Below are 144,179 nucleotides of genomic sequence, written 5' to 3'. Positions count from 1 at the left end.
ACATTTGTTCCCTCTATTGTCATGTCTTTCGAAACACCAGATGTAGTTAAGTCATTTTATTGGCAATATGCCACAAAAAAAGGGTTCAGCATAAAGACATGACACTTCAAGAAAGGTTGTGATCAATAATTACAGTACTTCATTTTGTCTTGTTCACGGGAGGGTAATTATGTTTCATCAAATACCCGTTGAGATGAAGACACTTCCTACAAAAACTAATGAATGTCCAACAAAGATCATAGTGAGACTGAAGGAACAAGTATGGTACATCATATCAGTTACTGAGGAGCATTCCCATATGCTTAGCCCAACAAAATCTCATATGTTTTGTCGTAATAGAAAGATTAATATCCATGTTCAGAAAAGTCTTCAGATCAATGACGAAGTAGGTGTAAAGTTGAATAAGAGTTATTGGACATTTGTGTGGGAAGTGAGAGGTTATGAAAATCTTTTGTTTATGGAGAGAGATGTAGGAAACTTTGTGGGTCAACAAAGATGTGCACTAGGAAAGAACGGTGATGGAAAAACTCTGTTATCATACTTTGCACGCATGAGGGAATGAAATAAGGACTTCTATTATGATATTGACTTGGACAATGACTTTTATGTGAAGAATGTTTTCTAGGAGGATGCAAGAAGCAGGGCTGCTTGTGAGTACTTTGGTGACTTTGTTTCATTCAACATTATGTATTTGACAAATAAATATGACATGTTGTTCGCCTCATTTGTTGGAGTAAATCACCATGGCCAATCTGTGTTATTGGGATGTGGTTTGTTATCTACTGAAAACACTGATTCATTTATTTGGTTATTTGAATCCTGGTTGTGTTGCATGTCATCAAGGCCTTTGGTAGATATTGTCACAGATCAATGCAAGGCCATGCAAAATGCCATTCAGATTGTGTTTCCTCAACTTCGTCATAGGTGGTGCCTATGGCATATCATAAAAAAAATCTTGAAAAGTTGAAATTATATTCTAAATATAGAAATATTAAACATGCAATGAAACAAGTTATTTATGAGTTATCATCAGGGGTTGAGTGGCCTTTTTAAAGAGCGCCAAAGATGGGTTCCTTGTTTTTTAAAGACTCATTTTTGGGCTAGAATGCTGGCCACACAACAGAGTGAAAGTATAAATGCATTCTTTGATGAATATATAAATTCAATGATCACTCTACAACAATTTTTGAAGCAATATGACAATGCTTTGCAGGACAAGGTTAAAAAAGGAATATGAAACTGATTTTGCATCACTAAACACCATTACTCCTTGTAGCTCACAGTCGATGATTGAAAGGCAATTTCAAGTTGAATAAAGCAAGTTGGCGAAAAGCCTTTTTAGAGCCATCTTCATGACCTATCATGAAGGCTTTTTGCAGTTGCAACACATGCTCAACACTAGTCTTTTCTATTTCTTTCTTTTGATAAATGAGTTGTGTTTGCAGTTTGGAAGTCTATTGATCAATCAAATCTCTCTCTTTAAGTAGATTATCTCTCTTTAACTATAAATCTTTCTTCTCTTCCTCCTCTGTAGTTAGTTAATCATTTAAGGCCTTGACAGTATTCTTGGTTTCTTCTAAATCCTTAACTGTGGCATTGAAATTCTTGTTAAGACTTTCAATGGCCTTAACAAGCTTTTGATTTTCTACAGCCTTCATGGAAACCATCTTCTCATGGTTAGCAATTTTCTTTTGAATACCCTTAATGATCTCAATTTTTCCGATCATTAATGAGTTCTTCTCATTAAGGGCTTTGACAATTTTCCTCCTATCCTTCAAACTGGCCTTGAATTTTATTTCCATGTTGGCATATCTGCCTTTTCAATGACAAATGGTGGCAACAAACTTGTAAAGAAAGACTTTGGTATAATCTAAGCTATTGTCAGCTCTGACGAAGTCCATCATCTCCGAGTCAACCTTTGTAAGCAATCTATCAGTAGTAATGAACTCAAATCCCAATGTCAACATTCCATAACGAAGGAAGATCGTGAGTTATAATCACATGATCAACCCTACGTGGAGGACCTTGATGATGTCGGATCACCATACCCCCACTTTGCTTTTCAAACGAAGTATTATGAGGAACATCTTTCTCACCTAAAAACATAATTCTATGTTCAAAAACAAATATACAAGGCATAAAAGTACATGTATCCAAAAGTAGCATGAATAAAAACTCGATACCTTGGGGTTGATTAGAAGGAATCAAAGTAGTCGACTTCTCCACGTGCTTGTCATTAACATCAACATTAGTGATCGACTTCTCATCATTATGTGGTTGGATCACATCAACATTCCTACCCTTAGTAGCAGGCTCGTAGTAGTTTTGGACTAGGCTTGTTTAGTTTTGTCACTTTGTTGGCCAACCTCTATAGCAACTCTTTTCCTTTTCTTTGGCTTCACTAGGTCGGCAAGTGTTGGTGGTATGCTAGGATTATGAGATTTCGACATGGAAGCCCAAACCTTCCTGAAATTGAAACCTTTCATGATTCCTACGCATCGCAAAAAGAAGAAAAAATACAGGTCAATAACAATACCAATCTACATCAATATTCAGAACTTAATTTAAGCTCTCTCTCTAAAGCTTTTTCAACATCGCCACTATAAGGCAAATTAAGGAGTACCTTAATATTCATTCCCCTTAGAAACTCCATAATTATGTTAATATCTCACCTATCCTCAGGAGATAGTAATGGGCTTGTCCGAGATTTGAACCTTTGTGAGAATTCTTGCCAATAAAAGGGAAATCTCATAGTTTCTCCATAATATTTATAGAAAAGATTAATGTGGTCGGGATAAACTGGGTTCAGTGTAATCTTAAGAAAATGAGTCTTGAATTTCTTCCAAGACGAATTGAACAGGGTGAACAAAGACCCTCGTGCACCCATCATGGAAACCCATCCAACCTTCCCATCTTCACTCACCTTAACCTAGTAAAAGTACAAAAACTTGTTGACAATTGAGAGTGATATTTAGATAATAGCAAAGAATTAAGAATGCCTTCATAAAGGTCCAATTATTTGGATGAAGTTGAGTAAGAGCCACATTCATCTCAATTAAAACTTCACACTCGAAATCAGAAAAATGTAAAGATATGTCCAAATACTTGAACATATATTCACACACATAAGTGAAGTCAGACTGACCTTTATCAACACTGAGGAAAACCCGTTCATTAGGAAGACAATGATCGACAATAACCCAATCAGGATTATTGTGGTAAGTCAGGTTTATTATAAAGGCAAATATCACAAGAGGGGGTTGAATTGTGATTTTAGCTTAATTTTTAAACCTTTTCTTAAACCAACAAAGTTTTTTGTCTAAGAAGAAAACTTTGTAAGAACATATAAAAATTTTTGTAAAAAGAAGACTTAGACAATGAGAAAACAAGTTTGTAAAACGCAAGATGTTTTCAAACCACTAAAAACCAATTCAGGCTCAGGGTCCGTTAAAAGCAGAGAGAAAACAAAGAATTATCAGACACGATAGTTATGTTGGTTTGTCTCTACCACTGAGACTATGTCCAGTTCTTGGTAAATGATCAAGTTTCACTAACTTTTCACAAGTTACAAGTATTGTGTCATGGTCACTTTTGGCCCTTACAAATCAAGCTCTACCCCCAAGCTTGATCAACACCCAGTATTCTTTGTCCTACCAAGCCAATGTTGACTCTAAACAAACCAGAAAAAGATTTGTGGTTGAAGTTTGCTTGAGACTAAATCTAGAATCGTCTTACAAACAAATATACAAATAAGTGCTTAGTTTTTTTCTCTCAAAGTGTTCAAGGTGTTTTGAGAGCTTTTTCTAACTTTTCAAGAGCAAACAAAAAGCTTGTTGAAGAAAGAGATATGAAATTTTTTGTGCAAGATCTACTATTTCAGTCTTCAAAGCTTCTTGTTTATATAGGCCTTATATTCAATTATTCATTGTCTCACAACTAGTAAATCTTCACTTGATCTTTGTCTGATGAATGAGGGTCGTTAGGTGCATTTAATGCACGTCCTTCCCTCATGCAGAGAGTCATCTCTTCAATGCTTGCATGTGAGAGAACTACAACAGGTAGCCACAACTTTGTGCTAAAGTAGGTCTTGTATAGCAGAGCTCTTCTTTTGATGGCGAATGTGGCATACCAAATCTCAACTTCATTTATTCTTCATAGGTTTCGATATATCGTAGAAAAATGTTTCTACAAAAAGAATCTCAGACATAGAGTATTAAATGAAGTTTTAAATGTCGTCAGACATGTTGTACCAAATCATGACTCTATCTGCCCTGCCTATCTTTTGAAACATCAGACGCAGATGTTATAAGGCACATTCTGATAAAACACGCATATACGAAATATCAGACGCATAACACATAACTTTTAACATTTGTATTTGTTACATCTAATCAAAATAATTAAGGGTCATAATTCGTCTTTAAGATGTAAATGTCCTTTTGACTCAACATTTACCATATTTTTTAGGTCAGTAATGGATTTGGTATTTTGAAAGATAGAAGAATAAATCCCAACCTCTCCAATGACCTAAGTGTACCTAGGAAGAGTGATAGAGAGGTATTATTTTTTCTTTTTTGTCCTCTAAGGCTTAGAATAATTTTTTTTTTGTTCCTTTTGGTTTTCTTAGTCTTCTATTTTATAAGGGAAGACCCCATAATATCACCCCTCCATCACCACCTCCGATAGCCTCATCCATTAATGGCTCAAAGACATCAACTGAAGAATCCCCCATGTTATGGTCAACCAGAGCGGTGTTGTTGTTGATGTCGACGACGTCGTCAACAACAACATCAACACCAAAAGAAGTTTTTGGACCTTTCATCAAGTTTTAAAACTCTTCCTCGTCAGAAAGGAGAAGGGAGGCGGTTGAGTTAGAAAACAATTATGACTCTTCCCCTGTCTCTAAGATTTCCCTCTCTAGCATAGATTTCCGACGGACTACCAGAGATCCATCCTTATCAGAACTGGAAAAAGACATTTTTGGGAGTATAAAAGAATGAATGACAAAATTCTCAAAACAGAGGACGATAACTCTAGGGTGTACCTAGTGGAAGTAGTGATTGAAAACATAGGAAGATGAAGAAGACAATGTAGAGAGGCCAAAAAACACAACATGACAAGCTTTAACAGTGCACCCTCAACCCTTCATTGGAAGTTCTCAACCTCATAAATCTCCAAAGAAACTTGGGAGAGATTAAGTGACGATGAAATGAGTAGGAGGAAAGATAAATTTTTATAAGGCCTGAAAACTCAACTGAAACCTTTTGACTTCTCACCATCAATGACAACCTCAAGAGTTACAAACTCATGATGAAGGTGCAAAAACCGAAACACCACCTCCATCAAGGGTTTTAACTCTCCAACACTGTTGTTTGGGATTTCTGTCCAATCGAAACGACATGTTTTATTAAAGACCACAATCATAACAATGTATGGTGTAATCAAGAAATGTCTATAGTGTCATGTCTTAAATCGAAAGGTCATGATTCTCTTTGTCTGAAACTTGTTGTTGCCACTAAACACATACATCATAACATTTGACTAAGATAAAGGCAAGCACCCATATCACTCTTACTTAATTGCAATAAATAGAGCTCATACTTTTAAATAGATCAACTTCATTTTTCTCATTTGTCACACCAAGTGGATCTTAACTCATTTTTTCGGCTAATCGATCATATATTAATCTCCTACTCAAAGTCATAACATCAAACAGCACCCGGCTAGTGACTTCATGTTATCTCACCGGTATAACTTATGTCGTCACATTGACTATTTAATGGCTAAATTTATAATGGATCAAAATAAAAGCCTAATTAAAAAAGAAAGCAAAACATGTTTCTTTCTGGGTGGTGACATTACCAACTCCACCCTCCTGCCATGTGTCCCATGCAGCTTAATCTTGTAAACATACAAGTGGTAGAAAACTAGAAATCTGTTGGCCACTTTTTTAGTATAATTTATAGATTATAGATTTATAGATTCATAGACTAAATATGAATCGAGTGATTGTAAGTTTGTCATTTTTTTTTAATTTCAGTTCCCGCAAATTTTCTTTTTTAGTCTTAGGTTTATCTATTTTTTTAATTTTAATTCCTTAAGATTTTACTTTTTCTTCTTGTTAGTCTTCATAACTTTCCGTCTTAACAATCAAAATTAGAAAACTATTTTTTTTAAAAAAATAACTTATAGAAACAAAAAATCCAAAATTGAAAAAATATAAATTTACCAGACTAAAAATCCATATTTGACCCTAATTTATAATCTCCTTTTTAACTATGAAATAAAAACAAAGAAAAAGGAAAAGCACGCATGAGACCAGATTCACACAACACAGGCAAAGAACAATGTCTCCTCAACCTCTCCAAAGTCCATTACACTTCTACCACTACCACTCTCCAATTCAAACACAAACACTGCCAGATTCTGTTTATATAATACTTGAAGTTGAAGCCTTTAACGCCACTCTTTCTTTTTGCACACCCCACATGGCTCTTCTCCACAAGCTCGCACCTTTCACCTCTCTCCACACACCCTCCACCAAAACCTCCCATTCCCCACCACCCCGCCGCCGCGTCATCTCCTTCTCCGCCTCCCCCTTCACCGAGAAGCACTCCCTAGAGCGCTACCAGAGGGACCAATGGGTCTACGAGAGCACCATCCAAGAGGGTCAATCTCAAACGACGCCGTTTCCTCTCCCGTGCGATTCGGCGTCCTTAAGGGAGCACGACATAGCGTTGCAGCTACCAGAGCTGAAGAAGCTGCTTCAGGTTCTGAGGGAGAAGAGAGAGTGCGGTGAAGAAGGTTGTGTCCCCGGGAACGTGTTCTTGGTGGGAACTGGACCCGGGGACCCTGAGCTTCTTACTCTCAAGGCTATGAGAGTCATCAAGAGTGCTGATTTGTTGCTCTATGACAGGTTTCTTTCTTTTCTTTATTTTTGGTTTTTTAACCGTCAAATGTTAGTAATTAGGATGTTTTGTTAGTGGACCAAGTGGCTTTGGGTTCGGCAATGTGGTGAACAAGGTTCGAATTCCTACTGGGAGAGGGTCCTACATTTAGTGTCTAACCGTATCTCGATAAGGATTGGTTCCGAAGGAGGAGACCTTTGGGAAACCAAAAATGTATGTTATGATATTATGTTAGTGGGGAGATTCAAACGCATGAGCTCTTTATGACTGAAATCCTTGTACCCCTTCCACCCAATCGCCAAACCACCTTATGACTCTCTCTGTCTCTGATAGGTTGGTGTCCAATGATGTGCTGGATTTGGTTGGCCCTGATGCTAGGCTTCTCTATGTGGGCAAGACTGCTGGCTATCATAGCAGAACACAGGTAAAAATTATGTCTTTTTTTTGGGAGGGGGGGGGGGGGGGGGGTTTGTGGCAAGGTTTTAAATTGCTGTACTGGTTGTGGTTTTATTTTTGATGTTGTGGAAAATTGTGGATAAATGTGGTTGCTTGTTCCAGCTGCAATTGTGGTCATGATGCTGTCATAGTTTTGTTGCAATTCTTGATATTGTGGGAAATTAAGGTTAAATATGGTTGTTGTGATACAGTCGCAAATACTTCAAAACCTTGACATTGTGGCTGTGATCACCGATAAATGTTGTTGTTGTGGCCGCAATTTCCATTACGATTTAGTCAAAGTTTTGTCAAAATCCTTAATATTGCGGAAAATATGGATAATTGTGGTTGTTGTTGCTGCTGCAATTGTGGCCATAATGTAGCCACAAATGCTCTAAGAACCTTGATGTTGTGGCTACAATTGTGGTGAATGACTTTTTTTTTTTAACCTTGGAATTTTCACGGAATTTCTAACTGGTTGTTGCTGAAATAAATATTTTTATGTTTATGTGTCAACTTCTGAGCCTCCTTTGGAGGTGTGATCTTTGTTTTGAAGGTGTAGAGTTGTTTTGAGAAATAGATGTTGATAAAATGGATTTTTTTATGGTTGACTTGTGGCAGGAGGAGATACATGAGCTTCTTTTGAGTTTTGCAGAAGCTGGGGCAACTGTTGTGAGACTTAAAGGGGGTGATCCATTGGTGAGTTTTTGTTTGGGATTGGTATAGTGTGATTGTATTGGTTAACCAATTTAGTATGTTAGTTTGTCCTGGCTTGTGTGATGAACGGATGTAGATATCTTATGGTGCTTCTTGTTTGGTATTTGTAGGTGTTTGGGAGGGGTGGGGAAGAAATGGATTTTTTGCAACAGCAAGGTATCCAAGTGAAAGTTATTCCAGGTATGACTCATGAATGTAATGATTCAATTGGAACCAATGCTCCATTGTTGTGTGTGTGTATAAAGGTTTTTCACAGATAGAGTCATTGAGAACTTGAAACAAATATCTCTCGATCAATCAATCAATTAACCACAAGCATATCTTACACTTTATATAACAGTCTTCCTACACTATTTTCAGTCTGTATAATCATATCTTTCTAAGCCATTAGTAGCAAGTCAATGATTAATCCAACTAATGTTGGCATGAAAGTATGATTGATCCTAGGATCTTGGAATCATGTATTGCATTGCCTTTTGAGGGCAAAAAGACTGTTTTTATTTTTTTCATTTTTTCTACTTTGTAAACAATAGAAGATGACACATAGTGTATTAGTGCATAGATTTAAATGGACTGGATCTGATGGAAAGTAAGTTTGGCATTCCAACAGTTTGGAAAAGAATATTAAATGAATGCATAAAACATATTGTGCCCACGTCACCTATTCTTTTTTCTTAATTGATCATGTTGTTTAGCATGATATCAGTGGATTTATGAATTATGTAATGGTTCCTAAAAGAAAAGGCAATAGTGGTGATTCTATTGTAATTAATTTATTCTCATTGCCTGCAGGTATAACTGCTGCTTCTGGAATAGCAGCTGAGCTGGGAATTCCATTAACACACCGTGGCATTGCAAATAGTGTGAGATTCCTCACAGGGCATTCAAGGAAAGGAGGATCTGATCCTCTCTTTGTATCAGAAAATGCTGCTGATCCTGATTCTACCTTGGTGGTTTATATGGGCTTGTCGACCTTCCCTTCACTTGCGCAGAAGTTAATGCTCAATGGTCTGTCCCCTCAGACCCCAGCTGCTGCCATCGAGCGAGGGACCACACTTCAGCAGCGCACAGTAAGCATGATCTTATCCTCCCTTCAACATAGTTCTCTTTCCGTCACGTTGATTGAGTTTCTTTCCTGCAATCACATTCATTTCTAGTCATTATTGTTGTAATATATTGGGAGGACTTTGATTTATTATGAGATGATCACTTTTATTTAAATGTGATAGTAAAGCAACATTTTTGCTTATGAAAAATGAAGGTGAACTTGTTCAAGTATCATATGGAAACTTAATGATAAAAAATGTGCTATCCTAAATATTAGAGCAATTTATGAGCTATTGAGCATCAATTTCACATTTATTATCCCAACTTCCCCCCTCACTTATCCCTTCACTCCAAACAGAACTGTGATCATGCTTGACTGTTATATGAAGTGAAACTTTTTTGTGACAAAACACTGGTTCCAATGTTTTATGATCTTCCCACTAAACTTTCTGGACACCTCTTTTGCATGTATTATTGCCATGGCCCTGATCCTCCTTTATCTTAGGAACATAAAATGTAAATATTGGAGCGAAAAACATAAAACATTGGACCCACCATATATCCCATGCAGGGGTCCAGTATAGGAGTTGCTGGTGTCTTTCACTTCATGAAAATGACATTTACATGTTCCTAAGGAAGAAATTATCCAAATCCTTATTGTTGATGCCTTTGTTGTTAGTCTTGACAAATTAATTGTTGTAAAAGATATTAATGATAAAAGATTCAATGTGAGGGGTGTCAAGAAAGTGTTCCTGGCACTAGAGTCATTGAGTCAAGGCTTTATAAATGTGTTGTTTTTGGAGGTAGCAGTGAACCTTGTACTTCTGAATGGTTGTTGATATTAAAAACTGATCAATAAATACAATTGTAAAAAATAAAATGCGTAGCCAAGTTCTTAATTCAACATTTCAGGATGCTAGATCCAATAGCTGATTATTTTGCTATCATTTCAGGTATTTGCTGAACTAAAGGACCTTCATGAGAAAATTACATCTACTCAGCTGGTGTCACCAACACTGATTATAATAGGAAAAGTTGTTGAACTATCACCATTTTGGCCAATTCCTACAAAAGAAGAATCATGCTTAATAAAAGCATGATGGATGCTGATGTAGAGAAATATTATTGTGAAGCTTGGTGGAAATGAAGGGTTACCTTGGTGAGGGTTGATTTAGCATGAAAGCTTGCATGGAACAAGGGGTAATGATAACATAATTCGTATCTACTCTGGAGGGGTGGGAAAGCAAGCAAGCTATGTGATGTTTATTGAAATGCAGAACTTCTGCCCTGCTTTTGGGGTATCTATTGGAGTGGTTGGCTTGGGAACTGATTCAGAACCAATTTTGATTTTTCATGTTACAGATTGGGAGTAAAACAAAGTAATACACAGATTTACTCTCATTTTTATAATGAAACACACCGGTTTTGACGGCCGCAGTTATCTAAGTCAGGTAACTTATCCTTTAATCATTGGAGAAATTTTGTGCCATAAGCTATTTAGCATCTTTCTTTCAGGAAGAAATATGGAGATAAGTGTCAAGTCTGTGATTTCATATGTTCAATTTATCAATGTTGCTATTCAGAGCCATTGATTCTATTTTTCATGCATGTGTTCTTGCAACTTGATGTTAGAGATACTGCCGTCATCATGTAAACTTGGGGGTTATTAGCATTCAGTTTTGGTTTGCATGTGACGTTGTATTATAATGTCACAGTAGTTATGAAATAAAATCATGTACCTGATGGTATTATTTTTTCTTTTCCATTTCTTGAACAACCTTGTAGGTTATTCTTTGAATTATATGTTGTCTCGGTTTTTTAAATTAAAATTCAAGAGACTGACAAGTGACAACATTAACATGTCAGGGAGAATATATTTCATTTTTGTCCCTAAAATGCTATAATCAGTCCAAAGAGTACCAATATTTTACCTCTTGAATTTCTTATTGGCTTAATTGCAAAATTTACCATCCAACTTTCATCATAAAAATTAAGATTATGAATTAGTTTAATTTGAAAATAGTGCTGTCTGCCTTGACATTTTATTTGCAAAATGATGTTCCATAAAATGCATAATTCATTCCTAATGCTCTGTTTTATCGTTTAGTCACGATTATTTTCATCCTTGTTTTAATTATCCATACAATGTAGTACTACATTACAGTCCTTCCTATTAATGTTATAGAAGAAAAACGTCGATTTATAGTGATAATTTCATGTGTTTTAGGATTACAACGGAAAAACAAAGATCTTTTGTTGTGTTTCGGAATGTGTGGGTTGTCGAAGAGTGTATTCTTTTAAAGCATGATGGTTGTCAATTCTAAGAATTTGAAAATATAACCATTTTGGCCAAATTTTTAGGTTCAACATGCTTGGACACAAATATTAAGTAGATAAAGTGTATAATTAGTAACAAATTATATATTCCAAACTTTTTTTTTAAATTTAATATCATGTCAATTATGCCTTTTTATATACTCTTGGGAATAAGTTATTAAAAAATGATTTCAAAACCGTTCAATAAAAAAGAATTTTCAGATGTATTCTTGAAAATTTTGACGACAAATATACTAGTATTTAAAATGGCAAACCATAATTCTTAAATAACAACAAATATCAATTATGTTACTCTTTATTTATCAAACATTAATTTTTTTAAAGAATGATTAATGTAGTTGACAATAGTTCCAAACAATCAAGAAAGCTTTTTGCTTTTAAAAAACTAATGCTTACAACAAATTACTTGCAAATGAATTTGGGAGTTTACTCAACAAAACAAATAAGATATAGGAATGTTAAAAAACTATAAGCATACATAAAACAATAAGGAATTCTCAACCAAAAACAGAATATATTTGTTTTTTTGTTTGCTTATCCCTAAATGTAATTTATTGAAATTATTTGAAAGCATGTTTTTATTTGAAGAATACATGTATCAACTATCAAGTCGTGCTAGGTTGTTTGGGATGAAGTTTATTTAACCCAGAACCAGGCCCAACATCGATTGTGGTTGCTAAGGGAACTAAAATTGGCCCCTCCACAATTGCTATAGGTCCTTACCATCTATAGGAAAAGATCAAAATATCCTTTCCTCTTTCTCTCTCTTCCCTCATTTCCTTGTAAATCTCTCCCCTGTCTAGGTTTTTTTTTTCATGTTTATCAACTCAACAAAATTATAATTTCATTGTGCAATTTGTACAACAAATCTGTAATTCCATTTTTTTCGGTCTTTTGATAACACAACAGAATCATGATTATATTATTGTTGAAATCGCCTCACAATGGAATTATGATTTCATTGTGTTGCAATATAACACAATGGAAATATGATTTTGTTGTGGAACGAATTTGCAATACAACGAAATCATGATTCCGTTGGATTACAAATTATGTAGCAAACAATTTTTTTAAAAAAATAACTAGTTTTTTTCTCTCTTGATTTTGTAGGTCAATGGGTTAGAATACTTTTATATCTAATGAGATTACAATGTCAACTGGATGGGAAAATATAGATCCTGGAAGTCAAAGTTTCTTTTACTACCCCGACCTTTTATATGGAGCCGAGCCTAATGATACTAGTTTGGAGAAAAATAATGATGAAAATGTGCGTGGTGATAACATTGATATGCAGTTGCAACCTTACTATCTCGACTTTTCAATTATTTCTTGACTGATGAGATATATTTCATTACTTTTATTGTCTGTTTTTTGTGAAGCCTTGTGTTTTATTACTGAATAATTTTTTTTTATTCTTCTAGGATTTTCAAGAGTGCGTTGATTTGTTAAATTAGGCTCTAACGTGTGGAAAAAGAGTACCAGTTTATGGTTATGATTCAAAAATCAGAAGTAAGAAAAAATATATGTTGCATTGGTTTGCGAAAAGGAAGAAAAGAAGTACAAACAATACAAAGACAAGTTAGTGTCCAAGATCACTAAAACTAGAAAACTTGGGCATCCTCTTAAATTAAAAGGGAAGTTTATGAGAATCATAGGGTGAAAACTTATAGTAGAATGTGATTTCATAACCATAAAGTGATGACAATATTACTTGGTCATTCATATGATAGTTGTTTAAGTAATGAAGAAAAAATTATGATTAACCAATTGACCAAAAACATGATGAAGTTTGATCAAATTTTGTTGACAATTAAAGATCAAAATCAAACAAATGTAAGCACTATCGAAACCATATACAATGAATGTCAAAAATATCGTCGTGATTAAAGGAGTGCATCAACAAAAATACAATATCTCATGAAATTGATAGAATACAATAAATATATTTACTAGGTTAGACTATATTTGTTTACTAGTTTAGATTGACAATGAAAATATCATCTTATATATATATAGAGAATTTTTCCCAACAGCACTCCGGAAGTTTCATCAATTTTTTCTCGACATCTTTTTTTTTTATTCCTACACAAACCCATTTAATTATTTAAAAAATATTATATTGACACCCTTAATATATATTTATACTAACTCTTTAATTATTTAAAACATATTACATCATGCACTCCATATATAAAAGAGGTTACTGTAAACCTTTAAAAAAAAGGAAAAATTGTATACAATATATATAAAAAAAAAAAAAAACACAAGAAATTTCGGTGTAATTCACTCTATCTTTTATGCTCTCATTGATTTTACGTTTGAAACTCACCACACGATGTTAAAGAAAAATTCCAATTGGCTGAAAATCTATCTTCAACAAATCTAGTAGGCTATACAATACAAACACGTGACACACGGTTCCCAGAAAACAAATTTTCAAAGGGATCGATAGGAAGAATACATATAGAGCCTGTGTCAATGTACGCATGAGTAACAATTATCTCTCTTAATGGAGTTACTCTTAAAAAAAAAAAACTAAGATAAAGAGATTTTGATAGTATGCATAAGATCATAATTAAATTTAAACCTAATAAGGTACTCTCTCTTAAGGGAGGTACACTTTAAATAAATAAAAAACCACTGAGATCGGTTTACTGATCATAAGGGATTTCATAATATACACAAGAAGTTAAGAACATAAGTTGGAATTCCAGTGCGATCTTTTTATCAGAAAAAAATGGAGGTACTGTTTAACTTACTCCATACCATAACTTGTGACACATGTTTCAATCGAAGCATTTGATTGGCTAGAAGCTATGAAGCAGGATCCGGTATTCGATACACGTACGTTTCAGTGTTCGACACCGACACTACATCTGTACTATGTTTTATATTTTAAACATTACAGATGTACATGTGTCCGTGTCAGTATTTCATAGGCTACAAGCGAGAAGGATGAGAGTTAACTGGGAAATAAGAAACAACAATAGGAGCTGAAGATCGCTGAGGATCTCCTTTGGGTTTTCGAGATAAAGAACCTGCTACCACCATAGAGCTCTTTTCTTCCTTTGACTTGAAGCAGCAAAATATGGCTGAGAGAATAGTCATCTTCTCTCTAAAACAAAAAAAGAGATAGAGAGAGTTATGTGAAATGGACGATGTATTTATATTAAACAATTCCTTGCTCAAGACGCATTATTTGAGCACTTTGGCTTCCTCAGCAAGGATAGGACTTTGACTCCAATTGGAAAGATGCTCTTAATTTATAGTATTAATTTGTTTGTCTTTTTCAAAGAAAGCATAATTTAATTTTAAAGTTCTTCCTTTTCTGTTTTATAAATAAACTAAAGGCAGTTAAATTCAAACCTGTCTCTCTTTTTAAGGTGAAAATTCTAGATGGGAAACTCACTGATAATTTAAAAAGATAGCTACAATAAAAAGTACGTAATTCTTCCGAATTGTTTTAAAAAATTATTTTTTTTCTAATTTGAGCACTTTTGCTTCTAAATAATTTTATACACAAAGTACTTTCTTTTAATAATTACAAATTCTTTTTAAATTAATGCTTTCAAACCGTTTATTTCAAAGTTATTTTTTCAAAATCTAAAATATTGACAAGCCAATTAACTAGAATGAATGCCCATTTGAATTTGTATAAATTTCTGATAATCAAGCTAGTTATTACACTGATTAATTAATAGTAACATCTTTAATAAAGTTTTTCAAACATCATTAATTTTGTTGTGTTAATATGAGCAATATCAAATATTTTAGGGGATGTTCCTTGACCATGCTTCTATCTAAACCTAACAACACATGAAATACGTGGTAACGGTCAGATAAAGAAAAAAAATCAAAATAAACAATGTGACATCATGTTCTCACTCAGCTTACCGAATCAAGTTATCAATCACACACACTCAGATCGAACAGAGAAAAAAGAGTGAATTATTTTTATTTCATTCAGATATAATAATTTGAAAAACTCGTACAAAGAGCCTTTTATATATAGGTTAAAGAAATACATTAAAATATAGACAATATCCATTGAATGGAGAAGAACAGCATTAAATGCAGGAGATCATGTTGCAAGAGCCGTATCTTTTGAATTTTGGATCTTGCAATTTTGTGGCTTGGCGATTTAATTTGCTTTGCAGGATGCACTTAAACTTTTAGATGCTTGGTTTAGGTTTCTTTTATATATATATATATATATAGTTATGGGAAATAATACATTCGCCTCAATACTTTTCAGTTGAAATTGCTTCTACAAAATAACACCAACTTAAAGGCAATTGTTATACATTTAATCTTTCTATTATTTAACAAAATATTTATTTTAATTATTTAGTTTTTAAAATTGATGTGATGTTGGTATTTGACAGAAATGACCGTGTTACTTTAATTTTAAAAATTGAGAGATGAAATTGTATATTTTAAACAATAAATAAAGTTAAATTGAATCAATTAAATAAATACAGAACCAACTATGTAATTTAACTATACAATCACTCTAGAATGGGAGTAGTTTTGTGAGTAGATGTAGAATTGAGGATTACCTCAAATATCTATAGTGTCATATGATGGGACAAACGAAGTCGCCACGTTAGTCCATTTTCTTGGGGAGCAAGGATAACATGGGACCACATAGCTCTTTGAAAATTTATATCATGGGAATTTTGTGCATATCTTTGAACCTTGAAAACATATCTCATGGGGTCAAATATGCTGTGAAGAATTACTACGTTGTTTCGTAACTTTTGTTTCTTGAGAACTTTGGTAAGTAAAAACTCTTTAAATTAATACTCGGTAAATTAATAAACTTTCCAAAATAATAAATTTGTTTGATTTCGATTTGAGTCAATGTAAAAAATTAAAAAATTTGATAAAATAATAATTTTTCGTGAGATTCTTTTATAATTTTCTATCCCAAAAAAATCATAAATTAATAATTCATAAAATTTACTGTACTTCAAAAGTTATTATTGATTTTCAATACATATGAATACAATTACTTAACACAATTTTAAATTAATGTGGATGATGTCATGTATACTCTACTTTAATTCAATATTGTAAAAACCCCAAGATATTGAGTGAGGATCAAGTCATATGCAGCCACTAAAGACTCCAAAATTTTTCAAATAAAGTGCTTTGTGGTCCCATATATGTTCTCCTTGCTCCCTAAGCAAATGAAATAACATGGTATCTTCCTCTGTCTTATATCATATCGTGCTATAAATATTTCAAATTTCCTCAATTATATCACTCACACAGCAAGACGTTAATTCATTTCAGCTTTGCACATTCATAAACAGAAGAATTCCTCTTCCAATAATTTCAAATTTCACTACTTGCTTCCTTAGAAAGAGGAACTACAATTGATAGCTAGCCTCCACCCAAACATATTTTACGTGAAACTCACCAAGAAAACTAAGGGAAGGTACCAAAACACTTACTAATGATATATATGGCTTTGATGTCATATTTCTTGAATTGCTTTACTCCATCCACATCATGTCAAGTCTCTGACTATGCCGAAGGATCATCTCAACTGAAATCTCCTTCTTCAGAGAAACAAAAATCAAGAGGAGCTCCACTTGTTGTTTCCTATTTCCCCATCAACCATTATCCCTCGCGCTTATAGTGCTATACAAGGCTTCTTGGTGCAGCCTTTTTACCCTTTTCAGGGTGCTTGGTTTACAGAGTTTAAAAATTTGATGTATTTTATTTGTAAAAAGAAGAAATAGTTTCACACTATTCTTTTTATTCATTAACGTGTTAAATTTATCATTTTAATTTAAAGAATTTAATAATTTACACATTGTTAAATTCATTAGATAAGGAGTGTTCATTGATAATATGTAGAGAAATTAATTTATTATTATTAAATTGTTTTTATTCAAATAATTTAATTTGGGAAATTGTTGGATGTTTGATATAAACTACTGAACATGGACTAAGAAGGTTGAACGCTCTTTGAGAGGAACTACAACATCAAAAGAATAGTTCCACCCAGCTTAGTTCTTGACAATTACTCTTGTTTCTTTTTCTTTTTTTTCCATCAAAGCTTACAAAAAACACTTCTCCTTTTTATCCTTTTTATCATTAATGTTTTTTTAAGCTTTGATGGAAAAAAAAAAAAAAACAAGAGTAATTGTCGAGAATTGAAATTACTAGTGGTTTTGACCTTTCAATTAGTTGGACATATTTTCGTTAATTGAAACAGATTTTCGTGAGTCTTAGATTATGATTTTACTTGGTTAACTAGAACACTTGATTAAGTCTTTTGCTCAAACAAGTTGTGAGTATACTTTGGGGTTCTACTAAGAATCCAAAGGCCCTAACTACTTCTCTATTAATAGGAGATATATAAATTTCACTGTAAAAATTCTCACTGAAGTTGGTACTGCAGCAAGTAGGTTTGTGGCGATGTGATGCGAGATGAGCAATGTATGCAACACAGTAAGTATTTTCATTACAACAGCATGGTTCATATGCTAAGAGTAACAATGTTTAGTAACATGAGAAGAAGCCAGCAGCACTAGTATACTTTTCTACCATACCGAAATCAATATCAAAATCAAATATATGGTGGCACCACCCACAAACAATCTAAACAAGACTGTTTGCTTGCTGCTGTAAATTTCCAGGATTGTTGCAACAACCGCCACTGTGAACTGCTCGCTGATAGAAAATTTCATACGAAATCGACATGTCTCGTTCTGGCCTGAAGAGTGAACACATACAAGTATTATTTATATTTATAGAAGAAAACAAACATATCCATGGTGTATGTAAAAATAAGCTTCTTACTTGCTTTTGTTGGAGTTGCTGAAGGAATTTATCAGGGGAGTCCACATAGTGAAGACAATCTTGTTTGAGAGTTTCCGCAAGCTCATGTTGTCCGTTTTTTTGTAGATATCTGATCAATATGGTGAAAGTGAACTTATCGGGGGAAGAAGAACAAGCCCAATCTTCCTTCATGGATGCGTATATCTGCATAGCCTTGTCCGCCATCCCAAGTTGCAAATAAGCCCCAATCATTTCACTGCACAGTCTTGTGTCCGGTTTCAGTCCCTTCTCCAAAGCTTCAGAAAACAATTCCTCTGCCATGTCAATCCTCTTGTTTCTCCCGAGGAGCAGTATCATGTCGGCGTATAGTTGCAGCAGCGTATCATGCCCTAGCTCCTCACGAATAAAGTGGAAAACCTGTTGTATGGATTCTATTAAATAAATGAATATTATCATTATGATTATTGTTAAAATGAAAAGAGACAGAGAGAGAGAGAGATTGTGACTTGAGCGACCTTGAGAGATAAGTGGAGTTGGTTTTGTCTTTGCAATTCGTCCAATAGGTTTAAGGCATCGGGTTTCAAGAGGCGAGAGAGTTTGGCATTGAGAACGTGGTCGGGGGATCTGGCGAGTTTGAGTGCGTGAATCACTTCTATGCTCTCTTTCGACAATATCCTTGTGCGACGCCGCGCTTTGTAGCTGGAACGGAGGCCGCATATTATGACTTGTCTTCTGTTGAAATTTGAGGTTAAGAAAGGTGTTTGGTCATTCGGCCACCGCTGCTGCTGGAAACCCCATAGCGCTGTAGACTGACTCACTCTTAATATCATATTCAATTATTCTACACTGTATCATAAAGAGAACCATGTACACAATACTGCCATAAAAGAAAGATGGGGGAGGGGTTAAAAAAAGTTGTCATTTAAGGACCTTGAGAGCATAAACATTTTATTTAGAAAAGCTTTAAGTTCTTGTAAATAAATGGATCGGAATTTCCATATGATTCTTCCTTATTAAGTTTGAAAATTTAAAGAAACTACTTCTCAATCAAACCATTAATTAGAATAAACCCAGGCAAAAGAAGAGTTCAGCACCTACTGCTGGTAAAGGTGAGGTATGACTAAAATGTCCCATTGCTAACTTAAAGAAAGAAACCCAAGAGGTTCAACCATCAGATTCTCTAAACAAGTGACTAATGGCCTGTCTTTGGAACTCTATGCAGAAAGCAGCTTGGAATTTTGAGATATAACATTTTAATCTTTTATGTTTATAAAAAAATGCCAAGCTTGAGCAGTTAAATTTATATGGCACATTAATGCAAAACAAAGAAATAATTTCCTGCTTCCTTTTTTCTAATGCACTTCTTTAGCAAGGTACACACTTTTCTGCCTCTCTCAAGTCATTAAAATTCCCTCAGGCCTCAGGGCATCCTTAACTGCCCATTTGAAGACAAGCTAACAAGAAAATTCACACTTTCGCAAGACTTCTTTCATCACGGAATAAACACAACAACAAAAGTCTTATCCCAATGGGTGAAGTCGATCACATAAATCACACAATGCCATTGAGCTTAATTAAAGACCAAATTCTTAGGAATATTATTCACTGTGAAATTCCACTTAACAATTTGCTATCATCTTTTCCTCAATTAATGTCACACCAATATTTCCTCACACACATCATGGAATAAACATATTCAAGAAAAACACTAATCCTCTGGCCCCTTGAGACATTACAATTCAAATCACAAAACACGCACCACAAGTACTACACCCTTCAATCAAGCACGTTCTTAAGTTACTCACTTTTACAATACGGAAAGCATAAAACGAACAAAAACTCATAATTTAATCCTTATAAATTATGAGAATTTAAATTCAGATGCTGCCAGCTGTAAAATTTGATTCTATCCTCCATTTTAAGTAGGTGTTTGTTTCTCCGGTGCAGTCGCGGCAGCATGAAGCCCAAAACCGCTTCACCACAAAAGCATGGGTGATGCTTCTCGAAACAGAGGTTCAAATTGCCCCACCGACAATCCAAACACACGCTAACTGATCTAAGTTATCCACTCTTAAAAAAGAAAGAAGGAAATATAGCAAGACCAACAATAGCAATACCCAATTCATAACAATAGCAAACAACAACAACAACAACAACGCCTTATCCCACTAGGTGGGGTCGGCTACATGGATCAACTTCCGCCATAATGTTCTATCAAGTACCATACTTCTATCCAAATCATTAATTTCGAGATCCTTTTTTATAACCTCTCTTATAGTCTTTTTGGGTCTTCCTCTGCCTCGAATTGTTTGTCTTCTCTCCATCTGGTCTACTCTCCTCACTACAGAGTCTACCGGTCTTCTCTCTACATGCCCAAACCACCTAAGTCTATTTTCCACCATCTTCTCTACAATAGGCGCTACTCCAACCCTCTCTCTAATAGCTTCGTTTCTAATTTTATCCTGTCGAGTCTTACCACACATCCACCGCAACATCCTCATCTCCGCTACACCTACTTTATTCTCATGTTGGCTCTTGACCGCCCAACATTCTGTTCCGTACAAAATCGCCGGTCTTACCGCAGTCCGATAAAACTTTCCCTTTAGCTTGATCGGTACCTTTGCATCACATAACACCCCCGATGCTTTTCTCCATTTCATCCATCCTGCTTGAATGCGATGATTCACATCCCCTTCAATTTCCCCATCATCCTGTATTACAGACCCAAGATATTTAAACCGTGTGACTTGAGGGATAATATGGTCTCCTATTTTCACCTCTGAGTTAGAAACCCTCCTTCTTTTGTTGAACTTACATTCCATATACTCCGATTTGCTTCTGCTTAGGCGAAAGCCATGTGTTTCTAGAGCTCGTCTCCAAGTTTCCAACCTCTCATTCAACTCCTCCCTCGACTCTCCAAGGAGGACTATGTCATCTGCAAAAAGCATGCATCTCGGCGCTATCTCTTGGATTTGTTCCGTGAGGACATCCAGAATTAAGGTAAAAAGGTAGGGGCTAAGGGTTGACCCTTGATGTAAACCAATTGTGATGGGAAAATCGTCTGACTCTCCACCCTGTGTCCTAACACTAGTCGATACCCTATCATACATATCTTGGATAGCTAGCAATACCCAATTTCCAAGCACTCTTTAATATGGCGAAACAAATATCAACGAGTTTTCGGAGATCATCCTAATACATTTGCAAAAAGGGATAACATCTATAATAATTAAGGCATCGAGATAAAACATACCTACTACTTAATAAAGAAGTTAAGAAAATATAATTGGTATACTAAATAAGCACACCATAAGATCCAACAAAACAATAACGCCATGTGACCATTAAATTTTCAATCACCACATTCATATCCATAAGATCCAATCCAATAACAACAAAATGGTAATCGACACTTGACACAAAAAAGCCAAAAAAAAAGATAAAAAAATAAAGCACAATCAATAACCTTACCTAGAAATTTCTGCTTTAATGCTCCAAGAAAATGAGATCCTTCAATCCGAAATTCAGTTCAAATCAAACAGGCCACGCCCTCGATCTGCATCCAACTCAAACTCCATTAAATATTACAAAACTCAAATCCACAAAGACCCAATTCACAATACGAATCTTACACAACTACCCAGAATTTCCATTCATGAAAAGAACAAAACTTTACGAAATTCCCTATCAAATCACGAGACTCTACCTGTTCACAGCGGATTGGGGGATCGATAAGTTGTTTCCAAAATCGAATTAAATCTGGCAATCCACCATTAACGCAAGGGATTGAGCTTTTGCTTCAGCTGCTAATGTTGCTTGCTTCTTCAGACTTGGCCAAGTGAAAAAGAAGAGGAACCTGTGAAGGATATTTATATATAGGAGATAAATGAGAAAGGTAGAGTGAGAACATCTGGACCGTTGAAATTACATGATAGTGGGGTCTGGAAATCAACGGTGAGAGATGATTGTGTGCGGTGGGCGTGACCGCAGAAAATAAGGGGATCAGTGTTTGGGAATTGACGTGGGGTCCACGTGATTCAGGGGCAGAGGGGTTTTTACTTCTTAATTGAGTTAATTCGCACGAAGTGATATTTTATTATTTTGCAAAACTTGTTTGTCATTTTTTAACCAAAATGCTGGTAGTTGAAATTCTTGTATTCTGCAAAATTATCTCATAATTGGTACTGAAGGTTTTTTTTAATAATGATGCTTTTTTTTATTTTAATTTTATATATATATTAGGCATGTGCTAAGGTGATCGTTAATTTTAAGTTTTTAAAATTTTAAAACTTAAAATTACTCTTTAATTTTTAATTATCTTTTCAGTTTATAAATTTTTATTTTAATATTTTAATACTGAGTTTTAAACGAAGTCATACTCAACACAAAAAATTGACATAGTAGTATATGATCTTGTGATGTTCACATGTGAAAAAAAAAATTTATTTAGTGACAACTTGTGATCAATTCTTTTCGTGTACAAAATTTTCTTGAATCAACAATAGTTATATACTGCGAGTGGGTAAAATTTTCTTGAATCAACCGTGGGAGTTTGTGAGGAGCATGGTTCCATCGATGGATGTCATGGTTAAGATCTTCTGCATCGATTTCATGGATGCGGTGGTAACTGGTCATTTAGGGTTTTTTATTCTAATATGGGATTTGGTATCTTAATGTTGCTTATTTTTGTGATGAATATATTGCTATTGTTTTGAGATTTAGAGAACACTCTTTTGTGGTTTGTTGCTTATTTGAGATTATGATAGATTCTTTTGGAGGTCTTCTACATTTCTAGGATTGTGATGAATTTGGAGAACATTCTTATACTATTGCTTATTTTCCATGTTATGTTTTTCAGTTCGCTAGTTGTTTGATGAAATGCAAAGGATTATTTTAGTTGGAATTATATGATTGTTGGGTATGTGCAGGTTAGGGATTTGGACTAGGCAAATGAGTAGTTTGAATTAATGCAAAGGTTAAAATGTGTATCTGGTTTTGATCCATCTTTCATTCAATCATTTAAGCCTAATTTGTGAGTTGATAACACTCCAGGGATGTATTTTTAAATTATGGTTTTGTGACACTGATATTTAGTCCTGTTGGTGGAATACTGCATATGTTATGGGATGTAAAGGTATGGTGGGGTTGTAAATGATTAAGCAAGAAATGTTTTCGAAGTCTCGATGCGAAGTTCAAAATTGTGTAGATTTTAAAGGTGAGTTCAAATTGCTATGGAAATGAAATGCTAATGGTGTGTCGAAGTTATGACTTATTTTATCTATTTTTAATTTACAAAAACATTTTAAAATTAAAAAACAAACTAAACTAAAACTAAAAAAACTAATTTTTGTTTTTTGAAATTTTGAAATTAAAAACAAAAAACCACCTCGAGCGTGCCCTTAGTTTTTGCATATTTGTTTGTGAAAAATAATTTCTCGTGAAAAATATTTCATTATTATCTAATACACTATCCAACCTCCTCTTCTAGTGTTATATTCATTATTTCAGTTAGAATTCAAAGTTCGACCTCTCGAGTTGAGTATTTAACAATACAAAGGAAAAGATCCAATCAAAAAAAGAAATGGAAAAAGGATATGCTACCAACAAGCCACCATTGTTCAATAGAGTCAAATATGACTATTGGAAGAAAAGAATGGGTGAACACTCTTCAAGTCCATACATATCGATATATAAGACATTGTAAAGAATAACCACATTTCATATGATGCTGAGTAGAATGAGATCCCTAGAAGTCAATTGACGAAAGAGCAAAAATAGATATTTTTGCTCAACTCCTAAGCTTTAAATGCTTTGTTGTGTACTCTCTCTGAGGAAGAATAAACCAAAGTCCACAACTTGAGAAGTGTTATGTGGGACACATTGGCCATAACATATGAAGGGACATCACAGGTAATTAAAGAGGAACAAATTAAGTCTCTTCACATGTGAGTATGAATTATTTACTATTGTAGAAAGTGAAAACGTACAATGTATGTTTGGACACTTCCAAACCATATTAAATGAACTAAGATCTTTAGGCATAACTTAGGATAATTATGATCACGTTAACAAAATTTTGAGAAGTTTGTGTAGAAAGTTGAGACCACATGTTATAGCCTTGAGAACTCTACATGGAATAAGAATGTTAAAAGCTCAAAGGAAAAGCCCGTGTGGAGAAAAGCTTAAAGGTCTAAAAGGTTGGGGGGAATATGTGGTTAAGGAAAAGCTCGAAGGCCTAAAAAGAAAGTTAAAGGATTGGAGTAAGAATGTATCTTGTGTTGAGAAGAGTCATTTTATCCTTGAAAAAGAATTGAATGATCTTGATAAGAAGGAGAAAGTGGTAGGGTTGGAAGTGGATGAGGTGGAGAAAAAAAAAAGGTTGTGCAAGTACAACTTTGAGAGTCTATCTTCCATAATGAATCATTTCTTAGATAAAAAGCAAGAATTAAGTGGTTACAAGAGAAGGATGGTAATAAAAAGTTTTTTCACTTCATTTTTAACTAGAGGAGGAGAAATAATTCATTGATGGGACTCTATCTAGGTGGGGAATGGGTGGAAAATCTAGGGTGAAAGAGGAAGTCAAAGTTTATTTTCAAAAGAAGTTTAGGGAGGAGGGGGTTGTAGACCAAAACTAGATGGTGTGGCTTTTGATAGAATATTAAGTGAAGATAATACTATGTTAACCTCTAAGTTTGAAGAGGTAGAGGTCAAGAATATTATATAGGATTGTGATAGCTTAAGGAGCCTGGGACTAGATTAACTTTAATTTCATCTAGAAGTTTTCGAAGGTTATTAAGAAGGATGTCCTTTAGTGGGGTTGCAGGTGTCTCCCTCCTAGTCTCCCTTGCTAAATGACTCTTGTCTTAATGAGTAAGAGTTTTTCACCCGTCTCCTTGCTCTCTTCATCACCTTCATCTCTCTTGTTATTCTCTCCTTCCTCATTATTCACATCACATCCTCCAATACTCTCTTAACTCTCCTTTCTCTCTCTGAATTCTCTCTCCTCTGACTCCTAGTAAATGGGGGTGTGAAAAAATACGCGATGGAAACATTTATAGTAATTAGGAGTGAAAAAATATATACAATGAAAATACGATTTTATTGTATAATGTACGATGGAATCAAGTTTTTGTTATATATATTTTTTCACCTACACTTAATTTAATGGAAACACGTTTACGTATGCAGAAGGAGTTGGGGCAACGTGGTGGTGTGGACACGCAGTGGTGACTAGGCCAAGGGGGTCACACGCACGGATCTTGAGTCGGGAACGACACACAACACTATTAGGACTGTGGTGGTGTTGCGGACACCATTGGGGTTGTTGCGTTCAGATATGGTCAAGGTGTGGTCGTTGTGTTTAGATTTGGCTTGGGGTGGGGTGTGCCCAGTGAGGGGATCAGGCACCACCAAGGTGGTTGGCGATGATGATGGTTGTGCGACTTGTGGTGATGTGTGGTTGTTTTGGATCTAGACGGAGGTGAGGGCGCAAAGCAATGGTGGGGTGGTGATAAGTTGGGTGGGATGAGAGGGTAAAGGAGAAGAGAAACATGTAAGATGGTATTTTCTTATATTTGTAGGAACCATTCACAAATGATGCATGGGTCAATATCAACTCTCCTGGACTATGCAAAGGGCAGGCCCCGCCACTTCGTGCATTAAAGTTAAGAAATTGATATCTTAATTTATGTATCCATCCAAGTTATATTTGAGCATTCTACATTTTTAAAGGCAACCAAGCTCGGTGTATTGATTGTGTATCAAAATGCATAAGTTTTTTTAAGTTATTTTAAAACTTTTTAAATACTTAATTCACCTCTCTTAGATGATTGTTGTCATAGCTAACATTTATTTACTTATATATATATATATATATATATATATATATATATATATATATATATATATATATATATATATATATATTTTCTATGAACATGCAACAATATTTGCCTTTCAAGAGAATAGACTCACTTAAGAGAGAGTTCTTCCAACACTTCTTCTATTTATAACCTTAATTAGACTATACTTAAAAGAAAATCAAGTTCAAACTATAATATACATTAGTTAATCTTCAACTATAATATACATTAGTTAATACTAATGGTATTGAATCTGTCTCATACTAACCACTTAAACTAAGTAATTGACCCATTATAATTGGTCACACAAACTTTAGATCAGTAATGAATTTCAGTTAGTATAACTTGCCAAAATATTTAACTCAAAACTACCACCCTTTGAGAATTCATATTGAACTGTCCAAGTATGTATTTAGTTTATAGTTAAAATTGTTGTCTAAGTGTGTCAATCACTTAAAAAAAATGAAATATTTCTTTGAAAAACATCACTTTTGACAAATTAAAAGAAAAACCTAACAAATTAAAAAAAAAAAAAACTAAAAGAGAGAATTCGGTTTCCAATATCAATCTTTATGTTCCCAATTTGATCTAGAGAACCAACCGTAGGTCTCAATCCTAAATCTTCTTTTCTATATCCTCCAAGTGGAGGATTCTTCCTTTTTTGGTCCATGTTTGACCAGTCACTGTATGTCGGTGGCTTTCTCTGTTCCTCGCAAGTCGCAACCCTTGATCGATCAACTCCTACCTTAATGACTATTACTAATAGTTTAAGGCATAGAGATGTTGCATCGATTTAATATAATCCACAACTAATTAAAAGCATTATATTTTTAGTAGCTTTAATTTTTCTTTTGAAAGCTTATAGTGGCTTTTTTTTAGCCAACTTATTGTGCCTTTTAAGTATTGATCCAAAAACTGTTATATCGTACACGTGTCATTAATCACCATACCATCAATAATCATTTATTAAGTTTCTTTTTACATAATAACTATTCTGTAACTCGTGCATGGGTTGTTCGCAATTTATTTAGCATGTATGCTTAATTGTTTTGCAAGGTAGAAGCAAAATGAGAGGATAGATTTAATATTGATAACGAGTTTGACATTCAAAGTCGTCAGCTATGCATACCAACAGATAAGAGAATTGAATATTTATAATAATATTGTGCTTAAACCTCGTTAGTTATGTACCCACAAATTTTTATTTATTTAGCAATTTTAGAATGTTTTTACTGAATGGTAGGAAAAAAAAGAAATATAGGAATAAAAACAGCTATTATAACAATATAATTACCGGGGTTAGGGCTATAGCTTGTTTCCAATATTCAACGGCTTGATATTATTGAAAAATAGGAATCTGTGTTATCAAAAGATTCCATGCAATTCTTTCTAGTATGGAATGAGTCAATCATCCACTTTGGTATCCATTCACTCTGGTAGCTAATAAGTTTTTCTACTCATTTTTTTATTTTTTTTCTATCTTTTCTTATTGTTTCATTTTCCATTTTTTAGTTATTCTGATATTCGGACGCATCAACGTGTTATGAAATCACATTGATAGTCTTGACTCGTGTCCTAGCTCGTCTAAGAGCTAGATTTAGCTCAATTGTTCTAATTCGTGGTCTAATTCAAAAACATTTTGCTTTGAACATAGGAATTGCTAAGAGTAAAATTCGGGAAAAAGAACCAATTGTATAGGAAATAATTAAGAAAAAAAAAGAATATGTCAATGAAATGTTGATTGGTAATTATTGAGAACTTTAGTAAAGAGTAAACCTTTTTCTTTTAGATTAGAGTTTTTTTTATAGATATAGAATTTGTATTAACATGAGAAAAGCATAACTAACTTTGTTTGTAAATTAAAGGAACAATAACTAAATGTAAAGCAAGGGTATTTTTTTGTTTTAATTTTTTTGCTGTTAAATTTTTCAAAAAAACAACAGGAACACACAAAAGGTAGAATAAATAAATGGATAAAATTTGAAAATAATAGAAAACGAAATGAATATGGGAGAGAAATTTGAGAAAAACATAGATTAAAATGAAATATATATTGGAGAGTTTAAGATGTTGAATCTTTATGTATCTTCTCTAAATAATCAAATCTCCTAAAATTGAAGAAGCATACCTTACTTTAATTACCGTGTATAAAGTTACAACAAAACAAAAACAACTTAAGCTCATAAACTTGGATGTTATTTACATCAGTTACAATGCATCATTATATTTACCTTGTCAGGTTTTTGAATTTGCATAACAATGACATGTAGGAATTGCTTTAAAAATATCTCCTGAATAGAAAAACATTTTCCTTCATAAAAAATAATCTAAGATTCACACGACATGTATCATTATTTTTTCATAAATATCTGCTGAGTCACGTACCACCGTGTATATTTGGATAGTACAGTGTATTTCTGTTAAGTTTCTCTTAGGATTGAAATATTTAATGGATTATACTTATAGACAATAAAATGATTATATACGGTAAAATTCTTTCTCTAAATATTTAATATGATTATATATTTAAGATTTAAATTTAAAGACATGTAATTAAATTAAAATTATTTTATCTAACTTAATCAACATGTTTGATAGTATATGAGGAAAGCGTGTATTACCACCTACACACACCAAGAACATCAAAGAAAAATTCCAATGTTCACTCCCGTCATTACAACATAAAAAAGGGCATTCAGCTAGAGCTTACATAATAATAATAATAATAATAATAATAATAATAATATCATTAGAGAAAGAGACAAAATTAAATAGACACAGAATACATCTACAAAAAGAAGAAAATAGACTAATTTAAAATTATAAATTTATTTACAACATTATCCCAAATTAAGTGTTTGACATTGTGAATTAATCATAATGATGAATTGTATTTCTAATAGAAAATATCTTCTGGGTTTGTCCTTCGTAGTGAATGAAGTAGTTGTCAATGGTGTTGCCAACAACATGCATGACAACAAAAAAAAATAATTAAGAGATAGGAAATATGAGCGTTAATTATTGTCATCACAACATAAGAAAGGACCTTCAGCTAGAGCCTACATAATCTATAATAATAATAATAATAATAATAATAATAATAATAATAAAGCAAACATGCAGGACAGGAAAAAAAATTAAGAGATAGGAAATATCAGTGTTAACTTCTCTCATCACAACATAAAAAAGGACTTTCAGCTAAAGCCTACATAATAATAATAATAATAATAATAATAATAATAATAATAATAATAATAATAACAATAAAATTAAATAGAATTATAAAGTAATACTTAGGACAACCTTGAAGAAAAAATGCCAAAGAAAACAAAAAATGAGATGTCTTGGACGACACACGTGCTACAATGGGCGGGACAAAGGATCGCGATCCCGCGAGGGTGAGATAACTCCAAAAATCCGTCCTCAGTTCAAATTAATAATAATAATAATAATAATAATAATAATAACAAAGCAAACATGCATGACAGCAAAAAAAAACTAAGAGATAGGAAATATCAATGTTAACTCTTGTCATTGTGGCATTATAATTTCATATATAGGAATTTGTTTGATTATTTACAGTTACTTGTGGCACACAAAATTAAATAAAAAAGAAACTAATACATTCAAGTCTTAGTATCGTTTCTAAAAAAATGTTAACTAATATGGTAGCGCGCGCACACACACACACACACATAAGTTAATCATCAGCTTTGAGCTTTCTTTAATTTGTTGCAGATGTCTTGACCTTTCTTTAATTTTTTGTATTTCAGGTAATGATTCATTAATCATAAGCTTTGAGCCCTGCCATGTGTTAGTTATTGTAATTGGGTAAAGTACTGTGAATTTAATAATAGGAAATAAGTTAACTTATGTCATATGAAAAACTAATCAAAAGTGAAAAACTTTGTGCCTCTTTGATGCGAGTGACTACACAATGGAAAATGAGATACACGTGAAGAATGGTATGTTTAGTAAACATACACAAGCTTATTTGTACCTCTATTTTCCATGTTTTAACATATTGGCAAATGAGTTGATCATGTGCTTGTTTCTACTTGTATCAAATATGGTTTCAACTTTCAAACTCACAACTCTTCATGCATTGCTTTCATTCCTTACGAAAAGAAAAAAAATTGCAATAACATTTGTGCACTTTACTTTCATTTATTACAAAAATAATATACAACCTCAATCATATACTTTCAAATCCTAAGCTACCTTAGAGCTCAAATGGTTCTATGCAGGGTAATTCCTTCTTTCTTTACACTACAATTGTATCAAATATGGTTTCAACTTTCAAACTCACAACTCTTCATGCATTGCTTTCATTCCTTACGAAAAGAAAAAAAATTGTAAAAACATTTGTGCACTTTACTTTCATTTATTACAAAAATAATATACAACCTCAATCATATACTTTCAAATCCTAAGCTACCTTAGAGCTCAAATGGTTCTATGCAGGGTAATTCCTTCTTTCTTTACACTACAATTGTTCACCACTCCCCCACATAATAATAGGGAACTAAGAAGAAATTGTGAGGGACTCAGAAACATCGAGTGGTAGCAGTGTGCTACCACATTGCTCACCTTTCAATTGTGCAGCGAACCTTTTTGGGTTTTGCATGTCGATACTCTCATAAGCAGCTATAGAGTGAGGAGAGGAAGAGCTCGTTGTTGTTGAAGATGATGGTCAACATATTTGAGCCGCGGACCTTCCATTTTCCCTCCAACGCAATCTTCTTCGTAGTTCAAACATCAAACGATAAAACCACTATCTCCATTTGTTGTTGGTACTGCCTATACCTTTGCTCCACCTTCAACTATCACAAATATTTTATTAACTGTAATCAACCACAACCATGCAATTTAAGACCATTAGCCATTCATAATCTTTCTAAATTTATATTCATTAATCAGTATATAAGATAAAGCTATATAATATGTGCTCCAACACATGTAGTAGCAAGCCAAAGACAATACTACTACAATAATAATATGTTTGAAAACTCGAGGAGAAGTAAGAAATTACTTCCAAAATGTGAAAGTTATAACCATTAGCTTCCAAGTACAAAACATATGAGAAGTGGAACCACACACACTACAATCAAAGTGAACAACACATACCTCATCAAGCATACCAATTAGTTTGGCTTTCTTCATCAAAATTTATTGTCTTTCTGTAGTTGATAGCTCTGAAAACTCATTCTCAGCTTGGATTTTATCATAAACCATGCTAAGTTCTATCATATTTCTTGGAGTAGAACCTTTATTTTTTCCTTGGAGGGATTTTGATTTCAGCAAGATGAACCATTTGGAAGTTTTTCTTTCCCTCTATTATTCTGGATGCTAGCTTTGTATGTTAGATACCCTCAAGGCTTGAACATATAACTATTTCAATTGGTCATCAATATGTTTCCTTACAAAATGTAGGATGAGAAAAGTCATTAGTAGCTTTTAAAATGAGTTATCTAAATATATTTTTTGTAAACCATTTGCTAAAAACAATAGTTAAAATTAGATAAAAGCTCCATGCCAGTACCAAATGTGCTATCAAACATCAGCTTATCAGGCCAAAAACAAATTAAAAGGACAAATTCTGATTGAAAATTTGTCATTAACATTGAAGAAATCAACTACAAAGCAGAGAATAAAACAATTCAAAACTATAAAGATGAATGTGTGACTTTAATCGAAGAATCTGCATGAAATTAAACAAATGAGTTAAAGAGTTGATTTAAGGTGAACCCTTCAACTTCACCCTCAAGGAAATTTGCACTTTTACATCATATAAGGTCGTCACAATTTTAACTCATGTGTGATTCATAGTACTATATTGAAAACATGATAAATCATGGGTACTAGAATATAACAATAAACCTTAGAAAAAAACTTCTGAGGATGACTTCGAATCTGAATAACAGTCTTTGTACCAACATGTTCTATGGTGAAAATAAATGGATCCAAGAACTTAGAGCATACTTCTTGATTCCCTAATTTGTGTGTGTGTGTGTCCAATTTCGCATTTGGTCCCCAGTAATTTAATTCACAAATTGAGTCCCTCAGTTTTGTAAAATCTTGTAATGTTGGTCCCAGACACCTCAATTGGACGTTGACCATTAAGCTCAGACGTTGACTGTCACGTGTCAATGTCTGAGAGGCTCTTGAAAATTTTTACCCATCTGTGGTAAAAAAAATTTACGCTGACCCCCCCCCTCCCCACCCCCCGGACGCCTCAATTGGACGTTGACCATTAAGCTCAGACGTTGACTGTCACGTGTCAATGTCTGAGAGGCTCTTGAAAATTTTTACCCATCTGTGGTAAAAAAATTTACGCTGATCCCCCCTCCCCCCCCCCCCCCCAATCCCCCCTAACCCTAGTAGTAGTGTTTCATGTACGCAGCATTTAATGACAGCACAAAAAACTTGCCTGCAGGATGCTTCTTCATCGATAGCCTAGTAAGCGGGAAGATAAAAAAGGAACCAAAAACAAAGTGGAAAAATCAGTAACAAACCAAAAACACGAAACAAAGAATTATAAATTACCAAGAAAACATGCATAATAGAAAAGAAAAGTAAAACCTTGACCCTGAAAAAAAAATGCGCAAAAGCAAAAGTAAAACCTTTATTCGTGTGGCAAACAAAAATTGGAAAACTCAGCAGAAAACAAAAGCATAAACTGGAAGTGAAGATGGAAGAGACGAACCACAAAAATGAAGAAGAAAGAAAGCAAATAGAGGAAGCAAAATGAAGAAGAAAGAAAGCAAACGAAAAAAAATAGGTAGAAGTTGGTGAAGAAATGATGCAAACGCAGGAAGTAGGTTCCAATTTGGTGAGGAAACGATGGGAGAAGGTTGGAGAAGAAGCCACGTGGAGCAACCAACAGAGTCACAAAACCTCAAGTGAAAATGCCCAAAAAACTAACAAATGGGACACCTGTCAGCAAATGAAGCATGGACACAATAGTCATTTTCAAGGACTTCTCATTTATAAGACTTTATATAGACTATTAAATTTTAAAATCTCCCTATATATCATAATGCACAAGCTAATATACTTGTTATTATTTGTCAATGTTGCTCATACAAATCTTTACTATTTAATGTGAATTTTCTTTTATGTTGTTTCTTTTTACAAAAAAAATTCGTTTACACTGTTATTCTTCTTACAACATTACTTTATTATTATTTATTTATTATTTGAAAAAATATTAAATTATTAATTACTAATATTTTTTTCTTTTTATAGTAAAAGCTATTCATTTTAAAACCTAGCTACTTAAATTTTCAAATTGTTTATTTTTTATTAATATTTTCAAATTGTTTATTTTCTAATATTCTTAAATTTTACTTTTTTCTCTCAAATTTTTATTTCAAATTTAGAAATTCCAGTTTATTCTAATTTGTTTAAAGAAGTAGCTCAAGCAGTCAAGTCTCTGTCACTCAGATAAACTAATTAGAATTCTCTTAAATGAAGTTTATACCATAGATAAGTATTTAACACTACATAACATGCAGACGAAATTCCCCCCTGCTATTTCTTCACTCATTTAAGAATTTGATAATTTTCTTTATTATCCAACGCAAGATAAATGCCACCACTCGTTCAAATTTGTATGGTGCACATGAGGGTGGAGGTCCACTCAGACCCTAGCCAATTAACACAAATATAGAGTAAAACGTAATGCCACAATCTTGCAGAAGGGAAATGAATACCGTCACTCAAGAATGGTTTTAGTCCAAAGAAACAGGTACCATTTGGAAGCATGATCCACAAAAGAAAACAAACTCAACCACATGAATTTAACATACATGATATATATAATAGTTTGCATTCATTTTACTTCTCCATGTAGGACCAAAAAATAAGTCTCATAGCAATCACAGAATAGATCCTTTAGAACTTTTCCCATAATTAAAAACCAGCCCATCCAGCTGGTTGAGAAGTTGACTTGTTTGCCTCACCAAAAGCCTGAGACTTTGTTCCTGCACTGCTAGGTCTTTGCATGTGTGGGCTGCCAGCAGGTACAGCACTGAAGCTATCTGATCCAAAACCCCATGAATCAAAATCAGTAGCTAGTGCAACAGGTTGCTTGTTCTGCTGACCATTTTTCACCCTGACGGATTTGGAGGTATTTTCGGCTGAGAAGGACTTTTGTTGTTGAGGTTCCTCTGGAAAAGCATGCCATGACTTATTCTGCAGTTGCAATGAAACACAACCATGTGTCACAAACACAACCTAAACAAAATCAGCAAGACAACTGAATTGAGAAGAAAACTACAAAATGCTTATTACCGCAGATGCAGATGCAGATGCAGATGATGTAACTGCAGGAGAGGTTTTCAAACCATCTCTACTTGGCGAAGGAGTCCTAGCTGTGAGTGCTTGCTTCAGATCCTGCAGTTCTTGCCTTTGTGATCGGCAGATAGCAGAAAGCTTTTCATACTTTGATGTTATTTCAGCTTTTTCCAAGTTAGCTTCCTTCAGCTGCTCTTTGAGTTTCTCCACCTCAGCCTCTAATGCTTGTTCCCTTTCGGGTTTGTTACTAAGTCCAGAGTTGAGCTTAGTAGTATCAAATTCAGCAACAAAAGTGTTAAAAGCCTGGTTTTGAAAGTTAGTTGTACTCTCACGTACGCGATCTTTATCCTTAAACAAATTTATTTCAAAATCCTTGGAGGGTACAGTATCAGGCTTGTGTAATTTTCCATGTGTACTGCTTTTCACGGTATGAGTTTGTGTGTTAACCACTTTGTTAGGACCAACATTTTTGGGTAACTGTTCGTTTTCAGGAAGAATCCTATCATGTTTCGGTGAAATATGGTGGCTAGATGGTTCTTCATCAAAAATTGGTTTACTCTTATCCTCAGCAACAAGTGATTCCTTTGCATGCTGAGTGGACCAGAAAGCACCAAGTGCACCCCCACTTCCCCCTCCCCTAGAAGCAGGGGGTGGTTGTGGTGAAGTTTTGGGTTCTCCAGATGAAGGTGGAGGAGGTGGGTTCCTACGAGGCATTGGAGGTGATCTGTTTGAGGGCATTGACACACCTGCAGAAATATAGCAATGGATCAATTTTCTCAGTCAATATGTAAGGAAAAAAATTGTATATACAACTCCAATCTTCTGACTTATGCAAAGAAATTAGGTGTTTAATTCATATCTAGGGTAATATTTTGTATCACCTTCATGATTGTTAGATGAGGGCGATTCAGGTGGTCTGTCAGGTAACGACTTCTGTAAATTAATAGGTAGTTGCTCATTAACACGAAACCAGACCTGCCACCATGGAAGTACATCCAAAGTCAGTAATTAATTGCCCTAATTCTAGTACGTACCTATGAATGCTATCAATGGATGATCTATGACCAACCTAAACTGATGGAGATGAATGGTCAATCAAGCAAAGCGCTTGCCTGCGTGATATCTGGTCTGTCATCTGGTCTAGCTTGGAGCATTTCTCTTATCAAGTCCGTGACAGGTGAAGTGTATTTTGGTAATTCGGGAATGCGGTAGTTTCCATTTAAGACTTGGAGCTTTGATTCCCCATCAAAAGCACTTTTGAAGTAGCATATGCGAAAAAGGAGACATCCAAGTGCCTAAATATTCAACAAGTAATATGATTCCACAACTAGCATAGAAAGATATGGCAAATATTTATATAATTAAAAAGATAAGTTTTAGGCATAGATGACTTACCCATATGTCCACCTTCTCATTAATGACTTCTCTCAGGAACAGATCCCACATCTAAAATGCACAAAGAAAAGAAAATTTATATCACACATGACCATAAAGTTTTTTTGGTAGAAAAATGGGATTCTAGGGTCATAGCCTGGACAACAGGTGCAAACCTCCACCTACCCATTAGCAGTCGTGACCAGGGAAATAGGGTTACAATTAACCCCAGAAAGAACCCAGATCAAACCTGTTCACCAGATGGACAATCCAAGATTGAACCCAGGAACTCCCATAACTTGGAAGAGGCTGTGGTGCTTTCACCACAACCTTCAATGGTGACCTAATTTTAGGTAGAGAAGACAAATTTACCTCGGGGGCCCTGTAGGCAGGGGTTGTGTACTTCCTGATATTGTCTTCCTCAATCCCCATTTCTTCTGGCTTCTCAAAACGTTTGTGATTGGTGGAAGTGCTTCCAAAATCACATAACTTCCATAAGCCATCTGAACCTAATAAAAGATTCTCTGCTTTCAAGTCTCTAGAAAACACAGAGAGAAAAGAAAGAAAAAACAATTTATTAATAATAAAGCACCTTATATTATGAAAAAAATTAGATCTTAAGAAAAACAGAACATAATGGCAGAGCATTTATGTCTGAAGATGTAAAAATCATCTCATCGTAAGTATATATATTATGAAGCATAGGGCCATGGGCATATTATCTAACAGTTACAAATGAGATATAAAATTAGCAAACAATGATGCTGAAGCAGTCACTCATAGGGATAGACAGACAACAAGGAATTTTCCTTACGGAAAAAATTTTAGGGGGAAAAACCAAATACAAGAATAAAACATCATACTTTTCAAATGATCGGATGCAAAATAAAAAATAAAAAAACTAAAGAATTTAGAAGAATATAAAGAGAGAGATCACAAATTTTGACAATCATTAAATTTTTTTAGATGGTGTTGTTACCGGTGTGCAATAGGTGGGGACTGGCAGTGCATGGCAAGAACTGCATTACACACATCCCTGAAGATCAAAAGAACCTGTTTCTCATCAAAATAACCAGCTCCTCGGCTCTCCAGCACATTAACCAGAGACCTCTCACAAAATTCCATCACAACGAATGCTTCTTTCGTCCTACCCATATCAACGATGGCATGTGCATGAAGTGTGACAACATTGGGATGTCCTGCCAGCATCTTCATCACAGATATCTCCTTCTTTACCAATCCAAGTGATTCTTCGTCATTGCATATCATGTGCTTCAAAGCATATTGCTTTGACATGTGTACAGCATCTCGAGCTAGGTAGACACAAGAGAACCCTCCTTCGGCAATGGCCTTAATGATATTTATTTTAAGATTGCTAACATCTATAGTGCGGCCTTCAAGACCAGTCTGTTCTTTGTGACTGAATGGCTTAAATCTCCACATTTTTTGGGTAAAACAGAATAGGATGCTGCACATGTAAATTAAAGTATAAAATATAACTTCCACATCATAAAGAACACAAAACAGAAAGGATGCTGCATATACATATGAGAGAATTTAAATTCAGTTGCTGCCAGCTGTAAAATTTGATTCTATCCTCCATTTTAACTACGTGTTTGTTTCTCCGGTGCAGTCACGGCAGCATGAAGCCCAAAACCGCTTCAACACAGAAGCATGGGTGATGCTTCTCGAAACAGAGGTTCAAATTGCCCCACCGGCAATCCAAACACACGCTAAACTGATCTAAGTTATCCACTCTTAAAAAAGAAAGAAGGAAATATAGCAAGACCAACAATAGCAATAGCAATACCCAATTCACAACAATAGCAAAGCAATACCCAATTTCCAAGCACTCTTTAATATGGTGAAACAAAAATCAACGTGTTTTCGGAGATCATCCTAATACATTTGCAAAAAGGGATAACATCTATAATAATTAAGGCATCGAGATAAAACATACCTACTACTTAATAAAGCAGTTAAGAAAATATAATTGGTATACTAAATAAGCACACCATAAGATCCAACAAAACAATAACGCCATGTGACCATTAAATCTTCAATCACCACATTCATATCCATAAGATCCAATCCAATAACAACAAAATGGTAATCGACACTTGACCCAAAAAAGCAAAAAAAAAAAAAAAAGATAAAAAAAAAGTACAATCAATAACCTTACCTAGAAATTTCTGCTTTAATGCTCCAAGAAAATGAGATCCTTCAATCCGAAATTCAGTTCAAATCAAACAGACCACGCCCTCGATCTGCATCCAACTCAAACTCCATTAAATACTACAAAATTCAAATCCCCAAAAACCCAATTCACTATACGAATCTTACACAACTAACTAGAATTTCCATTCATAAAAAGAACAAAACTTTACGAAATTCCCTATCAAATCACGAGACTCTACCTGTTCACAGCGGATTGAGGGATCGATAAGTTGTTTCCAAAATCGAATTAAATCTGACAATCCACCATTAACGCAAGGGATTGAGCTTTTGCTTCAGCTGCTAATGCTGCTTGCTTCTTCAGATTTGGCCAAGTGAAAAGAAGAGGAACCTGTGAAGGATATTTATATGGGAGATAAATGAGAAAGGTAGAGTGAGAACATTGGACCGTTGAAATTGCATGATAGTGGGGTCTGGAAATCAACGGTGAGAGATGATTGTGTGCGGTGGGCGTGACCGCAGAAAATAAGGGGATCCGTGTTTGGGAATTGACGTGGGGTCCACGTGACTCAGAGGGCAGAGGGGTTTTTACTTCTTACGGTGCTCCGGAGATTTGGGTAAAAGTAAAAGGGTTTTTACTGGCTAGATCATGACACAACAACGTGGTGGGATGTCACACGCAAGTGCAGTTTCGCAATTCGCACGAAGTGATATTTTATTATTTTGCAAAACTTGTTTGTCATTTTTTAAATTTCCAAAATGCTGGTAGTTGAAATTCTTCTATTCTGCAAAATTATCTCATAATTGGTACTGAAGGTTTTTTTTGATAATGATGCTTTTTTTTATTTTATATATATTTTAGGCATGTGCTAAGGTGATCCTTAATTTTAAGTTTTTAAAACTTAAAATTACTTTTTAATTTTTAATTATCTTTTCAGTTTATAAATTTTTATTTTAATATTTTAATACTAAGTTTTAAACGTAAGTCATACTCAACACAAAAAATTGACATAGTAGTATAAGATCTTGTTATGTTCACATGTGAAAAAACAATCTATTTAGTGACATAACTTGTGATCAATTTTTTTGGTGTGTAAGATTTTCTTGAATCAATAATAATTACACACCGTGAGTGAGTAAAATTTTCTTGAATCAACAGTGAGAGGTTGTGAGGAGCATGGTTCCATCGATGGATGTCATGGTTAAGATCTTCTGCATTGATTTCATGGATGCGGTGGTAACTGGTCATTTAGGGTTTTTTATTCTAATATGGGATTTGGTGTCTTAGTGTTGCTTATTTTTGTGATGAATATATTGCCATTGTTTTGAGATTTAGAGAACACTCTTTTGTGGTTTGTTGCTTATTTGGAGATTATGATAGATTCTTTTGGAGGTCTTTTTGAGAACACTCTTTTGATCCATCTTTCATTCAATGATTTAAGCCTAATTTGTGAGATGATAACATTCAAGGGATGTATTTTTAAATTATGGTTTTGTGACATTGATACTTAGTCCTTTTGATGGAATAGTGCATATGTTATGGGATGTAAAGGTATGGTGGGGTTGTAAATGATTGAGCAAGAAATGTTTGTGGAGTCTGGATGCGAAGTTCAAATTGTGTAAATTTTAAAGGTGAGTTCAAATTGCTATGGAAATGAAATTCTCATGGTGTGTGGAAGTTATGATTTATTTTTATCTATTTTTAATTTACAAAAACATTTTAAAATTAAAAAACAAACTAAACTGAAACTAAAAAAACTAATTTGTTTTTAAAAATTTTTAAATTAAAAATAGAAATGCACCTAGAATGTGCCCTTAGTTTTTGCATATTTGTTTGTGAAAAATAACTTCTTGTGAAAAAGATTTCATTATTATCTAATATACTATTTAAACCCCCCCCCCCCCCTCCCTTTCTAGTGTGATATTTATTATTTCAGTTAGGATCAAAGCTCGACCTCTCGAGTTGAGTATTTAACAATACAAAGGAAAAGATCCAATCAAAAAAAGAAATGGAAGAAGGACATGCTACCAACAAGCCACCATTGTTCAAAGGAGTCAAATATGACTACCGGAAGGAAAGGATGATTGAACATTGTTCAAGTCCATACATATTGATATATGGGACATTGTAAAGAATAACCACATTCCATATGATGTTAGGTAGAATGAAATCCCTAAGAAGTCAATCGACGGAAGAGCAAAAATAGAGATTTTTGCTCAACTCCTAAGCTTTAAATGCTTTGTTGTGTACTCTCTCTGAGGAAGAATAGACCAAAGTCCACAACTTGAGAAGTGTTAAACAAATGTGAGACACATTGGCCATAACATATGAAGGGCCATTGCAGGTAAAGAGGAACAAGCTAAGTCTCTTCACACGTAAGTATAAATTATTTACTATGGTAGAAAGTGAAGATGTACAATGTATGTTTGGATGCTTCCAAACCATATTAAATGAACTAAGATCTTTAGGCATAACTTATAATAATTATGATCACGTTGACAAAATTTTGAGAAGTTTGTCTAGAAAGTTGAGACCACATGTTGTAGCCTGGAGAACTCTATATTGGAATAAGAATGTTAAAAGCTCAAAGGAAAAGCTCTTGTGTGGAGAAAAGCTTAAAGGTCTAAAAGGTTGGGGGGAATACATGGTTAAGGAAAAGCTCAAAGGCCTAAAAAGAAAGTTAAAGGATTGGAGTAAGAATGTATCTTGTGTGGAGAAGAGCCATTTTGTCCTTGAAAAAGAATTGAATGATCTTGATAAGAAGGAGAAAATGGTAGGGTTGGAAGTGGATGAGGTGGAGAAAAAAAAAGATTGTGCAAGTACAACTTTGAGAGTCTATCTTCCATAATGAATCCTTGCATAGTTAAAAGGCAAGAATCAAGTGGTTACAAAAGGAGGATGGTAATAAAATGTTTTTTCACTCCATTCTTAACTGGAAGAGGAGAAATAATTCATTGATGGGACTCTATATAGGTGTGGGATGGGTGGAAAATCTAGGGTGAAAAAGGAAGTCAAAGCTTATTTTCAAAAGAAGTTTAGGGAGGAAGGGGCTGTAGACCAAAACTAAATGGTGTGGCTTTTGATAGAATATTAAGTGAAGATAATACTATGTTAACCTCTAAGTTTGAAGAGGTAGAGGTCAAGAATATTATATAGGATTGTGGTAGCTTGAAGAGCCCGGGACTAGATTAACTTTAATTTCATCAAGAAGTTTTTGGAGGTTATTAAGAAAGATGTTTTGAGATTTGTTAATGAGTTTGGTGAGAATGGGATCCTTCCCCGGGACACAAATGCTTTTTTCATTACATGAATTCCTAAGGTCTCTAATCCACAAGGGTTAAGGGACTTTAGACCTATATATTTCACTAGTAGAGTTATGTACAAGATTATATCAAAATTGCTTGCTAACCAATTGAAGAAGGTTTTTCCATCCATTATTAACCATAGACAAAGTGCATTCTTGGGATGTAAACATCTACTTCATAGTGTGGTGATTGCAAATGAAGCAGTGAAGGATGCTAAAAGAAAGAAAAAGGAGTGCATAATTTTCAAGGTAGATTACAAAAAGACTTATGATTCAATATGTTGAGATTTTTTTATGTATATGCTTCAAAGACTAGGGTTTGATGCTAAGTGGATCGGGTGGATTTGGGAATGCCTTAAGGCTTGTTTCTTTTTGGTGCTTGTTAATGGAGGGCCAACTAGTGAGTTTGTGATGCAAAAAGGACTTTGAGAAGGAGATCCTCTAATACCTTTCCTTTTTATGGTGGTAGGTTGTCTTATGAGGGAAGCATCAACAATAATAATAATTAAAATATTAAACATGTATATCTCATGTTATAATAATAATAATACTAAATTTAGTAAATTGCATCTCATATTATAATCACTCTTATCCATGTACTACACTAATAATTAATCTTTGAAAAAAAAATATTCTCTATCTGTTATATTTATTTACTTTACTAGCTATTAAGATGCAGGCCTACGACACATAGAATGTCAATATATATGATATTAGTGATAATTATATATTAATAATTTTTTAAAATCTATCTAACTTGTACACTATAATTAATCACAAATGATAAATGAATAAATAATTACATATTAATAACTTTAATTATTTTATTTTATTTTTTAAATCTAGTATTTTTAGTTTAAAAATTTATAATATAATAAATAAATACATAATATATAATGGATGAATGGATAGATGAATTTAAATATTTCATTATCCTTCCTCTAATGCCAAATAATAAATGTAGATTTTAAATTCACTTTCTATTAAATGTTCAACTAATTAATTTGGTTTATTAAATAAATAATTTAAAAAAAGTCCTTATTTTGAGCAGAAAAATGTGACAAAAGTTTTAATTCTTACCAATAATGCTTGTTTTATTTTTCATATTTTAAGTGGTTTAGATAATATTTTTCTTATTGTTCAAAGCACCTTCTAAATTGCTTTTACAAAAAACAAAAAAAAAACATAATTCATAAGAAATAATTTTCTTAAAATAAAAAAATATTAAATTACAAAGACTAAACAAATATTTAAATCTAATAATTATCCTATATTTATGCTAAAAGGAATTAATTGTAAATTGTTATAGCACTCAATCTCCTAGATGATTGAAATATTCTCTTTCAATGAGGACATTATATGTATAATATGTGCAAGCTTTCCCATCAAGGCACATGCTACAAATTGACAATAGTGTTGCCATTCATTGCATGTAAATGTAAATTGTAAAAGGATTATATGGCACGACAGACACGGGTTGTAGATAGCGGTATATATTGGTATCCAGTCCACAACAACTTCATGGCTGCCCTTTAGCTATTATAAATTTTTTCCATGATTTGGTTTTGGGATTTTCCTTTGGACTTATTCCATTATATTAAGCCTTTAATAAAAAATCAAAGCAAAGTAGAATATAAGTTGTCATACCATATTCATCTTATCAAGAGAAAAAAAAAAAGCTTATGTAGAGACATAAAGTGCTTTTTCTTTATTATCCTCTAAGATTATTAAATCATCTCCGTGTGTTGTGATGTGTTGCTCCACTCAAGAGAAGAAGCTAGTTACTTTACCAAGGTATTCCCACACACTCAAGTTAGTAAAAATACAAAGAGATGTGGACCAAAAAATATTTGAAAAAATGTTTGTATTATTAGTGCGCATTTCGTCTCATGCATGTTACGTGGGAATGGCTTATATTATAATATATACCTTAACCATGAAAATGTAGACTTTTCTAGAATCAATGTATTTATCGGCATAGAATGTAAGCCCAATAAAAGAGGTCCAAAATCATTTTCTTTCAACTAAAGGGTACCACTTTGGGGGCTTGGAGGTATTGGAAAGGATGTTATATACATTGTGTGTATTTTGCCCTAATATGACATGCATCATCCCAAATAGCCATGTCAATGTTTGGATAAGGATTCCCATTGTTGTGGAGGTAGTTATGTTTGTCTTCTCACTAAGTATAATGGCATATGTCGGAAACTTGATTCAGCTGATTGGTAGCTTTCTAGGAAGCAGATAAGAGTCATGTTGGATATGTTTGACATGACTTTTATAGTTATCTCCTCACATCATTCACTCTACGATTACTATCGGTTGCATAATACCCTTTGGTTTTTAGTCTTTCTAATTATTTTTTACGCTATTCTCAAGTATATTTTAGTGATAAAGAAGGAGCATCAACCCCTACAAGCTAAAAACCTCTCGGAAAGAAAAAAATTAGCAATATCTACTAGCTAGCAAATACATCGAAAGAAAAAATGGACTAAAATAATAATAAAATAATCTGTAAATTCTCATCCAATGAGAAACCAAATTTAATTATACACGATCAATTACTTGATTAACTTCTCTAAGCTTATATATGCATGAAAGTAAACTTAGCTATATGCTATTCTCAAGTATGTTACTTTGTTTATCCTTTCTTGGGCGTGGATTTTCCAACAATAATTGTTCCTTGTGTTCTTATCTATTTTGAACTTTCTTTACCTTGTAGATGCGTGATATGGCCAAGGGAAAACGTGAGATTAGGGATGATAACAATTCGGGTTGGACATGGATATTATCCGTCCATTTCCCATTGGTATTTGTTTGAAAAGTTTTCATGAATTTGTGAATACAAATTTTTTTCGTCATTTCTACACAAATCCAAAGCATCTTCTAAAACAACCACACATCTCCCTAAAAGAATTTACACTTATGTTGAATGTTTCTTTCAAGAGAGTCACAAGTAAAAACATCTTTCTGAGTTCCTTGACTTAATTCTAAATCTGATTTTTATTCTTAAAAATTTCAAAATTTAAACCACAAAATCACTCCAAAGAGAATCTTATATATTAAAAGGATTAGTTTAACACCAAAAAAAAAAGAAGAAAACTAGGGTGGTAAAATCTAATAGTAAAAAAAGGTTGTAAAATCTAAATTAAAATTAAAAACTAAAATAAATCATTATTTTTTAATGATTTCAAATGTAAAAAACTATTATTGTTAGTATGGCCGTTTGGGCGGGAGCTCTCTTAAAAACAACGAGTCACCACTTAGTGTCCAATTCGACAAATTTGAGGCTCTACTCGACAGAACCACCCATAGTTCGATTCTACCTTCGAATTCCTCTTCGGCTTCGACTCTGCGTTCCTCGTACACTGTCCATTTCGCCGGAATCTTGGTTTTTGCGCTTTTTTCTCTCTCTCCTGAATCTGGGTGCTTTCAATTTTGGTGCAAACTGGCTATGGACCACGAACCCTACGATAGTAGCGGTGAGTTTCATTTTAAAGTTCCTTTCTTTTTGCCTGTCTCTGCTTCCTTTAATTCTTTTTTGATTCTAGGGTTAGGGCTTTGTTTGGGTTTCGTTGTTTTTAATTCTTCTTTTTATGGGTTATTGGGTAGTGTGGTGTGAGGATTTTAATTTGCGCCAAATTGTTGGGTTTCATGCATTTCTTGGGGAATCTGAGTTTGTGTTCGTTTTATGTTTTCCGTATTGTAAACGCGAGTAACTTAAGAACGTGTTTGATTGAAGGGTATAGTACTAGTGGTGCGTGTTTTGTGATTTGAATTGTAATGTCTCAAGGGGCTAGAGGATTAGTGTTTTTCTTGAATATGTTTATTCCATGATGTGTGTGAGGAAATATTGGTGTGGCATTGATTGAGGAAAAGATGATAGCAAATTGGTTAAGGTGGTTTGAACATGGGCAAAGAAGCCCATTGAAAACACTAGCGAGGAGAGTAAATTGCATGGTTTTTAGTCTTGCAAAAAGGGGGAGAGGGAGACCAACAGGGACACTAGAGGAAATTGTTAAGCGGGATTTCATGGTGAATAATATTCCTAAGAATTTGGTCTTTAATCAACCCAATGGCATTATGTGATTTATGAAATCGACGTCACCCATAAGGATAAGGCTTTTGTTGTTGTGTTTATTCCGTGATGAAAGAAGTCTTGCGAAAGTGTGAATTTTCTTGTTAGCTTGTCTTCGAATGGACAGTTAAGGGTGTCCTGAGGCCTGAGGGAATTTTAATGACTTGAGAGAGGCAGAAAAGTGTGTACCTTGCTAAAGAAATGCATTAGAAAAAAGGAAGCAAACAGGAAATTACTTGGTTGTTTTGCATTAATGTGCCATATAAATTTAACTGCTCAAGGTTGACATTTTTTATAAACATAAAAGATTAAAATGTTATATTTCAAAATTCCAAGCTGCTTTCTGCATAGAGTTCCAAAGACAGGCCATTAGTCACTTGTTTAGAGAATCTGATGGCTGAGCCTCTTGGGTTTCTTTCTTTAAGTTAGCAATGGAGCACTTTAGTCATGCCTCACCTTTACCAGCAGTAGGTGCTGAACTCTTCTTCTGCCTGAGATTATCCTAATTGATGGTTTGATTGAGAAGTAGTTTCTTAAAATTTTCAAACTTAATAAGGAAGAATCATATGGAAATTCCTATCCATTTGTTTACTAGAACTTAAAGCTTTTCTAAATAAAATGTTTATGCTCTCAAGGTCCTTAAATGACAACTTTTTTTAACCCCTCCCCCATCTTTCTTTTTTGGCACTATTGTGTACACAGTTCTCTTTATGATACAGTGTAATGCTAGTTTATGTCATACTGCTTGCTTTGTACCCATGATGAAATTTCGGTGCTCTTAATTATTAATTCTCCCTTTAGATAGTACCTCTTATCTAGTTAATTTAATTGTTATGGTGGATGGGTTGTGTCCTAACTTTGTATAAATAGTAAATGCATGTGTTCTACTTCTGATGCTTGGAATTGTTCTTACAATGCTTTTCTTGAGAATCAGATAGATATTTCACCTTCACCAAAAAAGTCTGGTTGATACTTATTTCAATGATTCGTGGTCTTGCCTCACATGTTATACTTACATTGCATCCGTTCACTTGATTGCAGGAACTGATGATGATTTTCCACCAACACATCAAAATAGAATCCCCAGAGGAGCACATCTTGCAGGAAATGGAAGTGCAGTAGGTTCAATTCCATATGCAAGGATGTATGGAGAAATTGATATGGAAACTCAAATTCACCAACTTGAGAAGGAAGCATACAGTTCAGTTCTACGAGCCTTTAAGGCTCAAGCTGATGTCATTACTTGGGTATATATTCCGTCATTTGGTTTTCACGTATCTAATATTTTTAAAATTGTTTGGTCAGGTTTTAATGACGTGTATTTCTTCAGGAGAAGGAAAGTTTGACTACAGAACTTAGAAAAGAGCTAAGATTATCAAATGAGGAACTCAGAGAACTTCTAGGTCATGTTAATGCAGATGATGTCATACAAAATATAAGGTCTGATAAAACTGTGAAACATGGCTTCTTGTTGATCTATGCTTCATAAGTTAGATTGTCATTGCTTTTTCCACATATGCACTGTCATTTTGTTAATCAACACCTTATTGAACATTGATTTTAGGGAGTGGAGACAGGCAGGAGGCAATCAGCTTGGTGTGCTGAGTTTTGGGCAAGCTATTCATGATTCAATTCCAAGTCCCCCTATCTCTGCATCCCGTAAGAAGCAGAAGATAACTCCATCTGCACTATCACAATCTTTTGGTGGGCCTTCTCCATTTCATCCCCAATCCGTGGATGCACCTGTTCAGTCATCTTTGGTGGAAAAACGAGGACCTGTTTCTGGATCTAAGGGCAAGAAGCACAAACCTGTAAGCAAACGATGAATTCACACAGTGCTCTTCATTTCTGTTTATCTTCACTGAGCTTGGGTTTGACTCTGATGCAGATCAGGAATACATAATTTAGTGCTAAGGAATAATAAACAAGCAACATTGTTGTTTACTTGCAGGGCCATGCATTACCTGGTGTATCTTCAATAAAGCAATATCCTTCATCTGGACTAGGTGGAAGGAATCAAGTACCTAATAGAGTTACCTCTGGCACTGTCATGGGTGAGCTTGCTGAGGGAGCATCGTTGGATTCATTAGTTGGTAGAAGAGTGCGAACAAGATGGCCTGATGACAACAACTTTTATGAAGCTGTTATCTCCGACTACAATCGATCCGAAGTACTTACATTCCCCCAATAATTAAAAAATTGTCAGTTAGTATGTAGCTGACATGCTTATTTTTATTTCTAACTTTTCAGGGTCTACATGCTTTGTTCTATGACTTGGGGACTGCAAATGAATCATGGGAGTGGGTTAATCTGTCAGAGGTATATTTAATACTGTTGAGAGTCAGGAATAAATGTCATTTATTATAAATTGATTTGATAGGATCTGATTTAGGGGAAACTTAATCTCCTCTAATTATGTGTAATTAGTACTATCCGTCTATATAAATGTCAATCCCGCAATGGACCTGGCTTCTCTGCTGTCCCTTTTCCAGCTGTCCCTGTGCTGCCCCTTGAAAACCACACAGTTTTAAAATTGAATCACAAAATTAAATATTAACAAAATTAAATATTAACACAACTACATGGACAGCACAGGGACAGCTAGGAAAAGGACAACAAAGAAGCCAATTTGTCCCGCAATATACTCTGACACACAATTTTCACTCAATTTCTCTTATTTTTACATGGTATCAAAGCTTGGTTGAGGGAATATCGAAAACTGTCCTCCACCAGGAACCTACTGTCCCCAGTGGACCTTTATGGTCAGTCATACTTATTCCGATGACCCTTTCCTCTTTTCCTTCGCATTTTCTGGTAGCTGCTGCTGGAGCTACGGTGCCTTTCCGGCTGGTGACCCAGCCACCAGCATCGCTGTCCACTGATCTACACAATGGTGGTGGCGACGACCTCATCGGAGCTCAAAGGCTCTCTCACGCACCCATCTATTGTGTGCCAAACACCATTTTCGTGCTCCATTGTTCCAGCGCATCCGGCTGCCATTGCGGCCGCACTTCCATTGGTGCTATTGCCCCTCCATTTTGACACTGGCCCTTAAATTTTGGGTCATTCTGTGTTCCCCTTTGATTTCCTTTTTTGCAGTGAACCATGCGGCTGCTCTGCCCTTGTGTGACAAACTTCCCGTTGTCTTTCCGTCGGAGCTCACGTTCAACCACTGTCGCTCATCGCCAAAGATCGCCATGCCATTCATATGCACAGTCAACTCAAAACACCGCTGCATGTGACCCCATGCAGGGCCCTTTTTCAGCGTGTATAGTTCACGCACACAAAGCGTGACGCATCTCTGACAAGAGTCACACTGGTCTCCATTATCATTGTGGGCCTTTGTTGGCTGCTGTCAAGCCATCATTGATCCGGCACAACCACATGGCGAGAACCGTCTTTCGTTTCTCTAGGGTTACCTTATTTGGAACAAGCTCTCTCAACTTAGGAAGCTTTAGCTTGAGGGGTGTGTCGAGGATCAGGAATAAATATGTCATTTATTATATATTTTTTTTGGAAAGCTCATTTATTATAAATTGATTTGATATGATTTGATTTAGGGGAAATTTAATCTCCTCTAATTATGTGTAAATATTACTATCCGTCTATATAAATGAGCATCCCGTTGTGTACTCTGACACACGGTTTTCACTCCACTTACCTATGTTTCTCTTATTTTTACAAATATGTTATAACTATAAAATTATGGTTGTAAAAATGTTTGGATTGAGAGACTTGAAGTGGAATTCAAGCAGTAAGAGAACAGAGAGTTCTCATGACACCCCCACCCCTAAAATGGTTGCTGTCAATGTTCCATTTCTTTGAAAAGAAGAGGTTTCTAGTTTTCTCTAAAAGTGATTCAGCATGTATGTGGCAACAAAAAGTTCATCATCTATTATCAATAAAAGAACATTTTTCTAGTATTAAGTGTTTCATAGAAAAAAATAGTTTACCATTGCTAAAATCTATTATATTACTTAGGAATTTCAAAAAATCCATATGTCATGGTTTTATTATTTATATTTTTAGAATATCAAGATGGAAAATAGTTTTATTTCCAATGTCTCTCTTTATTCTTGATGTCAAGTTCTAAGGAAGGATAGTTTAAAAAAAAAAACTTATTTTTTGAATGAGAATGGTACAATTAAATGATGTTAACCAATTTTCTTAATAAGCCTAAGTTTTTTTTTTTTTTTTTTTTGAGACCAGAGGGAGTAATACTGAAGACAAATTAGATTTTTTTTTTCCTAAAAGGTAAGTTCTTCTGTTAAAAAATTATTATTACTTGGGGCTTTATGTACCTTTGTTAAAACTGAGAAGTCTACCCATTTCTTTTGCATTTATCATTTTTGAATATATCATTTAGCTGCCATATGTATGCATGATATGTCAATAATGTTTTTTCAATTCTGGATCTGGCTCATGTTCGCTGGATTCAGATTGGATACTCTAGTGGCCCTGCATCATAGGAACTTGTTTTCTTTTCTCTAATGTAGCATTTGGTGTGTGGACAGTATGAAATGGAACAAATGTTTCATACCATTCTATCTCTGGTTCCACCTTTTGGTAGAACTGAAATGTTTTTAATGTTAAAATGCACCAAACATTGAAAGGAAGTTTTGTTATGTTTTGTCCCATTCCATTCTAACATGTTTATCAAATGCAACCTAAATGTAAAACAGTTAGTCTTAGTTGTGAGATTGAGGTGAATAGAAGAAAAGGCAATGAGCATTGCATGTTTCAACATCAAGTAAAGCAGAATGAGTCCAAGTAGAGTTTCTTCCCTATGTTCTTTTGTAGTTCTTCTTGGCTCTGTATCTCTGCAGAAACTTCTATCAAAGAGTGGGTAAGAAGCACACACTCTAGGAAGGAGGGACAATTAAGATTGCGGAAACATTATCCCAACACAACTGCTTAGTTTTCCTGGGATGGTCTGGGTGTTTTTATAATTCTTTTAGGGTTCCCTCCCACTAGCCATCAGCCCTTGCATATAAAGCTGGCCATGAAAGATGAGCCCAAAATATCTTTTAACTTTCTATTGTAAGTGCAATCATATTTTCAGGAAAAAAATGTTAGTTTTTAAGAGTATGACATACAAATTCATAACATGCTCCGTCAATAACTGATGCTGTTTTTAGCTATCAAACATTTATGTTCCTGTATTAATTCTTTCATTGTAATTAATTTGTGCTGAAGTGGTGATGCATACTAGCTTTTCAATACCCTATAAATTTATGGAAATTTTGTTTTGCAGTAGTAATTAGTAGATATTGTTTATATATGTTTCCCGATAACTCTGCTTCACAGACTAGTATGTCTAAAGGAATATTTTTGTAAGCTTTGATTTTTCCATCTTTAAATTGAGAGTTTGGGCATGTTTGGTGAAACTAAAACTTTTAGCCCTGATTCTCTCCAGACTTTTTAGCATCGACAAAATAGGCACTAAATTTGTAATGTTTGAAAATATTCATTTTAAATGCTAAAATCATTTTAAAAGGAGTTATTAGGCATTTAATACGATAAAATTCACTATACTAATACTAGCAAAATCTATTTTTACTTAACATGTTGAATGAGGAAATGGTTACTCATAAAGACAGTTTATGATTTTGTGCTTTGTTTTTTTTGGCATGTATTGTAATCTTTTCATTTTCAGCACTGAAATGGGGAATGAAAACCGGCTTTTAGTCAACTTTTCTTTTGACTATTTTTGTTCAGGAATGTGCATATGATGTATAGTACTTCAAACTTAATGACTGCAGCTACTGATACCATATGAAAAGAAATAGGTACTCAAATAAATGAAATTTTGACTTGTTTTAAATTTTCATTTTCATTACACCCTGAATTGTGTTGGGTGGCTATTTGATTTTCATAAAATGGAAGCAGTGCTCTTCCATGTATCTTGAATGTTCAATGCTATGAAGAATATGGATTTCCAGTCCATCTGCATGATATGCGTTGCACTTGATAGTAATGTTTTAGCTTATTCAAATGTATTATTGTTACTGCAGATGTCTCCTGCAGATATTCAGTGGGTTGGTGAGGATCCCGGAGTCAATCGTCGACAGGGTTTTGGTGGATCTGGTAATGGGATGAGAAGATCTGTAGGACGTGGAAGTGTTCCAGGAGTTGGAAAAGGTAGGGGAACTGCAAAGGGGCAATCCAGAAAAGATTTCTTACCATCACAGAATGGAATAGGAATGAAGACTCCAGATGATATACAAATACTTCACACAGACACGTTAGTAAAGGAGGTAACTGAAAACAGTTCAATCGTACTCTTTGAGATTGTTTGATCTTTTGTTTTTTTGACATATTTAAGTATCTGGTGAACTTGACAGGTGGAGAGGGTATTCAATGCAAAACATCCCGATGCACTTGAAATCGAGCAAGTCAAGAAAGTATTGAAGGTAAGGGACAATTATATATGACAGTCTGACCTTTCTTTTATTTTCTTGTAAATGGTGTATGCATGGATTAATTGATATGAAATAAATGGCAGGATCATGAGCAAGCTCTTATTGATGCAATTGCAAGGCTTGCAGATCTTTCTGACGGCGAAAGTGGTATTTCTCAGTTTTGATTGATACCTTATTGCAATTGCCATCTGAGATTTTTCCTTTCATGAATGGTCCTCTAAATTAGAAATTAGAATACTGTGGACTTCATTTGATTGTTAAATGGATCTATTTAGTGCCCAATCATACAACAACAACAACAACAACAACGCCTTATTCCACTAGGTGGGGTCGGCTACATGGATCAACTTCCGCCATAATGTTCTATCAAGTACCATACTTCTATCCAAATCATTAAGTTCGAGATCCTTTTTGATAACCTCTCTTATAGTCTTTTTGGGTCTTCCTCTGCCTCGAATTGTTTGCCTTCTCTCCATCTGGTCTACTCTCCTCACTACAGAGTTTACCGGTCTTCTCTCTACATGCCCAAACCACCTAAGTCTATTTTTCACCATCTTCTCTACAATAGGCGCTACTCCAACTCTCTCTCTAATAGCTTCGTTTCTAATTTTATCCTGTCGAGTCTTACCACACATCCACCGCAACATCCTCATCTCCGCTACACCTACTTTATTCTCATGTTGGCTCTTGACCGCCCAACATTCTGTTCCGTACAAAATCGCCGGTCTTACCGCAGTCCGATAAAACTTTCCCTTTAGCTTGATCGGTACCTTTGCATCACATAACACCCCCGATGCTTTTCTCCATTTCATCCATCCTGCTTGAATGCGATGATTCACATCCCCTTCAATTTCTCCATCATCCTGTATTACAGACCCAAGATATTTAAACCGTGTGACTTGAGGGATAATATGGTCTCCTATTTTCACCTCTGAGTTAGAAACCCTCCTTCTTTTGTTGAACTTACATTCCATATACTCCGATTTGCTTCTGCTTAGGCGAAAGCCATGTGTTTCTAGAGCTCGTCTCCAAGTTTCCAACCTCTCATTCAACTCCTCCCTCGACTCTCCAAGGAGGACTATGTCATCTGCAAAAAACATGCATCTCGGCGCTATCTCTTGGATTTGTTCCGTGAGGACATCCAGAATTAAGGTAAAAAGGTAGGGGCTAAGGGTTGACCCTTGATGCAAACCAATTGTGATGGGAAAATCGTCTGACTCTCCACCCTGTGTCCTAACACTAGTCGATACCCTATCATACATATCTTGGATAGCTCGAATATATGCAACCCTAACCCCTTTCTTCTCTAGAGCTTTCCACAAAATCTCTCTAGGCACTCTATCATACGCTTTCTCCAAGTCAATAAAAATCAAGTGCAAGTCTTGTTGGTCCATGCGATATTGCTCCATCACCCACCGTATTAAATAAATCGCTTCCATGGTCGACCTTCCCGGCATGAAACCAAATTGATTCTCAGTAACTTGAGTCTCCTTTCTTAATCTCCGTTCGATCACTCTTTCCCATAATTTCATGGTATGACTCATGAGCTTGATTCCCCTATAATTTGCACAATTTTGTATATCCCCCTTGTTCTTATAGATTGGCACTAACGTGCTTCTCCTCCATTCCTCCGGCATGCGTTTTGACCTCATAATTTCATTAAAGAGTTTGGTGAGCCACTCAAGACCTCTATCTCCAAGAGTTTTCCACACTTCAATAGGTATGTTGTCTGGCCCCACCGCCTTACCGTTACTTATTCTTGTCAACGCTTCCTTTACTTCCTGTTTCTGAATCCGACGATAGTACTTATAGTTCCGGTCCTCTTCTCTTGTGTCTAGACTGCTAGAGTCATATCCATATCCATCATTAAATAAGTTGTGGAAATACGCCTTCCACCTTTCCTTGATATCTTTTTCATGCACTAAGACTTTGCCTTCTTCATCCTTAACACACTTTACTTGATCCAAATCTCTAGTCTTCCTCTCTCTACCCTTAGCAAGCCTATATATAGATCTTTCTCCGTCCCTGGTGCCTAGAGCTTGGTATAGTCCGTCAAAAGCTTGGGCTCTTGCCTCACTCACCGCCTTTTTGGTTTCATTTCTAGCTATCTTATACTTATCCCAATCATAAATGAAATATTAGAATTTGCATTTGGTTCTACTCTATATTTCTGTACATATTATTTAAATTGATATACATGTGATAGGGTGTTGGCATAATAAAATAGTTTATAGTTTATCTACTGAATTTCAACCAATGCCTGGGACTCTGCTAATTTGAGTGTAAAATGTGGAGAAAACTAACAATGGTTTGGAATGGAAAGGTTTTGATTTTCTCTGATTGTTACTTGGTAGAGTGGAGAGTCACTTCCAACTCACTTTCATGCTGTAGAGAAGCCATAAATTGCACTCCATGTTCATTCATCCCACAATTTTATTGTACCAAACGAGTGTGAAGTAAACTCGATTCCAAATTATTCATGAAAAAAGAAAATTATTCCAGACTCTTTACTTCCCTGTTTCTCCTATTCAAACAACCATAGCCTATGTATTTAGCGATACCGTACTAAGTACTCTTTTTATATTAATAAAGTAATGTAATTCTCACTCAAGCATGATGTGATGAAAATGCCATATTATTATTACTTGTGGAAATCACCATTTTAATATTAGTATTTGGGGATGATGTTTTTGGGTTCACTATGTTACTCAATACAGCACTGATGATTCCTAAACCAATTCTTTGTATAACCTTTCTTGATGGTCTTTTTTGTTTATTATACAGATGAGGGTGGTTTCCATTTCTCACATGCTACAGCAATGGCTCACTAATGTGGAAGACCACCTTTGTACAATGGGCAGAGGAGGCATTATGGTAGCAAACACGTGGAAAAAGACTGATTTTCTCGTGTTGTTGTGCTATAAAAGATAACTTCCCTGACAGATTGTGGCTCTAGGCTTGGCTCTTGTGCATTTGTCATTTGAATTTAAGTAGGTTGAAATTTAGGTAGTTTAGTAATGATTATTCATTATGATTTTAAGAATTGACACAGGACCAGGTGATGCCTGTAAACAACGCATGATAGTGTATAAATTCTTGCATTTTCTGGCTCCATTCTTCTATCAATTAACTATTAATTAACTATTAACTATTAGAGAATAAATTATACTCATTTGATAATTATCAAATTTGAGTTATGGAGTTATAAATATGAGGAGTTTTTTTTTCCAAAAAGAAAATATGAAAAAAAAATACTTAAGTCATAGTTTAATTGATTTGATGATTTTATTGATCTATTTGACATCATAATTTTTTACATACATTATAATTCTTTATTTTCTTGAGCCGTACAAGGAGGATAAAATTTCTTATATGTTTTCTAGGGGGTGCTTTATTTATTTATCTTTACTCCAATGAGTCATTTATTGAATCGTTACAATCAAAGTTCGATCTTGAACAGAGGGAAAATATCATCTCTTGAGTTTCTTTTCAAATTTTACATAATGTGGCTTCTTTTTTGCTTATTCCAATACTTGTTTTTGAAAATATTACTGATAATTCCTTGTATGATGCACTGACGCTCTTAATATTTATATTGACACTTATATATTATATTTGTATCCCTACAAGGGAGATTATTGTAATGGATAAAAAAATAGGGATGTTTGTGTAAATTTTCAAAATATTAAGGATGGTTAGTGTGATTTTTTCTATTATAGTTAATCTATTATATATATTATATAGTATAAAAGTTGTGCCTAGCCCATTGTACAATGAACCGTGGTGGACCCAAATGACAAATAGCCTTTCTTTGGTCTTTCCGGACTTGAGAGAAATGCGGAATTATAACTATCAATTAAAAATTAGTTTAAATTTTGACTTTATAATTTGTTCCATAGCCCTATATATTATTATAATTTTAATCAATTGGAATTTTGCATTTGACCTTCCAAAGTTCTCTTTACATTTTTTGTAAAATCCAAATTATGCTTCTCTTAAGATTGGGGATGGCCCTCAAGTCTTTGCGTTCTGCATAAAAATGCATTTGTTTCCAGTGGTTGAATATGTTTGGATGAATATTAGAAACAAAAGGAAAAATGTCTAATCAATGAGCACAAGACTCCTCCCGAATTTATTATATGTGATGCAATGAATATTTAACAGAGTAAATGTTCAAAGCATTGAATCTGTAGCTCTAGGTACTTTCTGAACACCAATTTATGAGATTCACGATGTGTTAGACACAAACAGGTTGCATTGATGTAGATGAGGGGTGTTTTATTTTTCTGTGATATGGAGATGAGGTGAATCAGCCTATGAGCAATTGAGTTTGTGACAATCCACTGGCTCTGCCCGGTTTCTAATCCTGTTCTTATTTATTATTTATTCCTTTAAAGACAAACACTTCATGAAATGTGATTTTGAACAGGGAGAATCCATATTGTGTCTGGTCAGATGACTCAGATTTTATTTTTTTTGGACAACATTTAGGTGCAGTTTTAATGTGTTCTTGGTGTTGTTTTTTATTTTTAAAAAGATGGAGTTACTTTAGTAATTTTCACAAGAAGGTTGACATCTAGGACATGTTACTCTAGTAATTTAAACGACAAAGTCAGTGGACTGTCATCACATTATTTTGGTGAAACTCTAATCTTAATTAGAGAACCTCCCTAAAACATCTATGACATTGAATCTATAAAGTTTTGTCCTTTTTGTTTAGGTTTTGAATGTCTTCAAGATATTAGTTAAGTGGACTGTCACGGCATGTTATTTTGGTGAAACTATTTTTAATTGGAGAACCTCCTCTAAAACATCTATGACATTAAATCTAAAGTTTTGTCCTTTTTGTTTAGGTATTGAGTGTCTTCAATATATTAGTAGGAATCAATAAATAGAAGACTTTTATTGAAAACCACAATAAGTGTATATTAATAACATTAAATGTTATAATTTTTCATAAACAAACTTTTAATTTTTAATTATTTAACTAGTATCCTTACCACACTAGTTAACATTCTCCTTTTTAGGTTTGGTGCTCACTTTTTTTTTTAATAATATTTTGGAGTTCACCTTTATATTATTTTCAAAAAATGATGGATGATAATTTTAATTTTATTTTGTTTAATTTTCACATTTAGTCTACATATCCTTAATTAGCTCATGAGCAATTTTAGTCTCTTTGATTTTAATTTCTCATATCAGTTCTTAAAGGTTTTCAATTATTCAAATTAAATCCTTTATCTTTGAATTTCATTCAATAGTTAATAGAAATATAATAATGGCAATATATTAGTGATTTAATCTATTTAGATTTGCAAAGAAAAATTGGATTTTATTATTTATTACATTTGGAACTTTTTGTTATATGTTTTTATATAAATATTTTATACATTTTTAATAATTTATACAAATCAACTATAGTAATAAAAAAACTAACAAACCATTTGTCAATTTTAATTTATAAAAATCAAACTTAGATACAAAGAAGTTTACAATAACTTACCTATACTACTTCAAACTTAAATATAAGTAACAAAAAAAATTTGAACTTAAAGTATAAACAAATACTAAGTGACTTTTATCTTATTTAATGATAATATTCTTATTATGACTTAAATTATATTTTATTTAATAACTAAGAATATGTATTAAGAAATATATTATTATATATATAAAATATTTTTAATTTAATTATTAAAATATATTTTATGAACAATTGAAATTTGTTTATAGATATTTAGACAAATTTAAAGGAATATTTAAAAAAAGTAATATAAAAATTATATATATAACTTTATTTTTTTATACACAGAGAATTAAAACAATCACATTAATAATACTTATTACATATTTTTTATAATAAAAAATTAATCTATAACAATAGATAAAGCCATATGATAATTTCTTTTTGGTTTCTCTAGATGTTCATACACATGTATAATTATCTTCTTAAATAAATTCATGTTTTTAGTTAAACATAAAAAGGAAAAAATATAAAGTAAAAGTGAATTTGATACCATAAATAAGAGGGTGTTTGATTTTGTTGTTTTCTATGTTCATTTTCACTGGAAATAGATCATGGTGATGAAAATGTGTTTTGTTGGATTTCTATTTTCATTTTAAACGAACATATTTTTCCAAACAAATCAAAAACTGAAAACAATACAATCTCATTTTCAGTTGAAACCAGTCAACTCATGTTGGATAAAATGAAAACACGACAAAAATATATTTTTAAACAAATCTAAAAAATTTTCTTTTTTAAAAACGTATTTTCAGTGATTTTATTTCATCGTATATCAAAATTCGTATATCAAAATTTCAGTCCAAGGACTTCGTGATATATTAACCAAAACAAAACTAATTACCCATTATCCTAACCACAAATAAATATAACTGTGCCATATCTTCTTTCCTCCAACACAACTGCATATCACCATTGTCTCCGACATAACTGCATATGATCTTTTCTCCCACATAATTGCATATCATACCTTTCGTTAGATGAAACATGACAGTTTCTTTTTCTCTTTTACATTTCTATCTGTGGCATCTGTAGTATCGAATAATATCAACTATCAAAATATCTCATTATTTGTTTTGACTTGAGATGTTATTAGTATCCAAAATAAAACGTTTGAAACTCAATATCATTTTAAACCAACTTTTAAGAATGAATTTTTGTTTAAAAAGTGAGAATTATGATTTTAATTTTAAAACTGAATCAGGATAAATTTTTTTACCTCTCCATCTGATCCAATTTCCAAGTTTTAACGTTTTCTTTCTTTTTTAAAATTAAATAAATTTTAAAACTGTATATCGTTAATTGTGGAAGTGGGTAACACTATTTTGGTTAAATAAAAAATATTTTTAAAAGAAAAAATAAATTTAATGTATTGATTTTTTTAAAAAAAATTATGATAATTTTTAGAGTAAATTTTAAAAAATGAAAGTAGAATTCTTTTTTATTTTTTATTTTTATTTGTTTTAAAAAAAAATTAATAAATTTTAGAAAATTAAAAGTAGAACAATATCCTCTAGAAACACCACATAATTATAAATCTATTTTTAAAAATAGCTTTTATAATTTCAAAATCAACACTAAAAAAGTAATTTTAAAATCATTTATTTTTTAAAATAAAATTATGATTTTGAAAATTCCCATATTCCAAAAAAAAAACAAATCTTAATATAAAAAATATAATAGCAAAATAAAAATGCGCAATACAACGCATGTATTTTCACTAATAACAGTAAATAGAATTCTTTTAAATTCACATATACAAAACAGAATGGGATACAAGAATGGCAGAGAGAGAGGAAGGGAGAAGGAAAGACTCATATATATATATATATATATATATATATATATATATATATATATATATATATATATATATATATATATATATTTATTTATTTATTTTTTTTTCTTTTTTTCTTTTTTCAATCATTATTTTTTATCTAGAAAAAATGCTAGCAATTAACACACTTTTTAAATACACTTATTATTAATTAAAAACCAATTTAAATATGTTTTTAATTCCTAATTTTTTTTAAAAAAAATACTTTTTTAGTCTTGCAGTTAAATTATTCTCTTAATCCCTCAAATTCATAAAATATTATTTTTAATACCTCAATTTCACTTTGAAGATTAAAATAAAACGAGAAATATATTTTTTGAGTCCCTCAAATTCGCTTTGAAGGACTAAAAATAACATTTTATGAAATTAAAAGACTAAAAAGAATTAATTTTTAAATAAGAAATTAAAATTAAATTTTTTAAATCTGAGATATTACAAATATATCTAAGTCTTAATTAAAATTTATAGGGAATCTTAAATTTTCAACACACTTAATTTCTTCACCAATCAATATATGATCTTGGCGTCTCTAATCGGTTCTTGCATTTTTTTTGTTCTTTCTTATGAAACAATTCACACGAAATAGTTAATAGCTCTCAAAAGTAGCCATAGCTTATCATCTAAGAATATTTTCTGAATTTCCGTACAAAAATGGTAGCTTTTGACTACCCATGCCAAAAGAAAAAGCCGGGAAGATGACGAAACTCCAAAGACTATTCAAAAGGCACTTTATTTCATGATTGACAAGTTGCCCTAATTTGTGTGATTCTCCATCCACAGAGGACCAAACATCTATATATCTGCCAGAATTTATTCAATACACACCTTATATATGTGAACTTTTTTCTTTCTTTCCGACTTAGATAAAAGTATCAATGTATCATCATCGACAAACCTTTACATTTATCAACTTTTAAAATTAATGATGCCTATTCAGTATTGTTATTACTTATTGTCTTATTAATTAAATGTATGACGATTTTTTTTATAACGTATCTCCATTAATCTTTTTCTTAGTATGTTTTCTTGTAAGAATATTTATACATGTTAAGCAGATATATTCACTTTGGTATTAATTAATCTCTAAACAAGACTTAAATATGTGATTTTACTTAAAATGTTTGAGTTTAGTTTTCCTTAGACCAATAACTCGTTGGCTTTTAATTTGGTTTAAAAACAAGTTATCAATATCGGGATGAAAAGTTCACATCAATTTATTTTTTTATATTTCTTAAATTTGATTCCAAGTCTTTCAAAAAAAATATTTAAATCCAAATAGTTAAAAAAAAATTAGAGTTGTGTTTATAAACAATCATGTGTTCCTCCATTGCTAATTAAATTGGCTCAATGGAAATTTTATATAAATTATTAGATAATTTTAAACTACATGATCTCTCATTAATTTTCACATGACATGTAATCGTGTGTTATTAATTCTTTTATGCAAATCATAAAATTTAAATGTGCTAAACAAACATTGGTTGTAACAATGAACACTCTTAATGATCATGATCTATTTAATAATTTCTGCATATTGATATATTGAATTTAATTTTGTCAACTGCTTGTAGTCTTACGTGAAACTCAAGGAAATGACATTGACTTGATTCTAATTTGTGCAAGAGGTTTCCAACATACTTCTCAACTTATTCTCCAAAATTCTTCCATTTCTATTCTTCCATAAATTGTCAATAGTGACAACAAATATAAGAGACCAACTATGTTGATTATTCAGCACTTTAGAAGTTAAATTCACAAGCAACCAGTGGCCAATTTCCCCAAGCTTCCCCAACTTTGTGCAATTCAGAATCAATTCAATTCCATTCCCCAAGCAACCAATGTCATTGACTTGATTCCTTAAATTATCTATTACACAAAGACCACCCCATCTTCATCATTAAAGCAGAGTTAACATTTCTAGCAGCTTTCAAACCCAATCCACCCCAAGCTTTAGGCTTGCAAATATTCTCCCAGGCAACTGTATGAACTCGTCTCTGATTCTCATTGTCTCCCCAAATGAAAGCTCTACACTATTGATCAACTTCATCACATTGATCTAGGCCAGCATGCAGTTTGCATAGCATAGGATGGGAGAGCTTGTAACACAGATTTCACCAAAGATATTTTCCTATGTCCTTCGTGCAATGAAAGCCAAACTTATCACTTAAGATGCTTCTATTTTGTCTGGTCACATTCATAGAAAAGAAAATTTGAGTATATCTCTATTAATCTTTTGGCCTGAACTGCAACAAAACAAGTCAAGAATGTGATTAATAACCTCAACCTGATCAAGGCTTGCCTCAGCAAATAGAAGCAAATCATCATCAAAGGCCAAATGAGACAGCTTCGTTATGTCTTATCTGATCAATTTTCATATAGCTAGTTACTTCTTTAAAATGCTTTAAAGAAATAGTAGAAGTATGAAAAAAACTAAATTGAACTTTAATTCCTTCATGGTAATTGCCGTTAATTAGCCTCTTAACCTTTTGTAGGTGCCCATGATTTATGAAATGTTGTCCATGGCTTTTGAACCTCATCAAAATATATGGATCTGACATCTCTATAATTTTTAACCAGCTTGAGAGCTTTTAGTTGTTGTGTGATGCTATTTAAACAACATAATAAATTTTCACTTTAATCCTACCCAATTTAGCTAACTTAATTTTAGTTGTACGAGGAGCTTTAATCTACTCCATCAACTTCATTATTTGTTTTATTTTGAATGAATCCAGTTTAGTTTCTAAATGACGTGACAGCTATGTTAATTTAAGTTCATCTCTTCGTTATGTCTTATCTGATCACTTTAGCAGAGTATCTTAATAAGATATTTATAAATTCCATATGACACTTATATATGATCCGCGTGTGCATGGGAAGGTTTAAAGTTAGATGTGAAAAATCATAAATCTTCTATGTAATCCCTGAATTTGACACCTATTGTCATAATATTAGTTCTTGAACGTGACATTCACTATCATATTAGTCCCTCAATTTGGCATTTATTATCATATCAATCCCTCAATTTGACGAAATTAAAAAATTATTAAAACATTATGTTTGTTATCTTTAATAAAGTGTCTTAGTTGTAACACTTCATACCACACACAAGAAATGACATTCGTGTTCTGATCAATTAGAACTAGAATTTTGCACCTTTATATATTGCACTTTCACTGTGTTTCTTATAACTACTATATCTTTGCCTTTGAGAATTCAAGAGAAAGACGAGTTCTATCTTTACCTTTAATTTAATTAGATTAAATTAAATTGTAGGATTTATGAATTTGTTTGGTCTAATTCAAAATGGAAGGAATGGAATTATAATTTGATTATAAAATTAAATGTAATATAATTATAATTCAATGGTTTTTTTGGTTTAGAAATCTTAGTATACCTTGAAGGAATGAAGGTTGATGCTAGGTGCACCCAACATTATTATTGGTGCATCCAACACTTAATGGTAAAAGTCAAGAATACCCCTGTGTATTCTTTAAAAACTTTTGTGCACACCATCCTTTTCTTCTTCCGCCAGTCTCCCTCTTCTGCGAGCTGAGTGTCCTTCTTCCGCGAGCTGAGTCTCCTTCTTCCGTGAGCCTGAGTGTCGGTTCGGCTACTGCGACTGTGTCTTCTTCTTTCGTTCTTCGTGAGCATTATTGGCGGCATTATCGTGGTGGTTTTTCTCTTCCGGCAAGACGTGCATGGAGCTTTTTCTCTTTCGGTAGGACGTACATTGTGGTGCTCCACCATTGAGGTAAGCCTATTGTCCCTTTGCTTGTGTCGTTCTGCTTCCATTTTTGCTTGTCATTGTGATGTAGTTGATCCGCATAGGATTTAGGTCATCCGCAGTAAAGACAAGGTAGGACGTAGTTGATCTGCAAGCAGGTTAGGGATCAAGTTGATTCGCAATAATCTATTTTAATTTTAAAAAGTGAAAATTAGGTTATAATTTATGAAAAATGGTTTTTAATAAGGGTTTAGGGTTACTTTTAAGGCTTTTAGGCTGAAGTATGATATTGTATAATGTTTGTTTAAGATATTGGTTTGGTTTTGAGGCTTTTTGGTTTGTATTGTATAATGTTTGTTTAAGATATTTTGGTTGGTGTGAATTTATATTTTGAAGGTTTCAGTGGTCGACTTATACTATGTATTGGTTTATTACTTTATTTATATCTTGTATGCTAGTGAATAACAAATTGAAAATAGGAATACAAACTATTAAGTTGTAGCACTACTTTGAACACAAACTATTAAGTTTTGCTGAAAGTTTCTCCTACTTTTGTGTTTGAAGGCCTTAAATTTAGTCACTCATTAAAATCCCAAAAGCATGGTAAAAAAGATTAGAATCCTGTAATCTTTTTTAAGGGCTTCTCATATGGTGCTTTTCATGTGCCTAAAAAAGATTAGAACCCTTAAATGTAGACAAGAATTTCTTATGATGCTTCTCATATTCCTGAAAGCAGTAAACTAATTAGCTCCAAAACTTCCTGAAATTGTTGTATAATAGATCATTAACCACAAAACAGAATGATAAACTATCTTAGCAATAAGAGAAATAAATGGTGCCGCTTGGATGCCACAAACATTTAAAGTACTGAACCCAACCATTAAGTAGTCAAACATTGATCCTAGATTCAGTAAGTTGAATAAAGTTTTTAAAAAAATAGTAAAAAAAATTTAACATCTAGACTTGAATCTTGAGAAACTCATTTTCCTCCCTCAACAAAGACTGCCAATGTGATTTTGGACTTGACATTGGGCATATAGAATATCTAAACTACAGTCCTTGTCTACCACACTTTAAACAAGTTAATATTGTGATGAATTTGTGTGGTTTAGTGATGGAGTTTGTGGTAGATATTTGCATATCATGGTTAGGATTAGAGGCTTAGGTCGTGCCTTAGGTAGGATTATTGGCAGAGCTCTGGGGAGAGAGGATAGTCATGATTCTGATGATGCTCCCCAGCGGCGAAGGCCTACCGCATCGGCACGCAGGCAACAGGGAGTTGTCACTGTTGCTGAGGACGAGCCTGTGGTACCTGTGGATGACCCTGTGGTAGCTGCCGATAAGCCTATGGTAGCTGCAAACGTACATGACACTGGTGCAGATGAGCCTGAGGGATTTCCAGGTGGACTGAGTGACCCATCGGTGCTTACCAAGTATGTTGAGCATGTTGCAGCCAGCGTATGGAGCGAAGAGGTATTTATAATTTTCAATATTTGTTAAGTATGTGTTATTATTGAAATTTGTGTTCCATTAAAATATTATGTTAATAAATTGTCTGTTCCTTTATACTTGAATTCAGGAACAACCTGAATTAAAGTTATCCTTCCATGGGAGGAAGGTGCAGAAATTAGGTAGGCCTGTTCCTGCAATTGAGGGGTTAGTTGCTGGCACAGGACTAAATCCTTTGATCGTGTGTTCAGAGACACCGGCGATCGGGGACTTATATCCTCATTTGTGGAGAGGTGACAAAGGGAGACTAGTAGTTTCTATCTTCCTGTGGGGGAGGTTACCATCACCCTGGACGACGTGACATCTCTTCGTCATCTTCCCATAGCCGGTGCCTTCCATACCTTCCAGCCTCTGCACATCGACGAGGCGGTCTTGATGTTGGTTGACTTACTACTGGTCTTAGGAGAGGCAGCCAGGGCCAAGACAACACATTGTCATGGACCATACGTACGCCCATCTTGGCTACGAGATATATATCAGCGCAAATGTCAGGCCAGACATTGGACAGCTGCAGCTCGTGCCTATCTTCTTCATCTTCTAGGTTGCATTCTTTTTGCTAACAAGAGTGCAACCCATGTTCATGTTGTCTTCTTAGACGCTCTGCGTGACCTCAGTCAAATTGGGATGTTTGCATTGGGAGCTACTGCCCTAGTGCATATGTACGATCATTTGAATGATGCTTGTATTAGCACCAACCGACAGCTTACTGGTTACATCATCCTCTTACAGGTAATTAATATGTTTATCATAAGTTAATTACAACAATGTTTCAAATAGGGTAATTTAGACGTTCATTTGAAATTTGTATGATTTTCATGTAATGTTTGTAGTGTTGGATATATGAGCATTTTTCGTCAGTTGCGGAGTGCATCGCTGATCCGAACTACGACGAGGTGTCACCACGTGCATGCTGGTGGATTGCGACGAAGGCAATTGTGAAGACCAAATCTACAGCGACGTACAGGCAGTGTCTGGATCAACTCAGGATTCCTGATGTCTACTGGATGCCTTATGGGAAGCATCGACCGGTCCGGGAGTTTCATTTGATTTCATGCTTTTCCGGTCGACTCCGTTGAGGGCCTGTTGCTGTCAGACACCGACCAGAGAGGGTCATGCGCTAGTTCGGATACGTCCAGAGTATTCCTGCACAACCTATCAATTCATGGGAGTCATTTGATGAAATAGACGACAGGTGGATACACTACTCAGACCATCTTGCGCCAACAGGTGAGATGTGTATTGTGCCAGGTCAGTGTGTGGTCGACTACATGGACTAGCCCAAACATGCAGTAGTAAGTTTTACTATTTGCTTAGTTGTACCAATGTCATTTACGTCAATTATTTTAATACTAATTTGTCTAATTTGTTTGTTTTCTATTTCACAGGAGGCTTGCCATGCGATTGTTGAAAGGTTGGAGCGTCTGCTCAACCTTAGGATAGTCACAGAAGGCACAGAGACATATGAGGTCATGGAAGACTGCATTAGGATTGTCAGGTCTCGACATAGACAACGCACGAATCAGTAGTAGTGTCTTTACACATTTTATATTATCATATTTGGACGATGTATATACTTTTCTTGTATTTGAAAACATTTAATTTTTTATTGAACATTTTGTATATTTTAAGTCATTTTGGTTTATAATATTAGTGTTTTCATTTAAATCTTATTCTTAAATTACTTGATTTGAAATTCGTCGAAATAGTATAAATGTGATTCCAAATTGAAGCAAACAACTAAAAACTAATTTGAAATAATACAATATGGATGTAACTAATTAAATTTTTTTTTTCTAATTCTCTAACTAAAAACTATTTTGAAGCAAACTACCTCATTTCTATCTCATCAATATTATTTTTCATTTGATTTTATTATAAAAATATTGAAACATAAATCACATCATTTTTAAATCACTTTTAATTTAATTTATTTTCAATTCATTTAAAAATAATTTTCAATTTAAATTATTAAATAATAATTAATAAATTTTATGATAATATTTGTAATTAAATTTTCAGTAAGATTATGAAATTCTAAAATATGTATAAGCCTTACGGATCAACTTGATCTGTAAGATGGCTTATACGGATCAAGTTGATTCGTAAGACGCTTACGGATCAAGTTGATCTGTAAGCTTCTTGCGGATCAACTTGATCTGTGTAAAGAAGAAAATAACATGGACAATTTGGGCATTTTTGAAAAGTGCACGAACAATAATGTTGGGTGCACCTAACATCAGCCAGGAATAAATTGCTTGTATCTTTTGGGTTGAACCAAAAATAAAAGATAAGAAAGTTAAAGTTAAAGGCAAAATTATAAATTTGGTCCCCTGTTTGTCTCAAATTTACAATTATGATCTCCTTATAATTTTTATTCATGAATTTAATTTCCCATTTTTTTACAATCCCGTTATTTTAGTCTCTAACCCCGAAATTGGACGTTGACGACTACTAATCAATGTTGATCGTCACGTGTCACATTTTTATTAGATGTTGACCTCCATGTGTCGCATATTTATGGGACGTTAATTTCATGCACCTAATTAAGGTCAACCTATAATAAAATCATGGCACATGACGGACATCGTCCAATAAAAACACGACAAGTGACGATCAACGTTGACAGATAACAATCAACATCCAATTTTAAGATTGGAAACTGAAATAATGGGATTAAAAAAATAAGAGGATTAAATTCATGAATTAAATTATAGGGGACCAAAATTGAATTCTAAGATAAATAGGGAACCAAAATGTACAATTTTGTCAAAGTTAAAAGAGTAACAGAGGTGCTGACCAAATCGAGCACAAGCAGTGACTATGCTTTCCTGTTAAACCAAAAAATCAAGAAAAGCAGTCCCCAAGAGGACAATGTTGTTACAAGGTTTTACCCGAAATCAAAATACTGTTACATGTACCAGGCAACTGACTACAGGCTATAGCTGATCAATAAATTAGCAGTATAAAACAAAGAAAGAAACACATGCTTTGACAATAATAATAGTAATAATAATAATAATAATAATAATAATAATAATAATAATAATTAATATACAGGAGAGGAACAAAAGAGGCTAACTATGAAGCTTTGGAAATCATTTCTTGGAACGTTTTTTGGGTCGCTTATCCTTGCCAGCACTAGCACTACTTTCTCTCCCACGCTTTGCAGAACCTGCATTTGTCTCTGCTGCTTTCTTTGGAGGTCTACCAACACTTCTCTTTGACTGTGAGTTGTTCTCAACATTCTTACTATTCCTTTTATCTCCAGACCCTGAACCTCCTCCAACGTTATTATGCCTTGATGCCCTTTCTTTCCCTTTATCCCCTTTTCCATTGTTCACCATTTTCTTCTGCTCTTTGACACCATTACCACCTCCACCACCCTTGCTGCTGCTACTACTTCCTCCACCGCCGCCGCTTCCACCACCACCACTGCCACCGCTACCACCCTTTGATGCTTCCGCCGAAGTGTTGCGCTTAATCCTTTTCAAGAAATCTGCAGCTGCATTCCTCTTCTTGTCTGGCCCTCCCTCTGCTTTGCTCTTCTCCGGTTTGACGGTCTCCGATGGCTTGTTCCCCGAGGACCCTGTCTTAGGAGTGGAGTTAGAGGATGGTTTCTTGTTATTATTATTATTGAGGTTCTTGTAGCTCCTCCTCAAGCTTCTTGCTCCAGTGACAGGCTTTTCCTTAGCCTTGGGAAGCTCCTCTTCGTCTGTATCAGAAGAAGAGGGTTTCATGGGTGGCTTTGCATCAGATGATGGCCTTTCCTTCTTGTCATTGAAGGTGGGTTGGTCACCCTTTTGGCCAAAGGTGGCCGAGGAAGGTTTGGCTAACATTGAACTGCGTTTGCGGCATACCAATATAGGACCAGAGGCTTTGTTCTTGGAAATGAGAGAATCTGGTTTAGCTAATGATGCATTTGGTGGGAGTGAATCGTTCTTCCGGGGGATAGGATCGGATTGTGCTTGGCCGTGGTTCTTCATCTCCGTGGTGGCAAGGCGGTGCAGCTGCCGCCCTACCTGTGATTCCAGGGTGTCATGGGAGAAGAACACGGTGGCGTTGGTGAAGAGGAGGAGGAGGTCGCGGAAGAATGCACTGGTGCATGAGGAATAGTGACCCTTTTGGAGTCTCAATTGTATGGTTTCTAAGTCCATGGGCTGTTTCACTAGGTCTTTGTATCTATCGGTATCCTGCTGCAACAAGAGACCAAACCAAATTTTACTAAAGTGTCATAATTGCACGAACCTACATCTGATATCCTATTCGTGGTTAAATTTTCAAACATAAAATATCCTGCAATTTAGAAATTTGTCGACTCGTTGATAAAACATATTTGAGTATCTAAATGAATTATTATAATAGAGACAAGAAAACATTTGATTACATTTGCAATTAATTTTTGGGATGTATTTAGCATCAAAATAAAATATTCTTTAAACATAAAGATATGAGAGGGTGCACGGGCACGGGAACAAAGAGGGAAAGAGCACAAAAAAATAGGGCCCATTCGTAATTCCACTACCGTACAGATTTTCTTCTTTATTATCAAATCCAAACATTAAGAGCTTACTGCCAATACGGTAACGTTCCCGTCCCGTCCAATCCACACATTCCATTAGACTAAGACATTAAATTGATACTCGATCATATTATAGTTATGTTATGAAATGTTAATTATTATTTATTATATTAACTTCATTGATATCTAATTTTATATTTTCTATACATGTTTTTTAAATGAATAAATAAATGTGTAAAATAAATTTATTTCTTTATCTGTCAATAAAATGTTTAACATAATTTATTATTCATGATAATAAAAGAAACATATACTATTTAAAAAAGTTTAATATTAATTAATGTAAAGAAATAACGTGTATATTTAAAAAAGAAAAAAGAAAACACGTAACATTAACAAGAGAATATTTATATTTATAATAAACAAAATTCACTCTTGGAAACAAAAAAAGCATTCAAATTTGATTTTCAGAGAAGACACAGTTGGATGATTACGACTTGTGAACAAACACGTCACCGCCGCGAAGCATGGGCGCAAGAAAAGGGAAGAAAAAAGAAAAGGGGTTAATAACAATGATTTAAAAATAAGCTTGGTCATGAGGAATTATTTTGGGTCGTAGTAGTGAATAGTATATATAGCCCAAACAGATTAGTTCGTGGGCTTAAGGTGATTCGGTCTGAAATAATTTGTGAACACGTTGCATGGAGTTGCACCCAATCCTGGGCTCACGAAAAAGCACGTGCTCAGCTAAACCATAATATGGTAATATTCTTACTTTAGTTTGTTTCCCGAAATTAGGGGGGAAAATAAAGTATTTTTCTCCAACGGGAAAATTGCGTGAATTCGCCATTTTGAATTTATTCTATTTTGGCCATAGGATACTATGATACTATATTGATATATTAAATATATATATATATATATATATATATATATATATATATATATATATATACACACATTCGAAAATAATAATCTTGCATGTTTCACATCGAGACACTTAAGGCATCTGCGAGACCCGATAGGTTTAATATTTATATATACTTACTATATGCATAATACCATGTAAGTATATAAGAGGTTTATGAAATTATTTATCCAAATAATGTAATTAAGTTTTACTTTCTGAGATAGATATTTAATGAAATTGGGTATTGATCTCTTACTTAAAATAAGGGCCATGAAACAATAGAAACATGACCATGTGTCATGTATACTTACCATTTTCGGCCTTTAGAAACCATCAAATCCCTAACTCCACTTAATCCCTAGAAATAGAAACCGTTACTCTATTCATTTTTTGTTTCCCAAATAAAACTAATTATTTCACCAAGCTTTCACGATTTTTATTTTATTTTTTATGGTTTCGTCCATTTTATTCACAAACTCCGTTGCCCATAAAAAACTAATCTGTTTCAAAAGTGGTCCCTTTTGTTGGACAGTCACGATTTTGAGAACGTATCCGCTTCTTGCTTGCAATTAAATCTTGCAAACTTTTTTATTTTCTTTGAAAAAAATTCACATAACATCATCATATATATTTTTTCAACGTGCATGCATGTATTATTAAAAATGAAGTAGTTTTATTTTTTTAATAGAAAAAATGAGACATTATTGTTATTTTTTTTCTTCAAAATTTTGAAAGAGGGTGGAAATACCGGTTTTATCCAAAAAGTTGTAGATGGAATACCTGGCTTTCAAGACGGCGCTCGAACAACGAGCTGTGCTCGTGCCCCTTGATCAACTCCAAAACCCCAACCAACGGTTCTGATTTCACCGTTGCCAACTCGTCGTTCTCCGCCGGAGATGAGGCGCCACCGCCGCCGGAAACCTCCTTCCTCCGCCGTGTCTTCCTCTTCCTCGTCAAGCTCGCGGAGCTCTGCACCTCGCTGCTCTCCCTCGTCCCTCCCTCGCCCGAGTGAGCCACCGAGTCATGTAACTCGGACGAGTTATCATCCTCCTCCACTTTTCTCTCTTCACTCGGAGGCACCGACTCGCACGTTGGCACCTTCGCCAACGCATCGTAGCTTCCGTTATTCGATTCCTCTCCAACCGGTTTTCCCTTCCGCAAGACCGGATCCGGTTCAAGCGAACCGGTTTGAACCGGAGCCGGTCCGGTTCCTGCCTTCGCGTCGCCGTCTCCGGTTTTCTCGAACCGCGAACCGGTCGAGTTGGATTCGTTAACCGATTGGTTCTCCCGGTCCGATTCGTCGCCCATGGTTGGCAACGTCTTGTCTGTGTTGTTTGCGGTTCTCTCCTCCGGTTCAGAATTCGCCGGTCCAGCCTCGTCAACTTCCCCGCCGGTTTTGTCGTTTTCCGGCCGCAACTCGCCGGAAACCGCCAGATCTGGTTTCTTGTCGTCCTTTCCGTCTTTCTCCTTCGTTTTCTCCTCCTCTAACCTCTTCACCTCCAACTGCAACGACCTTCACAAAAACAAAAAGACAAAAAAATTAAAAGAAAAATGTTAAATACCGAAATTAGATCTAAAACCTGAAAAGAATAAAATATTATGAGGAGTTTTTTTATTTGCGGAGATTTACAGGATGGAAACGTCGCTGCGTTGGACCTCGCGGCGGAGCTCGGCGACGCGGAGTTTTCGCAATTCGTCGAGCCAGGGGACGTGATCGGAGATAGCAGCGGCGCCGCCGTTCTGGCGCGACGGCGGAACGTCGTCGTTGCATTGGTCGGCGAATCGGCGGCTGAGATCGTCAAATTTCTGCTCGCAGTGGTGCGCGGTGGCGAGGAGGCGCGTGGTGCGCGACTGGACCTCCATGGCGACGGCGTCCCAGTCCTTGAAGCCATGGCGGTTCACGGCGCACGCTAGCAACAGCTCCTCCCACGTGCCCCACACTTCGTTACGGTGTTGTTGCTGCTGCTGCTGTTGGTGGCGGTGATGGTGGTTCTTCTCTATGTCCGGTTCTGATTCTACCTTGTGATTTTGGTGGTTTTCCATACGCTACGAGAAAGAAGAAGAAGAAGAAAAAAAAAAAAAAAAGATATTGTGGTTTAACCATAAAACTTTCTCTTCCAAACACCCGCGAGCTTCTTCTCACACCTCTTCAAATCCAACCCTTAATTAATATATTTTTAAAAAATAATATTTATATTGAGAAATTAAATTAAATGAATTAATTAAAATAAAAAAGACTAAAACCAACCATTAGGGTTTGTTTATGCTTATGGCTCCTAACGACAAGTTGCTCTTATTTGGTCGTGTGTGTTCTCGATGTTGTGTATGTGTGGTGAGTTTGTGGATTTTGGTTTGGGGTTGGGGTTTTGTTTTCTTTCGTTCTTTGCGTTGAATAGCGTCGTGGTGTTGTGTTGTGTTGTGTTGTGTGTGAAGTGTTAATATGTACCAACACTACACGGGCCTCACTTCACCACATTATTTGAATCAAGCACGTAACTAATTAGAAGAGAGTTTTGCTTTCAAACAAGTTGCGACACTGACCTCAAAATTGAATCGCCAATTTCCCCCATTCGTCAATTCGGGTTTTCGTGTATATTGGACTCTTGACCCGTTTTTGGTTGTTTTTCTAAAGGGTGTTGCTAGGTGCACCCAGCATTTCTCTTTTTTTCCAATTTTGCCCTTTGTTTTTTCCGTAAGATTTTATGAAAGAAGCCTCTTCCGCACCTCTTCTGTAAGAGTCCCATAACTCTTACGGAAGACCCTCTTCCGTAGGATCTTATGGAAGAAGTTCTTCCATAGAATCTTACAAAAGAAGGTTCTTTCGTAGGATCTTACGGAAAAGGGTCTTCCGTAAGAGTTTTGTAACTCTCCCGGAAGAAGTTCTTTCGTAAGAGTGTTACCGAAGAAGTTCTTCCGTAAAAGTCTTATGGAAGATGTATGGAAGAGGTTTCTTCTATAAGATCTTATGAAAAAAGTGTAAAGGACAAAATTCAAAAAAAGGAGAAATGCTGGGTGCACCTAGCAACACCCTTTTTTAAAATGTTTGGTGTTGTTGTTCGTTGGTCCAATGTGGAGTTCTTATTATTGTATCTGTCACGAGGCCATTCAAGTATAATACAATTTCGATCTAATAACGTCCTGAAAGACGTAATTCGGATTCGGTCGCGATCTTCAGGGATGAAAAATATTGTTTGTAGATCTTCTTCTTCTTCTTTTTTCCTTTTGTGTGTTGTTATTGTTTTTCCAAAAGTTCAAAAGTTTTTTTCTTTTTAAAATCTTAACTTTGTTAAAAGTCTAACTTAATTAGTTTGACATAATTGACATAATGTATAAGTTATTATGAAACATAATGGATAAAAAAAAATAAGTTTTATTGTAATTTCATTCATTAATGTTTCCCGCCAATGTTGTACCTAAATCAGTTCTTAAATAAAGATATATTTCATGGAGGGATTTATCTCCTATAATTATAAAACGTGTATATATTACAATTGAGTATGGATGAATTCGTACAATATTATTCTGTATATAAAGGCAATACTATCAATTACTATTAATTTTTTCATCAATAATTAAGATCACTTACTTTATATTTAAACTGATTTGCTTACTTTAAAAAACCGAATTTGCAAGAGTTTTAAAACTCTTTAAAACTTTCTTTATTTCAATTTCACATAATTCTCACATCTCCAAATGTACCACGTAATTGATGGAAAGGATGGAAAACAGTTTTAGAACGACAATAAATGTAAAAGGGTATTTATTATTTAATTAAAAATTACGTCATTAAAATTTTAAAAAAATAGTAATTTATTTTTAATAATTAAAAACATTAAGTAGAATATATTAAAATTTCTTCAATCAATACCTTTAAAATTCTCGTTATCAAGTTTAATATATTAGCAAGCTTTATTGTTTAAAATAATTTGTGGAATCTATCATTCGATCAGAATGAAGCCTACCGCACTAGGGTGATTGGATGCTCATTTGGTGCGTAAAAAATTCACAGAAAATGAAGCTTTTATATTATGGAGAATGGCTAGGAAGTGTCTACCAACAAAACAACATCTCATTTCCAAAGATGTTCAATGCCCTAGCACCTGTCCTTTTTATGATAACAATCAAGAATATACTTGACATCTATTTTTTGGATGCGATCACACGAAGGTCTGGCAAGTTTTAGGTTTATGGACATTTATTTAGCAAAAAATTATGAAGCACGGACATTATACAGTCCCTTGTCGTATCCGGTGTCCGACACGCATCCGTGTCAGTGTTCGACATTGACACGACACCCGTACTACGTTCTATATTTTGGACATTACAGGTATCCATATGTCCGTGTCCGTGTCGTGTCCATGTCGTGTCCGGTGTCCGTGTCCGTGTTGGTGCTTCATGGTGCAGAAGATTGCTTTGAAGCTTTATTCATGTTGTTGAGAATTCTCCCAAACTTCAAGGTTAACCTAGCAACCATTTCCTGGTGCTGTGCATGTGCATGGCGTAGAATGAATGAAAAGGTATCAGATGGTACGGTATTTATATAAACATCCTCGAATGTGTTTGATAGAACCTCTAAGGAAGCTGTTTGTGATTGCCAATTAGATTGAGCTTGTTGTATATATCCAACGTAATAAGTGCAGTGGTCACAACTTCCCTCGACTAGAAGGAACCAAATGTTATCTTCCTAAAGTGCAATATCAATGTTCCTACTTTTGCTGAAAATGGTTAGTTTGGTTTTGGAATTTGTTTGTGAGATTAAAGGGGCAATTTTGTTTCTGCCAAAACAAAGTTGGAATTATGGCGTACCCCCAGTGCATAAAGTGGAAGCCTTATATTTATAGAAGCCATTTCCTGGATACGTGACTTGCGGCTTGATCATGTAATAATCTTTGAGATTGAGTACAAACAAGTGGTTGATGCGAAGAATTGTACTAGTCTAAATCGCTCAAATTTTGATAGCATTTATGGCGAAATGTAGTCATATGATTCGGCATATTCAACACTCCTTAATTAGTTAGTTTTACCCGAATAGAAACAAATTAAGTTGCTTATACTCTAATTAGGACATCAAGATTTTATATTAATTACCATATTCGTGATTTTATTTCAACCTGAATTGAAGTCATGAATGAAATAATACAAGTATTTGGGTTAAAAAAATTCAACACGCTTAAATTTTACTGACATATTTACATATATAAATTTTGCTAAGTAATTGAAGAATACAAATGATTATCACTAATAACCTTTTTTATCACTATTTTTAAAACCAAAAAAATCTAAATGATTATCACTAATAAACTTTATTATCATTATTTTAAAAAATATTTAATTAAATCAGATATTCACAATAAACAAAAGAAGAAGAAGATCCAAAATAATTATCATTAACAAGGTTTTTTATTTTCTTAGAAAAAAATTAATTGCACAAGACCTTTTGCTATAATCAAATAGGAAGTAGATTCAAATTATTGTTTTTTTACTGAATAGAAGTAGATTCAAATTAATTATTATGACGGGCGACTTTTTTTAAAAAATGAATAAGGTCTTCCCAATAACCAAAATGAAGGAGATCCAATGGTTGTCATTAACAACCTTAGTGTTTTTTGTAATAACCAAATAGGAAGAAAATCTAAAATGATTACTACAAAATATCAAATTATCCTAGGCCTCGTGCTTTGCATTAGGCTATTATTTTTTGAATTTATAAGTGGTCCTTTTTTTCTTCCTAATGACCCTTGTTTATTGATGCATGATCTTATTAAATTTTGGATGATAGCATTAGTCTTCTGGTCTAGGACACTTGTATTTTGTATTAGTTGTTCAATCTTCTGTAATCTGATGGAACGTCCAATCACGTAGAACAGAACATCCAGTCTGGTGGTTTCATTAATATAAGTTGTGTTGTAATTATAATTGTTTTTTATTTTTCCGTTAAAACCATTTTAGATTAGACAATTAGTTATTGTCTCCTTTATAAGGAACTTTGTATTCTGGGTTCAATGAGCTTCAGAGTGCATTGAACCCCTTCATTGTAAATTCTGTTATTCGCAAACTTAACAATTTTGTGTGTTATCTCTCTTCTCCTTCTATCATTTGAGTTTTCCTATCTGAATAGAATCTCCCGTGTCTTTGCCAACAAATTGGTATCAAAACTTAGATTCAAGAACAGTTTCGCATTTGTTTGTGGTAGATCAAGTCATTAGTGATCAACCTTTTTGTTTGTTATCTGTTCATGTTGTGCCTTCAAGATTCTATCAAGAATATAGTCAACACAATCAAGATTGAGAAATTCACAAGGAAGAATAGCTTCAACCTTTGGTGCATCAAGATGTGAGCCTTGCTGAAAGAACAGGACATTTGGGCTTCTCTCTCTAGTCAATCATCGAAAATTGATAAGTCAATGCTTGAGTTACAAAAGGAAAAAATGAATTCACTAATTCTTTTATCTTTGTCTAATGAGGTTCTTTATGAAGTTTCTAAAGAACCAAGTGTTGTTGGGCTTTGGCTCAAATTGGACAAACTCTTCATGATGAAATCAATCTACTACAAATTGATTTTGAAACAACATTTGTTTGGCCTCTAAATGAGGGAAGGTATGCCACTAAAAGAACATTTTGATGAGCTAAACTTTGTTCTACATGACATTGATTTCAAGATGGAAGACGAAGATCTAGCAATGATTTTGTTAGCCTCTCTTCCTCTATCCTATGAAAAATTTTGTGAGTTCTCTTAGTGCAGGCAATGACTCCATTACATTTGAAAAAGTCAAGTCTAGTCACTATTCAAGAGAGCTTCGACTAAAGGCGTCTAAGAATGTTGATGAAGTCTATGCGTCTGAATTATCGATAATTGATTCTACTAAAGGGTAGAAGAAAAAGAAAAAGAAAGGAAAATGTGGCAAGAAAAGCAAAGCTGGCCCTAAGGACATCTGTAATTACTGCAAAGAACTGAGTCAATGGAAGCGAGACTATCCAAAGAAAGGAAGAAAAATTATGTTGTTGCTTTTGTTTAGAATGACTCATCATTGGAAAGCAACTTGGTTTTGGCTATTGGTGAACAACTACAACAACATTCTAAACAATAGGTATTGGACTCAGGTTGTTCTTATCATATGTGTCCACACAGACATTGGTTTGTGACATATGAGAATAAGTTGACAGTAACTTCCTCATGGGTAACAATACTTCTTGTAAGTATGTCGGTATAGGTTGTGCACAAATCAACATACATGATGGTGTTATTAAAACCTTAATTAAAGTTAGTCATGTTCTAGAGCTTAAGAAAAATCTTGTATCTATGGGTGTTATGGATTCGAAAGGTTTTTCATGGTGGGTTGAAGGTGGAGTTATGCATATCAAAAGTAAAGGGTAATCTTTGGTAATGTAGAGAACCAAGCAAGAAAATGTGTACATCCTTCAGGGGTCCACTATGATAGGCTCTATCTTTGTTGTTTCATAATCTGGAAGTCATGCGTCCAATGGCTAGTCTAAAAATTCTCTGTGGCATCTGCATTTGGGTCACATGAGTGAAAAAGGTCTGGATATTTTAAGGAAGCGAGACTTACTTGCAAATCGTAAAGTGAAACCTCTTCAGTTTTTTTAGCATTGCATCTCTGGGAAGCAACATCGAACGAAGTTCCCAAAGGTTATGCACACAACAAAAGCCATGTTGGACTACGTCCATTCAATGTTAGGGGCCTTTGAGAGTTCCATCACTGGGAGGGACAAGGTATTTCCTCTCCATCATCGATGATTACTCTAGGATGACATGAGTATTTATGATGAAATAGAAATTTGAAGCTTTCCAATTTTTCAAACATTGGACGATTCTTATAAAGAATCATACAGGAAAGACAATAAAATGTCTTAGGACTAATGGCTTGGAATTTTGATCTACTAAATTCAATGAATTTTGTAGAGATGAAGGCATAGCAAGACAGCGTATTGTATGTTATACTTCATAGTAAAATGAAGTAGTTGAAAGAATGAACAAGACCTTGTCAAAAAGGGTCAAATGCATGCTATGCAATTCATGCTTTAATAGGAGTTTCTAGGTCGAGATAGTCAACACAACATGTTATCTCGTGAATCGCTCACCATCCACCGCCATAAACTTCAAGACCCTTTTAAGGTATGGTCTAACAAACCAGTTGAATAATCAATGTTGAAGGTATTTGGATGTCCGACATACTATCATGTAAGTGAAGGCAAGTTAAAGCCCAGAGGCAAGAAGGAATTCTTTATGGGCTATGGAGATGGAGTCAAAGGATTCCTTGACATCATATACCACTTCATTCATTCTAAGAAGAGGGTAGAAGTCCCAAAAGTTAATACATGGGAAAGTCCAACTGATATGTTCACAAAAGCCTATTTCAAGAAGCAAGTTCATGCATTGTTAATATCATAGGAAAACATAAAAAAAAAGTCATGAACAGTATAATTTTGTAAATCCTAATAAAAAAATTTATCTTTTAGTTTCAAAACAACTAACATTAGGAGGGGAAGGTTGCGGGTTGGACTTCTCTACTAACAAAACTAGCATTCTAACAAGTAACATTTGTCGATAAAAAAGTATAAATCAAAATATGATGTAACATACTTTTTTCTATAATTTTTTATTTATAAATATTAAATAATTTAGTATATTGTTTTATTTTTGGCTTACTACTATTTCGATTGATGTTCTTAATAACTGTGCTATAATTATATTTTGGCTAAGCTAAAATAATAAAGAAAAGAATCATATTAATTAGTTTAGTAAAATACTCCGAACTTAAATAAATTAAGAATTGTGTGTAAATTAAAATAAAGTTTTAAATATTAAGATGTGGTTTAGAAAAAAAATCATTTGATGTGTGAAAAAAGAGCAGAAAGTTAAATTAACCAATTTGATGAGGATTAAATAAGTTAATTAATTAAGTGAGTTGATACTAAATTAGATTGAGGTAGGTGTTAGTGATTTTTTTTTTGGCTCAAAATAGAGCCCAACTGAGATTTTTTTTTCAATCTTCTCCATCCAAGGGGAGTTACTATTTACACTCCTCTTGATACTAATACATTCCCTTTATATTATTTTTTTTTCTTAGAATACACTGGAAATTAATCTTGCATTCTCATGTCTATAATTTTTCTAGCCTCTTCAACTACCGAATGCATTCCTCTGTCAGTCTGTCATGTTTCTCCACAATCAAATTAATGTTGTGTTCCTCTACCATTGCGGTAACCGCTGACCACCAATTACTTTGGCTTAAAAAACTTTCAAAAATGAATAAATCACTAACATGACAAGGAGTGAATCCACAACTAAAGAGGCCAAAAGAATTACACAACAAGGTGTGAAAAATACCTATTAAAGAGACATAAATAAGTCCCTAAACTTTGAAGATTAATTTTCAAGATACTTTGTGTCTTAGTAAATAGCAGTGTAAAAGGTAATTTCCCTTCTTTCAGTTGGACCATGCATTTATTTAGGGTCCATATTCCACGGGCTATTTCTTAGTGTGTTACTATTAGCCCGTACAAAAAATACTATTGGTCCCTACAACCACATAAAATTACCATTTTGCCCCCAATTTCATATAATTCCCTACCCCTCCCTTTTTCCTCTTCCTTTCTCCCCCAACGAGACCCTCCTCCTTTCTCCTTCTCCTTCCATTCCAAAACCCTTCCCTTCCCTAAAACACACAAGACCCTTCCCTTCCCTTCTCCGCCTCTTGCACACTTTTTTGCAACGGTATTTTTTCCCGCAAATTTATGTTAAATGGAATCATGATTCTGTTATAGATAATGCATTCCAACAGAGACAAAGGCTACAATGGCGACAAACGCAGGTGCCAGGGAGAAGTTGATGTGGTTGGTAGACGTGTTGTTGTATTGAGTCAGACTCCTATGTTTGGGCTACCATGGCTTATCTATCCGGTTGAGATCACACCAACAATATAAACAGTTTAGATAACGTATACATTTAATACGGTTGATATGCATATAAGAAAAAACAGTGTTCAATGCATATAAGAAAAAATAGTGTTTAATCAATAAATGCAGTGATAGAGTGTTCAATCAATAAAAAACATTAAATGTATTTTTATTTTATTTTATTTTTTAAAAAAATAGTACAATGGAATCTAGATTCTGTTGTTTAATTTTTTTCCACCTCGACAAAATAATAATTATGTTATATTGTGAAAAAATAACATCAAAATCATGTGTTAAGGGGGTGCAAAAAAAAAATTAACCTAATCGTAATTTAGTTATGTATGGGATAATAAAAAAATATGGAAGGAACTCGTGATTCCATTGTACATTCAACCAAATTATAATTTGATGAGAAACATTATTGAGATAAAAAAGGAATAAACCTGTTGGTAGGGACAAAAACAATTGGAATGGAGCAAGGACAATTCCCAATTCTTTTCTCTTTCGTGGCTTATACAGCCAGACACTCTGCCTCCTCATTCTCTACCAACGTTCACTTCAACCATAACCACGGGTTCGTTTCTCATTCTCCATCGCTCCTTTCTGTGTTTCTTTCACATTGTTTTTCTCCCCTAGGTGTATGCCACTCTTCGCAATCCATTTTTACTCGCACTGAATTGCTGAACTTGCTCTATTGTGTATTATAATGACTGTTGCGTATTTCTGTGTTTGTTTTGGATTTTGAATCGCTTTGGATGATGTACTGTGGGGGTGCGGTGTTTGTGCTAAAAGTTTTATACTGAATTTTAATTTTAATTAATTTGGAGGGTACCATCATCAAAGATTGAATTGGGGGTCATGGTCCCGAGTTTAAATTTTATAGTACATATGATATTTAAAATTAAGATCATTATTGTATTTGAGGATTTAATGGTAGACGTAAAGCTATTTACGTATTTTTTTATGAAACAATTATTTATCTTTAAATAGTATTATTGTATGGATAATGACATTATCTCTTCTTTTAGACAAATACTATTTTATTATCTTGTGATTTTATTATAATTGATTTTAAAATTAAAATTTATTTACTAGTCTTTGTCAATGGCATAAACTTATGAACATTAAGAGACTAACAACTTAAATTTTAAGATATAGTAACAAATATATATATATTTCTTATTACTTTGGTTTTCATTGTCATTATTTGTGACACACTAACATGATCTTCTTCAATACACAGTCTTTTTATTATTATTATTAATTGAACTTAGGTACTAAAAAGTTTGCAATAACTCATTCTCTATCTTACTTATCCTAGTTAAGGGTCCAATCTAGTCATGTTTTGCAAACTTTGGAAAAACAATTGGATATTGAAAAACAAACTTTTAATAGCATGTGTTGTAATATTGGATTTATAGAAAACTGTTTAATTTTTTTTTCGAAATATGTTGTTTATTGTATATGTTTTAAAAAATACATAAGTGCACAATTCAGAATGTTATTTTGTAAACTTCGGTAAAACAAATTAGGTATTGTAAGACAAATCTTGATAGCATATATTGTAACATAGGGTTTTTTTAACACAATATTTTATTTTCTTCTATATAAATATATTTTAATTATATATTTTAAAACTAATTATTTATTTATTTTTGAAGAAAGAAATACATTTAAAAAAGTATATTTATAAATATTTTTATAAATTAATATTTATATAATTTGACCCCTAATATATTTCTGTCTTCGTCCCTGCATTGAAAGTTTTAAGTTCAGGACATTATTTATGTAGAAGTATTAGTATATATAGAAACTTTTACTTTGTTTTGAATGAGGCTAGTGGCTAACTTTGCTCTACTACCCATCGTTTTGAATTAAATCATACCTGTGATACAATTCTGCAGTACCTTCAGTCACCTTAAAATTTGAATTACTTGACAAAAATATATATGTTCTATTACAAATTTATAATTTTAGAACTTTTTATTTTTCTAAAATAATTTCAATATAAATTTATTTTCTCTAGCTTATATATCTCAAGGCAGGTAGAGGTGATTTTGGTGTATAACATATAATGCAACCTCAATAACAAGCATAACAATGACACCTGATAGTTGATAACTACTGAAATTGAAGTGCAGATGACATTATTTCGATTAAAAAATATGATTATTCTATTCATACTTATTTAGCATTGATATTCATTTTTTTATAGTAAATTCATTATAGTAGAAATCTACCTTTTTTAAAAAAAAATTAACATGAGAGAAAATAAATTAAAACAAAAAAGAAATACTTATAGATTTAATTAATTACTTTTTAACTTACAATATATCATTTTATAAATTTATTGTAAAAAATAATATAATGTAACTAATTTAATATAATATTATCTCATATTTAAATTTGAATAACAATGTTTTAGATTTGAATAAATTAGATTTTTAATTAATAAATATTTATATTTTATTTTATTTTTTGGTACTAAGGAGGGTTTATTTTCTAAAGTATAATAATAATAATAATTCACACCTTCAATTTTAAGTAAATAAATAAATTTAAAATGGTAATAAATTTAAGTAAATAGAAGGAATTCTGAAAATTCTCTCATCGTTGCTTCTGAACCCTATCCTCACTCTCTATTTTGATTCTGTCTCGAAGTCTCTCATTCCCTCTCTCTCTCTCTCTCTCTCTCTCTCTCTCTTTGTGTTTTTTCTCTCTCGATCAAAACTTTTGAACAGTTCAACGAGTCGATGTACGTTTCTCCTAACACTCTTTTGCTTTATCCCAATATCATTGATTCTCGCGTTTTTTCAAAGCTTGAGTTTTTTTAGCAAAAGGGCTTGGATTGAAGGCCAAACGAATCATTGTGATTTTTAAATATATGCAAGATTGCGAGATTATATATGTGGAATGTTGTAACTGTTGATATGTGTTGCTGTTTTCATTGGATGATTATGCATTGCGTGTGGATACCACAGTAGTGCCATTGTATTTGTGCCCTCCTTAATGCTCACACATTTAAATATTCTGTAAATTGTGACCTTTTTTTATGCTCATATAAATGGTATATAATGTGCTGCCTCTAAATTCTAGTGTTTATTTTATCATTCTCAGTGTTAGGCTGTTGCTCTGATCTGGAGTTTGATCAACTGTACCTAATTGACCTTGAACGATGAGCGAACTTCTTTTTAATGACATTTTCAAGGTCGAGAAGGTAGACCCTGATGGTAAAAAGTATGACAAGGGTATGTGGCGCACACCTCTTATTTCTTGTATTCTTAATTTCTCTCTCTCTCTCTCGTTTTTTTACGAATTGACTGCATTAAAGTATGAATGCTTTGGATATGCAAAACTGTCTTAATGAGTTAATAATTTGATTTTAATACTGGGGTGAAGCAGCACCTTGTGATTTTTTACTTGAAGGTTGCCTCAATATAAACCATTGATTATTAGCGCTGCAGTAGTTTTGACTAGGATTTTATTACTTTTATTTGAAATCATAATGGGTTTGTAGATAGATAAATAAAATGCTGAGTTCTATTCGTTGAGGAGTTTTAATGTATGAGTAAATTAAAGCAGATATTGAGCTGAAGTCGTTTGATTGAGGAAAAATGAAGTTTTGCTGTGGCTCCAAGTGTAAAGTGCACTTCTGACATAAATAAATTATGAACATAGGGGGAAAATGGTGTATTTGATTACGAAAACATTCACTATTTGTGGATATGGCAGGTTGTGATAGACTTCTGCAACTCAATTGAATTTAGTTTTAGTAAAGGACTAAAGGTATATACAATTTGCAGTAATTTTACTCTTCAGTTTCGCTTTAGATGAGTATTAAATTTGTGGAATTTTGACATGCTCGATAAAATCTAGTGATATAGCTTTGCATTGCTCTGTATTCGTCTGTGTGCTTTCCTCCTGTTTACGATTTCTGAATTAATGAAGTGAAAGTTAGTTTCATGGCTATCTTGTAGTTTCTCGGATTGTGGCACGGAGTGAGAAGTGTGACATGTACCTGCTTCTAGATGTAAATACCGAGATTTATCCGATGGGGGAAAAAGAAAGATTCTTGATGGCTTTGTCTCCTTCACTTGTTCTGAATACTAAGGTAAACTTAATTCATTTATGGTTCTTCCATTCTTTATTGCAGTTATAGACAATATCTACATAGTTCTCTTCTTTACTTAACAAGTTGTTTATACCAATTACATTATCCAACTCTAATCTAGGCTTTATTGTTTGCTTGATCATTTTGTGAACTCAACAAAAAAAAAAAACGTGCTTGCTGTTACTTGCTCACATATATTATGTAGAGGTGCTTTCTAATAATGGTGCTAACTAACTAAACAGTTTCTCATTTTTTATTGTGGATACATTGGACTTGAAAATTGGATGGTTCTTGTCCTAACATAGCTTGCCTATATTTAGCATGGACTGGTTAGGGTAAATTCAGAATGACAAGGCACGATGCATTTATTTTGAAACTGGAACAATTAGTTCTATTGACTATGTGGAGAAAGGTCCACAAAATGACTATTGAACAGTCATATATAATAAAATTCAGTAAGCTCTCTTTGGAACATTAATAAAACCAGTGTGGTCTCTCAGAATATTACCCTCTCAGATGATGATCTGCCTGTAAATACATTTATTTTGAAACTGGAACAAGTAGTTCTAATGCCTGTATAGGATTAAACAAATTATAGATGATTAAGGATTTCTTGGTGTGACAAGAAATAAAGAGAAATTTAGTAGGTTGTTCCGAGTAATAGTCTGTAACCACAATATTATGTTACTATATGAGTATGTAGCAGGTAGGATAAATTCTTTTGTGTTATCTACAATATTGATACTGTTGAAGTAGTTTGAATGATTTATATTTGTCACAAAAGTAGTGGATATTGCCTTTATAGTGAATTGATTTCTCTCCAGGATGGCTCGGTGTCAATTCAAGACAAGTTTGAATACATCATGCATGGGAGGTTATATAACATTACGAAACCCCAGCTTGAAGAGAAGGAATGTTCGAAACCTCAGCTTGAAGTGTATGTAAACATTTACCATGTTATGTTGGTGTTTTACTCCATTTTTTCTCTTCAGAAATATCACCTTAGGAATCAAGGATGTTTAATCAAACCGTGCTTTACATGACAAATTGAATCATCAAACAAGTAGTTTATCTGTATATTTTGCAAGTGCTATGTTTCTTTGCTTATTTCATGGAGCTTGAGTAGATTATAGTCTACTTTTTGCTTAATGGAATCTTATCTTTACAACACAAAATGGTGCACAATGAAGGATCCATAGTGACAGGAAAATATTTGTGCAATTTTTTTTTATATGGAAGTAAATATATTCTTGTATATTGATGTCAGCGAGATTTTTTCACAATTCTACTTTTTAATTTCATATTTTGTGTTCGAGATTGCTCAAGTTACCGAGTTCTTTTTCTTGCTCTAGGGAGGTATATGCATCGTTTGGTGGGCTTCAGTTGATGCTGAAAGGGCATGCTTCCCATTGTGTTAAGTTTGCAGTCGATCAGAAGTTGTTTTTACTAGTCAGGAAGGTTGAAAGTTGATGTTGGTGATGGGCCTGAAAAGAAAAACATGCTAGCATTAAGTTATAAGTAATCCGTATAAAATAAATTGATTTTTCAGAAGAATGACTTTTGTGTTTTGAATGTTTATCTAAAGTTAGTCTTTTTTTGTATATTGGATAAATAATTTAGGCATGTACTTACTGAAAGATTTTGCAGTTGAAAATTATTTTAATGTCCACTTTTATTTATTAAACTGAAATATTTTTGCTAGAGTATAGAGATTGAATTTCATTATATATATAATTATGCATATTTTACTTTTCCCTAATTGACATTTCCTTTATCTACTAGCGTGAACACAGAGTGCTTGTCCACATTTTTATTCTTTGAAATAAGATTTTATTTGTAATTAGTGGGATGGTTTTTAATATCATTTGAGAGGTAAAATAGTATAAAAAAAATATGGAGACATAAAGTGGGTGTTGCTATTATAATAGTTATATAGGTTATAGGTACCATTTTATAGTCATATGGATCTCACATCTTTTATTCTTTAACTTAAAATGTTTCTTCTATTTTTATCGGTACTATTTTTGTCCTCTAAATCAAACAAAACATTAGTGACTAAGAGATAAAATGAACAGGAGAAAGTCAATTTTAAAAAACAGAAATAAAAAATTCATAAAATTAAAAAATCATCATGGGAAGAACCATGGGCCTATTGTGTTTGGGCTTGTAAGACACTGGATGTCTAGGTGGCATTTGTATCCTATACCTCCCAATATCAATCCTACACCTCCCAAAAAGTCTAAATAGTCAAAAATATCCTCAGCCCTTACACCTCCTCTCCCTTTTCCATGCACTGCCCAAACACACTATTGGGCACATTTGCACTATTTTCACTTTCCATTCTCACATCATTTTCTGGATTTTGGATTCTGTTACCTCTTAGTGAATAGGTGAGGCTTAAAGGTTTGTAATAAGCATTGGCCTTCCCCATCATCATCTACCCTTTCTGATTTGTTTTTTAAAGAGTAATATTACTTCTAAAATTCTAGGGTATATTTGGAAGTGAGGCCAGTTTATCTGTCTTCCCTCTTTTCCACTTTTCAAACTTATCTGTCTTTTCTCTTTAACGCATTTTAAACAGAGCCTTAAGAAAAGGTAAACCAATGTTTAATGTATAATTTAATATTAAAAGGAAAAAAATTATGTTATTTTTAAGTGAAAATAAAATTTAATTTGAATTAGTTACATTTTATTCAGAGTTGGACATTTATGTCACGTGCTCTCTGTTTGCCACATAATTATATTTTGTCACCTCATTTTTTTTCTAATCAAATAAGAACGAGTATTAATTATTTTTTTTATTTTCTTCATTTATTTAAATAATATAAATTATATTAAAATTTTGTCTGGTTTTAAAATGCTTTATTTCGTTCTTATTTTCTACGTACACTATAATATATAAAATTATATTTAATTTTATTTAAATGACTTTTTTTGTTAGTGAGTTATCAAGTATATCAATTTTTTTATTTTTCTTTTTTGTTTGATTGAGCTTTCACTTTACATTTAGGGAAAGGAAACAAAATGTATAAAACGTGAAATAATTTTTTTAATTCCTTAATAAGAAAGAAAGCTAAACAATTTCGTTTCTCTTATTTGGTTATGTAGAAGTAAAAGTAAAGAAAGATATCAATATAAAAAGACTTAAATATTTTTAATTAAAAAATGTAAAAACAAGAATATTTTATTCTTTTCATTGTATACACCACTTTTCCCTCTTATTTTCGTCCAAAAGTGGTCTCATCTTTTCTTTTTTTGTTCTTTCAATTTTGGAAGACTCCAAATGATTACACCAGAAAAAGAAGACTCAACTGATAAAGCAGATAACTTTATTTTTTTGGGTCTGTCCTCCCTTTTTCATGCTTTTCGAACAAAGCATTAGAAAAAATGTAAGACAATGTACAGTGTCTAATTAATATTAGTAGATTTCACATTTTTCCTTCATCTTTCACTTTATTGTTTAGAAGAGCCTAGACAATGGATGAACATATAATTTACTTTTATTTGTCGGTCCTTGTTTGTCTTTTCTTTTTGGCGTGTTTTAATTAAAGCATTAGAGAAAGATAAGACAATGTTTAATGTCTAATTAATATTAAAAACGATAAATTATACTATTTAAAATATTTAACTATATAAACCATTTCCCTCTCATTTATGTCAAAACCCTAAGGACTATAAATATTAATTGGTCTCATATTATTATTTTTTTACTTTTAAATTAAAAGACTCCAAATAATGAAAGAAACATATTTCTTTTGTCCCAAAATAATTATCATCATAAATTATTTTATACAGATAAAAGAATAAATGAAACAAAGTAATAGTTTTATAAAATTAATCTTATATTATCATTAATTCATTTATAAATTTTATTGTTGATTATTAATATTATAAGAAATTTAAGTGAAAAAAATAAATAATATTATATTAAAAAATTAAAATGAGAATGATCTGTCTCTATGTCACTTTTATTTAATTATCTGTCTTCCTTTCTATTACTTCATACTAAATCATCTGTCTTTCCTCTTTCACGCAATTCAAATAGAGCACTAAAGCAAGTTAGTCCAATGTTTAGTGACTAATTAACATTAAAAAGAACAAATAAGTATATTTCTAAAAGCTTTCACTTTTAGAGGACTCCAAATGACAAAATAAAAAATGAATTACTTACTTTTCTTTTGCCACTTTTTCGTTTGTCTTCCTTCTTTCACTAGTTTCAGACATATACATTGTTAACGAAAGATAATTAAGACTATTAATATTCAATATATAATTAACATTAAAAAGAATAAAAAGTAATTATAATTTTTAAAATATTTATATATTATTTATAATTAAAATTCTATTTCAATAATTTATACAATAAGAATTAACATTTAAAGAGACATTGATTTGCTTAAATAAAATCTTAAAAAATATTTTAGCAATGTACCTTCAAATCCCTTGGGGGGGTTACTGGGGACAAATTTGGTTATAGGACAAAGATATGGTGAATGATGATTATCCTCATAGGTTAACTCATTCCCCTCCATGTTCAGTATTTAAAGGAGAAAGGTCTTCACACTCCCAATTCCTTCTATTCTGTGCCATTTGCAGCCTCCTACTTGTTCAAACTCCACCCTTTCTCTCCTCTTTTTCCATTTATAAAAACACCCTCATGGAAACAATGCAGGGTCACCACCACCATTAATATTAGTGACACCCTCATGTGCCTTAGCCAATGAACATGTGATAGAGAGCTACAACACAACTAGGTTACTGTAAAACTAGAGAAAACTGCCATTAAAGCCGAGAAAAGATAAAAGATATCTATTGATATTTTTCATTCATTATAATAAATAAAGATTATTACACTTATATCAATAGTCCTAAGTGATATCAAACAATATATTTGTTTTTATCCGTAGAAATCCTAAACAGATAATAACTCAATCATAATAATTATCTAAGTGCCAACATCATATTATTTTAATAAAAATATATATAATTTATAAAAAAACACATGTTTAATTGCATCCTATAAAATTCTTGAGCCATTTAATCATCTTTCTTTTGGACTTCCTTTGATTCATCCTACCAACATGAACGATGATAAGAACCTGGAAAAATTAACATAATAATGATAATGATGATAATAATGATAACGACAACGACAATGATAACACATTCAGCCAGGAGCATGGGGAACAAGGGAGTTTTGAATTGTTTCAGAAAAAGGAGAAAGGGAGGCAGAGAAAGTATTACTCAGATGGGAACGTACGTGAGACTCAGTGCAACCCCAACACCACCGGTTTCACGTTGGCAACTTCCAACCCTTTATCATCAGATTAATGCATTAAATGTGTTATATTATATGTAATGTAAACCATTTCTTCTTTTTTTCGTTACACAGTATGCAAACCTTTTTCTATTATTATAATAAAGTTTTTCGTTTGTTTCAGAATATGGGAAAAAATTAACCAAAAAACAAAAAGGAATGTGCGAAAAATTCATTCAATTAGCAATTTATTATTGATAGATTAACTGATTAGACAAATTATATGACGACAGTTTGGCCGAGTGGTCTAAGGCGTTATATTTAGGCTCTGTTCCTAAATGACGTGGTTTCAAATCCCACAGCTGGTCATATCCGATAATTTTGTTTTGAAATTTCTAATTGGTTATAGACAAATTAATTAATCAATTATTAGTTATATATATACTAGCTCAATAAGTTAGTTAATCACGAAGTTTATACAAGAGGCATTCTTTTCTCATACATTTTAGAATTCTATCACGCTAATCAAATAGGAAACAAATTAAAATGAATGAAACTTAATTTTATTTTGTGCATTAATAGGTATTTTTAGCTGTGCGGAAAATTTAGAAACAGACATATATAAGCAAAAAAAAAAAAATCACTATTGGTAAATGTTTTTTTTTAATCAAGGAATATTCTCATTAACCGATCTAAAAAAGAACAATGATACTTGTACATTCTATTATTTTAACACAACTTATAAATACTTTTTTATTACTCTTTATTTTTCTTTTCTTAATTCCTATATATCATGTTACCCATCATATTCTTTTTTTTTTTTTTCTCTCTTGGATAGCATTTGAGGTGTCCAAATATATTTTTCGGATATAGAAATTGGTTATGTTTGGCCCAGTCAAAAGTGTGTTCTATTTGCTTCTCTTGCACAATTGGAGGGTTTTTTTTGGATCTGCTTGCATAATTGGGGTTAAATCTCGACTCCAAAGAACGTTTATCATATCATGGGGATACAGGAAAGGGTCATGCGTGATCGTGCCATTCTCTTTGTTTTCCGTCAAACACAAAACGATCACTGACTTTTTCTTTTAAAATCTTTACCCCTATTGATTCCATAATTCTTATGGTTTGTACAAATCTCCCTTCGTAACAAAAAGCAGTTCTGATTAATTTGTTAATATATCTTAAAGAAACTTTATGCAAAGATCCATATACCAACACCATCCAAAATTTGTTATATATTAAATGTATTTATATAGCATTATATTCATATTTACAACAAAAATAAAGGGAGCCATTCCATTTCACTTTCCGCATTCAAGATACAAAAAACTAGTAAGTTCTTGTTTTTGCTCCATAATGCTAGGCTGAAAGAGGTGTTGCACGATGAGGGGTGCAAGATGGGGGACTTTGTTTTCCATAAGAAGCACCATTGACTTCAAAGCAATAATTCCTTAGTAGCAGTCTTCCCTTGCCATTGTCACTATAACCCCACAAATTAATGTTGTCCATAGTTATGTTTTGACAAGGCTTATCTTTACTGCAGTTAAAAATGACTGCAATATCAGATTTGCTGCTTCCTCGAATATTTCTGCATGCCACGTTGCTGATTTGCACGTGTGAGTTTCCAAACACCAAATATTTTATTCAGCTTCAACTATATATATAATAACATTCCCATAATGATGATGTTGTTCCAAAATCAAACTTTGTTGTGTTCAGCATAGCTGGCTAGGTACAATCATTGTGCTACTATGGTTTTATGTTATGGCAACTATCAATGTACAGGTTATTGTTTTAAGGGTGCATGTCTAGTGAGAGACTCTTTATGTGAGAGTGAGAAAAATAATATTAACAATAAGATCTTATCTTAGTTAAGATTAAAACATTAAGTCATGATAGTTTTTTTAAGAAGTCAAAATTTGACCATCTATATATGGTTGTATGGTTATACTCTTCTCACTCATAAAAATGACTCTCTCACTAGATATGCTCCCATTGTTTTAATATGTAAAATGTCTTTCACTAATTAATGGGGGAACTGTCTGAATGCAAGAAGAAGAAAACAAAATTTCTACCGATAAAAAAAAATTAAAATGCTTATATTTTAATTACAAATAATAAAATAGGTGTAAGACAAAAGGAGTTATTACTTATTATTAATATCACAATGTAAAAAATGTTAACTAGCTAGAAGCACAAACCTTAAGGTCACATTGATGTAGTGGACAATATTGTTGATCAATGACAACGGGATTTTGCACATTATTCATGACAATGTCTTCATAGACGAACTTTGAAGCCTTCAAATTTTTCTTCAATGGAGCAGCCCATGTTTTAATTCTAAGACCATTGCTAGTACCAACAAATGTGCAATTCTTGACAACAATATCTTCCACATCAGTTTCTCCATCATTCTTCCCAAGGCTTCCAACACTAATTCCATGACCAGGGCCACAAACGACATTTGAAATCCGAACATTCTTAGTGCCAGAAATCATAGCAACACAGTCATCGCCAGTGCCAATTTTCACACCTGTGATGTTTATCCCATTTGTTTGGGATATTTTGATTCCATCTGTGTTGTGATTGTTCTCGGGGGATTTTAGGGTTAGGTCTGTGAAGGTCATGTTCTCACATCCAAACACTATGAAATGGCCTCCTTTGCTATCAATGGAATGCAAGTTTTGGACATGTCCGTTGGTGATGAAGTCAAAATCCATAGTCTGACATAATATGGAACCACACAAGATGTTAGTGGAAGTTACAACATGCATGTGAAGCTAGGAATATTATGGCAGAACAGCTTGAGAACTAATGGATCAAAATATGAAATTCATTGAAATGGATCAAAATTAAACTTGATTAATGAAAACATGAAATGGTGGATTTTAATAGAATAATGATGCAAAGTTATGACATGTTGATAACACAAGTTAGTAAGGGTATACTTGTAGAGGAAATGAAATCAATATTAAGGAATCGCAAACAACATAACGAGGAAGAGCTCCTCTTTGTCTAGCGGTTAGGTTTTTTTACTCAATCTTGTTCCACATGAAATTGACTAATGAGAAGACAGTTTTATAATTACCAGACCAAAAAAAATAGACATCTCCTTTAAACACTAAGTGATAAGTTCAAATAGTTAATATCAACAACAATAACAAAATCTTATCCCAATAAATAAGGTCGACTACATAAATCATACAACGTCATTCAACATGATACAAATAATTAATATACATTAATTGATATACCACAAATTTTAATTTTATAATTGATTGATGCTAATAAGAAGTTTAATCCAAGAATTAGACAAGGACCAACACAAAATTCTAACACAATAATGATGTGGATAAAGGAACCTATATATATAATCCCTGTAAGGCTGTGTAAGCCATTAATAAATTGGTTGATCAAGAAAAAAAAGGGAAACACAAGGAATATACCGTAAAAAGAATTTCACAATTCGCATTGTTTTTGCATTTTTGGCGAGTGGCAGATCCTTGACCATCCAGTGTGCCTGCCACCTCCATTCACATTCAATTGGTCAATATATCTGAAATTTATCCATTTTTATCAGTGAGCAAAGATGGGTCTATTGGAGCCTTCAGAACACCTTTAATTTGGAAGGTTACTGAACCATTGCATGGACCCTTAAATATAACACTTTTGAGCATGTAGGTTCCTTCTGGTATCAAAACCGTTGCCGATCCATTCCAGTTGCATGCATCACTCTACGCTTTCAAAAATGCCTTCCATAAATGAGTAACACATGCATTAGTTAGCTCGATAAAATTAAAGAATAATGTTATTCTCGCAATAATTTCTCACAACACTTTTTGATATCCCTTTTTTTTATCATCGTTAATACATCACTTATTTTATCTTCACTTTTCTCTCTTATCTATCTCTTTTCTTATAGGCTATGTTTGGAAAAAAAATTGAAAAATTGTAAAGTTAGTTGGCCGCTAAAGCCTAAAAGTTGTTGACTGAAATCACTTTATAAATGTTTTGTAAATTCATTTGTTGAAGTAGCTGATAAACTTAAAATGATGGAAATATACATGTCTATATGATATTTTTATTAAAAAAATAATTTTATTTTATGGATAAAATATATTTGTGGGTAATTACAATTTTACTTTTTAATTAATTTTAAACTCTTATAATTGTTTATTTAAAGATCAATCATTTTAATTATAAGTTTTAGTTTCAATTATTATATTTTTTTTCATATTGTGCATTCTACTATTAATTTTATATTATATCTTAAAATACTCCTAGTCTCAACCATGTTTAAAATAAAATAAAAACACATAAACTTAAGTAGGATGCTTTATTGTATTTATTTGTATGGTAATAAAATCCTATATTATCTAAAAGGGTAAAAGATAAGAAGTTAGAAACTAAAATCCTACTTGAAATAATATCTCAAAAATGTTACATGTTATTAAAAAAAACTGTTTATCAAACACTACTAACTTAAAAAAAACTGTTTATCAAACACTACTAACATAGTTAAATAAACTTTTCAACTAAAGGTTAAAAATTAACTAAAAATATTTATCAAACATACTCGAAGAGTGAAATTTAAAATTGTAAAAAAATGTAGGTAGAAATAACATTATTCAAAATCAAATTGTAAAAGAAAAGTGAAGGGGGGATGTGGACAAAGGAAATGAACATGCTTACAACACTGTTATCTTCCTTGCCATCTGTAATTGCACCGTACTCTGCCACGTTGAAAAGCTTAATGTGTGCTTCTGCAATAAATGGCCATAAGCATAACATGAACAAATATTTTCCATACATTTTATGTTCTTCTATATAGCCTTTCTTCATTTTCTCTCTTTGTAAGCTGTCTTCCTTTTCACGTGATAACAGTATAATTCCTTTACACGTGCGCGCAAACATATATATTTACAAAATATATGTTTGTAAAAGTCTTTGTCAAAATTATTTGTCTTAATTAATACTGAATCATTTTTTTCAGGTTTTATCTGATATTTAATGCTTTATTAGATAAAATAAAGAAAATCATAATTCTAAGAGATTTTGACATTCAATTAATTAATTGATTTCTTAAATTTTTGAATGGAGTCAATATGCATTCATAAGAAATTGTGCGTGTGTAAAAATTAGTCTATAAAAAATATTCTAAAATAGAAAAAGTCAAATGCTATGTTTAAATAAAAACTAATTATAAAAAAATTAATGCTTAGTATACATATATTTAATATTATTATTATATTCATAAAATGCATTTAATATTATTAATGTAGTATCAGTAAATTTAATTATATATTTTTTTATTTAATAAATGTAATTTATGCTTACACTTCTTAAATAAATTTATTTCTGTTTAAATTTATGTATATTAAAATCCTATTAACATTAAAGTATACATAATAATTTTTATTAACTTTATTATTGTTTAAAAAATATTTTAACTATTATTTATGATATGTAAACACTAAATAATACTAGTATTTATTGTGTTTGTTAAATATAATTATTTGAGTATAGATATTAATGTAATAATTTATATAGATATATAATTTTTTCTACGCAATGTGTGTGTAATACATATTTTCTTTTAGCTGTAAATCAATATATAGAAAATACGAAATTAAAATATAATATTATTTAATATTTTTTACTTGACAGAAAAATTATTAAACTGGATTTAAAAATTTAAATTGAAGAAAAATAGTTTCTATTCAATTAAGATAATGTGTGTCTACTTTATGTTTGTTCTCATTTACTTATTTTAAGCTTACAAACTTTTAGGTTAAACTCAAGCTAAAGCTACCCAAGTCTTGGTTCTACAAAATGGAGTTTCTAGGCAAACTTTAAATGTGCAAACGTATTTTTAAGAACAACCAAACATATCACAAAACTAATTTTAGAACACCCCAAACAGAAAACCAAACATAGCATAAGTCATCTATATCAAATTGTGCAAAGTATTCTATTATTACCCAGAGAAATTAGAGGCATATCGTTTCGCTTCACATGTAGGAACGGGACAAAATCCCTTACATTTCATGCGTGGCATGGGACATTCTCAATACAGGAAATATGATTCACGTCCAAATCTGAAGTAAAATGGATAAGAGTTCCAATTTTTTTTAAGTCAACCAAAATCACTTTGCATAATTCACGATACAAAGAACTGGTTGAGCCCTAACCATATTTGTCTCCCACTTGAAAATCACCATTATACTACATTAAAATTTAAAATATACTCAATAAGTAGAAAAATGTTTTTTTTTTTCACTTTGTAACATTTAAAATTAATAACATTTGTAATCATCCTATTAAAATGACTCTAGAAAATTGGCATTAGATAGGTGAGTGGGTGGGTGGGTGTATTTAAAATCATTCATTTAAAATGACTCTTAAAAACTGATATTATGTATTGTGTGTAAGATCATAATAAACAGAATTATAATTAATATATATATATATATATATATATATATATATATATATATATGCAAACTATCCACAAAATATAAAGCTTGGGCTTAACTTATTTAAACTATCAAGTCTAACTATTAGCTTGAATTTGTTTGTTTAACTAAACAAACTTCATAAGCACTAAATTCAAATCATTTACAATCCTCTGAAAAACCATTTAAACAAAACACCACCTGTAGCCAAACAAGGCTTTGCAGGGTAACTCTTGGAAGACATATTCCTTGTAGATCAAACATGTAGACTAATAAATGAGACTTGATTACTAAGCATACACTCATACTCTAAAATAAGGTAGGTGCCAGCTTGTGAACTTACCTTTTTTGTAAGTAAGCTTGTACACCCTTGCTCTTCCAACAGACAGAGTTGAAGCGTATGTAAACCTTTGATTTGGCTCCTCTAAAGTGAGGATCGTGCATTTTAGAAGATAAAGTGTAATAAAGACTTTAATTAGAAAATCAATGATTGATATTATAATTAATTTTAGATTTTGTCAAATATGAGTTAAAAAAAAGATTTTCTTAAATATGTATTTGATTTTATCACAATTTTCAACCATTGATGTTTTAATCAACAATTGTAATTGCACTTTATCCTCTAAAATGCACCTTCTCACTTCAGAGAAGCCAAATCCCTAAACCTTGTTACAATCCTTGATGATCTGATTGTGATACCAAATAAGAGTTCTTTCATATTTTTGGGGAGAGGGAGGCTTTACATTATCACAATCATTTTATTAGATTGTAAAGTAATAAAAAGAAGGAAACAAAATAATAGGAAAGAAAACATTCTAAAATTGATTTTCTAAATAAATTAAACATAGTAAACTATTTTATGGAAGTTTCATTGGCTCTCAATGATCATCTTTGGTGGAATTCCTTAACAAATCTGCTAATTAGTGTAAAGCACAAAGTCATCTTAAGAAGATTTCCTTAACAGATATGGGTATGCATTGGGAATGACAAGATTGGGAAGCTTTGCTTCACTGTGTTTTCTCTTTTTCCATGTTGTTTTCCCCCCCACTCTTCTGCTGTGGATGATCCCTTGTCCTCCAAATTCTTTTTACGTTCTTTCTCTTTAATTTAATGAACTTTTATACAGAACCAATAGTCTAACCAACATAATAAAATAGAGTCCTCATTCTTAAATGGGGGACAAACTTCTACTTCAGACAATGATTTTGCCATCACAAAACATCTTTCTTCATATTTCATAAAAACTCAACTTATTTGCATGTTAAAATTTCTTCTTTCTCCCCAAATATCAGTGGTTTATATGTTCAAATTAATTACTGTCAAATTTCCTTTTTATGTTAAAATTTTCTCTTTCTAAATCTCAGCTGCTAACACTCAAATTAGTTACTTTCAAATACCTGCTTATCTAATAAAATTAGAGTATCCTTTTGAGAGTAAATTAGTGCACATTTTGCTTAGCTTATTTTAGAGAAATGTTTTTTTTTTTATCAACTTTCAAATAAAGCTTTTGAAACATAAGTGATTATTTCTTAAAATTAATCTATTCCCAAATACATGAATATTCTCATTGTACTCTCCCCTAAAGAATGACAAACATCATATTTAATTTCTTTTCTTTTAAATTTAAATTCTTTTAGAATAATTACGCATATCTTTTTACAACCTTAATTATTTTTTCTTTTAATATTTAATATTCAACATGACTAATTATACATACATCAATTATAATTTTAAATATTTTTCTTTTATTATATTTTAAATTTTGCATAAACCTGAATACACTCATATAAAGCAAAAAAAAAAAAAAAAAACAGAGCAGCTGCAACACACTGGTGATGGAAGTTATTGGAGCCGGAGAAGGTCGCCGATGAAGTTGTCGCCACCATCGAAGTTGCCGCCAGTGTTGAAGTTGCTGTCGGAGGTCATCAAGCAGCAGCACCGTCTGAGAGCAAGAAAGGTTTTGTGAAAGTGAAAATGACTGAATGAGAGAACATGGTTCTCTATAGGGTTTAAAACCCTTTATTTTCCGTTGGACCAGGATGGGCTTCAGTCCCTTTCTCTTTTTCATTTAAAAAAAAAAGTGTTATTTCCGCCATACCTGCCATGCCACAATGTCTGCTATGGCTCTGGCGGCCACCATATGAAACCTGCAACACCTCCGCTATTTTATGGTATTTTGTAAAAATATCGCGACGCCATACCGATATAGCGCCGCTATAATCACTATTTGATAACACTGTTGCTCCCTATGAATCTTCAAAACATATAGGGGATAAAGACTTTAGGTCTACGGTTGATGCTTGGGCAATGTAGAAATAAAATGGGCAGTAATTTCTGAATCAGAATATCACATCACAGATTAGGAGATAGAGTTTTTAATGTCTAATCTACAAGATACCATTAGATTTAATCTTATTATGTATCACTGTCCAAATAAGGGACCTTTCCTTGGAGGGCATTTTAGATTTCTAAAGTTTCTCAACAAGGAATTTGTTTAAGTTCGAAGAACAGAAGATAACACTGGAAGATTTACAAGAAAACAAAAAGGATAAAAGTCCAAACTCTCTTATGTGCAAAAATAGCCAATTAAAGAAGCATCATGTGGGACTCAAGTTCAAAAGTATCGCTATCAAGCAAGTTTCTAGAAAATAAAGATTCCAAGAAATATGTGTCCAAGATAGAGTGCTGCAAATAATCGGACCTCTATCAAGCTAGTCTCTCATAATCTTCTCAGATCACAATGCAATTATATAACTGGAATTCTTAACAAAATGTATAATAAAAATGGAGACACGGTACTCTGCTCAGTATCCCCACTGGAGATCAGAGACAATAGGAAACTAGTATGTAATCCAATGCATAGAGCTCTCTTATAAATTATTATTTTGATATAGTGAAGTCAAATTTGCTTTTCAGATATAAACATAAGAAACCCTCATTCCTTGAATAAAGTTATTTTTTCTCTTTACACTCTAATTGTGAATGAATGATATGGAAGGGCTAGCATGTTTGCTTGGAGGCACTATGAATTTAGAATAATTTAAAGAAATCCTGTAACCAAAGATATGGATTGTAATGCATGAAAAAGCCATAAGAATGACACTGTAATAGGGAAACACAGATCATCCTATTTATGGTAGAGGGACAGCTTAATGCTCTCTGAATTTGAATTGACTTATTTTTATTAGGTATTTGAGTCAGGGGAAGGGGACATAAATACAGGACAAAAATGAAAGAAACAGAAAATCTCAACAAACCCTTCTCAAAAAGCTAAAGCAAGTGTCAAAGAAGCATTTCTAAGACTCCAATTCATATCGTATAGCCATAAAGAATAAACATGTACAAGATAGAATTTCTTTTGAATGTGAAGGTATTTTTCAATTTCTTTACTGACAAGAGGTCCAACAAAGATTTTATACCTTGAGCAACTTCACAGTGCTTCCTAGAAAGCCTATTACACAGATAAGGAGGAATAGAAGAACATTTAATCTTTTCCTTGTTTTCTTCTGGGCTAGTGATGGTCATCAAGAAAATTAAATAAAATCCAACTATTTTCAGCTTTTTTAACAACAGCTTCAACAGAGATTGTATACCTTGAACATCAAAAACAACTTTTCTTTTCCTTGTCCTAGGAGGTGGTGATGGATAACAAGAAGCTAATATTTACATAAAATCCAACTATAGTTGCATAATTTTGACAATGAGCAACCTTCAATCAACCATGGCAGATAGGAATAAAGGAAAACTCAAGCTGAAGACATGAATTAAAGAGCAAGATTAGCATGAGAGCCACACCGCAATAAAAAGATAATATAACAAAAGGTCCTTTATTTGACACCATAGATAAACATCATCTACTGCACCATCAACCAACATATGAGCTTTTTAATTTAAGTACAACTTCAAGGACCATCTAATAGACAAATTCCATGACGTTCATGAGTAGATAACTCTTAAAACCCTGAATCAATCATCTAGAAAGTTGCAACCCAAGGTACCAGTAATAAGATTGCTTAACAGGAATTTATCGGTGTCCTTGAGCTCGTTGCATGTCATATGCACCCCAAGCAGCAGGCCCAGGTCCATAATGAGGAAAATTCTCCACTCCAGGCTGTACCTGAAATTTACCAGTATTAGCAAAGAACAATATCCAAATTGACTGAAAGGTCATAAAAGATTATCAAATAACCATATACTCTGTAGACAATAATTTACACCACACACAATCAAATACATTTAGGGCAATAGACAAACCAAGCTATTTGCAAGCTATTCAATACAATTTTGTCACCCACAATAACCAATTGACAATTTCATACTGACCAAACTGAGAGACCAAATGTAGCAATATGCAGGTGGCAGTCAGTGTTAGGAACCCAAAACGGACATAAAGAAAAGAAAAAATAATTTTTTTTTCTGATTGAATGAAATTGAACAGAACAAGGAGAAAGACTTTTCCACCAATGGTTCACAAATGGTTTCCACTTTCTTTCAAATCTTAATCTGCTAATTCTCTGAATGCCTTCTTCCCCCTATTTATCTAATTAATTCTTCTAACTAACTACTCTACCTGTCCCTAACTATTTTTCCCTTCTCTTCTGTTGTCCTGTCTCCTAACAGCACCATCCTCTTAAATTCAAGGTAGCCCTCAGGGTTAGAATACAAAAAGTGGAAAATACACTTCTCTTTGTGTTATTGTAGCTTCTGGTCCACTCAGTTTTGATCCAGACCAAATGCATATTATAAGGTCAACTATACTTAAGAGTTAAGACACATTTGAGATGCGACAATACTTACTGGATTCATGCCATAAATGCTAGGGTAAGGATTTCCCGCATATCCAGCATCAGCATTGCCATAATTTGCATTATACCCTTGACCTACAAATAAAATCAAAGCAAAGGACAGCAAACAAAGTAAGAGCAATAGTAGGCTTAAATTCCATGAAAAAATACCACTATATGTCACAAATTGCAATTTGCTAACTCATCAAGACCATATCACGCATAAAAATGCATACCTGGATTCCCAGCCGCTACAGCAGCCCGTGCTCTTTTCTCTGCATTGGCAATCTCCGCACGAAGCTTCTCCATCTCCCGAGCCATCGCAACCAATTTCTTCTCCATCACTTGACCATGTTCATAGTTTTCTGCAAATCCCTTCTTCTCATACTCAATGGCAGCCCTAAAAGCCAAGAGGTAATTAAAAACAACAATAACAATACCAAAATTAACAACAACTCGGCATCACAGTAAACCCTCAACATATCCACCATGCAGACCATACTCTAAAACAATAAAAATATTAATTGTATAAAGTTTCTCCACACAAACCCAGTCTATAGCAACATAATCCAAAAATTAACCATAACCAAGGTCAACTATACATCATAGTGTAATTTAAAACCTTAAACACTTAAGCATGCATTGGATTCAGCATTCAACACAAACTATGCATTAGAGTGTAACTTAAAAACCTTGATCATAAAATTAAGCACAATCCACAACATTGCCTCAAAATTGAGACACAACCACTACCTTGCACACTGCAACTCTTGTTTCATGGCCTCCACATCGGCCCTCAGCGCCGGAACCCGTTTGGCATCGGTGGTCATGCGGGCCAAGTCCTGCGTCATGGCCTGCACCTGTCCGGACAGGTCCTGGCGGACGGCAGTGAGCTCCTTGACATCTGCTCGGACCTGGAGGAGCTCGGTGCGGGCGGCCTCGGCGCCGCAGAGCTCGGCCTCGAGCTGGGCCGCTTTGTCGTGGAGCTCGGGCATGCGGGCCTCGGTGTCGGCCCGGAGCGAGTCGCGGAAGTGCGCCACGCGCTGGAGCTCGTGCCGGGCGGCCTCGAGCTCCTGCTTGAGGGCCACGTGGGTGGCGGCCAGGCGCTGGTTGTCGCCCAGCAGGCCCTGGATGTCCTGGTGCTGGGCGGCCAGGCGCTCCTCGATGATCGCCGCCGGATGCAGCGGGATGGGCCCACCTCGCGGCGGGCCCAGCCCTAGCTGCGAGTCGCGGAAGTCTTCTAGAAGGTGGTGGGGATGGGGAGGGACGGGGCCCACTAGATGATGGTGGTGGTGGGCCCGCGCGCCGTATAGCTGATCGTGGAGCGGCGGCGACAGCCCCGCCGCGTGCGGCGGAGGAAGGGGTTGTCCGCGGTTCCGGCCCGACATAACGGTGGAAGAAAGGGGGAATTGGGGGAATGTGTGTGAGAGGAGAAAAGTGGAACACTTTTCGGTTTTAGGGTATGGAAAGAGAGAAGAATGACATTGTTGAGTGCGAAGGGAGAGAGAAGAATGACCTAAACGAGAATCTGGTGGTGGTTGTTGATGGAGAAGAGTAGTGTACTCTGCACAGAAGAACTGTCCCGGAGAGAGACGGGTGTTCGGCCCAAATTCACATTGAGCTTCTTTCCTTGTAGTAATTTGTAAATTTTAATAGCTTAAATATGGTTATCATATATATGTAATATGCTTTTTTTTATATTGTTACTTATTAACTTTTTATTTTAATATATGACATTTTCAGATTTTTATATTTGATATATGTTGTTAAATTTGTTAAATGATGACATGGTATACGGAACGTCACATCATTAATATCATGTTACTAGCATATTATATTTTATTTTTTCATGTCATTATTATTTTTTAATTATTTTGAAAAACACGCCTTTAGAGTCGGCTTGCCCGAATCCAACAAAACAATGCCGACTCTAATTTGTATCGATGAAGCTTAATCCAAATTTAAAACAAGCTACCTCCAAACCAAACTATCATATCCAAATTGAAACCCCTACACGATTTTGCCCCAAATCCATATTTGTGGCAAAGGCTGTTGTGCAAAATTCAGATTTCATGGGCAGCAAACCAAAAACGAAGCCTGATCAAAGATTTGCGGCGAAGTAGTGGTTTTCATGTTGTTTGGCTCAAATCTGGTGATGGGTGGTGGTTTTGGACATGAATATAATGATGGGTGGTGATGGTGGAGGAAGGGTGAATGGTGACACGAAGGACAAATGGCGGTTGTTGGTGGCTATGGTGTTTGATGGAATGGTGTTTAGGTTGAAGGAGAAGATTGGAAAAGAAGATGATGTGTTGTGTTGTTAGAGTCGACTAAGCTGACTCTAGCCTTGTGTCTTTTTATCCCATTAATGACTTGGAAAAGCAGAAATGGTATGGCATTCCGTTAGCCATGCCACCATTTAACAGAGTCAAGCTAACGACAATTACCAAATGCAAAAATCTAGAAAGATTAGGTAGCAAAAAAAAAAAGGTAGTAATCTGAAAAGGGGGAATATTACATGAAAAATATATTTAAGTCAATTTTAATTATAATTATAATATTTTTAAAGCTAAATTACTCATAATTTCCTAAATTGCTTACATTTTTTTATCTAGAATTATGAAGAAATAAATCAGTTGGATCATTAAAAAAATTGTTTTCTAATTGGGTCTTTCTGTTTGAGTCTCATTACGTAAAATTAACCACAAAACCTAATTAAAAAAACAATTCAAATTCAAGGATCCAATTGAAGAAAAAAATAGTTAGGGATATAATTAAAAAAATTAAATAGTTCAAGAACTTATTGAATAATTCTTAAATTCTTCTCAAGCTTTCAAGATATTCTTCTCAAGGCTCTACAAAGTGGCTTCTAAATCCAATATTGTCATGTTTGCAAGTTTACACTAGGTATTATCGCCTCTTTAGGTCAGTATTTTCCACCTCTTCAGACCAATATTGTCACCTATGTAGTATTTTCAACCTCTACAAGTTCTTCAATTATTCTCACATTGGTAGGTCTAATCAACATAAGTATTATTTCACAAATCTCTTTAGACTTCACCCTACAATAACATTGTTTCTAACTCATACAACTAAGCGCATGTTTGGATTAAAATTTTTGCAAAAACAACCCAAGTCTTGTTTTCACAAAATTGAGTTACTATACAAAATTTTGATGTGCAAACGTATTTTTGAAAATGACCAAACATGTCATGAAACTAAGTTTACTCTCCAAACTGAGTTTGGAGCACTCAAGATAGAAAGCCTAACTAAACATAATTTTACAACTTTTTCAATTCACATTCACAAAAGAACATAGTTACACAAGGGTTGTTGTTTTGGACATGACATAGGGTTATTATTATGGACATGATCCTACATGAATTCAGTCATACACCAAACCTTTTTACTTGGTTGTCCACGGTCCACTTACCTTGGCATCGACATGCTAGCCCAAATCACAGCATTCATTTTGTCTCTTACAATAAGAGTCAAGTTTGACGGCTTTGTGCCTATGCTATTTAATTGATATATTAAATGATGCAATTGTAAACTTTATTTTGTTATCATTAAAATTAAGGGTCAATCATCTTAAATCTATATAACACACTCATAAATAGCGAATAAGAAAACGATGGAGAAAGGCACATACACTACATACCCTAATGGGCTTACAGGCCTAATGCCAGTCGAGAACACTACATCTCCCCCTTGAAGTTGGAGCATGTAGATTATATGCACCCAACATCCTTGAGGAAAATCCAAATCCAAGAAATGCACAATTAAATCAATGATCATAAATGAAAGAAGAAAGAAGCGTATATGCTTTGTCATGGTTAAACAAAATAATGAGGTCAATGTTTGAAACATACCTTGTTGCAAAGTAAACATACTCACCTAGGTAAACTGAAATCACATAATGAGCGAATGATCCTATGATTCAAGAATCATTCAACATTTGTATTACATCATGTCCATTAGAGGAGGGTGATAAATAATTACAACATAGCAACACCATGGACGAATAATCTCAGATTAGTTCAAACTCGCGCACCTGAAACACTAACTTGTTACCATAGAGTGTTTGAAAGGGATTGCTTAAAATGAGTTGTTAGAACTCAAAGAGAATACAAATAGTTAGTGTTGACCGCTTAAAATGACAATAAATAAAAGTTAAGAGTTTCAAAAAATTATAAAAAGTCATCAGAAGGTATTGTTGATTGAGAACTTCTATAACTTATGTTTGAACTTGATCATAAGTTTACACAATCCATATCCAACACACCAAATATAAAATATAATATAATATTTTAAAAGACCATTTTTCATAACGTTTCGGGGACATAGAAAGAAAGAAGTAAATAACTAAGAAATTAACAGTGAAAAATAATAGTTTAATAACCTTTATTGATATCTAGACCCACAGATATTGATATGTTTTCTTGAGCTTATTTTGTTGTAGATTGATGATGTGAAGAACTTGTTCTTGAGGCTTTGCATACACACCATGTGTGTCCTTCTTTCCAATTCACCAAAATACATGACATCACCTTACTGTAATAGAAGTTGAAGATGTTATACATCCATTCACCTTAACATGAAGAAATAAATTTAGGAAAAGAAATCTTAGTACTTAAGGGTCCTCTTGTCAAGTAACAAAATCCCAAGTGGAAGCTTTGATGGAGTTCCTAACAATAGAAATAAAACAAAAGAAGAAATAAAAGTTAGTTGAAAACTAACAAGATGCAGTGATAGAAACAATGGCGCACCCACTTCACTATCCAACACGTTATATAATTTTTTTAAAGTATGAAAATAAGAAACAAAAACAATACAACAAGTCACATACACACAAACTTGAAATAAAGTGAAGTCATTTCAATGTGTAGAAGGAGAGAACAAATGAGGTCAACTTTGCTCACTCACAACACAAATAAATGTATATGTTATGGGTTGCAAGTAACATTTATGAAAAATACTAAGTTGAGAAAAAGTTAGAACATACCATCAAAGTACAATGGTGTGCATGATAGAAAACAAAAGTCAAGTGTTAAATGTTCACATGCAGATCAAACGAAAAAATGCTCACAAGTAGCTCTAACTCAAAAATCCTAACCCGTGAATCTCAAATTATTTCACATTAGTGCTCACATAAGACAAACATGCTCTATATAGATTAAATCAACCTTGAAGGCAAACATGAGGCAGAATCACCTTTCAAATGCTTTGTTGCATACTTTATGCTACACAATCACATACACACAAATATTGAAATTAAGAAATAGTAGATAATTTAAGAAAACTAAAAAAGAATAAGGAAGCAATATATTTTTTTTCCAGCATAATGTAAACTATAGTTTGTAAAAGAGAATCAATATTTAGAAATCAATTCCAACAAAATAATTCAAATGGATGGAGATGAATACAGAAATTTACCTTTGAAGATTTTTGTCATTGTAGTATCATTATGAGTGGTAAATTTCCACCTAACTTCCCTAGCACTGCAAAGTTGAAACCATGTAGATTTTGAAATTCTATTCATCTAAATTGTTTTTCATAGACATTTTATCTCAATTGAGCCAATTTATTTCTCTTGAAGTTCCATGTTTCAAACCCCTCCAAAAGTTATTGATTGTTGGAAGATGGACAATAGAGATAGGGTGGATGACAATATTGGTTGTCTGGTCCAATACTTTTATCTTCTATATTGGTCATCCAATCTTCTATAATATGGTGGAGCGCCCAGAAGGGAGCGTTCAATCTGGTGATTCATTAATATAGGTTGTGTTGTAACTATAATTATTTTTTATTTTTCTGTTGTAACCATTTTCAGTTAGACAATTAGTTGTTGTCTTCTTTATAAAGAGTTTTGTATTATAGGTTTAGAGAGCTAGAAAGTGCTTTCAATCCCTTCATTGTAAATTCTGTTATTCACAATAAACTTAGCAATTTTATGTGATATCTCTCCTCTCCTTCTATCATCTGAGCTTTCTTATTTGAATAGAATTTCCTGTATTTTTCCCAACAAAAGCTATTCATCATTTTCTATAATTGGTCTTTAGGGGATGCTGGCACAAAAAAACACTCATGTAGTAAGAAGGGATATCTTGAGCACAATATTTTACTAGAACTTCCTTGCCAACTTTAAAAAGGTTTCTGCTTGACCAATGATTGATTTTCCTCTAGAGTTTATCCTTCAAAAAACCAAAGATTACTTTCTTACTTCTTCCAATGATAGATGGAAGCCTAACATGCTTTCATTTACCAAGTTGATTTATGACACCAAGTGAATGGGAGAGTTATTGACAAATGCTTTGATTGGTATTTTTCATGCTTAAGACATAGTAGGCAAGTGTACCTAGTCCAATTTGTAAAAAAAAAAAAGTATTAAGAGTTATCATATCCAAAGAGACTATGTATAACTTAAAGGGAATTAACAAATTTTTACACTCATTCGTTGTAGTAAGTTGTCAACACGTTGCGACAAATGTGTGGTGTTTCAATTTTTGGAAAAAAAAATGTTTTGTTATAGTGAGATGTCAATTTGCTATGGTGAAACTAAACTGTTTTTTATTTTCAAACACCAATTTTGGAGTGAAACTAACATCAATTAGGTCAAAATGTTTATGATATTAAATCCATAAATTTCTTCATATGAAACTTGTTCATAATCAATATCCTAGTTAATTGCAACCAAGATCCAAACTAGAATGACTAATCCTAATTTTTTAGCAATTAATCCTTGATTTCCAAGTCAAACCCTAATTCCTTAGGTGACTCAAACCTAGAAACTCAAAATAAGATCTATGAATCTTTACAAATGCAAGTCATTGATCCATTCCTGGCATCAAAGCCTTGCGCAATTCCAATTCAAATATAGGATTTGAACTTGTTTCCACACAATCCAAATCCCTAAAAGCTAGGATGATCACCACTAACATGCATCTAAGCATAGAACTAAAATATGATCATATTAACTACGAGAATTGATAAGAAAAATAATGATTAAATACTTGAATTCTACTTCAATCATTTAGCAACTGTGAATTTTAGTTCATTTGGATCATGAAAGATCCAAATAGAGCCTTAAAAGAGCAATAATGGAGGGAGAGAGATAAAAGAGAGAGAAGAGAGAAAATGTTCAAGATTCTATTTCTGAATTTGTGAAATGAACCAAAAGTCTTTAACCATGATGTTACATGCTCTTTAAATAGAGCTAAGATTACATTTAACTTTTGTGCCTTAGAGGATTTTTGTTACATTGAAACTACAGCTATGAATTAAGGACTCTACATTTGATCTTCATGCCTTTGGACCTTCATTTGCTATGGGGAATAGACAACTTGTTGTGGTGAATTTCTCTTAATTCCAAGGTCTTAAGCTTTGTGGATTTGCTATGGTAAAATGCAATTTTCTTGTGGCAAATCTTTGTTAATTCCAATTGATCAAGCATTGTGTTTTGTTGTGGCCAAAACATATCTCATTGTGGCAAGATCACCTCTACAACTCTTCATATTTTGATGATAAAAACCTGCTCTTGTAACATCAAAGTTTACACAAAGACATCAAAACTATCTTTTTAAGTTTCTAAAATCATTTTATACAATTTATCAACAAAAACCACAACTATAAACAATTTTTTTTAAAGAAAAGCTAAGATAATTGTTCAAAAAATAAAGTGTGAAAAACAATTATTAGTATTAGAGCTACAAAAATCTCCAACTTATGGAAATTAATTAGTTGACCAAAAGCTTTTCCATAAGTGTCTATGATATTCTTTAGTGATGTAACCTCTTTTTCATCTGTCCTGCAAAAAGAAAACAGTTGTTAGCAAACAAAATGAGAGATTTGGAGCCCTTCTCCACACCTTAATATCATCAAACTCACCCTTTCTATCTTAACCTTTTTTAGAAGCGAAGAAAGTCCCTTATTACAAATAATGAATAAGTGGGGTAATAGTGGGTCACCGTGTCTGAGTCCTCTCCCTAGTGAAAATTTTCCTATAGAATCCCCATTAATCAAAATTGAATAGTTTCCAGTTTCCAAGCACAACTTCTTCCAATCAATCCATTTCTGATTGAAACCTATTTTAGACATGACCCTCGAAAGATAATCCCATTAAACTCAGTCAAAAGCCTTATTGATATCAATTTTGAGAGCCAATTCCCCCTTTTCTCCTCTAGACTTACATTTCATGTGATGAGTAATCTCAGAGGCAATAATGACATTATCAAGGATAGACCTTCCCTTAGCACAAACATATTACTTATTGGATATGCACTTGTTTAGGAGGGGCTTAAGGCGGTTGACTAGGGATTTGGAGATTGTTTTGTAGATTACATTGCAAAGGGATATGAGCCTATAATTTTTCACGGTTTTGGGATTAAGGATGAAGGCAATTGAAGTGGATTAATTTGTTGAGGAGACTAGCCATTTTTCAAGCCAGGAAGTAGCTGCAGTAAAAACTTTAGGTCCAAGAATATGCTAATTTTTTTTCATAGAAAGCAGGGTTAAGGCCATCTGGGCCCAAAGATTTATGTTGATTTAATGAGTTTAAAATTTAGTCTTAAGTTTTATTTTTGGTTTTATGATTTTGCAATGCCAAACATGTTTTAACGTATGTAACATTTGTATTGAATGCTTTTAGACTAGGCATGTGTGGTAGCTTTTAGTTTAAGTTTTGTTTATTCATGCTTAATAGAGTATCATGTATGATTAAACATGGATTCATCTATAAGTTTCTTAAAAATAATGAGTTCAACATAGAGTAACGACTACAAGGTTGTGTAATCAATTATCAGGTTATGTAATCAATTACAAGGTGTTAAAACAAGCATTTGAACTAACTTCTATTTGAAATTTGGGTAAGATCATCGAATTAATCGATTATCAATTTTAGTAATCAATTAGAATGCTAGTTTCATGAAAAAGAAGACTCTGTGCTTTGATATAATCGATTATCATATTTCGTAATTGATTAAATTGCATATAAAAACTTAAGACACTCTCTGTAAGATGAAAATAATCAACTATAACATTTTGTAATCAATTATTCTTGATTCTCATAAATAAAGGATACCGAAAAGAAAACAATGTGATTGAAAACCATTGATATAAGAAAACAAGAACAAATTTCTCACAAGAAAAGGAACACCTCACTCATGAGAGAAAAAAACTCTTTAAGTATTTGATATACTTTAATTTTTAAAAGTTATTAATAACAATTAATTCCGTGCCTCCGTGAATATTAATCGGGCTCATTATTATCCTAGACTATATAATATTTTTTCCATTAACCGTCTACATCGAAAACCCCACACAAGCAGCTGTTATTAATTTTTGCTTTCCCGTTTTTTTCTTCTTCCCGGACAATTATTACCAATTTCCCTTTCCCTCCCTTTTTCTTCTCTCCAAATAAAACCCCCAAACTCACTCACTCACTCACGCGCACAATCAAAACAACTTCGCAGTTTCCTTTTCCTCTCTTCACTCAAATTCTAGTTCAAAAACCACCACCGCCATGCCTCTCGACCCCGCCGCCGCCACAACCACCGCATCGCGACCCATCTCGCCGCTCCCCCAGCCGCAGCAGCAGCACCACCACCATTACCCTTCCCAGCAACAAACCCTCCCAATTCTTGCCCCAAACCCCCACTTTGTCTACCCCTTCGCGCCCAAAGGCGTCAGAGCCGCCGATCACGCCGGCGTCTCCGCCGCGTTCCCGCCGCCGTCCATGATGTACAGCGGCGGCGTTCGCGGCGTGCCCTTGGACTATTTCAGCCACGCCTTGCACGTGGGTCGGCCGCCGACTCACGTGCCGTTCCCTCACGCCGCACCCGCCGCTTCGCCTCCCGTTAAAAAGGTTCCGAATCTGAAGCCCCCCCTTTTGAATTTTACAAGTTTTCTGAATGAGTGATCTATTAGAGTGAATAAATGATGGTTATGATTTTCCCTTTTTGTTTTGAGGTTCTAGATTTTGTCCTTTTTAAATGATAGTACCAGTTTGATTCAACTTGGTTTTAAATTGGAAGTGTATCTTTGGTGTTGGTTGATGTGGTGGAAATAAATATTATGCTAAATTTCAAATTGTTATTTTTTTTTGTGATTGGTTTTAGGCTGCTGCTCGCTCCGCGGTTGCTGATGTCAATGGCGGTAAAGATACGAATACGAGGTGAATTTTTTGAATGTGTATTTATCGTGGTGTTTTGTTGTATTTTCGTTTGGTAATGGAGTTGGATTGATATTTCTGTTGGGTTTCTCAGGGAAAAAAGCAGCGAGGATACCTTCATTGTTGTTAGAGATCGAAAAGTGAGTCTCTTTTTCTCTTATTTTACATCCTTTGCATTGTATATGTCTCGCAGTGTTATTTATAATTACAGCATTAATTTGCATTTAATGTGGGGCTCTTCCCTTTTGTATGTTTATGTAATTACATTGTGTAATTGCAAGTGCTTGTTTAAATATTTTTCCAAAATATGTTGATGTTGGGATGTGCACTATGAGCTTGTCTTCTGCCTACAATTGTATCTTTCACAGTTTCAAGGCATCTGTATTACTTTCTCCTAATCTTACAGTGGTGACTTGTTTTAATTTCATTATGTGTTAAACTTGCGTTTGTAAACATGGTTATGAACTGAGCACCCTTACCTTTGATCCATTTGTTCCTTTCTTTTCATTTTTTTTTTGTCAATTTTCTCCCTTGATAATCATGTGCTTTAGACTCATTTTTATAGATGAGTTTATCCTCAGAAGTCCAACGAATTGTTCTATAAATCATAGTGAATATTGTCAGTTTCTCCTGTGATTTTTGTAGGCATCTTATTTTTATAGATGAGTTTATCCTCAGAAGTCCAACGAATTGTTCTATAAATCATAGTGAATATTGTCAGTTTCTCCTGTGATTTTTGTAGGCATCTTATAGAAATCCAACCATTCCTCTTTACCTTAAATTCACTCTCCAAGTCAGTTCTGCAACTCATCATTTAGTTTTCTTTCACCGTTGGTCATAATTGGAAAAAGGGTTTTGGTGAGCATAGTGAAATGTAGATGTGGAGATTGATGAATCATTAGTCTTTGCAATTACATGGACATTGTAGCATGATAGATTTGTATCTTCTGTTTGCAGTTAGAGGTGGCTTAATTAAGATTAAGAATAAGGGAGAAGTGTTTTTGGTTAGTTTTCTTATGTTAAATGAGAAGTGGTTTTGGTCTACTTGATCATTCATACATTTCAATTTACAGAATAGAGAGATGGATGAAGAATTATCATAGAACTTATAAGATGTAATATATCTATAAGAATGTGGTGTAGGAATTGCTTTATAAAGAAATAAATGGAAAAATATAATGTATATGGTAAATGTTTAATGAGTTTTTAAATATAATTAATTGAGCCTGATTTTGGCAATTGGGGTGGCTTTATGTGTTTTACAGAATTAGTGGTAAATGAAATCTTTTGTGATAAATTCAAATTGCTATTTTTTTAAACAATTCATTCAGATCCTGGTAAAATAGGAATAAGCATGGTTGATAATCATGGCTAATGGCGTAGAGCAGCCAACCCCAAAAATGCTGTAGTGGACCTAGCGGTAGAGCTGTAGGGCTTCTATACTGAAAGATAAATAATTATACTACACTGTAAATGCTCAAAATAAAAATTACCCAAAATTGTCATCATTAATAATTAATAATAAAAAGTCACAGTGACATAATCTAGACAAAAAATCCCCATAAATGCAAGAAATAAGTAACAAGTCTATAACAACAAAAGAAAATTTGCACAAGGTGGAAAAAGATACAGCATAAAATAATTAATACCTTGGAGTATTGTATCATGAAGTGCAAACTGCTCAACAGAAGAGGAAAAAAAAATCTGAACAGAGGAGGTTTCAAAATCACACTACACAGACCTGTGTAAACCTTGAGAACAGAGGTGGGACAGGACCAGAAACTGTGAGAACATCTGCAAGTTAATTACTTGAGTTAACAAACTAGTGATTTCCTTGGAAATAACTTCTTGGAGACATGGACAAAGTAACTATCAAATTCTATACGCCTGGTCTTCTCATGAAAGATTGGATTTGAGGCAATATATAAAGCCACTTGATTATCACAATGTAACATTGTAACTTCATATGATCAACATTTCCAGATCGAGCTGTGTAAGTACTTAATTATTCGAATAATTCTTTTGGTTTAAAAGTGACTAAACAAATGGGTATTGAAGGAGTAATAGAAGTAATCAATAAAAGTAAAAACTACTTAAGACTTGAAGGAGTAAAGGCTACTTGGACCCTATATTAAAATTGAATGACTGACATTAAAAGTAGACTGACCATGCTTCTGAAGTTGACATGACTCTCTAGTTTCACTAGACTCAAAGATTGAAAGGAAGCTTGAACATGTTTCCCAAGTACAGGATAACATTATAATGTGACTAGGGGAGGTCTTAGAATTCTAATTTATGTTGAAAGGAAAGAAATTTTCCCCGTTAATTTGAAGTCAAATAAGAAAAATGATTAAATCAGTTTTAGATTAAACAAAGTTCTAACTATAATTATAACAGTAACTTAATTTGTAATTAGTTGGTGCTACAAAATAAGTTTATGATTCAACATATAATTGTGTGTTTGGATATGCAGTGTTTAGATCAATGTGATTCTATAGAATTGATTAGGGTTCAAATTGATTTTGAGGCAGCATGATTTTTGTTTGGATAACAAGTATAAAAAAGTGATTTTTAAGAAAATGTTGTTTGGATACTTTGAATCAAATTTGATTGTGTGTAATTACCAAAATGGGTTTTAATGTCTATGTACATTTTTCTCTGTGTGTGTATATATATATAAATAGGCATAATTTTTTCAATTCATGTTAATTATTAAATTAAGAGAATATATGTATAATATGCTAATTTCTGAAATAGTCATCACTAGAACCAAACCATAACCCTTACAAAAATTATTTATAAAAGTGTTCCCCATCTCAACTATACTCATATTGCTCTGCGTAACCAGTGGAGTTGTTTCATGATATTCATATTGCTCTGTGTAACTGATATAATAAGTGTGGGGATAAATTAGAAAAAATACATTCAAAATTTATTTTGCATGAAGTAGAAGCAACTTCCTGTTGCTTCAACTTCACCATGATTTTTTCAGATTGGAATTGTTTTAGATTTAGTAACTAAACATCACAATTTTCAGTAAAACCAAGTTTGACCCAACTCACCATGATTTTAACTCCAATCCAAACACACACTAAGTTGAAAAGCCCCAAAACATTTTCATATATTATATCCAACCTTGTCACTTTCTTAACTAAATATTTTAAATCCAATGCATAAACTTGTAGTGTTGGTTATGACTTATGACAATGAGCCAGTCCTGTGAACCAAAATCTTAGCCCTTTCCCTGGTATTTTCTTTTTAGTTGTGGTAATTATGTTATATTTCATATTTTTAGGTCAGAGTAACGGACGATGCTTCTCTATATGCACTTTGTAGATCATGGTTGAGAAATGGTATAAATGAAGAAAGCCAGGTTTGATTATATATTTGTACTTCCTCTTTTTATAATTTTTCATCTGCTTCCGATTTCAAGCATGTGATGTTGGCTGGCTAAATATTCTTCCATAATTCCAGTTTAATTAATGTTAAAGAGATGGTAATTGCATTGCATGTATACTTTGATAAATTATAAAATTGCTGTAATTGAACTTTCACTTTAAATAAGTTTGACTCGAGGAAACTTGATGAATATTTTAGTTGGACCTTATCCTATGTACAGCAAATATGGAATTTAGAACTAAATACAGGTGATTCTCTGAGGTCATGACTTTTATTTTTGTGTGTGTGGAATTTGAATGAATTATATTGATTTCTAAACGCTGTACTAATTGTTCTTAATTCTATGAAGATGCATGATATTTTCTATCATTTGGCATCTTTGGAATGAGACTGATTGAATCTTTTATAAGTAGAAGTTATTAGTTTCTTTTGGCTCATGCATGCTTTTCCTGTGGGTACTGCATCAAGTAGTAGCGTGTTGCAGTTGCAGTGGGTTTTAATTTTATATATGATGCTATAAACAAGGGTCCTGTAACCTCCTTTGCACCAGTTACGAGTTTAACTAGAACACACAGTTTAGGTTTTAAAATTGAGACTAGGATATACCTTTCTCTGAGAAACTTGAATTTGAATCTGATGAAAATCAGCTAAAATTAACTTACTTGAAACCAAATTATTAGAGGAAGCTGTATAGATAATTAAAGCCAAAGATGCTCATCACCAGAATAGAGCTTTTTATTTTTATTTTTTGTTAGTGGACTCACCATTCAAAATATAAAACAGGGCTTAAGGTTTAATACAGTTTTATGTTGCATTCTTTGTTTTCTTTTGAATGAATGAGGTGTAAGGTGAAAGAGTTTGGAAAAAGATGGAAAATGGGACAATATCAAAGATGAACCATGATTATGGGTGATCCGTATTCTCTGGAGATTGGCTTCCTTGAGAAGATAGAGATGAAGAATAAAATATACAAATGTTCCAGCTTTCCAGGACTTCAAGAGCCTGGGCTTATCCTTGATTCAGTTACAACTTCACCAAAACTGACCATCTGTTATCTATTCTCTTTTTTATAACAACCTAGCTACTCTCATTTGCATTCTACTCGCTGGCTGCATTAACAGAGGTAAGTTGGGTGTAATCTTGTTCCTTCTACTGTACACACACTTAGTTTTTTTTTTTGGGAGCGGGGGGCGGGGGGATCTAACAATATCTCCCCCTCCCCGAGTTTGGTCTTGTCCTCGAGGTGCAAATCAGAAAATTCATTCTGCACGACAATGAATGTTTCACATGTATCTTCGCAAGTTAGTCCTTCCAAATCCAATGTATTAAGACCTCCCTCCATTCTGTTGGTGTATTGTGGCAGTGAGTACATTACAAGGGTGATTTGAAGCTCTTAGAGTGATCACAACTATCAATTATGAAAAGTAGAGAGAAGAAAAATGAAAATGATTTCAATATTAATAAATTCTCAATGGTAATACAAAGATGATTAGTATTTATACAAAAAGTCCTAGTTCTGATCAACAACTCAGTTAGTATATCTAACTGACAAACTGTCACTAGCAAAATGACAGCTGGATGAGAGTAAACTAAGCTTAGAAGCTACCGTATATGCTCTAACATGCTCCCCACAAACTCATGTGGGATGGATCAGTTCACTGTTCCAGAACTTGAGTTTGTCATGTGAGTTACAGAATCTTGGAGCTGAGACTGCCTTGGTGAGAACATCAGCAACCTAGTCTTGAGCAGGGAAATGGTAGACTTGCAGATTCCTACTGAGGACCTTTTCTCTGACCAAGAAAAGATCTAGCTCCATGTGTTTTGTTCTAGTGTGCAGAATAGGATTATGTGACAGTAGAAGAATGCTGTTATTGTCACAAAATATGATGATTGGAGTGTGAGTGGTGGATGACCTTCAATTCTTGAAGTAGAGATTCTATCCACAAAACTGCTGCAGTAGTGTTGGACCACCAAGAATTGGTTTGTTTCTTGGACCACCTAGAGACAAGATTAGAAGCACAAAATACATGATCCAGGAGTAGATTACTAGATTGCCTATTATCATGATCACTACACCAGTCAGCAATCAGCATCACCATTCACCAGTATGCTTGAAGAGAGAAGGGTTGGTCAGCTGCTGCAGGCTGCGGTAGTAGGCCAAAGGAAATAGATCCCTGCAGGTACTGTAAAATGCATTTAACCACTTTCTAATGTTGCTCTTGAGGTTGAGAAAGAAACTGACAGATCCTATCAGCACTAACCAACCTCTGGTCTGGTCAGTGTACCATATTGTAAAGCGCCAACAATTGAGTGATAAAGATGAGGATCTTCCATATAATCAGAACCATGCTTTGTTCCAATTGTCATAGCATGTCTTGAAGGCAGAATATCAAACCTGCAACTTAGCATCAAGAGAATAACAGAAAATGCTAGATTAGGATGCATCAATTTGTTTCCAACATGATTGGTCTTTGGTGAGGATAACTGTGAGTAGTTTGGTGAGGCGATTGGAACGACTTCATCCCTTGAAGCAAAGCTGGATAATTGGTAGGCCCAGTGTGTTTTTCACAAGGAATGAGAGAAAAATTGGTGAAACTCTCGGATGCAATAGTAGAATTGGATCTGGGGGAAGACACTATACTGATTTGTGGCTGTGGTCAGGCTGGGTGTGGTTGCCTAAAGCTCGATGGCAGGTTGATATCTTGTAAAAGGGTTCATGTGCCAGTTACAGACAAGCGTGTAGAGGGTTGTGTGGTGGTGTGAGGGGCTATGATGGAGGAAGGTTAATGGCAAAGGGGGCACTTGGTCATTGGATCACATTGGCAAAAAGGCACGTAAGCAGAGAACTGGATCAGCGAAGCATTGATCTTGTTCTAGTGGAAAAGAAAAGGAAAAAACATTTGTTTGTGAAGAAATAGCTCAGGTTATTGATACCATCTTAAATTTGGGCTAGGCCTAACTCAACCCCAAAAGTCATCTCATAAGTCATAAGGAGAGAATTGCCCGAGCCTTTAGAAGCTTTATTTTTAACCCTATCTATAGTCGATGTGGGATTTCACACCATACTTTTTATGTGGAACTCAAGTTCTATGTCTTAGCCCCGATTCCTGAGTGGGTTGGTTGTGTACTAGCCTTTTGACTAGTTTCAGGCGAACAATGAAATGCTGGTGTCACCACCTATGCCTCTCATTTGTAGCTAAGAAACATGGTGAAAAACTTAGATACCAATTAATAAGATTTTGGGAGAAAAACTTTGATGATGGTGTCACCAACAAGACCTTGAGGAGAACTAAATAGCAAAAGCTAGCTCTTGTAGTTGGAGAGTCCAAAGCCTTATAAAGAGTTATAAAACTTGGCTTGGCTTGGCCTGGCCAGTTGAATTGGTTTGACTGGGAACTGGGCCCATAGTCAGGTTGGTTTGCTTATTCAATTAGTTATTTATGCAACTTGGTGTTTATGTCATTAAACTGTCTTTGAACTGGATTAAACTGGTGAAATTGCCTCTAGTTGAACTGGTGAACCAATTTCAATGTTGAATACCGCTACACTCACAGCAGGAAACCAAAAATGCAACTCTCAGTCACAAAACTGCAAAAATACAAAATAGTAGCTACCTGCGGATATTGGACCTCAGACCACTTCCTTTACATAAGATTAACCTACCACTAGATTACAATTGTTTTGTTACATGCATGACAAAAATAATATTATATTACAATTATCTATTTATTTTACTTTAATTTATACTGGTTCATGTGATTCAACTAGTGACTCATTGATCTGATCAATGACCCATCAACTTGATACACATACCTAGTTGATGACCAGTCTGATTTTGATAACACTGCATTTAAACTCACTAGAATCCCATCCTTCCAATGTGTGCTGAAGTTTACAGGAATTTACTAGGTTTTATTTAGTAGCTTTAGCTTTTTGGGGATGATCTATTGCTATGTGGTCTTAGAATTGGTTATAAATAATATGACAGATATACAGGAATTTACTAGGTTTTATAATCAATGACTTACTTTTTGGAAGATGAATATTTTATATGCATCTGTTTATTTTGATGTGTTATTTATTTATTATCTTATGTTTCTTTGTAATTGGCAGCCACAGCAGAAAGATGTAATTAAGGCTCTTCCTAAACCATTGCCTGCATCTATGGTGGCTAGTTATCTGTCAAACAAGAAAGAGGATGAAAAAGATGAAGATGAGAAGGAAGAGGTTGGATTTTCTTTTCTGGTTAACTTCCTATTTTAAAGCAATCAAATTTGTGAAAGTGAAATCCTATGTACACGGAAAATAGATATTTCTTTGATACTTGTGTTGTTGAATAAGCTTTGTAGAATAGCACTGTTCTCATGCAGATTTTTTTTAAAGCAATGCTTCTGTTGAAATTTTAGTTCTTTCACTTCAATTCTATGTCAATATTTCACTTCTATTAATTGATAAGGTTCTGCTCATTGCTGCTTTCAGAATGAGCAGTCTGTTGAGCACTTGTCACCTCAAGATCTATTGAAGAGACATATTAAACGTGCCAAAAATGTTAGAGCACGGTAAGTTTTATTTTTAACCCTCCCTTTCACCTTGTGGTTTATTTATTCATCATTTATGAATGACTTGTGTAAGAACATTGCACGACTGAGTTGACAATGCATTATAAATTGTAACATACAATGATACAACTATCTACTGAATGAATCAGATTAACCATACAGTTTATGTTAATTTGTGAATGCATGAATTGTGGTCAGAACATTGCTAGACTTAGTTGACAGCAAGGTTGTCAAAAATTGTGATTTTACTTGTAAGATTGTTAGATCCTACGAGTTATGGATGGCTTCCATGCTTGATTCAGTGTAGGATTGTTGAGGAGTGGGATCGTACCATGATTGACAAGCAAATTTGCTAGCTCATGAGATTTTCATGTTCCTACAAGTTGATGATCCACAGCTTTGTGGGTTGGTTTGGGCAACCCAGTGTAGAGAAAATCCATTTCATGGGTTTTTGCCCCCAAAAGCTCTTCTTGTCAAGCGACACCTCTCTTGTCCCAATCAGCTGACTGATTTGTGACACGTTTCCTCTCCCACACCACAACTTTTCTGTTTTTTTGTCTGTTCTGAGTATGGCATCTCTCTTGTTTCAATCCCCCCCTTGCCCCTCCCTTTTGACCTCTGTCTTGGATCACTATGGATTGTGGGTCTCTTTTCTTTTTCTTTCCTTTTTTTTAGGTTTCTTATCATGTCTCTAAGATCACTTTGGTTTGTGTGGATCATTTTGAATTTGTTTTGCTTGTTTCTAAAACTCACACTTTGGGCTTGTTCTGGGCCTTTGAAATAACCTATGACTTTGATTTCTCTTTTTTTTACCCCTTTCTTTCTACAGTTTTTTTTCTTCTTTTTTCCTTTCCATAATCATTTTTCAAATATAAAATAGAATTAAGATATTAATAATACTATGACTACTAGATATATATCTAAATTATTGAATTTTAGTGGACTTATTACATACTTTAATTATCCTATTTTTATATTATAATGCACTTTTATATTTTTAGTAGGATCTTAGGATCTGTGTCACAATTTACAATTTTTCTCACCCTTTCCGATCTCAAGTAATTTCACAACCTTGGTTGACAGTACACAAGTTGTCAAATACATCTATCTACTGAAAGTTGTAGATTAACCATACAAGTTATGTGAAAATTGTAAAGTCACGTTACAACTATTATAAAGCATTCCAATTCTTAAGTTTAGAGATGGAATCAAGATCTTAGAAGGTCCATGTTGATTGGATATTAAAGTCAAAGCCATGAAGTTGTCTTGTAATAACTATTGCACATAGCATATGATGAACTTTGCTAGGAGACAAGAAGCCCAGACAGCATCAGTAAATTACTTAAATTTAAATATGATAAAATATTTGCTAAAAGCCTTTGGTTTTCTAATATGATCTCTGCCTGCAGTTTAAATATTTTTCTATTAGAGATTTTGTTAGGGACCAAAACACAGGAATGCAAATAGAACAGTAAATGAGAGAAGATGAGTATTATTTGCGGATAACAGAAAATACAGATGATAATCCTACTGCCCAGAGCCAAGCTCTTCCAGAGAGGTTACAATTCTCTCTCCATGACAGAATTCTAAAAATTCCCAATACCCATCTCTCTCTTTGACACCTTCCCTAAATACCCTCAGATCCCATCTCACACTTTTGGCAATTCTGTTACTCTCTGGCCACCTCATCTTTCCTTTTCTCACTTTTGTTTCTCCTTGCATTCACCCTCCATATCTTGGGCCTCTCCCTTACTTCTAAGCCCACACTCCCATTCCTATCAATACCTCCTTCAAAAAGAGACTTATCCTCAAGTCGCAAGTCAGGAAATTGACTTTTGATGTTGAATTCTTCTTCCCAGGTTGCTTCCTCGAGTCCCTCGTCTTTCCATTGAACTAACACCTGATTCACCAATTCTCCACCTTTCTGGACAGACCGCGGAGCTAACACTGCCTCAGGTTCTGGTGTTATGGTGCTGTTACTAGCCAATCCACTCGCATCTCCCCCAAAGGAGTGAGCCAGGCTACCCCCAAAATCAAGTTGATGCCCTCCAAATAAAATAACACTATGTCCACTGTTAACTACAATGAATCCACTTCCAAGGTAACACCCTTGCACATTCCCTAGGCATGAGCTTTATACCCATCCCCCAATTTGATATGCATGACTTTGGTTGCTATGGCAGGCCGACCCATAGCTTGGACCAACTTCTAGGAGACGAAGTTATGTGTGCCCCCCTATCGACCAACACAAGAACTGGAACTCCATTGATCCTTGCTCTCAACTCATCGTTTGGGGTTTTGTCCTGTTCACCAAGGACGTCATGCCCAAGAACAAAATACTGCATTCTCCTTCGTCCTCTTCATCATCAAGCTCGTCTTCTGCAATCATAGCATTTGCCTCATCGTCCATTTCTTCCCCTTCTTCCACCAACATAACCCCCAACTGGCAGTCAAGGCATTGATGATTGGGGTGGAATGGTCCACCTCACTTGTAGCAGAGCCCTTTCCTCTTGCACTCCGACTGCTCCTAGTAGGATAGATGACAAATGCCTCTGTCATTGGGGGTAGAACATTGTGGTTCAAAATTGGGCTCAGATCTGAACCCACTATTGGCACCCCCTTCTCTGTTTGAACGATTTGGGCCAAAATCCGATCTGGGCCCTTGACCGGATCCATGAAACTCACTAGTGAATGATGGGCTATTCCTGTTCCCTTGGCCCAGTCCACTTCTGCCTCGTATTGGGTGATCGAAACCCATGCCAATCTCTTTCCCTCTCGGAACTATAATTCCGTCGCCTTGGTGAGATTCATCATCCTCGAATACGTTAATGGACCCAGCGTACGCATACTATGGACATGTCCCTTGATGTCTTCCTTCAAACCTTGGATGAAGTAGCCAAAATACTAATCATCAGGAAATCGTGGAACCTGAGCAGTGAGGCATTCGAATTTGGTAATGTACTCATTGATGCTTCCTTCTTGCTGGATAGCCGCTAACTGCTCGAAAATGTCTCCATCTCCGATCCCTCCATATCGCTCCAAGAGTTCCGCCTTGAGTTGTTCCCATGTCAGCACATTGTGTTCATTGAGAAGCGACTTGAAGAAATGGATTGTAGATCCATCCATACATAGTTGAGCCAAGCTCACCTTCACATCGGGATGCATCTCTTGAACTTGAAAATAGACCTCCACACAAACAATCCAACCCGTGGGGTCTTCTCTGTCGAACATAGGCAATTCGGCTTTCTTCACCATTTAACAAAATTCCTCTAACACTCTCAATCAAGGAACTGAGACGAGGTTTTTGTCATAGAACCATCGCCCATATTGGTTTTGGACAACAACACAATCAACCTCTCGTGGTTCTCCTCTGCCTTGAGCTGCATACTTTTCATAGCGGTTTTGAGTCCTGCCACCTCCGACTCTATTGCTGCAACCTTAGCCTCCATCTTCTTGGGTGGCATCCGCTGGTATCGTCACCTTCTTGTTATGCTTCCTCTCACTCACGTATGTGGCAGGTCGGACCAAATTGTTAGGGACCAAAACACAGTAATGTAAATAGAACAGTAAATAAGAGAAGATGAGTATTATTTGTGGATAACAGAAAATACAGTAGATGAGAATCCTACTGCCCAGAGCTCCAGAGAGGTTACAATTCTCTCTCCATAACAGAATTCTAAAAGTTCCCAATACCCCCCTCTCTCACACCTTTCCTAAATACCCTCAGATTCCCTCTCACACTTTTGGCAATTCTGTTACTCTCTTGCCACCTCATCTATCTTTTACTCACCTTTGTTTCTCCTAGCATATACCCTCAATATCTTGGGCCCCTCCCTTACTTCTAAGCCCACACTCTTGTTCCTATCAGATTTTATGCACTTATTTATCACCTCATAAATATTAATGTAATTCTGAAAATAATAATACATAATTACATTGGTATGGAGTTTCCTTTCTCTATCAAAGTTTTAATTATTAAATAAAATGTGAGCTTTTTCTTCTCTTAAATACATGTCTCTCAAAGGTCCACTGTAAGAAAGAACCAACAAAGGGCTCAGTTAAGTGCCTGTTTGTTTTACTGCTTGATCATCACAAATGTGTTTTCAGTGGAAGGAGCTCATTCTTTCTCTTGTTAAATGTCGTGGGAGCATAAAACTATTGTTTGCAGTGAAATGAATCTTATTTAAACAGGCTGTAAGTTTGAATGATCTCTTTTATCTTTGATGAGATGCATAATAAAGGTATCTTGTCATTCCATAATGATCCAATAGAATCTTTTCCATTGACATTTTAATCACTTTAAATTTGGCATTTTTATATGACTAACTTGTTTGCCACATTCCTATTTGTGATATTGAATGTTTTTAATTGACCCAGTGTTGATGTAGAACACTTTGCACTATCATCAAGTTTAACTATTCCAACCACTGCCTAGGAAGTTTAACTATTATAATCATGTTTCTCAATATTGCTGGATGATTAGTATAATAGACTTTATGATGATATTTGTTCAAATGTAAACCCTGTTGAAACATATTGTTTCATCCTCCAGCGTATGCAAATTTTCAGTTCTAAATGAATTTGTTCCCTCTTGTTGTCTCTGAATCAAAGCCTAGTTTGGACTTATATCACCTTTCATATGGTGGACGATGGCGTGAGGTTGAGTCATCTTGAAAATGGGAATTATCCTTTTTTATGTTAGCTTTTCAGGCTGATAATTTATTTGTCTTATTCTTTAATTGTAACCTCAAAATAGATTGTTTTAAAGTATATGCATATTTTCTTTGCTCCATATTTGACCCTGCATTGTTACAATGACTGCCCTTATTTTTTTTTCCTTGAATGCTGTGTTTGGGTAAAGTGTGGATCCCTAAAGAATTATGCTATAGGGATATCCTTACACTATGTCTTATAACTTAATGGTTTTGAAAAGCATGCATGCTCCTTTTTTGTGAGTGATATACTGTGCTTTTGGATGAAATAAATATATTAACAATATGGTTATTACTTTCCTTTGCTTCATGTAGTTTAAGGGAAGAACGGTTACAACGTATCACAAGGTACAGAAGTAGGCTTAGGCTTTTGCTTCCTCCAGCCATTGAACAGTGTAGAAATGACACAGCTGCTGGGAACTGACCTTGCTGACTATACAGACATCAAAGGTTATTGCATGACACTAACATGCTTGTATTTGAATCAATATTATAATTTGTGGTTCATTGAAAACATGTTTTTCTTTGTAGCAATTGTATAAAACTAACTGGAAATGGACATGTAGATTTTTCAGCATTTCTCCACAATTTCTACTTTGGCTGGTCTTTGACCAGGAAATTGGCAATTGTTAAGAGGTTGAATGAAATAGCTATGATTCAGAAATCACTGTCTGCTTAGACCATTGTTTATTCTTGTGGGCTGATAGGTATGACATATCCCTTGGAAGATTATAAATCATTTGTTTTTTTGGGAGAATCATGCATTTGGATTAACTTATTTTTTAAGAAAAATAGTTTTAACCAAAAACTTGTGATTTTTTTTTTCAATTTAAAAAACAATTGTCTTGAAATTAATCCATTGTTAAACATGTACATATAAGTATCTAGTGCATGGCTACCATCTCTTCAATGATTTTTAGTGATTAGATTTCCATCCGAATTCCGAAATTTTCTGATTATGATTTGGGCTTAGTGTTTTTAGATTGAATTTTTTCAATGCATGGGCCTTCGATGAATCGGTATGTGTGGTGTTTTTGGTCACAAACACTGAATCTGCTGTGCTGGCTACATTATAACTTTGAGCTTATGAAATAAAAGTCTAAATATTTTACAATGGTTTTTCACGCTTAAAATTAAATTTAGAACAAAAATTATTCGGGAGAAAGCTGTTTGAGCTCTATTCACGAGTTTGACTCACTAAGAAAATTAGATTATGATTATTGATTCTTTCTATTATAAAGGGATTTATTTTAAATAAGTAAAATCTTGGATCTTATGAACTAGATTCTGTTATATAATTCCAATGAACTAGATTACTTTTAAAATTAATTTTCATTTCAAATATAAAACTTCTTTTTTACAATTGAGTATATAAATATTAAAAACAAATTTTGTAGCTAATCAAAACACAATCACTTGTTTCGATTAACTTATGTTTTCAAGTTATGCATGCTCCTCTCCTTTTCGTTTCGGGAAAAAAATGGTTTGTCGGTGAAAAGTGGTAAAGCAATAATGCTATAAGCAAAGATGCTAATGTTATTGCCATCTGATTCATAAGGTTCTAATCATCATCTTTTCCCTAGTAGAGCCGTAATGAACTTGTTCTCTTTGAAGTTAATGCAATGTAATATTAATAAGAATCATTTTATATTTATTTTGAAATCAAAATGGCGTTTGTAAGTTGACTATGCTCTAAACACACACATTCATCCTAAAAATGTTCCATTAATTGATGCTCGTAAAAGTGAATTGACTTTGTGTAATTGTTTGGACTAGTTACAAATTGAACAAGCTTGACAAATCAAACACGTATCAACCTCAAACTTTCCAAGGGTCAATCATCTCCTTTGTGATGGCTTAAAAGGTAAAATAACATGTTTAAAGTCGTTTTCGTTTCGTATGTGGAGTCTGAATTGGGCTTCTTTTTTGCAGCCATAATAAAGGGTCAACTTGTGGAGGTTGAGATGGGCAATGGGAATTCAATTGTCATTATTGGCGAGAAACAAAAAGCCCACTTATTATCTCGTAATGTTTACTTCAAATCAATGACTAAGATTCACCATGACTCAGCAATTTCTCCCACCTTAGCTTAGCTTGGTCAATTTTATGTGTTGAATCCAGGATTTACCAGTAAAATCGTAATTGTATGGATCAACTCAAGTGCTGGACATGCAGGCAGAAGAACCCAAAAAATTAATATATATATCTTATAAAAGGAAAATTGGTGGGGTGTAGGATAAGGAGTTTCATTAGACTAATAAGAGAGCACAATTCCTGCCGTCACATTATCAAAGATTTCATCTAATTCTAAATAGGGCAATAGGGCAATGCCATTTTTTTTTTATAAAAAAAAAATAGAAGTTCCTTATTAATCTTCTTAATATTTTATAGAAAATATTAAATAGAAAATGAATATATTAACATCTTATAAACATAAAAATGCTTAAGATTTTTTATTGAATAAATAAAAAAATTGGTGAAAAAAAATATAATGGGATAAGGATTTTTTATTTTATTTGGATAAACATTTATAATTATTATACTAGTCATGTACACAATCACACCGTCACCATATAACCACTACCATTTGAATTTTGATTATCCTGTCTAATTCTGTCTGCTTCAACCATTTCCCAGTCTGAATCATTGTCTTTTTCTTTTGGATGGTTTACTCTAAGATTCAGCAGATAAGAATGAGATTTGAAAGGTGTCTAAAAGTCAAAAAGTTTTTTATTATTTTAAAATTCCACATCTCAATATTGGTTTGGCTCGATCTATCCATTTCTTTTTCTTTTACGATTCTACATGGTTAATTTAATCATACAATAATAATATATAATAGCCATTCTATAATTAAATCAATCATATTTTACGTCACATCATTTAAGGATATGTAACACTTAGGTACAAAAATGTTGTCTCATGACCCTTCTTCAAATATATCATTGCTACTTGCGTGTTGAAGATGGCAGCCACATCATGCCATGGAGTTTGGTACCACATAACACGCATTCATCACTCATTTGTTTTTGGTTATATTCTAGGGGTTCTGTTGTATGTTAGTATGCACTCCTACTAATGGTACTACTATTAATTAATGATTATATTTGTTATTTGAAACGGTTGAAATCATTCAGAATTCCAAGCCACACTAATTCACCAAGTCATGACTAATTTAATACAACAGCGTTGTTCAAATTGGATGACCATAAAATAGTTTTTAAATCAAGCTATAGATTAGAATATCCAATGTTTCAGAAACTGTTCATTGATTATGTTTAAGAGGGAAATATAAAGCTTACATAAGATATTAAGCTCCATTATTGATGATTGCTTTACTAGCAAGCTACAAAACTCCAATATGGTGGTGGGTTTCTGTGTGTAAACATATAATTATTGGTTACATATAAAAATTGAAATTTCCACAAATTGTGTAGTAAAAGATAAAAAAATTCATTGGATGTATGTTTAGTGTCATAAATGCATAGTGAATTAGTGGTGGTTGCTCATCTTACCCAAAACTTATCCTAGTTAGTAAATTAGGATATGTCAAGTTCGCTGAAACATGTAATAAAATAGTTCTAGGTCATATTTTTCTATTTTAATAATTTTTGAAATTATTGAAAAGTTATTTTTTATTTAATTATTTTTATTAAATCTCTCTCTCCTCCACGAAACATTATTTTTTCTCTTTTTTTCTTTTCTTTTCCTCTTTCCTAACTTCGGCCTCAGCTTTAAGACCCCTTGGTGTTTTTGTTGTTACATTTCATCCAAATGTTTGAACAAATAAAACGCTATGTTTCCTTCCAATTGTGGAGACTCATCCATAAAGTCAGGCCTAATTTCAGCAAATAATAGAAGTCTCAAATTTTTCCCAGGTCCACTTGGAAGAAATTCCGAAAAGCCAATTCCAGACAATGACAATGGAACAAATAAAAATAGCAAGATTTGGAACTTTCATTGTAACTTAACCATCGCAAATTAATAAATTAACACAAGACAATCTGCTCTAAAGAAAAAAAGGCTCACAGAATATGAAATTAACAAATAATGGGATCTGGTATCTTTCTCTCCCTTTCTTTCTCTCTTATTCCTTTTCTTTTTCGTTTTCCAGACTGATAACATCAACATTTTTTTATTATTGAAAAATAATCTTCCAAGAAGTATTGAAAAATAATCTTTTAATAAACTGTTTTGACTAACTGTTAAGATATAGTCTTTTGTTTAATTATAGGGTGATAGAAGAAATAAAAATTGATAAAGTATTAAGATATAGAAAATATCGAGATACTAAAAGATATCAATGGTGAAAATTGAAAAATAAATCAGTAAGAGTAAAGATCGAAAACAAAAATCATTGACATCACGTTAGAGATGACGATGAAAAGTTATTTGAGAATTTATGAATAGTTAAAAATTATTGTTAATAAATATTAGTTTGTATCATTGTAACAAGGGTTGAAACATATAATACTCTTATATCTTCTTAAGTTCACACAACATGTACGGATTGATTATTAGAACAATGTTTTCAACCAACATTTAAATTTCAATTCTTATTTTTTTCTAAATTCTTTACTTTTTTCAATCTCTATTTTTTTTCAAAATTTTTACTATTTCAATCCCTACTACTACTTATTATTATTATCATCAAAATTATTATCAAAATTTCTATTAAAACTATTACCAAAATACTATTATTAGAATTATCATTAAAATTAATATTATATTAACTCGTCACTCTATTATTTATAATTTGTTCCAATGATTATTTGTTGTTGATAGAAGTTTAACAAATACCCATAACTAATGATCTACCATGAGGATAAAAAGTCTCCAAAAAAAGAATTGTCTCCTTCCTAATATATCTTTTTCCATTATGTTTGTTAATAAAAATAAAAACAAATTTGACTGTTAACACGCACATGTCTACTATCGGCATCTAGATTCTCCTTCTTCAATTTCTCTCTGATGATGCTTCGCTATGAAAAAGTCCATGGATTCTTCATCGGTGATTCGATTACTGGGAACCCATTGTGTTGTATTTCACGAGCTTGCAAGGGATTAAAAAAATTTCAATAAAACTAAGTAAATAAAATTAATTAACACACTTTACCAATTATTAACAATTAATACAACTAATTAAATAAAAATTTCAATAATTTCAGAATTATTAAATTACAAAAATATGATCTGTAATCATATATCCATAAATTTGACACGTGACATGTACTTTTTTTCCATGTGGAAGGTCAAGTCCTCAGTTAACAATACTAATGGAAAAAAAATACTTCGAGCATGAAGATCACTTAAAAAAAAGTTAGAGGACTAAAAATAAAAAATCCCAATAATTGAAACACTAAAAATATAATTTGTCCAAAAAAATAAAATGGTTTGCACATGATCATTTTATTACTAGCATTTTTTTTAAAAAAATGTTTACATTGAAAATTATTTGAAATTAAATCTAACAATGAAATAAAATGAAGCAACAATTTAATTAAGCATTAATCTATTTTGGGAAGTGCTTAGTTGTGTTCAAACTAATTAGATAGAGTAGAAGGTTGCTTTCAATTATGCTGCAGTAGTGGTTTGCACTGTGGATTTAATAGTGTGTGAAATATTCTACACCGAGCTGGGTTTCGCAATATGGGTGATCAGAGGTTAGCCACCTCGTATGATTTAACCTTTCATGAAACCTTAATGCTTATCCAAAATCAAGAAGCATTGCAAAATAAATCTCGTTTGCTTTTTGTGGAAAATTTGAGAAGGTGGAAGAAAACAAAAGAAATGGAAAAACTTGGAAATTAAGGGGAAAAGCAGGTGCTTATGATAAGTTGGTTGGTAGGTATTGGTATGTTTCTTGGTTAACAAGCTTTCGATTAAACCAAAAAGTTGTCATTCGTGCTTTGACAAATTGCAATGACCACAAAGATCTTCAAAATCTAGCTTAATTTTCTTTGATCATGTGCACTTAGCAAGAAGCACTTTCACATGGGATAGGGCATGTCCAAGGATATATATATATTATTAGGATTGGCTTAGAATTTCAATTAGATTCTCCACTTGACTATGTCATTGGTGCCCCTTAACTTAAGTTTGTTTCCCACATGCAATAAAGGCAAGATGATAGGATTGGTATTTTTTCCACGCATCACCAGTCACCCATCAACCTCAGCAAATCACAATCTTTCAAACGGTTGAAAAGTAAATACTATTATTCTGCCACCTTGCTTTTTCTTCAATATCAATATTTCAATTTTCAGATAAGATATGAAATATTTATTAATTATTACTATTAGTTTGTTTAACTAATATTTTAAAAGTTCATTTTTTCGATATACAATTTTAAAAATTCATAGCCAAGAATGCATACTTTTTTTATTATTAGGGAACAATACATACTTTGATAACTTATTCTTAATAAGTCAACCAAAATCGATTTCATCCAATAAATAGAAAATACCAATCAACTCCCCTGAAAGTTGCTTCCCCTCCCTTGCGTGCATGTGGGGTCTTCTGGTCTTCCTACACTTTAGAGGTAAAACCTAGGAATTGAACTCTTCAACATGCCACCCTCCTCTTGACAAATCGCATCCAACATTTACCTATACCTTGTATGTCTATTACTCTCTCTGAAAGCTAATTATATATATATAAAAGACATTTTCAATTAATTTATATTTTTTAAGAAAAATAATTAAGGATATATAGAAAAAATGATTAATACATCTAAAAATTAAAAAATAATCTTATAAAAAAGATAAATAAATATTTAAAAAGAGTGTTATATTATAATTAGAGACAAAATAAAATAAGTATTAGCGGTATCCTTTAGGATAAATTACATTGATACCTACTAATCTTAGGTCAAATTAAGCTAGCAATACCCGTTTATCTTTTTGATCTTTAGACTTCTTTAATTTTGATCTTGACAAGAGACATTTTGGTGGACAGGCAATCATTTAGTGAGGTGGAACTAACTTAGTTAACACATTTTTTGCTATATAAAAGATTTGATTTTGAAACCTTGCATAAAATGTATCAGATATATATTAATTATTACTTGAATAGATAATCTATGTGTTAAATAAAAACAAATAAATATATATAGCAGTAATATAACTAAAGTTTAATATCCTAAAAAAACAATAAAGTCTAATAAGTTTTTTTTTTAACAAGACTGAAGTTTAATAAGTGTAAACGATATATATCTTGTTTTTATTTTAAAATCATTTTACGGTTTTTTTTAATAATAATTTTAAAAGCGATACTGCATGTATTCTGATGTTTACTGTTAATATTGATGTTCCCTTCACAAGGTAATAAAAATAGAGGGGAAAAAAAAAATCAAATTATGACCGTTAATCATTCTTTATATTCAAAAAGAGGTTTGTGAAATCATGAGTGAAATGTGACACAAAGCATAACACAAATCATTGGATGACATATAATTATGGCAGTTGAAATTTTTATTAAGGTGATTAGGTCCTGTCTTTCATTTTTTTTAAATTTTTTTCTTTCATATTTTTCATTTTGCCTTAGAGTTCCCAATGAGGATGTGAAATGAATGGGTCCATGGTCGGTTGCATATTTTAATCATAAGCTTTGCTTTTGCATGCGATGTACTAATGTGTCTCTACATTTATGTTTCCACCCTCAGACCTCAACTATGAGAGCATTAATATTTTGAGAGCCAAAGCATGCCTTGCATGAGTTATAAACTTTCATGTCATCGGTGCTAGCTTAATCATAGAAAATGATGTCCTTGTCTTTTACCCTATATAAAATTCACTTGAAGTTTCAATGAATAAACATTTGTGACACGAGAATTCGAAAGGATAAGGAATCATCTTTTAGATTTTTTAATGTATATTATTATTACTTGTGTGTACATAAAATATTGTATTTTATCATTGGAAGCAAGTAAGGATAAGCATTTTATGTAATTGTTATGATCTATTGCACTATATTTTATATCAAAAAGTGCGCTACTCGTAATTTAGGTTAAGTAGCCTGATATGTCATTATTAATATATAAACGTTTGATTTTTTTTATAAAATAATTGAATTCTATATATTCTTAATTTGCTTTATCTGAGTAAATGCCATGATATGTGAAACAATTTACAGGGATACTCTCAAAATGACTTAATTTCCCACGGCTCTCAAAATTTATAAAGCTGGTGTTTTAGTTTTGACTCTTTAATTGGTGTTGCTGTGTGCGAGTTGTAGTTTTATTATAAAATTAATTTAATGTGGAAAGACGAATAAAAGTATTATCTCAACCACTACATCAACTTGGTACGTGAGCATTATAGGAATAGAAATACTTTAATTTAATTTATCTTAACAATGTCAAACACACTCGATCAGACTATATTATTATTATTATTATTATTATTGTGCTAGCTCCATGTATAATTTCTTTCTCCATGAAAGTGGTTACTCGACAGTGAATATATTCATTTGTTTTATATATCCTCAAAAAATAAAAATATTTATTTGTTTTGTTTTTTCGCTTATCAATTTTTTTTAATATGTGATTATCGGTATTCAAATATTAAGATCAAGTTGAATAAAATTACTTGAAACGGTAAAATTCTTTTTTCAAATTTTAACGTATGGCATTTCTAGAGAGTCCAACTAGAGACCTCCTTTCCTTTCATATTTAAGACTTAAAAAATAATATATATTATAGATTAAAAATAATATTTCTAGGAGGAAAAAGTAGCAATATTTTACGATTCTTCAAGAAGGTCAATATTACAAATACGGTTTTTTTATTAAACAAAATTGATTTTTACTTCTCGTAACAAGTTATTTTATATTGTGAAACATGTAATAGTTTTAAATTTTTAATTTTAAACATGTTTTTAATTTATTTAAATACAGTACGGTTTTTTAGTTTTGACATCTCTTTGATTTGCATTTAATTAATTTTGATAGTCAATAATAATAATACTAACTACTACTACTACTACTATTATTATTATTATTATTATAATAATAATAATAATAATAATAATAATAATAATAATAAACATTAAAAATGAAATTTGAAGCTATATGTCCTCGTCTAAACTACGCTAACCTTTCACTATTAGCCCGATGTTAATGGCTTTAATTTAGTCCTTTATTGTTTAAAAGTGACCAATTTTGGTCCCAACCAAATAGATCAATTTTTGTTAAAACATATACTTTTAAAATTACTCATTATTATTAACTGAAATTAATTAAAAATTACCAAAAAAATTTAATCTCATTATGAGTCTTACTCATAATTTTGTAATTTTTAACAAATTTTAATAAATAATAAAATATGTATAAGAAAGTATATTACTAGCATCTTTATAATAATATAATAAATGGAATTATACATTATCAATGCTGTATGCAGGGTGATTTGCTTGTGTAGTAAATTTATTTAATCTACAGTTTTTTTTCTTATACACTTGTTCAAAACTTGAAACCTCTTCAAAATAATGAAATATGCAACTAAATTGAGAAAGAATTTATTCCAAATCATAGATTCCAAGTAACAAAAAATAGTTACTTTTAAAACAACAAAAGTACAAAGATAAATACACATTAGTGAGGGACGACAAAAATTTATTCCAAGTCAATTTGATATCGCGTTCTAATTTCTTAATTTAATTTATTTTGATTATAAAAAATATTGTTCAATCATAATCTATCAATAAATAATTCATAGGATTGACGCAAAAATATAAAGTTTTATTCATTAAACATGTAGAGAATGATCTATTAGCATAATAGTTCATATTAATTCACTTTATATGTAGAATTCTCTTCAACTAGTAGGTATCACACATTGCAAACGAGTTTAATTTTTTAAATATTGGTTGAAGGTCACCCGTAATCTATAACCCTTGAAAAAATCTAGAAATAAATTGTTATGCTTTCGAAACGCAGAATAAATTAACCTATGCTTATAATCTTAACAAAGGTAATAAAGAGACTCATTCAAATTTTATTATTTATATGAGTGTATGCTTATGATCTTAACAAAGGTAATAAAGAGACTCATTCAAATTTTATTATTTATATGAGTGGATTATATTATTTTTGTTTAATGAATTAATGACAAGCAACACTTTATTTGATATTTAGCAGATAAATTTGAAGGAAAAAAAATACTATTTCATACACCCGTTAAACTTAGCTTAATTGAAGTGAGAAAATACAACAGATGACAAAACATAACTGAGCTTAATTATGTTATTACCGGAGAGATTAACTTAGTGGAAGAGACTTCAAATTTAATTTGCACAAGGTCCTATTTCAAACCTTTTTTATTTGTCATTATTGTAAAAAAAATTGATAGTCATGTTTCTTTTTGGTTCTCTTTTAATCAAAATAAAAAAGTATCGTAATTTTATTAGAATTTAATATTTATGCACTAAGTGCAAAACAGTTTTACACAGTCATTCAATTACAAATTACCGTTTCAATTATTTTAAGATAATTATTTTAAAAGTTAACAAACTCATAATACATGATTGATTTGTGATTGAATGTTCATGTAAAACTTTTTACATTGTTAGTGTATAATCATTTTTCTCTTCTTTTTTTTTTATTGATAAACATTAGTTGTTAATCTTTGTTAGTGAAAGGGATTCAAACTTGCGACTTCTCCTCCCCTTTCCCCTTTCAATCACTAACTCAATCTTATAATTTCTAATTTGTTTTTGGATTTGTAGAAGTTAAAGACAAATACCAAGAATTTATAACACCTCACATAGTCACGCACTATGCTCAACCAATTAAGATAGATCCCCTATAGTAATTATCATTTTTTGATTGAGTATTTCTCTCTTAATTACCCTATTTATCAAAGGAGACCAAGCAGTGGCAAATTTAGGATTTTTCCTTAGTGGAGGCGATAAATAGCTTATAATATTTCTACAAAAGAAAATATCACAAGTTTTTACAAAATACATAATGTCATGACAAGAGAACAATAAAAAAATACTTAAGCTTCTATAAATTACAATTATCTTTTACACATTTTCATTGAAAATACTCTATGATTGTTACATTGTCAATACTATAAAAAATATTTATTTATATATGTAACCAAACAATCATTCAACCATTCATCTTTTCTCATGTGATTGCATATTTTATTCTTCACAAAATTTATTGCAGAAAAATATCTTAAATGATAAACTCTCTTAATCCCTTTCTTGCTATTATGTTTGGGAACTGGGATAAAATCACTCAAATGAAAACGTGCACTGTAAGTTAGTAAATGAATCATTGTACTTTGTTGGATGTCTATTAGAGGAGTTGGAGTGTTAAAAATTAGGTTATTATTTTGGCCCTCCAATTTTTGTTAGGTTCAATTTAGTCTTTTTTATTTTTAAGAGGTTCAATTTGATCCCTTAAATTATATATATTATGTTCAATTTAGTCCCTTAATTTTTATATTTTCTAACTAGGTCTTTATTTTTTTTAAAAATGGATTCAATTTTATCTCATTTTTTTAAAAATATTCAGAGATGACGGAAGAAAAATAAGATCAAATTGAACTTATTTTAAAAAATAAAGAACCTAATTAAACTTTTTAAAATATAAAGAACCAAATTGAACCTAAAAAATAAATTAGAGGATTAAAATAGTACTTAAATTTAAAAATTTAAATGATAAAATAATAAAATTAGTATCAATTTATTCTCTCTTTTTTATTTCTTATATTTTTTATATACATTTTAAAAAATTATCTTATAGAGATAATAACTATTTTTTATAGGGGTAAATTTTTATTATTATTACACATAATAAGTAAAAAAAATTATTACCCCACACCATAATAGGTGGATCCGTGCCTGAGATCAAGGTTAGTCTAAAAATTGAGAATTTTCTAATTTGCACAAAATCTTATGTGTAATTCTTGTTGTCATCATTATATACATGGAAAAAAAAAGGTAAAGTTATAGTACTCCCTTCATTTTAAAATGAATTTTAATATTTTTTTATATTAACTAATGTTTATAGTTTGCAATAAGATATTAAAACTTTAATTCAAAAGGTGTCCCTAATAAATTGTATTAATATGATGATGGGTGAGTAATGTACCTATTAATTTTTTAACTATCACAATTAACTATCTAATAGTTACAAGTAATGTATTTTTGAAGGAAAAATATATTTTATTAATTTTTTTTAAATAAGTAATTTATTTATAGTTGTTCTTAACTTGTGAATAAAAAACCTTAAACATCAATCATTTTAAAATGGAGGAAGTATTTTCTTTTCTTTATTTTGTTTTATTTTAATCAAAATGAGAAAACTGGAGGGAGTAAGACACCTTTATGGTACAATCTTGAGCAGGGACGACAAAAGAATTTGTACCCACAGATAAAATTAATAAAAAATAAGTATCTTTAACGAGTAATTGCATGTAATGTGTATGAATATTTTTACTACCCTCTGGTAATGGAAAAATGTATCATGATACTCGTATCTTATATCCATTAATATTAAAATATTTATATATATTGTTTTTTTGTGTGTGTTTTGGACTTAGTGCATGTTTGGTTTGTCAATTGGAAATATTATGAAATGCGTTCCAATGCAAGCAAACTCTTATATCTTAGTGTAGTTTTATTTTAGGTTATACTTCATAGAGTAATTTTAGATAAATTTTTTTGGAGCTTACAAAATGATTTTTTTTTATTTTTAAGAATTATCCATGAATATTTTAATTGTGTAGAATATTTGTAAGCTTATATATTTTAGTTTTTAGATATTTAATCAATATTCATATAACCTTTATTAATTTAAATATTATTATTAAAGTTAAAAACTTATATAACTTGATATATTTTTTCAAAAAAATTACTAATGATATTTTTATTATTTTTCATAATTTTTTTGTAAAAATATTTTTTTTTTATAATTTTAATTCCTTAAGAAAAATATATTTGGGTTTGCATTTACATTTATTTACAAGGTAGAATACTATATTATTTTTTTTTATAAATTTTTTGTGAGAACTGAACACGGTCACACATGCACATATTGTAAACGGTTCGTACCCTCATTAATTAACTATAATGAAAAGTGTACTTCCCTCGTGCATACTAATAATTGGGGTACCCCACTTTAGGGGACAGTGTTTTAGCAATGTGGCATTCCTGTCCTGTCCCTTTTGGGTCACAGTCCCATTTGTTGCCCTCCAAAGTCCCACAAGAGAAGCAAAAGGCATGCAATTGCACCCTGTTAGTGTTCCATATAAATTCTCACACATACCCATAAATAAATTGAATTTAATGAAGCAATGAACCACCACCATACCCATTTTGTTGACTCTTCTCTCTCTCTAGTTTCAAGTCTCGAGTCTGAACTCTCTATCCTTCATGATGATGAGTGACTGCTGAGGTTTGAAGTCTTCAAGAAATGAAATCATTAAAAGGTAGACCAATCCACGGATTTGAAAGTCTCTTGGTCTTTCTGAAAAGCAGCCTTGAACTACGGCCTTCCCCTCCTCACCTTATTATGACCCATACCTACCTAACTCTAATTAATCACCTATTTAATTTTTGCACCAACATTTTGAAACTTTCCAATTAATTTACCTATCAATTTTCAATATTGTTCTACTTTGGGTTGTTTGTTTTTAAGCAAAGAAAGTTCCAAAAAACATCTATTCACGAGTATTTTAAAGTGTATTAGCCTTTAGGAGAGTTATTAAGAAATAAAAATAATAAACTTTAGTTAAACTATCTTAAAAATTATGATAAAAGTGTATATATTGAAATTTTTTTCTTCATAATAAAACTGTTAAAGAGCAGTACTACTAGTAGTTTAGAGACACTTACTAGTATTAATAACTAGTATTTAAAGAAAACATAAAAAAATGGGTGAGAGTTTTTTCTAGTACAAAAAAACCAGTATCATTTCCCTTTCTCTTTGATATCTATGATCTTCACTGTCTAAAATTTTCTGCTGCCTTTTTTTCTGATTTCACCGTGAATAAAACCAGAAAAAGAAGGATAATACACAGAGAGATTCAAACAAGAAAAAAAAAAAAAAGAAAAACCCAATTATCCAAATTTTATATGACCCCCTACACCCCCACAAAAAAAATCTATCAGCCTCTCAGAATCAATTAACCTTCCCTATATACAAAAATAAAATCAATTTCCAAGCCTCAATTCAACAGCACTAGTCTTGATGAACTTCATATCTTTCAAGATGCTGTGGATTGGTGTTGATGGGGTTGTTGGCTAGTGTGAACAAATGGGTGAAACCTCGGTTTTCCAAAGGGGAATCCAATGGCTTTGGAGGGTGAGTCATTGTTGTTATTGTTATTACTTGTTTTGACACTGGCCATGGCTCCTGAATTTGTAGCATTGATGGTGGCACTAATAGATAAGGAAGTGGATGTAGAATTTGTGGCCACGCGCTCACAAGAAGGGCACATGGTCAAAGTTGTGGCTGGTAATTGCATGTAGAAGGGGTTTGAAGTCTTCAAAGCCCTCAATTCCTGAAGCTCCTTGTGAAGTCTTCTATTCTCTTCTGTTAGTGTCTCACAACATCTCTTCAAGTACTCACAATCCACTTCTGTTTGCTTCAACTTAGTCCTGCATGCACACATACACACACGAGATATTTACAAGTAACCAATACTCAACCATATTATAAGCAACAATAGTGAAACTAATTTAAGTGTAGGACACTCCCATGTAAAGCACTTTCTAAGATTAAATAAATAAAAACCATACCCTTTTATATAATATGGTGTATGAAACAAAATGATATGAAAAATCTAGCAAAATAGCAAGGCCATGTGGAATAGAACTATGCTCATGCGTACGATGTTATACCTTGCTCGACGATTCTGGAACCAGACTTCTACTTGACGAGGTTGAAGATTGAGTTGTTTAGCAAGAGCAAGCTTTTGTTTCTGCATCACAAAATTACGTGTCCAACACTAATATTAGGTACAAATACTAAACAAAACAAAACCAAACAAAGAAAAAGGGATAAGATAAGTTATTATATGATTTGATCCAATCATGTATCCATCATCATCGTCCCCTCCTCCCTTCAATTTTCATTCATGTGACATGTAATAAATAAGAAAATTCATTTTGTGTTACATAAAATTGATCAGATTATAAATATTATAAATATGTGATGATGTGATGTCATACAATAATTTTTTAGAAGGGCACTCACAGGATTAAGAGTGTTGTGTTCCTTGAAACTCTCTTCAAGGAATGCAGATTGTTCTTTGGAGAGTCTGAGTTTCTTCCTAGTATTACCACCACTACCATTATTATTGTCGTCATCGTCACTGGCCCTTGAAGAGGTCCTTTGATCATAAGCCTCACCCTCAAAGTCCCTCTTATAGGAGCTCCCTCCTCTGCTGCTGTATATGCAGAGATCCATTTGAAATGATGAGGCGGCGCTGTTCGGAGACGACGACAGCGCCGCCGCTTCCTCCGCCTCGTCCTCCACCGCCGGCGGCTGCGCGTTCACGTCCAAGCCCCGAGAAGAGCCTCCCAACTCAGATGATAAACTTCCTGCACGTGTCCGTAATAGACCCATATGTCAAGTTATCATTGAAACTCAAATAGTAATACCAAATAATTGAAGGAAAAAAAAAAAAAAACTTCTATACAGCAGATTTGTTCATACCTTTTTTTTTTCAATAAAATCAAAAATTTATAGTTTTATTTTATTTAGATAATTTGTATAATCTTTCCATACAAACTGTTATTATACAAATCACTGAAGTGAAACTTTAATACTAACCACAAAACAGCACGAATAATGCCCATAGAACTATATTTAAGTTTTGCCTATAATAAAATGAATGGAAAGGATTCGAATCTCTTGAACACGTTGTTTTTATTAAAAAGGAGGAGTATTATAAAAACTTAGTATAAGAGATTGGATGAAGAATAAAAACAAAAACTGAGGGAAAACATTTATAAGGGTAAAAATGGAAAAGTGGGTGTGTACCGTTTTCAGAAGGAGGGTGCCATGGGAGAGCGAGTTGAGGGAGAAGATCAAGTTGATGCAGAACTGTATTGTTGTTGTTGTTGGGATTGGAAGAAAGGCCATCAGGACCTTGTATTCTGTGAGTGTTGTTGTTCTTTGGCTTTGTTTCTTCTTCTTCTTCTTCTTGGTATTCTTCATCTTCATCTTGTTGATGATCTTTATGTCTAGTAATGATTGGACCAATTGATAACGTTGTGTTGAAGCCTAAACCAAGTTGGTTGGAGGCTTCGCGAGGCTTTTCCATGAAACCAAGCAAAGGCCTTGAAGAGTCTCCTAAGCTCAAACCAAGCTCCATGATCTCCTTCTCTTTCTCTACATAGGCTGAGTTAAAATAATAGAGAGAGATATGTGGAATAGAAGTTGAGAAAGGTGTGGTTTGGACTGAGAATTAAGGAGGAGCTTTGAAAGAGAAGAGTCTTTATAATTATAGAGATAAGAGAGAGAGAGAGAGAGAGTAGTACGTGATAGTAGGATGACCCAAATGGTCACCTTTTTTAAAAATAAAAATAAAAAATTATATTTATATTTAGTGGGTATTCTTTCTTTTTCTTTTTTAAGTTTTTTTTTTAAATTGAATTTTACTACTGAAAAATTGTGCAAGGGAAAAGGGTGTTTGACCGACAAAGGTTACCAAGGTTGACAAGCACACGTGAAACCCTATTTTTAAGATAGATGTAGATATAGATACTCGTATGCTTCTAGATAGCATTAGATGCATAGGTTGTGCAGTAGAGTTAGTCGTAGATTGATGGTATCAGTCGACAACATTATTCCTCGAAAGAATTATGCTTGGCGCGTGACCATCATATAGGTTAGGTTTGAGCATGGTTATTGGCATTCATTCACTCTCTTGGGGCTATGCTATTATGGTTTTACGAGAGGTTGGGATTTGGGACTCATTTAATCTTTTGTCTCAAAAGTTGTGTTGTGTCATGTTTGTGGGTACACATGAGGATGCATCAATAATATTCATTCATAATCCAATTTTTTTTTTAAGAGTGTGGCTAATTAGTATCTTAGGATATTAATTAAAAAATTAAAATATTTTTTTTTACTGTGTAAATTAAAGAAAAATATAAAAAAAATACGAAGATCACAAATTTTCATTTTCTAATAAAAATATTTCTATTTCAAATTACTTAACTACTTACTATAAACATTTTTTTATTTTAAGTTACTTTATCATTTTGTGTAAATTCATATTTCACTAAAATTTCACTGCCATTGCCATTTGAATCTTATTTTTTTCATTTATAAAATTTTATTTTAAAAAATCAAACTCAGTTTCTATTCAAGCAAGGATTAATTGCTACATTAATGATCTATCTGTCATGACTTTAGAGGGATTCTCCTCATTAAGGCTAGGCTACCCACCACCCACCTGCTTCTCTACCCTCTAGGGAGAGCCCACAATGTCTGCAAATTTGCAAAGATTGAGTTGAAGTGAACAGCATAACGATATGTTCGGAAACGGATCAGCCCATGTGGTTCTTGGAGAAATTTTTTTCCCGGGAAAATGAGAGAGAAAAAGACATTATAACGATCGATGTTGTTTGATGGGAACATGATTAATTAGCATTTGATACAGCTCTTCCTATCAATGAGAGATGGGAATACTACAGTTTACAGTCACACCGAGACACAGTAGGAATTAGGAGTGCTAGGGATACTATATTCTCTGACACAGTAACATTTATAACAAATTTATTAAAAATTTTAAAATTTTATATGGATCTCACTCTTTATAAAAAATTATAAAATCATATAAATGAGATTTGTTAAATAAAGTATGATCTCCACACAATTTTATAATTTTTAACTAAAAATAAGAGTAAGTTAAAAAGTACTATGTTACTAACATTTATAGAGTGGAAAACGGATGGTTCATATAACATGCGTTAAGTAACTTATAATATGGTATTTTCAGTCATAATTATTATAATATAGAAAAGTTTATCTACCCTCACATTATAGATATGAGAATTTACATATAAGCTAGAAAATATTTAAGAGTTACTTTTTTTTATTAAATTATGTAATTTTAATATCTTACATTGAGTATAGTAATTTTATTTATTTTTTTCTTATTTAATACTATCATCTAATAATATTTAAATGTAATTAATCTTAATATAAATTAAACTATAATTTTTGAATCTTTACATATGTTATTAAATTGATTCCTCATTTAATTTATACATAAAAGAAAAATTAAATGAAAATAAAAAATAAAATAAAATATCCCTATCTTTTCACACTCCAATTTCAAGTTCATATTCCTTCTCTTTTATCTCTATTTTCTTTTACCATTACATCATCATAATCATTTTTATCTTAAAATAAAATAACATTAAAGCCATTGGGTCCCGAGGATTCTTGATCTGGGCTTAAATGGAGGATGATAATGTGTGTCGTTTCACACTCTTTTGAGATTTAGAATAATAATAGTTAATACACTCTCTTTCCACTAATCTTACATCTATATTTGTATGATAAAAAATATAAATGTAAAGACAGTTTAACCAAAATATAGTAAGTGTGAAAAACTATTTTTAATTATAAAATCATGATTTAACGTGATAAAAGGAAGAAATTAATAGAATAATAAATCGAGTGTGAAAAAAATAATCAATATTGCTCGTCAGAGATAGTAGTTCTAAAGGCAAGCAATGAATAGTGGGAACTTTTGTAATGTCATAACTCATAAGTTAGTGGTGTGCACCGAGACACCCATATTAGGGTTCAAATCATATATTTTCTTTTAATAAATAAAATTTATGTACATTTTATCAAAACATTTAATATTTTTAATAATTTATATTCATATTTAAAAATCAATATAAAAAATACTATAATTGAGTGTGAGATCAATTACCTCTTTGAACTTAATTAATTGTCTTGAATTTGAGTTCAAGGCATGTAAGTGCATTAAATACCCAAAATAAAAATCACTATTTCTATTGATTTTATTCCACTCAAGCAAGATCGAATGTGCCTGTTAGAAAACACTTGAAGTCTATAAAAAATTATATTAAAAAAAGTTAATCAACATACTACTTTAAAATTTCTTTTATCGGAGATTCTTTCTCTCCTATATTGGTGAAGACATAGTTTAGTCATGGGTGGGTAAAGTTCATGAGCAGTCTCCCATTTAATTTTATGGTGGATTGAAGGGGGACAATCTCTCTTGATGACTGCCGGGGAAAATATTAGGAAATCATATTATTGATATCTGATTCTGATCCCATGCATTATTTGAAAGGAGAGTGAATATCTATTCTTTGAATGAGGGCAGAGGTAATTGGCATGGCCCTTTGACAGTGATTCTATACTGGTCCGAAGCAATAATACAAAGTATGTAGCATATGGCATGTTTTATGGGGGGAGAGAAAGAGAAAAAGAACCTTGTGGCATGTTTTGAGGGAATGTTGATGAAGGCTCTTTAAACTCACATTTATTGACCACAAACCTAATTTTACTTAAAGTACTTATCAGTTGTTACAGGAAGAAAAAAAAAATTAAATCCAGTATTTTCTTTTTTAAAAAAGTTATATTGTAGTTTAATTTTTGTGCATTGTTAACTAATTGAAAATCACCTTAATTATAATTTTTAAAGTAGTCAGTTAGTCACTACAAAAGGTTAACAATCTTATTTTAGATGACAATTTATAACATGGTGATTGTGTGAAAAATCAGTATGCTATACGTCTCTAGTTAAAATCGTAGAAATAAGTTAAGAAAAATCTTTTAGACTTGAGTTGAGAATTTTATTATTAAATTTTAATAGTTTTTTAAATAAATGTTTTATATAACTGATGTGGACATTTATTTGAGATCCATGTATGTTTAAAAATATAAGATGCGTATTGTTTTTCGCAATTGTCATCATGTTTTAGTGAGAATTTTCCTCCATAGAAGGTGATGTAGTTGCAGATATTCTGGTGAATTTAGCTTATCGTTATCTTGTGACATTTCACTTTCAGGAATGACCTCCTATTCATTGGACACCAATAAATCGTCTTGAATAACTTTGATGGATTTCTTTTTATGTAGCAGTTATTTCCCTTTTCCTTATTTCTTTTTTTATAAAAGAGAATTTCCCAATTCTTCCCTAATTATAGTCATTTTTTTACTCAGACCTAATTATAGACAGTAATTAATATCACAAATTAGATAAAACTTTTGAAATTATTATGAAAATTTAATTAATTTGTTTTGCCTTTTGTTTTAATAGTATTGCAACGGGAAAAAACGCAACAAAATATCTTTAAAATGAGTATTGATTCATGCAGCATATTTTGGATGTCGAACAATGTCCAAAAAAATTATTCTGAGCATGCGCTCAAATCCACTATTGATTGGAATAATTGCTAACAATTGAAATGATGGTACGTTTTTATTTTGATGTAATAGTATTTATGGGTCACTTGATGTTGCCATATTTAAAATGGAAACATGATGAGTTGCGTCTAAAACTGCCTACCAACTACCAAATGCAAGAAAAATAATATTACAAATGAATATACTCTTAAGCTTCAATGTCAAGTGCCCCACATTTCAATTCTTTGCAGAAACAAGTTCATCATATTGAATTATTTATACAACATTTGGTTCCTCCGACACATATCATGCTCATGTCTTCAATCAATATTGACCAAAAAGACATTTGTGGAAGATAATAAGTAGTTCAGTGATCATGAATCATGATCATAACATGATGTATCGATACCCCACCCAAAGATAGCTGTGTTAATAATGAGAAGTTGGAGAAGAAATAGTACAAGCCCGCTTTAATTAATCTAGCGTAACAAAATCAAGTGAAACTATTTTAGAACCCCTATTTTCATGTATTGTTTTTTCTATCGGTTTTATCAATATTTTGTATTGTACATTTGGTGTACAATAAAGTAAAAGCATTTAATGTGAGGAAATGTGCCTTCAAATGAAGATAAAAACTATTGTTTTTGGTGAATGATTACAACTTATTCTTTTTCAATGGA

The 144,179-nt window shown here is 33.0% G+C and overlaps 11 protein-coding genes across 18 annotated transcripts; 5 read left to right on the top strand and 6 right to left on the bottom strand.

Annotated features, from left to right (window-relative positions):
* Positions 1 to 6,301: 6,301 nt before the first annotated feature.
* On the top strand, positions 6,302 to 10,872 carry LOC114388684 (uroporphyrinogen-III C-methyltransferase-like). Its single transcript, XM_028349310.1, has 6 exons — positions 6,302 to 6,916; positions 7,242 to 7,332; positions 7,965 to 8,042; positions 8,171 to 8,240; positions 8,853 to 9,130; positions 10,061 to 10,872. The coding sequence occupies exons 1-6, from the start codon at positions 6,348 to 6,350 to the stop codon at positions 10,205 to 10,207; spliced, it is 1,233 nt and encodes a 410-aa protein (XP_028205111.1). The 5' UTR covers positions 6,302 to 6,347; the 3' UTR covers positions 10,208 to 10,872.
* A 6,949-nt stretch (positions 10,873 to 17,821) lies between these two features.
* On the bottom strand, positions 17,822 to 22,102 carry LOC114387940 (pentatricopeptide repeat-containing protein At1g62350-like). Of its 3 annotated transcripts, none has more exons than XM_028348231.1 (5): positions 21,946 to 22,102; positions 21,711 to 21,795; positions 18,755 to 19,041; positions 18,261 to 18,670; positions 17,822 to 18,174 (listed from the first exon to the last, which is right to left on the bottom strand). In XM_028348231.1, the coding sequence occupies exons 3-5, from the start codon at positions 18,954 to 18,956 to the stop codon at positions 18,145 to 18,147; spliced, it is 642 nt and encodes a 213-aa protein (XP_028204032.1). In that variant the 5' UTR covers positions 18,957 to 19,041; positions 21,711 to 21,795; positions 21,946 to 22,102; the 3' UTR covers positions 17,822 to 18,144. The 3 variants fall into 3 exon arrangements, with proteins under 3 accessions (XP_028204032.1, XP_028204030.1, XP_028204031.1); XM_028348229.1 differs by having other exon boundaries at positions 18,261 to 18,656; positions 18,755 to 19,116; positions 21,946 to 22,101; XM_028348230.1 differs by having other exon boundaries at positions 18,261 to 18,656; positions 18,755 to 19,085; positions 21,946 to 22,101.
* Positions 22,103 to 33,795: 11,693 nt separating this feature from the next.
* Positions 33,796 to 38,335, bottom strand: LOC114387793 (probable serine/threonine-protein kinase DDB_G0280111). 3 transcript variants are annotated; one of them, XM_028347995.1, is made up of 9 exons: positions 38,191 to 38,335; positions 37,956 to 38,068; positions 36,753 to 37,241; positions 36,146 to 36,311; positions 35,795 to 35,845; positions 35,512 to 35,694; positions 35,281 to 35,374; positions 34,397 to 35,145; positions 33,796 to 34,297 (listed from the first exon to the last, which is right to left on the bottom strand). In XM_028347995.1, the coding sequence occupies exons 3-9, from the start codon at positions 37,214 to 37,216 to the stop codon at positions 34,016 to 34,018; spliced, it is 1,989 nt and encodes a 662-aa protein (XP_028203796.1). In that variant the 5' UTR covers positions 37,217 to 37,241; positions 37,956 to 38,068; positions 38,191 to 38,335; the 3' UTR covers positions 33,796 to 34,015. The 3 variants fall into 3 exon arrangements, with proteins under 3 accessions (XP_028203796.1, XP_028203795.1, XP_028203797.1); XM_028347994.1 differs by having other exon boundaries at positions 37,956 to 38,040; XM_028347996.1 differs by having other exon boundaries at positions 33,796 to 34,298; positions 34,404 to 35,145; positions 37,956 to 38,040.
* A 6,156-nt stretch (positions 38,336 to 44,491) lies between these two features.
* Positions 44,492 to 54,863, top strand: LOC114387002 (protein EMSY-LIKE 3-like). Its single transcript, XM_028347095.1, has 10 exons — positions 44,492 to 44,735; positions 46,373 to 46,578; positions 46,662 to 46,771; positions 46,896 to 47,142; positions 47,283 to 47,501; positions 47,582 to 47,650; positions 51,346 to 51,588; positions 51,676 to 51,744; positions 51,837 to 51,900; positions 54,538 to 54,863. The coding sequence occupies exons 1-10, from the start codon at positions 44,708 to 44,710 to the stop codon at positions 54,582 to 54,584; spliced, it is 1,302 nt and encodes a 433-aa protein (XP_028202896.1). The 5' UTR covers positions 44,492 to 44,707; the 3' UTR covers positions 54,585 to 54,863.
* A 9,121-nt stretch (positions 54,864 to 63,984) lies between these two features.
* Positions 63,985 to 65,876, top strand: LOC114386273 (protein MAIN-LIKE 2-like). Its single transcript, XM_028346236.1, has 5 exons — positions 63,985 to 64,314; positions 64,421 to 64,497; positions 64,593 to 65,079; positions 65,181 to 65,378; positions 65,736 to 65,876. Exons 1-5 carry the CDS (start codon positions 63,985 to 63,987, stop codon positions 65,874 to 65,876), a joined length of 1,233 nt encoding a protein of 410 aa, XP_028202037.1.
* Positions 65,877 to 67,143: 1,267 nt separating this feature from the next.
* LOC114387870 (lateral signaling target protein 2 homolog) lies at positions 67,144 to 72,242 on the bottom strand. Of its 3 annotated transcripts, none has more exons than XM_028348099.1 (4): positions 72,028 to 72,242; positions 71,410 to 71,825; positions 70,560 to 71,292; positions 67,144 to 68,540 (listed from the first exon to the last, which is right to left on the bottom strand). In XM_028348099.1, exons 1-4 carry the CDS (start codon positions 72,028 to 72,030, stop codon positions 67,446 to 67,448), a joined length of 2,247 nt encoding a protein of 748 aa, XP_028203900.1. In that variant the 5' UTR covers positions 72,031 to 72,242; the 3' UTR covers positions 67,144 to 67,445. The 3 variants fall into 3 exon arrangements, with proteins under 3 accessions (XP_028203900.1, XP_028203899.1, XP_028203901.1); XM_028348098.1 differs by having other exon boundaries at positions 67,144 to 68,543; positions 72,028 to 72,240; XM_028348100.1 differs by lacking the exon at positions 72,028 to 72,242 and having other exon boundaries at positions 67,144 to 68,543; positions 71,410 to 72,021.
* Positions 72,243 to 80,202: 7,960 nt separating this feature from the next.
* On the top strand, positions 80,203 to 85,497 carry LOC114387090 (DNA-directed RNA polymerases II, IV and V subunit 8B-like). Of its 2 annotated transcripts, none has more exons than XM_028347214.1 (5): positions 80,203 to 80,270; positions 82,814 to 82,944; positions 83,674 to 83,807; positions 84,632 to 84,744; positions 85,160 to 85,497. In XM_028347214.1, exons 2-5 carry the CDS (start codon positions 82,872 to 82,874, stop codon positions 85,275 to 85,277), a joined length of 438 nt encoding a protein of 145 aa, XP_028203015.1. In that variant the 5' UTR covers positions 80,203 to 80,270; positions 82,814 to 82,871; the 3' UTR covers positions 85,278 to 85,497. The 2 variants fall into 2 exon arrangements, with proteins under 2 accessions (XP_028203015.1, XP_028203014.1); XM_028347213.1 differs by lacking the exon at positions 80,203 to 80,270 and adding an exon at positions 82,299 to 82,451.
* Positions 85,498 to 91,247: 5,750 nt separating this feature from the next.
* LOC114386272 (polygalacturonase-like) lies at positions 91,248 to 91,784 on the bottom strand. Its single transcript, XM_028346235.1, has one exon. The coding sequence runs from the start codon at positions 91,782 to 91,784 to the stop codon at positions 91,248 to 91,250; it is 537 nt and encodes a 178-aa protein (XP_028202036.1).
* Positions 91,785 to 99,257: 7,473 nt separating this feature from the next.
* Positions 99,258 to 101,953, bottom strand: LOC114388510 (protein FLX-like 1). The gene is made up of 4 exons (XM_028349028.1): positions 101,057 to 101,953; positions 100,540 to 100,703; positions 100,317 to 100,399; positions 99,258 to 99,636 (listed from the first exon to the last, which is right to left on the bottom strand). Exons 1-4 carry the CDS (start codon positions 101,689 to 101,691, stop codon positions 99,544 to 99,546), a joined length of 975 nt encoding a protein of 324 aa, XP_028204829.1. The 5' UTR covers positions 101,692 to 101,953; the 3' UTR covers positions 99,258 to 99,543.
* A 7,650-nt stretch (positions 101,954 to 109,603) lies between these two features.
* On the top strand, positions 109,604 to 123,808 carry LOC114388588. Its single transcript, XM_028349153.1, has 7 exons — positions 109,604 to 110,165; positions 110,419 to 110,474; positions 110,566 to 110,611; positions 113,767 to 113,844; positions 117,984 to 118,097; positions 118,350 to 118,429; positions 123,457 to 123,808. Exons 1-7 carry the CDS (start codon positions 109,824 to 109,826, stop codon positions 123,563 to 123,565), a joined length of 825 nt encoding a protein of 274 aa, XP_028204954.1. The 5' UTR covers positions 109,604 to 109,823; the 3' UTR covers positions 123,566 to 123,808.
* Positions 123,809 to 136,988: 13,180 nt separating this feature from the next.
* Positions 136,989 to 139,611, bottom strand: LOC114388718 (homeobox-leucine zipper protein HOX11-like). Its single transcript, XM_028349363.1, has 4 exons — positions 139,141 to 139,611; positions 138,352 to 138,698; positions 137,997 to 138,076; positions 136,989 to 137,753 (listed from the first exon to the last, which is right to left on the bottom strand). Exons 1-4 carry the CDS (start codon positions 139,472 to 139,474, stop codon positions 137,360 to 137,362), a joined length of 1,155 nt encoding a protein of 384 aa, XP_028205164.1. The 5' UTR covers positions 139,475 to 139,611; the 3' UTR covers positions 136,989 to 137,359.
* Between the last annotated feature and the right edge of the window lie 4,568 nt (positions 139,612 to 144,179).

This window comes from Glycine soja, chromosome 15 (assembly GCF_004193775.1).
Source record: "Glycine soja cultivar W05 chromosome 15, ASM419377v2, whole genome shotgun sequence".
NCBI lineage: Eukaryota > Viridiplantae > Streptophyta > Magnoliopsida > Fabales > Fabaceae > Glycine > Glycine soja.
Note: the sequence above shows the minus strand (reverse complement) of the source record. Positions and strands in the feature narration are given on the sequence as shown.

Excerpts from the sequence above, each read along its gene's own strand:
- LOC114388684 (XM_028349310.1), top strand. The coding sequence starts at position 6,348 with ATGTCTCCTCAACCTCTCCAAAGTCCATTACACTTCTACCACTACCAC. Across the intron at positions 7,333-7,964 it reads GCTATCATAGCAGAACACAG|GAGGAGATACATGAGCTTCT; the intron begins GTAAAAATTATG and ends GACTTGTGGCAG. Across the intron at positions 8,241-8,852 it reads CCAAGTGAAAGTTATTCCAG|GTATAACTGCTGCTTCTGGA; the intron begins GTATGACTCATG and ends CATTGCCTGCAG.
- LOC114387940 (XM_028348229.1), bottom strand. The coding sequence starts at position 19,069 with ATGATATTAAGAGTGAGTCAGTCTACAGCGCTATGGGGTTTCCAGCAG. Across the intron at positions 18,657-18,754 it reads AACTCCACTTATCTCTCAAG|GTTTTCCACTTTATTCGTGA; the intron begins GTCGCTCAAGTC and ends TCCATACAACAG. Across the intron at positions 18,175-18,260 it reads AGCAACTCCAACAAAAGCAA|GCCAGAACGAGACATGTCGA; the intron begins GTAAGAAGCTTA and ends TTCACTCTTCAG.
- LOC114387793 (XM_028347995.1), bottom strand. The coding sequence starts at position 37,216 with ATGTGGAGATTTAAGCCATTCAGTCACAAAGAACAGACTGGTCTTGAA. Across the intron at positions 36,312-36,752 it reads TCCCCACCTATTGCACACCG|AGACTTGAAAGCAGAGAATC; the intron begins GTAACAACACCA and ends TGTGTTTTCTAG. Across the intron at positions 35,146-35,280 it reads CTCATCTAACAATCATGAAG|GTGTGTCAATGCCCTCAAAC; the intron begins GTGATACAAAAT and ends ATATTTCTGCAG.
- LOC114387002 (XM_028347095.1), top strand. The coding sequence starts at position 44,708 with ATGGACCACGAACCCTACGATAGTAGCG. Across the intron at positions 44,736-46,372 it reads CGAACCCTACGATAGTAGCG|GAACTGATGATGATTTTCCA; the intron begins GTGAGTTTCATT and ends ACTTGATTGCAG. Across the intron at positions 51,901-54,537 it reads TCTTTCTGACGGCGAAAGTG|ATGAGGGTGGTTTCCATTTC; the intron begins GTATTTCTCAGT and ends TTTATTATACAG.
- LOC114386273 (XM_028346236.1), top strand. The coding sequence starts at position 63,985 with ATGGTTAGGATTAGAGGCTTAGGTCGTGCCTTAGGTAGGATTATTGGC. Across the intron at positions 64,315-64,420 it reads CCAGCGTATGGAGCGAAGAG|GAACAACCTGAATTAAAGTT; the intron begins GTATTTATAATT and ends ACTTGAATTCAG. Across the intron at positions 65,080-65,180 it reads GTTACATCATCCTCTTACAG|TGTTGGATATATGAGCATTT; the intron begins GTAATTAATATG and ends TAATGTTTGTAG.
- LOC114387870 (XM_028348098.1), bottom strand. Across the intron at positions 71,293-71,409 it reads CGCAGCGACGTTTCCATCCT|GTCGTTGCAGTTGGAGGTGA; the intron begins GTAAATCTCCGC and ends GTTTTTGTGAAG. Across the intron at positions 68,544-70,559 it reads AGCGCCGTCTTGAAAGCCAG|CAGGATACCGATAGATACAA; the intron begins GTATTCCATCTA and ends CTCTTGTTGCAG.
- LOC114387090 (XM_028347214.1), top strand. The coding sequence starts at position 82,872 with ATGAGCGAACTTCTTTTTAATGACATTTTCAAGGTCGAGAAGGTAGAC. Across the intron at positions 82,945-83,673 it reads TGGTAAAAAGTATGACAAGG|TTTCTCGGATTGTGGCACGG; the intron begins GTATGTGGCGCA and ends GCTATCTTGTAG. Across the intron at positions 84,745-85,159 it reads TCGAAACCTCAGCTTGAAGT|GGAGGTATATGCATCGTTTG; the intron begins GTATGTAAACAT and ends TTCTTGCTCTAG.
- LOC114386272 (XM_028346235.1), bottom strand. The coding sequence starts at position 91,784 with ATGGATTTTGACTTCATCACCAACGGACATGTCCAAAACTTGCATTCC.
- LOC114388510 (XM_028349028.1), bottom strand. The coding sequence starts at position 101,691 with ATGTCGGGCCGGAACCGCGGACAACCCCTTCCTCCGCCGCACGCGGCG. Across the intron at positions 100,704-101,056 it reads CAAGAGTTGCAGTGTGCAAG|GGCTGCCATTGAGTATGAGA; the intron begins GTAGTGGTTGTG and ends CTTGGCTTTTAG. Across the intron at positions 100,400-100,539 it reads TGTAGCGGCTGGGAATCCAG|GTCAAGGGTATAATGCAAAT; the intron begins GTATGCATTTTT and ends TTTTATTTGTAG.
- LOC114388588 (XM_028349153.1), top strand. The coding sequence starts at position 109,824 with ATGCCTCTCGACCCCGCCGCCGCCACAACCACCGCATCGCGACCCATC. Across the intron at positions 110,475-110,565 it reads GGTAAAGATACGAATACGAG|GGAAAAAAGCAGCGAGGATA; the intron begins GTGAATTTTTTG and ends TGGGTTTCTCAG. Across the intron at positions 113,845-117,983 it reads GTATAAATGAAGAAAGCCAG|CCACAGCAGAAAGATGTAAT; the intron begins GTTTGATTATAT and ends TGTAATTGGCAG.
- LOC114388718 (XM_028349363.1), bottom strand. The coding sequence starts at position 139,474 with ATGGAGCTTGGTTTGAGCTTAGGAGACTCTTCAAGGCCTTTGCTTGGT. Across the intron at positions 138,699-139,140 it reads GCACCCTCCTTCTGAAAACG|GAAGTTTATCATCTGAGTTG; the intron begins GTACACACCCAC and ends GGACACGTGCAG. Across the intron at positions 137,754-137,996 it reads TTCCAGAATCGTCGAGCAAG|GACTAAGTTGAAGCAAACAG; the intron begins GTATAACATCGT and ends GTGTGCATGCAG.